This window comes from Falco rusticolus, chromosome 15 (assembly GCF_015220075.1).
Source record: "Falco rusticolus isolate bFalRus1 chromosome 15, bFalRus1.pri, whole genome shotgun sequence".
Lineage (NCBI taxonomy): Eukaryota > Metazoa > Chordata > Aves > Falconiformes > Falconidae > Falco > Falco rusticolus.
The window spans coordinates 20,989,215-21,132,485 of record NC_051201.1 but is presented as its reverse complement, the minus strand read 5'-3'; the positions used below and the strand labels follow the sequence as shown (position 1 = coordinate 21,132,485).

The 143,271-nt window shown below is 46.0% G+C and overlaps 4 protein-coding genes across 11 annotated transcripts in view; 1 reads left to right on the top strand and 3 right to left on the bottom strand.

Annotated features, from left to right (window-relative positions):
* The window catches only part of CFDP1 (craniofacial development protein 1), a 66,764-nt gene extending 25,883 nt beyond the window's left edge, over positions 1-40,881 (bottom strand). Inside the window, exons 1-5 of the mRNA XM_037409204.1 lie at positions 40,748-40,881; positions 40,571-40,676; positions 39,773-40,001; positions 37,816-37,916; positions 21,152-21,256 (exon numbers count right to left, since the gene is read on the bottom strand). Coding sequence (XP_037265101.1) covers positions 21,152-21,256; positions 37,816-37,916; positions 39,773-40,001; positions 40,571-40,676; positions 40,748-40,802 — 596 coding nt within the window. The 5' untranslated portion in view covers positions 40,803-40,881. The remainder of the gene's footprint in view (positions 1-21,151; positions 21,257-37,815; positions 37,917-39,772; positions 40,002-40,570; positions 40,677-40,747) is intronic.
* A 290-nt stretch (positions 40,882-41,171) lies between these two features.
* On the top strand, positions 41,172-45,558 carry TMEM170A (transmembrane protein 170A). 3 transcript variants are annotated; one of them, XM_037409371.1, is made up of 4 exons: positions 41,172-41,355; positions 41,457-41,627; positions 41,909-42,040; positions 42,227-42,325. In XM_037409371.1, exons 1-3 carry the CDS (start codon positions 41,235-41,237, stop codon positions 42,037-42,039), a joined length of 423 nt encoding a protein of 140 aa, XP_037265268.1. In that variant the 5' UTR covers positions 41,172-41,234; the 3' UTR covers position 42,040; positions 42,227-42,325. The 3 variants fall into 3 exon arrangements, with proteins under 3 accessions (XP_037265268.1, XP_037265267.1, XP_037265266.1); XM_037409370.1 differs by having other exon boundaries at positions 41,909-42,342; XM_037409369.1 differs by lacking the exon at positions 41,909-42,040 and having other exon boundaries at positions 41,178-41,355; positions 42,227-45,558.
* A 671-nt stretch (positions 45,559-46,229) lies between these two features.
* On the bottom strand, positions 46,230-55,138 carry SLC12A3 (solute carrier family 12 member 3). Its single transcript, XM_037409174.1, has 26 exons — positions 54,634-55,138; positions 54,235-54,381; positions 53,933-54,008; positions 53,684-53,779; positions 53,392-53,531; positions 52,933-53,043; positions 52,641-52,752; positions 52,262-52,392; positions 51,925-52,009; positions 51,520-51,674; positions 51,079-51,186; positions 50,717-50,840; positions 50,540-50,641; positions 50,288-50,443; positions 50,111-50,210; positions 49,578-49,689; positions 48,873-49,013; positions 48,589-48,695; positions 48,339-48,421; positions 48,082-48,153; positions 47,790-47,891; positions 47,475-47,586; positions 47,096-47,182; positions 46,872-47,007; positions 46,694-46,761; positions 46,230-46,371 (listed from the first exon to the last, which is right to left on the bottom strand). The coding sequence occupies exons 1-26, from the start codon at positions 54,925-54,927 to the stop codon at positions 46,230-46,232; spliced, it is 3,099 nt and encodes a 1,032-aa protein (XP_037265071.1). The 5' UTR covers positions 54,928-55,138.
* A 6,057-nt stretch (positions 55,139-61,195) lies between these two features.
* Positions 61,196-143,021, bottom strand: NUP93 (nucleoporin 93). 6 transcript variants are annotated; one of them, XM_037408991.1, is made up of 22 exons: positions 142,995-143,018; positions 136,629-136,842; positions 136,042-136,159; positions 93,758-93,820; positions 91,293-91,421; positions 84,478-84,552; positions 82,482-82,571; positions 80,973-81,112; positions 78,603-78,735; positions 77,469-77,626; positions 75,550-75,715; positions 74,658-74,751; positions 73,352-73,543; positions 72,987-73,113; positions 72,801-72,873; positions 72,427-72,471; positions 70,665-70,781; positions 69,910-70,028; positions 67,826-67,943; positions 67,365-67,448; positions 66,446-66,574; positions 61,196-61,429 (listed from the first exon to the last, which is right to left on the bottom strand). In XM_037408991.1, exons 2-22 carry the CDS (start codon positions 136,805-136,807, stop codon positions 61,319-61,321), a joined length of 2,460 nt encoding a protein of 819 aa, XP_037264888.1. In that variant the 5' UTR covers positions 136,808-136,842; positions 142,995-143,018; the 3' UTR covers positions 61,196-61,318. The 6 variants fall into 6 exon arrangements, with proteins under 6 accessions (XP_037264888.1, XP_037264890.1, XP_037264891.1 ...); XM_037408993.1 differs by lacking the exon at positions 142,995-143,018 and adding an exon at positions 142,175-142,197; XM_037408994.1 differs by lacking the exon at positions 142,995-143,018 and adding an exon at positions 140,424-140,444.
* Between the last annotated feature and the right edge of the window lie 250 nt (positions 143,022-143,271).

The following is a 143,271-nucleotide window of genomic DNA, read 5'->3' as shown; positions in this document are numbered from 1 at the left end:
ACCTTCAAAGAAAGCTTTCTCAGCCAAGCTGCACATACAGGCAGCGTACAATCCAAATAAAAAAAAAAATCAGACAAGTAACAAGAGGGCACTTTTAGCTGCAGGGTTTCCCCAAGGCCTTCACCCCTCATGGGTTGGCTGCACCCAGAGACGCGAGGAAAACCCAAGGTGGCTTAGATCATGCGAGGAGTGGGATGCACAGATTCACTCCGTGTCCCCAAAGCAGGGCTGTGCCTGGGCTGCTTGGCGCTTCGAGCACCCTCCAGACACACTGCCTTAGTTTGGGCTGAAGCTCCCCACGTCCTCCTCACCCACATCACATGCATCTGGTGATACAGAGGGTGCTGGGTCTGGTGTGCCCAGCTCTCCCCCACACCCCCAAGTCTACTGATCATGAAGTCAGAGCTTTCTATGTCCAGTTAAGCTATTAGCAAAGCAAGCATCCCAAGACATGAGTTAAGTCTGTTATGCCACACACAACCAGCTGACCATCAAATTCCTTCAAAGCAGCTCCATCGCTTGTTTCAACCTGCCAGCGTAAAGATGAACGGCTGGCACGAGGACCTTACATATCGTTTCAGGCTGCTCTTGAGAAGGTTGTGTGGGAACTGTTCACACCCTTCTGAGCACACGCTGGTGTGAACGCAGTCTGTGTGCTACTCATTCCTACGATCATGCGGCTACAGCAAGGGGAGCATCTTTGTTCCTGCCACATGTGTCTGCCTTAAAGGGGACATGAAAGCTGCTGGCTTTGTTTTACGCTGGGATCCATGCCTTTCTCCTCCCTTCCCACATTTTTAAATACAGACAGCTGGAAGCCCTTCTCCAAACTATTTTCCCCAGCTTCTTTCTTTTTTTGTTTAGGATCATGTTAATCTGGTCCTCTCTGACTCTGCCAGATAATTTTCCGCAGATCTCAGGATAGTTATTTTTTGATTGAAGGGCTGGAGCACCACAAGGCTAATGAAGATATCCTTTCCCCAAAACCAGTTTGATAGTCAGTGGAGACAGCAAAAGCGAGTCACTACAGGAATCTTTCAAACCTTCTCGCATTACAAGCGGAGAGAAGAGTTCATCTTCCCCTTTGTTGTTCATGCCTAAAGCGTGCAAAGCCCCATATATTTAATTCCCACGTACGCTGCTCAGTCTCCTGCACTGCAAGCAAGGCTATGTCATGAGAACCCCAGCGCAGCACATCCTTAGCCATCAATTTTGGGAACCGGGGCAGGGCTGTGGTAAGCAGCAGACCAAGAGGGACATGGTTTTATTCCCTGTAGGATCTCCACACACTCCCCTACCCCCACCCCACTCAGAGGAAGCAGCGGGGAAAAGAAGCATGTTAGGCGCTTCAGTCTTTGGTCTTTCTCATATCTGCAAATACAAGTTTCTTATTAAAAGATAAAGAAAAACCCCTTTCATCCTCTATGCCCCAACCTAATCTTTAAATACCTAGTGAAATATAAGTAATTGAGAGATGCTTTTAGCAGCTGTGGGCTCAGTCATCCCTTTCATGTACATAGACAGAAGCTGACTAGGACTAAGGGTTGCTTAACTTAAAACTGACAAAGTGTGATCGCCGTGCCTGGCAATGAATATTAAAAGCAATGACAAGATTGACGTTATCTAGCTGCACTGTAGCTTCTATTTTTTTCTTATTTAAATGCTCCACTCCTTCAGTTCTTACTGCAAGGATCCGAGTCAGGAAAATACAGCTCAGGCTGACATCTTCCAGAAGTGCCTGCTAAAACCCAGCTTTCGGGGTGCCCAACTTAAGACACTTAAAAGGGCTCAGCTTACAAACCAACACGATTTCCTGAGAACACACATAAATAAAAACACTCCTCGCGTGTCATGTGCTGCACACACGTTCGAGACTTCAAAGCGGCACCGCTTGATTTTTCTAGATGTAGGGCAATGTTGCTAAACCACCTTCTTCACCTTTCAGCCAGCTCTGCTCCCTGCACAGTGACTGCATAGTTGCAGTAAGGAACTGGAGCTCTCCCACACGCTCCAGGGACCACGTTAACTATGGTTTCTGCTCCGAATGATGACAGATGTTTCCCTGAATGTGCAGAATTCATTTTTTCCCCCTAAAGAAATGTCTTAAAAGCCGCTAAGTGGCTCTAACTGAATGAGCAGTGGTTAAACAAGGGCATAAGACAGAACAAGCAAGTTGCCCGAACGCTTTCTCTCTTTAAATAGGAGGAGAAAGCACCATCGCCTGCACAGACTCGTACCAATGCCCAGACTGCTCTCACCACAAAATGTATACCTTGCTTCTAGCTCCAGCTCTTTTAATCACTGCTCACAGTTGCTTCTTGGTGGGCTGGGTTAAAGAGCACCTTCCCTCAACTGGGAGTAACGTCCTCACACAGAAAACTAAAGGCGAAGGTCAAATGGTATCGTACACCATTCCCCCTAACCCAAAAGCTGTACTTCAGCTCTCACGTTCATCAGAGCCACCACGTGATCCCACCACAACTTGCCCTGTGTTTTGTAGTGGAGGTGGGAGCTGTTTCCAAGTAACAGGGCTAAAACCTTGGGCTGCCCAAGGTCGCAGAGGATATCTCTGCTGCGGAGCATGCTTAGGCACCTCTGCAGCTGCTGCCACGAACTCTGCAGAGAGTACACAAAGCCTCTCGGGGGATCCCCTCATACGTTAAACCTGGGCCAGCTGGTTTCTCTGCAGCTGTAGAACAAATCTAAGCAGAGCTCTCCTGTGGGCTGACAGCCCCACCTATTCTGCAGCAAGGATGCAGGCAGCAGCAGCACTGCTTGCCTCTCCATAGCTGAGATGCTCTCCCCCAGCTCCCTGGGTTTTGCCTCTCCACTGCTTTCACCGCACAGTGAAACACGAGCATCGCTGGTGGGCTGGTCCCATGCTGCCACCAAGCCTCAGCGCTGTTCTGGATTTACCTCTTCAGGCTGCCTCACTGAAGCAATTTGATCACTCCAGAGAGGCAGGGACCCACCTTTTGCAACCTCCTTCCCCTCACTCCATCCTTCAAAGGACAGACACATTTGCTATCAGTCAACCAAGAACAGTGTTCTTCTCAGCAGATCATAGAATGGTTTGGGTTGGAAGGGACTTTAAAGACCAAACACCCTTGCCATGGACAGAGACACTTTCCACTAAACCAGGTTGCTCAAAGCTTCATCCAGCCTGGCCTTGAACACTTCCAACTGGCTTTGAACGCTTCCATGTTCTCCTTGAGCATCTGGTCATCATAGTTTGTGCTCTTAAATCTTTCTTAAGTAATAAGATGGTTGCTGAAAGCTGATGGTCAAGCGCTTGCACAGCAAAATCTAGCTTGGCCTGGCAACTTCACAAGTAGGATATTGTTTTATTGTACGTGAAAAAAGGTAAGAAAGCCCAGCACTGGTAAAAAAAAAGTTAAGAAAGCCCACATAAACAAGCTGACTGTACATAATGGACATTGTTAGGTGTCTGAATAGGTCACTGACTCAAAGGAAAGTTCAGCTCCACAATGCAGGTTTTGAGCTCTGAATACCAAGCAGAAAGCATCCCTGTGCACTCACGCCCCATGCATTCAGCGCAGCTGGATCTTTTTGTATTTCTCACTGTCCATTTCCTCCTGAATTTCCCTAGTTTCCTTCCATTCGTATTATGAGCCTTTGTTCTTTCTCTACCCTCTTCCTCCTACTATTTTGAAGTGTACAGATGGAGTCTAAGGGTGGGGAAGCAAGCAGAGTCACAGCACGTTAGCAAAACAACTTTCGCAGCTTAGTAAAAATAGCATAAACCAGCTCTACCATTGTATGGAAGTAGTGACCCCTGTTGCAAGAGACAGGACCCTGCCAAACTGCAGCTACAAAGAATTTTATATGTCAAGAAGTTAAAAATAGGGCCCTTCATGGAATTAATTTCATCCTAGTATTCACTACTTGTTCAAACCTTGTACGTTGGGCTCGTACCAGGACTCCCACCATCCATCATGGTGGAATATTCTTCTTCCCATCAACAGGTCTCAAAGTACCACAGCGGTCTGCGCAGTAGTTATCCCAGCTTTGAACACAGCTTAACTGAGACATCCTGAGCAACTGGTCTGAGCGCCCCTACAATCTTTCAGCATAGGAGGAAGGTGTTCACACACTGACAGGCTGGGTTCGGGTCTGACACTGACAAGCTTCTCCTTCAGACTCGGACAAGTCACAGATTACCCACTAACGAGACAGATTTTGCAAGAGACACCTGTGAAAAACAAACCCAGAAGCAGGGGTCACTGATGTACAGCTCCAGGCTCATGCGCTGGCACTGGGGAAGGCCAGCTGGAAGAAGGCCAAGCTGAGAGAGGTACTCAGCCCAAATGCAGAGGGTTAGAAAATACCACTAAAGACAGAGCCAGGGAAATGTTGAAAACACCTACAGAATGAGCTGTCTAGTTGTCATCGGCCTCACTGTGCTCCAGAGTTTGTGACGAGAAGTGCTCCCCGTTGGGGTCCAAGACATACTGTGATCTTAGGGGTGCTCTGGGACCAGGGTATGTCCTGCCCTGACAGAGCAGGGCTCAGCACTCCTGCTCGCACCAGCGCAGACAAGCTTCATACCATACGAGTTTTCTACAGTCCTTCTTTCCAAATATTCAAAGGCAACCTGCATGCATTACAACTAGCATCAGGACTTCTGCAGCACTTGAGACTATGAGAGCTGCCAGCTCGTTCAGTGATAATAATCATCTGTCAAAAACGCAGATCAGACTGGAGAAGTAGTAAGGGTTAAAAGGAAAAAATATGTATAAGTACCTGGAGCTGTAGCCAAGGCAATCAAGAGGCTGAATTCAGCTGCTTTGGTAAGTACCTTTTAATGCAACATGTTCCTCCTCCAGTGCAGGGGTCCTAGGGTGACTCCACAATAGTTTTGTGCCTGTGGCTTTAAATTTGCTAATAAATAGCCTATGCACTCACGCACACAATGGATGTGGGGGAGGGAGAGAAGTGAAAGATTTCAGATTACAACAAGCAGCATTTGTCACTTGCTTTAGATGGTGTGAGAGGCGGTTTCCAGGCTCTTTGACTCAGGAAGAGTATTTTCTGTTCCACTCCTGATGTGCTTGGCTGCCTTCTGCCAAAACCTGTTTTAAATCCAATAATGAAACTAGGCCGAGTCTGCATAACTTCTTAATTCCCCGGTGGAAGAAGGGCATTTGAATATATTTCCGGGAATGACAGACACCCACAGTTCCCACCATTGTCATGCGAAGCACTGCTCTCTGGCCAGCTCCCTCCTCAAAACCCACTTTCTCCCTGGAATATCATCCCAAACTGTCACCAATTGCGTCATGAAGAACACGGGATCTTGATGAGATTTGCTTTTCTCTTTACAGCAGCACCTCATTACTGGCTAGTCCTGCATTGCTGCTGTGTTTGCTTCCAGTTCCATACACATTAGTGAGATCACACTCAGGCACATGGATCAGGTCTTGACACCCACCACCTCCCCGAGGTCACAAACGCATCTGCTCCAGGCAGTAAGGAAGATGGGAATGATAAGGAAGGCTTTTTATTCCTGCATTGCCCTGTGCCTGCACTAAAGGGACCCCCTCCCCCCCCCCAGCACCACATCCATACCCCCTTCTCCTTGAGGGGAAGCACAGAAGAGCAGCAACACATCCCTACAGCTCCATGCAGTGTGGAAGAGCGGGGGAGATGCTCCTAGCAGGAACCAGGTTTGGCAGCCCCAGAGCCAGTCCTGCTTCCAGGAGCTGAACCAGTCCCCAGCAGAAAGCTCATGGCTGGCTCTTTGTAGATCGGAGTGCAACCTGGAGCAGACCCATGGTGGAGCGAACGACCTGATCTACAGGACCACAGGTGGGCCTGAACCTATAAAATCATACCCATGTGCTGACATTCAGATTATAAGCAAGGTCCGTGCGCTTCCACACAGCAGCTTCCAGGACTTTTCCAGCTGAAATGATTGTATGATTCCATGAGTTGAAATCCTTTAATGACAGGGGCCACTGTTAGTAGTGACATCAGCTGTGCCTAGGACAGAGCCCTTGTCCAGAGATCTGAAGAAGAGATGCCAAATGCTTCTTATAGAAAAATCAGAATTATTTTGGCATATGAAAAACCCCCACCTCTTTCGCAGAGTGTTAAAGCACTAGTAGACGACATTCTTTTCAAAACTAAGTTAAAGGACACAGCAACAGCTAATAAAATGGGCACCAGTTCCGTTACAGCAGCAGTATTTTTTGGCAGAAGGATTTTAAGGCTAACCTCCTGTTCCATGAATACAGCAGCCTAAATGGGAAGGACCGCTGACTCAGCTTTTGCTTTGGGCTTCACAATGTGCTCTATGTTTTCCAGCAGGCTATAATCTACCAGGAAAGCTGAAGAGGGGGGAAGGGGGCAAACATAAGACCTTTGAAGAAATGTGGAAATAAATATATGAAATTCAAGCCTCTGTTTAATTAAAAAGCTGAAGAAAATGCTATCACAATGTCATAGGTTTGAGAGAGCTATGACTGCAAAGACCAGAGGCACTAGCAGTTGCATGTATGTGACTCCAGTGATGCTCTACTGGAACATGAAATATTTTGTCTTGCGAGTCTACACAACAAATGATGATGTTACCTTAACAGACATGCACAGGGAGCAGCTTTCAGAAGGGGAGATACTACAAGCCATCTGTGGTCCAAAGGTCATGTCTAATCCAGGACCTTGTCTCTAGCACCACCCAAGAGCACGCACCGTAAGGAAAGATGAAAGGTCAAGTGTGAAACGATCCTTCCTTGGTGTACCTTTCCTGCCTCAGGAAAACAAGCTCATTTGGAAAAGATTAAGGTCTTTAACCAAGACTGAAGTTCCTTCACAGTTTAAATCACATCCACCTCTTCCCTGACATCAGCTCCAGCACTCAGCTGTTGCAGAGCTGTTTTAGCATGCAACGCTGGCAGTCAGGCTAGTTTCAGCTAAGCACACTGAAATAGCTCAGCAAAAAGATCCAGCAAGCATGGATGCAAGAGGTATAGCGGGAACACAACAGCCAGTGGCCAGATCTTTTGGCTGACGCTGCAGTGAAAGAAGTGTCATGTACAGGACCACTCTGCTAACAGTATCTTTTGCAAGTAGCCAGGAAAAGCTTTTGTGTTTAAATAAAGAACTTGGCAGAGAAAAATGACTTCCTCTCATTTACTCTCTTCACATTGAGTGAAACTTCAGTTGAATTAAGAGACTGAGTTGCCATCCCTGTCCTCCCCCCCCAGCCTCTCAGTGTGGTTTGCTTTTTTACATTAAGATTGTTATCCTGATGTTTTATAAGCTTGCTTTTCCTTTTCCAAATGAACATGCTAAGGTGCTTGAACTCTACAGGGCAGCGTAGGCAACTGGCATGCACACTAACTCATGATGATGTGCTCCCACACCGCTACCAGATGCATCAGACGCTGAGACCCCTCTGGCACAGGACAAAAGGCGAGTCCCTCTCCTGCACAGCTTCACCTTGCCCAGGTGAGTCCCAGCTGTGCTGTGCTGTTCTCTGCTGCCCACCAACAACTACCCCTGCAGTTTGAATGCTTCTCCACGCAAGAGCTATATGCTACATTGGAACAGCCTGCAAAAATTAAATAACCATTGACTACTAGTCATGCTGTAGACCACGCTTATTACATCCAGTTAATGTAAAAGCCAGCGCTGAGATGCAGAAAATACCCTACAGTCAGCTCCCCATCTCCACAGCAGCAGGGGAGGGAGGGGGGCTGCAATGCCCAGACAAAGCATCAGACCTCTGCTCGCTGCTCCGCAGCCAGCCCGCGTGCCTCAACAGGCACTACCCAGCAAATCCCATTCGGAGAGAGCTTATTAGACCAGGCACAGCAAGGCACAAAGCCAGCTCGGATTTGGAAGCAGCACAGCTCAGCCTGCACAAAGCTATGCCTCCGCTAGTAAGCCCTCCAAGAAGCAGCAGGTATGCTCCGTGTGGTGCCAGCTCAGGGGTCTGGGGGCCCCTGTTACAGTTTATTCACAAGCCACGTGATGGGTGCCTTGCTGGGGAAGGGGCAACTGCACATGCAAGAAACCCAGAGCATTCTGACTCCGTATTAACTCTACATGAGGCCTGAAGTCCTAAAAGGATCAGAGATGAGAACACCGCTGAAAGTTACTTTAAAAAGTTTCTCAGCCCTTATCGTGCCTTCTGGATGACCGCTCAACTTGATTAGCTGATGAAGAACCACACAGCAGAACTACTCTGTACTGTCTGAACTGAGGCTCCAGAGATGACGACGACCTACCACATCCAACTCGCCATGCCTCCAGCATTTCCAAGGAACAGGGTCTTCACCTCTTCCTCCACAGCAATCAATCCATAGGCGCCTGGGGTTCTGGGCAGCTGCTTTCTTTTCAGTTACATCACAAATCAAAGTAAATAAAAAACCTCTGTCACGGGTCTCTTGCTAAGACTCAGTCTGAATCCTTTTCCCGTTTTCAGCCCCACACATCCACAGCCTGTGGATCCAAGAAGACCCTGTCCATTATTTCTGCATCTGAAGCACGTTATCGCTTTGCACAACGCTGAATTCCCCACGGCATTCAGCATAATCTCATAACTAACGCTTCAAGGCTCCCTGATTATCACAGCCACAACCCCGTTATATTGGTATCAATATTTAAAACCGAAAGGCCCTCTTCCTCCAACACAATCCATGTTTCCAGGTTTATTGCAAACAGTAAAAAATACATGCACGTACTCAGCTCAAGGTGCACATATGAAAACAGATTCATTCACGCATCAGCCAGACAGCTGACATCCATCCTGACATTCATCTCCATGTATGAGGAGAAAAGATGAATCACTCACAGTTATACGGCTCTGGAGTTTGCCCTTGGTCAAGCCGGTAAATGTCACAAATAAGCCACTCTGCATCCTCAAGCACAGAGACAGGCACCTACAGCTGGACAGCAAGAGGGGCAGCGGCAGCCTCTTCTCAATTAAACAGGCATAAAGACAACCTAGTGTCCTAGTGGCACCTAAATAAAACACACAAGAGCAGAGCTCACGCAATTTGCTGAATTTTGAGGAGTTCTGGCGTGCTTGTAAATTGTTGAACAAGTTGTTTGAAACAGTAATTGATGCAGTTAATTAACCGCCAAGAAAGGGGAGGATTCTTCATTTACTGAGGTCTTCAACTCAAGATTAGCTGAAATCCTTTACCAGAGAGACCAGAGAAAGGCCAGTGCTTTGGCACTGGGGTGGCCAGGGAGAAGTGTGCCATGCAGGACTTCAGGCCATATGAACTCACGAGCATTTCTGGCCTTCAGCTCCAGCAGCCAGGCAGAGGGTAGCTGAAAGCAGCTGATGAAGGAGCTGTTCTGCAGGCCTGCCACATTGGGTATGCCCAATTCAGACAGGGTTGGGGATGTTTTGGGGGGTTTTTATTAAAAATCGCTTTCCATATACAATCAGATCTTTCACATGAAAGCATCAGCATTTAACCCAGCCGACACAAAGGCTACGTGGGAAGATACAAGCAAAGGCAATCCAGAAGCTTGGGGTCAACCTCAGATCTGGGAAACCTCATCCACCAGACTTCTAACCTCAGGCAAGCCAGCCTGCTCGTGCCTTCACTTCTCCGTTTAACAGTCAGGATGAAGACACGAACCACACCGCAGTGATGAGGACCAGACAAAGGGCATCTCCAGGGGGGCACACAAACAGGACAGTCAGTCCCAAACATTTTCACCCATTCCAGTAATGGTTTCAGTACCTTCAGCACACATCACAAACCCACTTTCCTTGGCTCGAATTGCCTAGAGAAGGATGCTAAAGCCTAGAGTCCCTCCTGGCAAAGCACAGCTCCTGGCAAAGAAAGGGCACAGAGGGTTTGCATTTTTTCATTGCTACTCAAGAAAAACAGCAGCAGCAAGAGGCCAGGTTGGGCTCATAAAGGCACCGTGTTCCCAAAGCAGCTTCAGGCTGAGAAGTTTGTGATGGCTTAGTCTGCCAGCGTGGACAAAACTGGATGGAACTCAAAGCCCTCCTTTTATTTCAGGAACAGATCTGACTCTGAATAATCTTCTAATGTGACTTGGGACGCTGCACTTTTACTGGCTAAAAAGTATACGAGCTGACTGAGGTCCCCATCCCACATAAGCAGGGTTTAGATTCACCCCACTGAATCCCCAGCTACCGAGCTCTTAGGGCTTCCAGTGGGACGAGGGGCTCTGATCTTCCAGAAGCCATCTGTCCTACAGAGCCGGTAGTAGCAATAAATCTGCATATTGTAAAGGTTTTTTTCCTCCCATGCACTACACCAAGCTATAAACCATGAAGCCAACCCACCAACAACAAACGTACAGGCACACTCAAAGCTTTCCCTGTCACCCTGAGAGCGGGATTGCTGGAAAGCTGGTCCAGCTTGCCTTGCCAGGTCTCTAGTTCGGGGTTGTGCCCTGTAGTAAAGTTACACCCAGCACAGACTGGCGTTATGTTAACTGGCAACGAACACTACAACGCAACACTGGAGGTGTGGAAGGGGGATGAAAAGCACAGCAAATGGGTGAGGAGACAACTGCAAGGTTTGCTTTGGGAATCCTAAACAGAGCATTACTTGGGAGTTTCCAGGACTGTCCCAGGCTCCTTCGGTTTGTAAGTTTTGATACAGAAAATCAAGACTTTATAACTGCAATGGCTGATATCCAGCCACTCCCCTTCCCAGCATCAAGCAGAGCAGAAGCTCTGGCACAAAGACGAGCACGTGTAGGGAACGTGCCAATTCCTGCCTGCGTTTTAAGCTCCAGGACACTGTGCTCAAGGTTTTCCACAACCTGTGGCCGAGCTTGCATGGATTTATATACTCAGTCCTGTCAATATGATCTCATTGCCTCCTAAAGGAAGAGTGCTGGCCAAAAATCCCATGGCCAAAGACAACACTCATTTATTTGTTTACAGGTGTCTATGGTGCCAATGCTGTCACTCCCAAGCTCCCCTAGACCTGACAGCGAGTCCCATACTTGTTAAAGACAAGTTCAGCAGCTAAGGTCAACGCAGCACCGATACCTACTGACCTGGCATGTGAGCACGGCAGGTTGTGGAGCAGGAAGGTATCAAAGCTGACCAAAGGGTCCCTGTGCCACGCAGACAGGAAAGCACTCCTTGTACAGCAGTGCTACCGACTTCCCATCCAGCTCGCCTAGTGGTAAAGGAAGGAGGCAGAAGGCAATTATTTTTCCAGGAGACGTTTGTTTGTGACAAAGGAAGCTGAAGACAGCCAGCTCTGTAGTGTCCCTCAACAGCTATGACCAACCTCTTACTAATATTCACCCACACACTTTTACTCCCAAAGGCTTTGGAGAAAAGTCAGCATGAAAAACTCTACCCATTTGTCCAAATGCAGATATTCCACTCCCATAAAAGATTCAAACCCTGCCCTGCAATCACAGCACTGACCAGGGGAAAGCTGCTAAAGCATCTTGACTGTCCCGTAGGACTAGTAAAGCTGGTGCTATGCTACCCCTTCAAAGGTTTCTTTAGAGTCCTTGTTAAATACAATGGCCATGAAACCATAAAGTGAGGAAGGAGATGGCTATCTTGTACAGTCTTCAGACTCAGCCCAAAGCACACAACCTGTTTTGTACTGATCTGTTTGCAGAGGCTGTGTAATTCTCCAGAAGTGGTTTTGTTTCCAAAACAAACACTACACACTCTTCTGTGACTTGGGTAAGTAGGAAAAAAAAAATAAAAATACATTCCCCCCCCCCAAGCAAACAGCCAAACAGTACTGGCGAGGCTCACAAGTACACGCGTGTGAGCAGGAAAGGAAACGGAGAGCCCTTCCAGCTTTCCAAAGGGTTATTGCAAACAGCAGGGAGGGAGAAGGGATTTTACACATTAGGAAAAATACCGTGATGGTGCTTGTCCTTAAAGTGAACACTACACAACAAAAGGCCCTGGACTGCATTGCTTGTTTAGCACTTCTCTAAAGCAAAATGTGCATTCTACAGTGAGATGGAGAGCCTGGCAGCAGGGCATACATCACAGGAACTGTTCCTGGCTGCAGCACAGGGCAGCATGACGGGTGCTGGACAAACCACTGCTGAACTGAATCACCTTCCCGTTTTTCTGGCCAAGGCGGCTTTGCTGTGCATCATCCAGAGCCTACGGCAAAGCCAAGGATGTCCCTGCATACCAGTCTCCCGAGAGTTAGAGATATTGTATATACCAGCTGCTTCCTCAGCCATCCTGCAATGGGAGATCTGCAGGTCACAGATGAAGGGGCAGGCGTGCTGCATACCAGCCATAGTGTAAGGGAACTGCACGACCATGCTTGAAAACGACTCTTTCAGTGCTCTCCCAAGAAAGTTTAATAATCTTGTCTTTCACATGCTTACACCTCCGCTGCTTTTTGCAGAGCTTCCCTGCACGAGCCATACTGGCAGGGATGCAGATCCAGAGGAGTGGGGAAGGTTAGCTTGCCTCTAGCAGCGGGGAAGGGGGGTAGGGGGAGATGAAGCCGGCTGAATTCCCACCGGCTTTGCATTATGAAAGCCATGAGATGCAGCCTTTGCGGGTTTGCTTTAACCCCCTCCTTGCTGCCAAACAAGCATCTCAACCGACCTCCTAACGCATACTGGTGACACAGCATACACAGACTCAAACACAAAGCAAAACAGGCAAGGACCTAAAGAACAGCCATTTGCTTTCTCTCGATGAGTATCTTCCAAAAGGTCCAAGTTTCCTCTGTGTTTGCATTCACACGTGCTGCAACCCAGCCCACTGCTGTCAAGCCTGCAGCTTAAAGGAGAAAAAAACAGTGCTACAATCCAACCCTGCACATGCCCAGGACTTGTTACTTCAAGAAACGCCACCATTGTTCTCAAGTCAGGCAGTCGGGTGATGAACAAGCGTCTGTATTGTCCACTGGCTGCCTGGAGGCTTATAGCAACAGGGCTGAAGTACGAGCTCCTCAAAGGGTATCAAAGCTGCCACACAAGGTCAGATCAAACCCATATCCATGATTATTTGCTGATACAACCATAGAATTGTTTGGGTTGGAAGGGACCTTAAAGATCATCTAGTCCCAATCCCCCTGCCGTGGGCAGGGACACCTTCCACTAGACCAGGTCGCTCCAAGCCCCGTCCAGCCTGGCCTTGAACACTTCCAGGGATGGGGCAGCCACTGCTGCTCTGGGCACCTCTGCCAGCGCCTTGCCACCCTCACAGTAAAGAATCGAGAGCAGATGTTATAATAAAGGGCAACAAAATGCATCTTCTGCTAGGATCCCCAGAAAAAAAGAGTGGTCTCTAAAAGAAACTTCAAGTAAATCAGTTTCTTCCACTCCCCGTCTCAGTGAGCACGAGCCCATCTCACACACATCCTCACACAGTCAGAAGGACGTCTGCTGCCAACGTGACACCAGTTATCTGCCTCTGCAGAAGGTCCCTTGGTACAGCAACTGCTGCAAGGACCACACTCGCTCTGAAGAGCGCATCGACAAAGGGCTCCGGGGCAAAGCCAACTGGGCTGTAACCCAATGCATCAGGAAGGATTTATTTCCCCATCCAAGAAGTTTCAAAGTACTCCATGGCTTGGCAGACTGTATTAGAGCACCCTGGAGAGCTTGAGAGGAGCTTAAGGTGCCCTTTCAGCTCAGCCTGTGCACCAGTTCACTCGAGGCTCAGGGGTTTGGGCAGGAATAAGCAAGGGGACTGCAAGAACTGGGCGGGCTCTGTCACCTCCATGCCAGGATAGCAACAGCCAAAGCGAACCCCAGCCATGCTAACCATCCTCATGGCCAGAAACCGGCAGAGGAAATCCCCATGGCCAGGGCAGACACTCGCTCAGCCTCTCTCGGACTTTTTATGGAAACAAACAAAAGAGCAGTTGCAGAGACTGCTGCCAACCAAAGAGGATGAAGCTCTGAAGAGAGATCACGCACCCTTCAAGAGTTCAGAGCCACATCAACATCTCCTTTAAGACAGGAAGGGAGAAAGCCAGCATTTTAGTTGCTAACTAACTCAAATTGCTTGACTTCACATCTTGATATCAAGCCAGCCAGCCTGGGCATGCCCGTTTTCTAAGCCTAGTCCTGCACGAAGCTGACAACTTAGCATGCAGATCAAAGTTTTGGCTAACAAATGCGCTGGAAAATATTGGTGTGCTGATTTTCCATGAATGAGGCCACCAGTATGTGATTTTCCATGAATGAAGTCACTAATATGTGAAAAGCCTGGGGCAACAAAACTGCCTGAAAGCAGGGAGCATCGCTCTACTCCAACTGCCATTCCAGCCCTACTTAGCTGGTTCATATTTTATGAAGAATGATTCAGCTGAACTTGTTCCTTGACATGAGAAAAAGGGAGGAACACGAGTGTGGGAAAGCAGGAGGATGTAACACAAGCATCTGGTATGGGGGAGACACTCAAGGGACATGGTGCAGCTCAGTTAATATGCAAGGAAGCACTATAAAAGCAAAATAAGACAGGAGTGGAAACAAATCTCAGTGGACACACCCCCAAGCCATGGCACAGCTGGGAACAGGAGCTCTTAGCATCCACCTCCAATCCCAGGCTTTAACAATGCAAGGCTGCCCCTCTCACCTCTCACTCTGACTAGACCGAGTTTAACATGGGAAGATACAGGGGGTTCCCTTTGCAAACTTGCAAGGGGTCTGGAATAAAAATACAGCTGGCTTCGGTCTCCATTAGCAGTTAATTTCCTCAATCATTTTCACAGAGGGAGAAAGAGAAATGCTCATGATCTAAGAGATGAAAGCAAATGAAAATAAGCCTCATAAAACCTGTACTGCCCTAAGGGAAAACTGCCCCACAACTTTCATTGGGGAATTATCAAAGGCCCCAGACTGGTGGGGGGTTGTTTGTATTTTATAAGACAGATGCTTTAGAGATAGAAGTCCTCAAATAGCTGGGATTCCATTCTGCTGAACCTCCAACGAGGCTAGAAAAAGAAACAGCTGATCCCAGTTAGTCCAGCCCAGGGATCCAGCTTAGCCACATCAAGACAGAGGACTGAAGCAAGGCGCAGAGCTGTACAGACACTGCTAAACTTCTTTCCAATAAGATGCCACTGCCCCAAGGAAAAGCAACCACGCGTGTGTCAGCACGGCTGCAGGAAAGTGCAGATGGAGCTAAAAAATCTCATTCATTTCTATTGCAAAACAGAGGCTGGGGTAGAAGGCATTGACTCATTTAGCCTAAGAACACGAAAGGATTGCTCCTGAGAGACTAGCTTAAAAGCAGCATGTTTAGCGCACGTTTTGCTTTGAGTCTGGGAGAGCGGGTACAAAACTTCCCATACTTGGAGCTCTTGTTTCTTACCGGAAAAGGCTTAACACGAGATCAAGAGCAAGAACTGCCCAGAGAAGGGGCAAAGACCCAAAATGGCAGAGCTCTCCCACCCACAGTTAAGCCTCAGAGGTGACTGCAGCCCCGGAGAAGCCTGTCTCCAGGTAGCCACCAGGGCCCTAGCACAGGATCTGACCTGTGCAGCCATGGCTTGCAGCTTGGGCAGCCTGACTTACTTTGCTTCTCAGATGGGCTGCAATGCCCACGCTGGTGCCCTTGCTGCTGCCAAACCCGCGCCAGCCCCAGATCGGCTTCCTCGCTGCTGCAGGCTCTGCAAAGGGTCTGAGTTCGCGTGGGACTGGAAGCCTCAATCCATGCTGACTTCAAGAGGGGAGGCAGATGTTCGGAGGGTGAGGTTGGTCAGCATGCTTTACAAGTGTGCAGCAATCGGCATCTTATTTACTACAGCTGATGGAAATCCTTTCCTTCAATACTGAACCAGCCTAATGACAAACCTCCCCTTCCCTGTACACACAAACACCTTTCCACACTCATCCCCATGGGGTAATTAATTTCAGCCCCCCTAGCAAATAAAAACCAGCATACTCAAAAAAAAAATCATCACTCAGTCTCCTTACCGTGTTGATTCAAGGAGTGGATATGCATAAACCAGTAGACAGACACTAACAATGAATAATTAAAACAAAAATAAAACCAACAAAGGATCTAAGACCTGAAGAGAAATTACTCACTTGGAACAGCTACTGCCACATTTAATCTTTCACAACCAAAGCGTATGAATAGGAAATAAGTAAAACTAGCTCTAGGGCACATGAATATTGCCCCTGGCTGGTTCATCTTGTTGTGCACAGAAAAATATGTCATGTGCTACTCACACCCAGACACTTGGCTGTGGTGCAAGGGGCTGGAACTCACCGTCTGGGAGAACAGCACTCTCTGGAGCACAGCAAGGGAAGCGCAGGAGAAACCCGAGAAGCCTCAAAATCACCAGCAAGAACTGAGCTATTCAATGGCTTAAGTGACTATGAAAAAACCCTCACCTCCAGCTCCCCCAAAGGTCTTGATTACTGGCTTTACTTGCATCCTTATTCAGCCCGCACAAGCCAAAATTCAAGAGTTTTAGCTAAATAACCACTTGCAGCTGATACCGAGCTGAAGCTGGACTGTAAATTCCTGCTTTCTGAAGAAAAAAGCCCAAGGGATTGCTGTGAAATGAAACTGCTCCCTGGAGGCGAGTGCTGCAGCACTTGCTTGAGATCATCTGAGGCTTACAGAAGCCGAGAGCCTGTGCCAGTCTCACCAGTGTCCACTTCAGATCTCAAGTAACCAGTTCTGGTCACCATAGCAAAGGGATCCAATTAGCTTCAGCCAACTCATGCAGAAAGGGCATCTTTTGCAAGAAAAAGCTTTGGATGCAAAGCAGCTCCTAGAAGCAGCCAGGCTGAAGGGGAAGGTTAGCGTAGAAATTACAGTAACGGGTCAGGATGCTCCAGGTTCTCCCACCATCCGTATCCTCCCACAAGGGCTACCACCGTTCCTCCTCCTGCACACTGACAGATGTCCTCCTGCTGGAGTCCCTCTACTCCAACAATATCATGCAGCAGGATAAATGACTTCTAAAAGCAAAGGTCTGAAGCTATTCACACCATTTAATGGTCAGTCCACGTGAACTGCTCCACTGTAGATGAGGGGAGGAAAGCATCCATGATGAACAGGCTGGAGTTTATCTTTTGTTCAGGGCAAGTATGTGTTTCTGGGTCAGAGCTTTCCTGCAGTGCTGACCTGCTGGGTCTTGCACAGAGGTCCAAACCCTTGCAGACCAAACTCAGCCCAGGGGTCTGCAAGCACCGCACCTCCTGAACTCCGTGGGAGTAGTGCCTCCTTGCTTCAAAGGCAGATTTTTACCCTGTGTTTATCCCAGCCTACAAGGCATGAAAAGGCCTAGGAGGTCACACATTCACCGCTGCAATTTCAGGCAGGATCAAACAGAAAAGCAACAGCTGGGCTGAGTGAGCAAGTCCACGTTTAATTACAAATGGTTTCGGTAATAAGCAAAGGCAAGAACAAAGCCAGTGAAAAACCTCCCTTTTTCTTCCTGGCTCCTGTTCAGGCCATATAGAAACAGCTGCCTAGAGGAGAATCTCAAATAAGATCCACCAACTATGTTTTTTTCATTTGCAGGATTGCTACAGCCACACTGTTCCCTATGCAACGCTACTGCGCATTGAGAAGCATCAAGGACTGATGGGCAGATTGCAGCCACTCGTGCCAAAGGGCCTGGCTCTGGGCAGGTATTTCCCAGCCTGTGGCTCAACCCCCCGGTTACGTCTCAAGTCACACGTGCACAAGTACACACACACAGTTGTTCTGCAGTAAGCTGCACAGAGGATTTAATTTGCTCTAACATCCTCTGAATATGAAATGGTGGTTGCAAAATAGGATTATTAGCTCAGAGGATGAGGGACCCAGCTCGCAGGTCCTGCCTGGCCCAGGGAGGGGGCAGAGAGTAGCTCTGAGAGCACCAGGTTTCCAGCACCAGCAACCAGCACCCCTCTGTCAGGTCATGCATTTACAACCAGGAGCTACTTTTGCTGCCCCTAAAAGGCTGTGGAGTAGTGGTCAGGATAGGACATGAGCCCTAAACCACACAGACAGGCAAGAAGGCTTAGTGGCATGGGTGGGGAATGCTTTTTACTGAATGTTGGGAGCCTTCCACCCATCTTTTGTGATAGCAAATCAGAAGGGATCAGTGGCCCCCCTCATCACATCCGATACCTCTGACGGCATCAGTGAGAGCCTAACACAATCCAAGAGCATGACAGAAACGCAGCTGGAACAGAGTGTCAACCCCAAACCCCTCCAACAAACCGATCCCCACTGCTGACAAACCGCTGCCTAGCTGGGTGTCACAGGGGGACACGATGGGAATAATGGGAAGGTTGGGAAACTATCACATCCCTGGGAACCAAGGGCTTCTGACCCTTCTAGCAAAGCCTGCTGAGAACACCGGGTGGGTTGTTTTGTACTCCTGGCTTTAATTACAGCCAAGTGTTTAAGTTATTCTCCTCCAACCACCCCCACGTCCCTCACAAGCACAAATCCAGCTTTTTATAGCACATCCGGTATGGATGTTAAACACATTCAGGAAATGCACTTTCAGCCCCAAACATCCCTTCCCCTGGACCAGTTAGGCTGCGAGGGTTTGTAACGTAGAGATGTGGAACCGGATGTTTGGTTTTGTGACCGCTGCTTTCCTGGATTACTTCTGTCTGTTTAGAGAAGGGAAATTAAATAAATGCAGGGTAGGCTGGCTGCAACCAGAAATAATGAAAACTGCTTGCAAGGTGAAGAAAGAAAAGCCAGATGGAGAGGCCACTCTTAGCTGCTCGAATCCCCTGCACATAGGGCAAGGCTCCTTTTTTTTTTTTTAAAAAAAAAAAATATAGCTGACAAAGCTCCTAGGAGCTGACAATGGCTCATGGCACAGTGGGTGTCCACAGGCACATCTAGGATCCTGAATCGCATGTTTTCCACTGCCTTCTGGTGACACTGATGCAGATCGGGGCTCTCCTATAATACACAAGGAAGAAACACATCCTCTCCCCCAAAACTTCTATTTTCAGTAGCCAAAGGGCACCAGCAAAGAACCATCAGGCTACACCAGGCTCTGTCAGTGCCCAGGTGCTGCTCTGGCATGTCACGGAGGCTTGTGGCTCCTTGCTCCAGAGGAGCAGGGCTTGGACAATAGCTTGGATCCAAGTCTAAAACCTGACCTTTGTAATTTTCTTAACACAAGGGACTCACCTCTGGCTTCAAGGAACACTGCAAGCCTGTTAGTAGTTATCTCACCTGAAAATACCCTGGCTGACTTCCCAGCTGGAAGCATCCTCCTAAGCCCAAAGGCAAGCATGTTTGCTGGCAGTCTCAGGGATCAGTCTCGGATACTATCGCAGGGTGGAAGACTCCCTGGAGCACTCTCAGGCTAGAGGGCAGACACTGGCCAGGCTGCCCCAGACAGTCTCCTGCTAAACCCTTCCAAGAGCACTGGGCTATTCCACACATTGATCAAAACACCACTGTGATGCCTCTGCTGTAGTATCACTGCACAAACCCAGAATATTCAGCAGCAGGTCACAAAACAGAAGGCAAATGGGGCTGTGCTGCATCAGAGTTTGATGCTCTGAAGGCAGGCAAGACATGTGAGCTCAGGGAATTTTTCCTCTCCCTTTCCCACAGCCAGACCACTGCATATTCTGGCCAAACAACTGTCAGTAGGACATCACACATCAGCAAGATGAATGATGACCTAATTAAGCTGCTTCCAAACTAATCACACTGGAGGAAAGCTAAAGGAGTCCTTAATTTGTTATGTCTTATAATGATCTTTCTTTCTGTATTTAATGTGGATTCTTCACTTCAGATATCTGCAGTGCTAACCCAACCCAGGCTCTGGCTATTTCTCCTGAGCTGTCAGAGGTCCTGCACAAGCAGCTGTGCACCTTTGTAATGAATGACCAGGCTGTGCAGGCCCACTGGCCATCCACCTCCTCCCCTGGGCCAGTAAGATACAGGAGGAAACAGGGATCTCAGCAGAGCAGGAAGGCGAGAAGCCCATGGGGGCTTTCCCAGTGGGCTACCAAAATTTCCCGCACTCAGAGCAGCGGAGCATTTGCTGGGGCAACTGAAAGGCAGGTTTGATGACACAGGACCACCAGCAGCGTGCACAGCAAGGAGCTGCCCTAGCTTCAGCTGCCACCCAAACCACCACAGATTGAACAAAGAACGCCAGTCCAACTCAGGGCAAGCTTTTTCCAGCACAAAACCCCGTACACAATGCTTAGGTTACAATTAATGAGCTCTGTGGGGATGAACCCTTGTGCAGCGTGAACAACAGCGAGAGACTATGCTCATCTATGCATTCAGTCATCTCGGGGAACAGCAGCTGTCAAGAGTAACACACACAAATACTATGCTTTCACTACCCTGATCTAACTACAAGCTATGCAACACTTGGCTGGAAAAATGAGTGACAATCCAGCTGCAGCAACTGAGTAACAGCCTATCTGGGGTAAGGCAGCCTTAACTCACACTGGAGAATTGCTCTTCAGCAAACGGGAAGGACAATGTATGTATTTGATGGGTGCTGTTTCTACGTGACCAAATCGTATGCAGCTTATGTCTTTCAACTATAAATGCAAATGACTGAATTAAATAAAAATCATTGTTGGAACACAGAAGCATCTCCTCTATTCCTGAGAAGCAGGTGATCTCCCAAGCTCATCAAGAACCACACAGAGTGGCATGTCAGATGCACAGGGGACCCGACCTCTTTGTATCTTTGACAAGCATTATGATAATCTCAGAATTACGTGTTAAAGATTGAACAGATAGTGACAAACCCACATCGAAATGGTATTAAGAGATATTAGAGAACATCAAAGAGGCAAAAGCATATTTCAACTGCTCCCCCAAAGTTCATCGGAAGCCACAGCCCAGCCTGCCATAGCTTTTTATGGTCCCAAGAAGCACCTGTCAAAGGAACTGCAGGCAATCTCAGGCATGTTCCTTGGCTACCTGCAGTTTCATTTGGCTGCTCAAGACATTCAAAACAATATTTCCTTACTAGGATGAATGATTTATGAGGATTGAGAAATTCAAGCCTGAACCTATGAAGTGAGTCACTGGGACTCATGAGTTGCCTCCCTCCCCCCCAAACCATCACACCTTCCAGGCACAGTCTTGCTCCCACTGAAATCCTGCAGAAAACAAATACCTGTTAGTTTAAATACCGCAGAGTCTATGTTATTGGCTCAAGTGCCATCCTCCTCACTAAGGGTCCATACCTGGGCAGAGAAACCACATACTCACCCAGAGACTGTTGGGAGGGAAGCTGGGGATGCTGACTGCCATTTCTCTTGCTGCTTCAGAAAAGATTTAGCTTCTTTTGAGTTTGAGTCCACTTCTTTCGTCACTCTGTTGGAGGAAAAGAGACAAACCAGAGGGTAAGGAAAAGCTATACTCACAACAGCCAAAAACCAAGGATCCAGCAAGAAAATACAGAAACCAGGTACAGGAGTCCCCACACCACTTGCACAGAGATCACCTCCATTGGCTGCAAGCTGAAGAACATCTCCTTAAGATTTCATTCCAGTGACAAACCCTCTATATTCATGGCAGAAAAAAAAAAAAAAAAAAAAAAAGGGAAATCAGTAGCTAATTAGCTCTGGGGGAGGAGAGGAATTTTTTTCTTCAAACAGGAATGCTTGTTCATTCAAACAGGCCTGTCTCACTAGCAGCTACTAAATGCTCTGCTCAGGTCACTGGGGGCAATTCCAGGCTCTTAATTGGGCTCTTGATTTCCTCATTTGTTGGTCAGTGAGGCAGCTCTTCTGCCACAGCTGTTCTGCCACCCACGTCTTGCAGCCCAAGGCACACAGGCTTGGCAACATCTGCAACCCAAACCAGAGCATAGAAAGTGGCTCTGGGGAAAGGGAACAGGAGAGAAAGCTCTGACGAGGCAGAACGCAGAAATTTGCTCTCATTTTCTAGTTAATTTTTGTTTGAGGCCCTGAGGGCACAGAATATTGAACTTCAAAAAATTGTAAATCCATACCGCATCTACAGCAGGGAATGAATTACAAACATGAGAAAATCTCTAGAAAACCACTCAATAATTAATTGTTAGAAAACCCCAGCTACTTTAGCCCCCTCATTTACAGTGACCTGCCTGCAGCAGCATGGTTTTCATGCTCTCAGTAGCTCTTAATGAGGTTGCCCCGCTTTGCCAACAGAACACTTTTGCTCCCTTGGAGCACAAGCCTGGGAGCCTCTGCAGGGCCCTGCAGCTCTGGGGGCACAGAGGCAGCCTGACCTACGGCTCAGCCAGCCCAGAAGGCATGGTCCTCCATCCCACCCTCCATCCCAGAGCCTGGGCCTCCGGCTGCACCTGCTGCCAGCAAGCGTGGGCAGGCTCGTCCCCGCTCTAGAGCATGTGCTGATGAAAGACCGAAAGCCTCATCAGTCACAGGATCCGCCTTGGTTACAAGTCAGGCTAATTGCTGCTCGCCTCCTACCCACTGACCTGACCCTGCAACTTCCATGTAGAAACCAGCTGATGGACACGCAGAAACCCAAGGAGCTGCAAACCCAGCTGGGTTACTGCTGGGTTGGCGGTGAGGAAGGCGCTGTGGAGCTCGTTAATTCTAGAGGCATTGACGTCCTGAAATCCCTCCTGTACACAACTAGTGCACCCATGTCCCCACCCTGACAGTGAATCAGCACCTGAAAAAGCAGTTAGGGAAGGGAAACTGTTCTTCCTCCTTCTCTGCAGGCTGCAAACACAGTGGAAAAGGCATGTTCAGAAATAAGAATAAATTCTTGTGCTGTACACCTCCTGCACAGCCACATTCTGCCAGTGCAGGAGGAGATTAACCCTGTTTCCCCCCCTGCATTGTCACATGCCTTTCAAACCAGTGGCAGTCATGTGGATAGAGACAAATCCCATGTTATGAATATTTAGAAGTCTTTGCTGATCAGATTGGAAAGGGGTGGGGTGGGAAAAGGGGGAAAGCAGTACAGAACGAAACAAAAGCCTTGCATCGTCACAATTTAAGACATCCCAAACACACCATCCAGTCACAGCCCTCAGCAACAGCAGTTACATCCCACAGCAGTCATACGCCAAAGGTTACTCTGCACCCATGAAGTTCCTTCAACAGAATAAACTTGGCGTATTCATGCAGCAATTAGCCGGAACTCCCCACAGAGCTCCCCCTCAACCGCAAGTGCTGGGTTCAGATTAATATGATCACACAGCCTATTTATTTTCAAACGCAGCAGCCAAAGAGCCGGCTCTGTTCCCTGCCCAGCTGGGGAGCAGCACAGTTTCTCATGTACTTTGCAGCGCTGGCTCCCGGCATGGTCTCCCCTCCTCCTGTCACCCCCCTGCACTCTTGTGCCATCAGGGTCCACCCTCGGCATGCAGGGAGCATGTGAGCTGCATGAGAAACACCAGGCAGACCCCAAGCACGCAGGGATGTGAGGCGTAGTGTAGTAACTGCATACCCTGGAAAAAAACTCTCTGTTGGCCTCTGTACAGTCATAGGACCTGCTCCTGGGTTAGATCGCAGCTATTAAATCCTGCACGTTTCTGGGGCTTGAAGAGTACAGAGGAGGCAGGGGCTGGGAATGGAAGCAGTGGTCCCAGAAAGCATGCCTTGCCACCTTGCCACCAGCTCTGCTTGTTGCACTAAGAGAGAGCCCAGCTCGGCTCCCGCAAGCCTACAGGAATCCGGCAGTTAAACAACTTACAGGATCTGGGCACAACACAATGGGGAACGAGCCTTCACAGCCTGTGGCAGAGCTCTGATCATAACGTAGAGCCCCTTGGTCTTAACCTCATGAGTGTCTTCAGCCTTCTCCAAGCCACAGATAAAACTGACTGCTGTCTGTCCTACCGGTTGAGGTAAAGGGAGGCACAAAGCTAAGACGTACGTGAAAAGTGGCCCCAGGGATTTGCCAGCCTGCAGTCTGACAGCATTGCATGCTCTTGGTTGGGCTGGCACTACAAGTCACAGCTCTCTGAGCAACAAGACATTCAGTCCCAGAAAGGGTGAGAAAGGAGAGACCTCTGCCTGCTGAGGCCCCTCAACATGATGCACATGGAGGGTCTGGCACAGCCCTTCAGTGACAGACACTTCAGCAGCAAAGAAATCACTGCTATCCAGGGACACGAGACGGGTTGCTACCAAGGGATTACTAAAGTTTCAACACTTGCATCCTCTACCATCTCAGGGTACCAGCAGCAGTGGCTGGGCACAGAACATAACACCTTGTTCAATTTTTTTTGCTCCCTTTGGCCTGCCAGCAGCTGCTCTAGCATATATTTTTGAAGCTGTCCACTACAGAAACTCAGCTGCAAAGCTGCAGGCAACCTGTTCCACCAGGACTGCCCAGCTGGGGACAGAGGAATGCGTCAGAAATGTAATTAAAAGTGACCTTTCAAGGCAATTCCATCACAAGACCCGCTGATTGCCTCATAAACTGAAACAAAAGCAGCTCTCAGGCAAGCTGCTGCTGGGCTGATGCCAGCTGCAACTCCTGCACCACTCCAAGAGGAATGACAAAAGAAAGAATATGAAAGGGCTTTACAAGGTATTAATTCAGGTTATGCACATTTCAACCTTTCCCAAATCCCAGGCCAGGAAGGGGGAAAAAAAAAAAATCCTCTGGTCTGCATTATTATGGAAGACAATGACTCGCCATGTAGAAACCAAAACACTTCTTGTTCTTCATGGGGAGAAATGGGAGCCATTAATCCAGCTGGAAGAAATCACAGTCATTACTAAGGAAAATTACAAGACCTTTCACTTTTAAATACTTGATAAATAACTATTTGCCTGACTGTTTACTGGGATGCTATTCACACATTGTAATCCAGGAACAAACATGAAAATAAGTATATTGTCAGCAATAAAACAAGTAGCTAGTGTCTCGCCCACTTGCAGACCCTGTAATTCACACACAAAACCACTCACACTCATCACTTTCCCGTAAAGATTTCATTATACTGCTGTGCTATTAAACTGCACAATAAGACTTCCAAAACACAGAACAGTTATTAATTTTTTTGGACTGTGCTGGAGCCTGGTAGCAGACAATGTTACTGTACAAGGTGTTGGACAACTGTAAAATAGAAAGGTCTTCCATGTTTAAAAGTTATCGTAAAGAAAACAAGCTAGAAACTAGATCACTAAGTGCCTCTAATACTTACAGGTGTTCTCCTTAGGACCCTTTGTCTCTGAACCAAGCCCAAAGTGGTACCTAAGCATTTAAGCATACCCACCCAGCCAGCCTGTTTTGGGCCCAGTTGTGGGTATGCCACTTCCAGCTTCCACTGAAGAACTGGTCACCCTTCTCTTCCCATTTAAGAACTGAAATGCTGCAACCTACGTGCATGGAAAAGGCCCCAGTTACGTATGCTGGTCACCAAGCCACAAGAGCACAACCCACATGCTGTCATGGGCTGTCTGAAGTTATTCTACAGAGCATACACTTACAGTACTGAACTGCAGCATCCTAATTTTAGAATAAGTGTTTGATCTGCTCCCAGCCATCCCCTCAGCCACACAAGCAGCTAAAAAGGAGGAGGAATACAGGCTAAAGTGAACATCGCATTCACACAGCTCCAGCTAATCTGCAAAAGGGGCTTAAAACCAAATTGTCATGCTTTGGTTCTTGACAGAGTAAGTCTAATATACCAGCTTTTCTCCTGTGTTCTGGTCTTACACCAGGTGTACAGCTACCAGGTATGAAGAGGAGGGTCCCAATCCATCACATCAACCCACCCCGGCTACCCTGGCACAGCACAACACCCACACCCCAGGAATCGCCCAAGGGCAGTGGTCAGGTGCCTCTAGCACAGCTGAATCCAGCCCTGTTTGCAAGAAACAAAAGTAGCATAAAGCAAATCAAGGCTGTGGAGTGTCAGGAAAGTGCCCAGCTCAGGAGCAAGCAGCACCTGCAAGCCCTTACAGAAGGGCATCAGTGGAGCCGCATCCTTGCAAGGAGGGGAAAAGGAGGCAGGGTCTCTGAGGCAGGATAGAGGAAGCTGGGAAAGAAACAGCCACATCAAGAAGGCTTGCAGGCTTCTGTCCATAGTCTGTTGTGTAACAGCAATCTCATGTATCCCAAGTGCCAAAATCTCTCCAACTTACCCCCAGGTGGCTCAACACAACCGCATTCTCCTAATCAAAACGCCTGGTGTGCATCGGGCTGAGAAAGCACATGTTCGTATTTGGGTATAAGGGGAGTTGGAACTGAGAAGATGGTTAAGATCCCTAAAAGCAGCAGCACAAAGGTGCCATCTCCCTTGACCTCCATGCTGAGAAAGGGAGAGCAAGAATGGAAGTTCTGGAAAATGCCAGCTCTTCACCACTTGTACTCAGGACATACATTTCTCACTTGGGAAACCTGCCCCAGTTCAGACTTAACACAATTATAAAACTTTCCACACAATCTTAATGTTGTTAGCTCTAGGGAATCACAGACCAAGGCAGGGGGGGAAATGAGGCTAATTATCCTTTTTCAATATTCCCCATCTGTGTTTAGCCTCATTAAGTAGTCCTCTAGCCTTCTGGAATGATCATTTGATGAAGCAGCAATACTCATCTACAGGTGTTTGTGTAAAAAACGAATCCCTTCTGAGCCAAGAGGAATATTTTGTTTGAGTATTTTTTTGGTGGACCCTTGTGCTTGAGCTGCCATATCCTGGGTGCCTTCTACAGACAGATGCATCGTACAAGGAGCAGGTGCTCCAGCCTGCAAGGTCCTGAAGCTGCTGGAGCGTTCAGCACATGTTCTACACCTTCCAGGACAGAATTAAGTCCTCACACATCTGAGCCTCCAGGCCGTACCTGCCTGCACACTGGGTACATATTTTATGCTGGATTACCTGGTGTAAAGCAAACGAGTTAAAATCAATAGGTGCCTATCACTTTTCTAATTTCAAAGTAAAACATTTGTTTTCTCCTTTTCAGAAAAAAACCACCAACATTCTCCAAACCTTGCTCTTCAAGCCAGGTGGGAGAAGCTGTTCCCTGGGAAACTGAGCCTATTCCCTGAAGCAACACAGACAAGACCAGGCTGGAGTGACTGATAATTTTGTGCGCTGCCTATCTGCACAGAAGCTGCTGGCTGGCTTTTAAAAAGAAACAAATCTGATTAGAGCTCTCCTGGAGTCAAGCAAGGGCCAAGCTGCCTGCCTGGTGCTGCTCCTCACAGCAGGCATGTGCTGCTCCCCAGTCTGCCCAGGCTGGATCTCCAACCAATTCATCTGAAAACAAGCAAGAGATGAATGGTATTTTAACATCAATAATGCATAAAAAGTACTTTCTGACATCCACATCCTAACCTCACAAGCCTTGAAGGAAACAACTGATTTTCCATCATCTCCTGTATGACAAGGACTCTGTAACAGACATAAAGAAAACATACAGCCAGTGCTGCCACGTGAGATGCTGACCAAGCAGACAGGCCCCTTTCGGGCTTCTGCTTGCTACTTCTGCAAGAAGCTCTCTAAATCCAAAAGGCACTAGTGCTCCAGTTACTGAGATCCCACTGGGGCTTGCAATAGGTAGAGTACATCAAACTCTCTGGAGTAGCTGACCCACAGTCAGGGCACATGCTTTCACCTCCTTGTTGCCTGGAGCTTTATCCACCCCGGTTTTAAGTACCTCCAAGGATCGGGTCTCTGCTTGCTTCTTTGGATAATTATTTTCTGAGCCAGCCCCATTATACTGCCTCAAAATCCTGCCATGCATTTAGCATTTCAGTTTTTGAGGTATCCCATGGTTTTCATTTGTGCCTTCCAGAAGGATTAAATTCAAATTATGGAATACACCTCCAAGGCAAGCAATCCAGGTGAACTGATGCAGCTGCTGTACGTGCGAGCATGACAGTCCTCTGACCCTGTTAACCATGACTTGTAAATACGCCAAAAGCAAGAGATCCCTGCGATCCCACAACTCCTGCAAAGCAGCACAATGTTCACATTACAGGTCCCTTCTTTTGCTGAAAGAAGGACTGTTGTAGGTCCAGAGACAGGGGTTGAGAATTCACTTACAGCTATGAACACCGGACACAAAGGTTACACAGATCGTAACAGGAGCCAACACACTACAAAGTAGAAGCATCCCCATGGGGAAAAGGCCAGACTAAGCTTGACTCAGTTTGTAATGTGTTAATGAGATAGTAAGGCAGCAAACAGCTTTGCCTTCCCTTCAGGCTAACACAGAAACACTCTTGCTTCAGAATCATTTAGTTACAAAAAAAAAAAAAAAAAAAATCCATCTTGCAAGCTGCACTTTCCGGCAGGGGAAACCCCAGGCCCAAGGGCTGCAAAGCAGGCTCTGCCAGCATCTCACCAGACATCAAAAGCCTTTTTCTGAGCCTGGAGCTGTCAGGAATGAAGCAGCAGCTTGGAAGCAAAAGAAACAGGGCAAGCAGCAAAATGCTGGGACTGGATCTGAGGCCCATGTGATGAAGGCATGAACAGAGGGCCAGAAGATGCCCTTACTAATAGCAAAAGAGCCCCTGTGAGACCTAAACAGGTCACTAAGCACCTTCTGTTTCCAGTTTTTTAAAAGGCAGGAAATTGCCTGAGAGCCAGGTACAGAAACAATGTCTCCTCCCTTACCTGCTGGAGAAGGGTGGGACTGTTACTGAAGTATTTCCACACTAACTACACAGAACACAGGCAGAGAACACTTGAACATGAAGATGAGAGAACGCAGCTGGTCATCCAGTTCCCAAAGCTGATCCAGTGCCCAGATACCACGGATTTGAAAAACCTAGAAACACCCAAGTTAACCTGGAGGTCAAGCGATCATTTTGGAGATGCTCGGAGACCCCTCCCACCTTTGGAGATCCCAGCTGAGCCTTCCTTTTCATCACACTGACTGCCAGCAGAAATGCACAAATGAAACCAGCGCACATCAATTATTTCTTTAAAAGCATCAAGCCATATCAGAAGCAGAAGACGACTTTCAGCTGGGCATCTGCTCAGTCACTTTGGGATTTTCAAGAGCACGGTAAGATAAAGGAAGACGACAGGAGTCAGCATGGTGGCAAATGCCAGACAACAGTGGACAAAGCTGGCACTACTGTGTAACGCTTTGCAAGTCACAGCCCCTCTGTGCTTCAGCTTCCCCGTCTAAGCAGGAGCCTCATCTGCACATCTACTAATGAAAATCCTGAATAGAAGCTGTTCATTACGCCGTTCCCCTTCTCCAAGCACATTAAGCAGAACATAACATAATTTACTTTAGAAGCAAGTGCTCTGGCTTAGAGTTCTGGCTAGGTTTGTCACACCGTTTATGAAGTTTTAATTTCTGCAGCTGCCTTTGAGAAAGGCAAATGCCTAGTGAGTGAACCAGCACACAACGTAGCTCCTGCTCACACTTAATGACCTCATCTCTGGGCCACCATCGTGCCAGTCAGCACTGCACAACATCAAGACTCCCCAGGGAAATTCTTAAGCATGAGGGAATGGATGCACACAGAGGAAAGGTTATCAAAACACGCCCCCGAGACCCTTTAATGTTTAAGCATCTTTTGAAAGGTAACATATTTTCACTTACGGGCTTCCAAAAAAAAAAAAAAAAAAAAAACAATAGCTGTTTCTTAAATTGGAAAAAGCCAATATAAACTGTGGGTAACTGAGGCATGTTCTGACCTCTAAGAATAACAACAGCATAAGGACAGGCACAGGCTGCTGCCTACAGTTCATTATGCCAAAATCAGCATTTTGGTGCTCGTTTGTAGATGAGCAACCAGTCACTTTTTAGACTGCCACCTCTAAACAGCGGTCACATTGATATTCCATGTAATTCTAGGTCATTTGATTTGTCTTATGGTCCCAAGGCACCATCTGCAGGCTCCTACTGCTTAGACTAAATTTCTGGAAAAATCTTAAAAGCCAAGGTGTTTGCACTGTGCAAGCCTCATTGAGCAAGTGGTATGTCACTGGAAAGCGGCTAGAAAACATTTCTCTAGAACCCCTTAGTCAAGGAAGACCGAAGATAAAACATCTGGTCATCAACACGAAACAAAAGTCCTCTGAGGGGCTGGACTTTGGAAAGGCTTCTCGAGGGGCTCCTGAAATTCACTTGTCTTACTTTTCCTAACACTTCCTTGCTATGGTAGTCAAGGCTATTGCAAAAAGCACACAAAAACCCAAGTGGTTTCTTCCTCTGCCTCTGTTAGTTCAGTTCATTGTCTCCCATATCTAGTCTGACGATACCTGTCCATCTCACCTGGTGGAAACTGTGTATCATTTGCTATCCCCATGGGACAAAAGGCCAGGCTTTCCAAACATAAGGCTTCAGGACACAGGTTCTGGTGATGCTCACCTGCCTTCTCACGCACATGTATAAGCAATACAGCAAAAGCTTTTGCAAAGAAGCACATATGGCACACGTTACACACATATCAGCCTTGATCTAACATGTACCACACCACCTACAGCATCAGTAAGAGATGCACACCCAAGCTACTGATCTTTCTTCTGATTTTAAAAGCAACTGTCCTTCACTCAGCACTTGCAAAAGCCCATGAACACAAAACAAATGACCAAGATTCACACCCAGCAAGAGAGCGTGAGCATGCTGTCAACCCCTTCCTATTACTCATCTGCTGAGTTTCCTGAAAAGCATCGCAAGGTAAGGAGCGAGTTAATGGCGTTACATGTTCTCCCAGTGCTAATTAGCCTAACACATCTGACTGAGCCATGCTGAGACCGCGGAGCAAGAACGCAGATGGACAATTACACATTTTTAAAATTGCTCTCTGTGCCAGCTCTAAATCTTGAGACTTGTGGGAGTAAATTCCCTGGTCTTTTTACCCCTTCCCTAGAAATATTAACTCTGTCAGCCTCAGCATTCTCCCACCCCTGCTCAAGGCTTGCCAGGAAGAAGCAGAAGCAGCAGCCATTGTTCAGACAGCTACCTTAACTGTCTTCAAGGCAAAGCAATAAAATAGGTGGTAGTCTCCCAAACTCCTTGGCTTACACCTCCTTTGTTTCTCATCTTTGTCACATTTGGTTGGTCTCAGTTGTCATGTAAGGAGCAGAGGACAGCACAGCCACTGAGAAGGAAATCGGAGGCTGAACAAGGACTTTGGAAAACTCAGGCTGTTCTCAGATGTCCAACCTGCTTTTCCTGCAGCCATTTCCACCTGTTATCTCCTAAAAAGGGTCAGGATCAAAGGGCTGAAGCTCTGGAGGACAGCAGACCTGGGGTTAGAAAGTGAGCAGTCTAGGATATAGGTGTCTATTCAACAAGCGCACGAATGAGATAAGATTAAAAAAAAGAAAGCCCAAATTTCAGTGGTGAGAGGCAGCATCAAGAAAATCCCAAGCAGCAGCACTGTACAACTGCAGAGAACTGAATTATAACCTCATCTCTGCTGCGCACAGGTCAGCACTTCTCCTTGCCACGAGGGAATAAATCAGTCCTTAACCAGCTCTGCACGGCTCTCCTGAGCAGCTCACCAAGGTGAAGAGTCCAGCAGCTCAGCTAACGCCACAGACTGGGCTCAGACCTTACCACCCCACCTAATCAGGCCTAAGTTAAAGGGTATTTTGAACCTCGATTACTTCATGGGACACCAAAAAATGAAGCTCTGGCCACAGCCTGCAGCCCTGCCTGCCCAATTCCCATCATCAACAGTATTCTTGTACAAAGGAGATCTGCATTATTGGCCAAGAAAGGGCTTTTATTAGCACAGGCAAGACACCTGGTAAGAACCTGCCCTCAGCCACCTCCCTTCACCTTCACTTTTCCTGCTCCAAACGTCATGAATTCCATCAGCAAAACCCACCAATCCAACTTAAGAACAATCTCCTCCAAATAATCTTTTTTCTTGAAGCCTTAAGGTAGGCTGAAAACCTGTGAAGCAGCAACACAGAATAAGCAATGAGGGTTTTTTCCAGGACATCCTAGGTGATAACCATTTACAAACAGTAACAGACAAAAGTCAGGTTCTTTTACCCCACACTTCAGCTGTGGCAGATGAAATATCAGCCTCAGCCAGTATAAACCCCAGTAATTACTAGAATGATTTACATTTATAACTATTTGGTTCTTAATCAGATACAAAGCTTTAAAGAGGTACATAAAGTATTTTGCTTTTAAAATCTAACAGCTGCACTGTGAACCATCAGCTTATCTTCCCTAACCTAGAACACAAGCTGCCTCTCAACTCTGCTCAGCACACGGAGCCAGCACGACTCGTGTACTCACAGCACGGTGGACACGCAAATAAAAGCGGTCATATTGCGGCAGACCACAGGCTATTCTAAGCCACAGAACTGGGCTCCCACAGGAGTCAACAGCGGGGAGCGCCTACCCAGAGGTGGAGTTCATGTCTCGCGTATAACGGCCCAGACAAATCTATCTGACCTGACTTTGCCCGGTTCCTTCTACAAAACTGTATGAACTTTTCAGTATTCATTATATCCAGCAGCAAGTCACGTACTCAGCGTGACGCTGCTTATTGCCCGTTATGTTTAGCACTGGCCTTTCCTGGTTTGATTTGGTACACGCCACGCACAGGTTAAGCTGGGACACCTGGGTATCCTGAGCCACAAGATCCAGGAGCCCCTGTGAACCAGTGGATGTCACCAACCCTCGTATACCTCGTGTTTCATATTCCCAAACGGGCAATAACAACGCTTCTTTAAAGAAGCGCTTTGAGATGCATGGACAGAAGGTTCTGTAGGAAAGCTAAGAATTTGTTCCTTTTTACATCTGTAAAGCCTTCAAGGACTTCAAACACATCAGAGCGCTTTCTGCTCCTTTGTATGTACCTCTGGACTAAATGCCTTATAAAAACCCACCTAAAAGCAATCTAAAAAAGCAAATAATAACCATGGAATTGGGTCATCATCTGATCATCTGTCCCTTGGAGCAAGAAAAAAAGACCACCGTAAGTCAGGTGATTTTCACAGCTGTGAATTTAAGCTGAGAGCTCTCCCCACGAGAGCACTGCGCAGAGCTTGCTGCCCCACCAAACATGGACATTCCAGCACCGAGTTTCAAAGCAACAGTAAGCTTTAATCATGCAAACACTAAAGAATACTTTCAGAAGCAGCCTGAATTAATCAGGGAACAGGCACCTAAGAAGCAGATAAAGATTACCAAGCTCAACCTGAAAAGATGAGCTTCAGTCAAACTCTGCAAAACCTCACCCATCTGTTCAGCCTTCAAATATGAATACCTCAAGAGTTTACCGGACAAACATTTACCCATTATTCAAGGTCCCACAGTGAACGCCCAGCTGCCTGGCTCTAAGTACTTCAGGTTCAGGGCTCTGTGGTCTGGCAATTTCTGTCATAGCAGTAAGGATGATGCCTTCAGCACTTATCAGCTGCTCAGCAGGAGGAAGATAGGCAGCATGCAAGAAAGTACCAGCTGGATCTTTGCACTCACTTATCTCAGCATCTAGACAGCAGAAGGGAGCTCACACTGCAGACATGAAAAGGAGATCTTAAACCTCTTCCTGAAATATTTCTACATGGATCCAGGCCCAGCATGCTGCCAGAGGCCATACAGCTTGCATGACAATTCTGGCCCCCAATGGGGCAAGAAGCCAGGAGTTACTCACATCACAGGAACACCTGCCAGACACAAAAGCACTGAAAGAAATGGGCTCAGAGCATGCAAACACAGTGCAGAAGCTTAAGAAAAAAAGCTCAAGGGTTAATGCAAAATCTGGTCCGCATTGCCTCCGAGAAGTTTGCTAATTGCCACCTACCAGCGTGAGGACTGAGCAGAAAGGGACCACAACGCAGAGGTCTGAGGCCATTGCCCAGCTTGCTGGGAGTCTTTCTGGATCCCAGACTGACACCGATGGTGAAGACAGCCTTGTGGGAAAGTAAAGGGAGCAGTGACAGGAATGCCTCGCCAGATTTCAGGAAAAGAGCAGGGCTCTCTCCAGTGACAGATGGGAGAGTGGAGCCCTGCTATGGCTTTGCTTTGGCTTGCCTGCTTTGTTCATGCACGCAGGGGAAGTGGCAGAAAGTCACCGAAGCAGCACAAGCCACAGTTTTGCCAGCACAACGCAACACTATCTGCACAGCTCAGCAACTCTGCAGTACCAGGAAGGCATTCCCACCAAAAGAATAACCCGAGTGTGTAAAACTTTGCATTTAAACCACAGGAACAAAGCCCAGACACTCAGAAATATAAAGCTTCTAGTTTTGAGTCCTTTACTTGGAACGTGCAATGTATGAACAAAGCAGGGTGCCAAACACAGGCCTCCCATCCCTGAATTAGCATCAAGCCAGATACCAGTACTCCTCTCAACTTCATTTTGCCTCCTGCGAGCCAAATGAAGGTACACGAAGAGGTTTCAAACCAAAACCTGCTTCTGCCAGCATTCAGTGACCTGACTTTGCTCGTCCATCACAAGCTGTCATGCTGACTGCGATTGATGCCATGGGGCTGGGCCAGCGCCATGTGTATGAGCTGCATTCGGTGGCATTCCTGGACAGGCACAAAGTTGACTTTCATGGAAGGAGCACAGAAGAACCTTTTTGATACACTGAGCACAGCAGCCATTTAAAGAAAGCCAAAGGCCAAAGTAGTTTGGAGTGCCAAAAAGAAAACAAGTTTCATCATACAGCAATTACATTTTGCAATAGATAAACCCTGGCACCAGGGATGTGATCCCCCATTAATGCAACCACACGTCCTGCATCGTGAGGCAAGTTCATAAACCAGACGCTTCAAAGGAGCTTCAATCTCCTCTGCCAGTAAGATATGACTTGAACTTCCATTTAGATGCTGAACTGCCTTTGCAAATTGCTCCCGCTACCCACAATTACAGCCATTTGGGTGACAGTCACCTGCTGCTCCTAATCTATTTAACACCAGGGAGGAATGAAAAGCAGGCAGAAAAGTCACAACTGGAAAACACCAAGATTAGTTAAAGATTGCTCCTAGCTCCAGGATTCAACAGCTTTGGTTTTACAAGGCAAAACTAAATCATGCATTTTGTAAAATTAAAAGCCACTAAATTTAATTCTTTATTTGGTAATCGGTAATTTGTAATACTTTGAACCTGAAGTTCAGCATTAGCAAGTGATACAAGCACAGACTAATCAAAATGGACATTAAATGCTACAATAACCTACAGGGGAGTTGACAGCTTAAACAGGAAGGTCTTTCACTATTCTAGTATAGCCCTGTAGCTGGAGATCTCTGAAAGAGACTTCTACTACTCCAGTCACACAGAAGAGACGATACCATCTTCTTACAGGAGAAAATAAATTGTTCTGCAACATGAGATCAGGGCTAAATGATCTTCTGTTAAGAGCTTCAGTGAGCAGACTGTCAAAATTTGTGTCCTGAATCTATCAGTGCTTAAATACTGATCTAAATTCTTCTCAAGCTTTCAAAAGAGCAACACTCAGAAGTAGCCTCAAACCATTTAGAAAGGAAAGCAACAGAGACAGCTCTCTCATTTCAGTTCTTTCAGTCCAGAAATGCACACAACTAGCGTGTGTTGGCCTTTGTAACCAACAATTTGCCAGCTGCTTCCCCAGGCAAGGAAGTTTGCGTTTCATTTGCAAACATTAGGGTGGTGCAAAGACAACCCTCCTGCTATTCTAAAGAAAATGCAGCCCTCTGGCCCTCACCTACTGCCTTACAGGAAAATGCCAGTAGCTGTAAGCAGTGATAACTCCTTATATCCTACCCACCGCTAACAGTGTAACGCATTTAGAGATGCAAGATGTAGCAAACAACACAAAAGCTTCAGCTCCGAGTATCACAAAAATCAAAGGGGCAAACACACACTGAAAGATTTTTCTGTTCTCAAACTGCTGAAGAAAGTAGCGTGTTGTAACTGGCACCAGCAGAAAACAGTCCTCCAGACCTCGTTACAAACTTTCTGTTGCTGGTTCTGCAACCTGTTGATACAGCTGCCGTAAACAAAATACCCTTCCTGGTTTGCAGGCTTACAGCCCCATGGTTGCCCAGGCTTCAGCTTTTGCCTCTTGGATCAAAAATTACTAGAAACTTGTATTGATTCCTTTGCAGTTCCCCAAGGGAAAGAGTCAGCACTGAGCACTACAAAGGACAGTAGAAAAGCAACTAGTGCTGAAGAATATGCCTTTAACTTAGTTACAGCTATTAAGAAACTACAGAGAAGATGCTTATGTCAAAAGCACAAACTCAGCATCTTAGGAGCCCTGGACAAGTTCCGTTCACATAAGACAAACCACTTTTTGAAGGACAGAGAAAGTTTCTCTGACCCCTCCAACTAACATTACCAACAAAAGCAGGAGCAGCACTGGTGAAGCTAATCTGTAACCACCATGCAAAATCTAGAATGCCAGAATCTGACCAACGCCTGAGTAATTCTATGCTCAAATCATAATTATCCAGGGCTTCTTTTCACTGAGGCAGGTAAACAAGAAGCTTCCAGGCAGACATTTTTACCAGGCCCCTACTTTAAAGGGTCCTACACTTCACAAAAAATTACACAAAAACATTTTCTTTCCACAAGTGGGAGACCCCTGTTCTGAAATCAGCCTACAAGGCAAGCTTCCCTGTCAATCAACCCCGTCCTGTTGTGCTCACGTTAGGACATGACACTCAACCTATAACACACAGATGGATGTGTCCAGACTTCAGATAAGATCACACGCTGATTTCATGCAACCCCAAAGCACCAGGAATGCAGTCCCGCCATATGCCACCTGATGTGTCAGAACACAACCAGGCTTTTGCATGACAGCCCTGTGATCCTACAGCTTCAGCTATTCTTACCTGGTAAGACATCGTGTTTTAACCAGAAAAAATACAGGAAAAATGGGGACAAACAAGCTAGCGGCTGAGGACAGGAGCATGCATCAGAAGACAAAACTTCTGTCTGTAGTTCTGCTACAGATTTTCATCTGTCCACAGGGAAAAACTTAGCCTTTCCTTTGTAGGAAGGGTACGACAGATACTCTCTCTCAGAAAAGCTGCAGTTCTTTGCCATTTCATCAGTGAATGAAGGGTATTTCTACAGCCTGGATTATGCAGGGAGTTAGGGAAGTCGCTACTATGGCTCTCGGCTCTCAGGTTTTTCAAACAGCTCAGGCAGCAGTACCGACATGAAAAGCAAGAGCAGCAGAAAACCCTGCTCTCCACTTCCTCCTGCAGATGAGGCAGCGTGGGTGTTATTGCTGGGAACTGCTGCCCTCTGCTGCCACGCAAAATACAGGCGAAAGTCTCATCTGACAAAACCAGGTTTACAGCTACTTACTTAAAAAAAAATAATACACCATGGCAATAACCACGAGGTCACAGGGCACCCAGGTTTCAAGTGGGCTCACCCAGGCCCCTCAGTTCACATGTTTATAAAACGCCTGCCCCTTTTTACAGCGCATCTCAAGAGGCATCTTGCAAGCCAAACTCAGCCTTAAGGATGATTTTACCCAGCCCATCACCTTTGTCGCAACTGTTTCAGCGAGAAAAGCACTAAGCCATTAGTCCGTTCAGCAAAACTGTCTGCAGATGTTTGCAGTGGATTGTGAACATCACCAGGGTCAATGCCAGCAAAAATCCTGCCCCCAGCACAGGACTTGGACCAGACTGAAGGCATAAAATGCGTTACGTCATCCCTGTGGGGCCATATGCAGTTCTCTCCTTGTCCCAGCCTTCACAGTGGCAGTGCCACCAGGAAGCTTTGCCAACCATTTTAAACACTGTCCAGATGGGGAAACTGAAGTGAATCCACAGGCCTATTTTGAAGCTGAGCAAAGACCAAGGTCTGCATACAAGCATACTCTGCAGCCCTCGGGCAGAAAAAAAGTCTCAGCCTCATTTTCCTGGAGGTCTGTATGTACTCATGATAAAAAACAAGTATAAAGGAAAAAGGAGAAGGTACCCCATGTTTCACAGCACACTTCCAGCCTGCCCGCAGAAGAGCAGCGCCCAGTTTGCACTGAGCCCATAGCAAACATGTCACATCTGCCAACTTACCTGACTTCCTCACCAGCGAAATCAAATGTTTTGGTGATTGTCACTTTTACTGAATCTTTTGGCTTCTCCTGAAGCTTGTTTCCACTCTTCTCTTCTTCAGCCTACAAAATACACAAAGGAGAAAGCAAAACAATGCATTTGTGGAGTCAAGCCCAATTATCACTCCAAGGGGCCAAGCACCCAATGCAGACCTCAGGTAGCACTACAATTTAGGCTGGATGGTCAAAGCAAGTCACCCACAGACAAGAAAAAGGAAGCAAATGCCCCTGTCACCAGAAGGAAATTCCCTGCTTTGGCTCCAGGCTCTCACTGGAGCTCAAGGATCAAAACAGACCCAAAACAAGATGTGAAATTGTAATTACATGTAGGAAGGAGCAAGAATACACTACTGTGGTTCAGCAAGCAAGCAAAAGCCTGAAGACTCAGTTCTCCCAGACTAAGCATCACCAGACAATAAAGCTGCCAGGGTGGTGGATTATGCAGAAATACATTTATTTTTACTCAAGAATATAGAAGAACACAAACCCATCAATAGGAAAAGCAAGGCTGGCTGACCTTCATAGAGAACCCTGAAGATATTAAATGACTTGTCCATAATGCCTCTTTAATTTGAGAAGGAAATACTTTTATTAAGCAATTCATCAACAACGCCTCTTAATTTACTCAGTCACAACTACAGCTTTTAACAGCATGCATAAAAAAACCTCAGACCCTATAAATAATCAAAACAAACCCAAAATTCTTGCTCTAAATCAACCACACACCAGTGAAGATGTTCAAGCAGACAACTTAAGTCCAAATTAAGAAGTTCACAAAGAGAATGGAGGAACTGCATCTCCCCATAAATTATTTTAGGCTATGAAGGAACTTTCAAAGACCACCCACATTTTAGCCATCTGCCCATAAAAGTAGAATTGCTCAGAAAAGAACTTTTCCTTTCCTCCCTAATTCTACCTCTAACCATCTCAGCTGTTCATCCAGTAACAAGTGAGGCGGAGAGAAGCTGGAGGGTTCAGATTAAAGGACTCTTCCTTCTAAAAGTTGCAAGCAATGATTACACAAAGACACTTGTTCTGCAACCTTCCAACAGTTTAGAAAGAAGCTTCACACAATGAGAACTTTACTCACCAGGCATCACTGATTTGAGAGTCCAAACTTCTGTTACAAAATAGTTTTTTGGCTGACCACTCAAAAAAAGAAAAGGCAATTCTAACAACAGAGGGTCAGTTTTGGTACCTTCTTCCCTTCTACCACCTTCAGCATGAAAAGCTTTGCCACGCAAATAGATGCATTTGGTTTTACTAAGAACCAAATCTTTTAAAGTAGCCGATTACATACAGAATTCTCTCTACAGAAAACTTCTGCAGACAGAGAGCAAAAGCATGTTAGTGGGGCTTATAATATAAAGCAGAGAAAGCTAGATTCATTCTTGTTACATATGTGCATCCCAATGCACAGCATCTTCCAGACCCCGTCACTGTACGAGGATGAAGGGCAAGGCACAGAGATGTCTGCACAGGTCTCTTCTGTTTCCCCTCTCTCACACACACACAAACAGCTTCTTTTGTTTGAGAATCAGTAAAGGCACAAGCCTTGGCAGAGAGCTGTGCACACAAGCACAGCTCAGCCCAAAGCTCACTGTGCTGCTCCTACATCACAAGCAGAATCCAGGACCAGGAAGAGAAGCCAACAGGACTCTGTGGGACACTCCAGGACACTGACAAGCAGCTCCAAAAGCAGCACTGCCAGATCACAGACCTCCCCAGCTGGAAAGAAACCAGCAGCTTACAGTTTGGCCCACGACAGGGCTCCAGGCTTACAAGCAGATGGGGCAGGACTAAACCCAGACTTTTCCCAGCTCTGACTGACATATGGTACCAGCTAGAACCAACGGTGTGTGCTTTAAAGCTTCAGGCCCTTCCCACACTCCCTGGGCGAAGGCACAGGCCCCCATTACCTTCTTAGTTTGCGTCACATGTGTGGCAGCCCCCGCTTTGGGCTTCTGTCCCACATCACTAAGGAAACTGGCCCAAAGAGCATCCTCTTTCTTTTTTTCTTCTTCTTCTCTGTTTCTTTCCACCTGCTCTACACTATCCACTTCCTCTTCTTCCTCCTCCTCATTCCGCTGAGCCTTTTCTTCCTCTTTCTCATCTGGCTCTAGCAAGAGACCTCCTTTCTTCCTCTTCCTGAAAGCAAATGCCAAAAAAAAAAAATATAAAAAATAATGTATGTATAAAGGTGGTGCTGCAACACTATACCACAGCTGAACAGGGGTGAAATATTTCATATGCTCGCCAAGAGGCTCCACCTGGGGGACTCCCCCTCATCTCGGGGGTGAAGCTACTGAAGCACCAGACGATGCTGCTGCGGTGAGGGGAGCCTGGGACAGGCAGCCCCCCGACACGGCTGGCAGGCGTGCGGGGGTACCTGTGAGCACACGACGGCCTCCGGGCCCCTGCAGGAAGCGCACGGGGTGGAGAACTTGGCCTGGAGAAGAACCAACCGTAACTAAACTGTATCTATACGGGGTTTTTTTCCTCCCACCGAAAAGCGCCTGGCGCCTCACAGGGCTCATCAAAAGGCGCACAGCTGCCCCGCGGGGGGCGGGCGGCCTGCCAGGCCCGAGGGGCTGCCTGACGCTACACCGGCACCAGGGCCGGCCCCAGCCCCGAGGCAGCACCGGGCTAACGCGGGTTCCCCCGCCGAACACCCGGAGGCTGTACAGCACCGGGGGCGGCTCCGGCCGCGGCCCTACCTGCTGGCGGGGCGGCGGGGGCTCCTTCTGCCGCGGGGCGGCCGCGGGCTGTCCGCCGCCTCCTCCCGCACCAGTTCGCTCACGTCGTCCTCGCTGTACTCCGCACCTGCAAGCACAGCAGTGAGCACGGGCACCGGGCCCGGGCCCGGCCGCCGCCCCCCGCCCTCCACCGCTCACCTGAGGGCACGTAGTCCTCGTCCTCGGCCGAGGAGTACTCCTCCGAGCCCGACATGGCCCCAGCCCCTCCGCCGCCTCACGCCCGCCGCGCGCCCGCCGCCCAGAGCGCCGCCGCCAGCCTCGGGCGCCCCCTGGCGGGGCGGGAGGCGGCCGTGCTTCCCCCACGGCGCCCAAGCCCAGGGAGCAGCGAGGAGAGCCCCGCCAGCGGGCTAGAGCGCCCTTCCGGCCCCGACAGAGAGCCCCGCCCCGCTTGCCCAGGGGGGCTTCCGCGGCGAGGCCGCTCCCAGCAGTCCTTGCGGCCGGCAGCCGTTCCCATGGCAGCGCGGGAGTGGGGACAAGGCCCCGCTGCCCGGGCGCTCCCCCGGCGGGCGGCGGTTGGCAAAGGCTTCTGTCCGTCATCGCACAATGCTTCCCATTGGCTAGGACGGGCGGAAGGGGGCGGGCGGAAGAGGAGGCAGCGGATGGCGGCGGCGGGCCCGGCGCGGGGATGGAGGGCGGCGAGCCGGGCGGCGGCGGGGGACTCCTGCAGCAAATCCTCAGCCTCCGCCTGGTGCCCCGCGTGGGCAACGGCACCACCACCTACTCCAGCCCCCTCTCCACCTTCCCAGGTACCCTCGGCGCCGCCGGGCCTGCTGGGAGCGGGCCCTGCCGCCGCCCCCGCCGGCGGCCTGCGGGCCCCGAGCCGGCCTCACGGCCCTTCTCTCCACAGAGATGTGGTATGGCGTCTTCCTCTGGGCTCTCGTCTCCTCCCTCTCCTTCCACGTCCCGGCCGCTTTGCTAGCGCTCTTCACGCTCAGGCATCACAAGTACGGCAGGTTCATGTCCGTGAGCCTCCTGCTGATGGGCATCGTGGGACCCATCACCGCCGGCATCCTGACAAGTACGGTAGATGCTCGAAAATACCGGCCGGGTGGTCTGTAGTCATTGGAGGTTGCCTTTGGGAGCACGGCGAGCCGCGGCATTCCCGGGGGTAGACAGATTGATGTCCTGGCCTATATTCCCCCCGCGCCCCGTGTTTGAGAGGGTTGGACCATCCCACCTCTTGAGCCCTTTGTCGGGGGTCCCAAACATGCCTGTCCGGTGCTGAGCCAGGTGGGCTTTCGGGTTTCTGAGCGCTCAGAGATAAACCACTTACAGGTTTGGTGTCTGTGCCCAGAACAGGCTGTGGTGTAGAGGATCTTGTGATGAGAGCGTGTCCAAAACCACCCCAACCTCCCCACCTTCTGGAGGCCTCGGCAGAGTTTCCCCACCAATTCACCCATTGCCACCAGCGTGCATTGGTTACTGGCTGAGGTTTGTCACAGTAAAAACTGTCTGGAATTTCTGTCAGCTGGTGCACAGGGGTTCAGCAAGACCCCCCTGTTCTCTGCCCCAGTCTCACATCCTGTGAGGCTTTCCCCTTCATCCCTGTGGTACGACAGCATATATCGCACATGCGCTGTCACACATTCACGTTTTGGCTTTTTCCCCTCTCCACAGGTGCTGCCATTGCTGGAGTATACAGAGCCGCGGGGAAAAAAATGATTCCCTTCGAAGCCCTCATTTTAGGAGTGGGCCAGACGTTCTGTGTGGTGGTGGTTTCGTTTTTACGTATCTTAGCCACCCTCTAGCTCTTCTTCAGACACTAGAGAACACAAAGCAAAGGAAGAGCAAAGGATCTGCCACCTGCACCGCCTCTGAAATAAATCAAGCGGGAGCGCGACTTGAGGCGTGCCTCGGCGTGTGCTTTCTCCACTGGTTGAAGGATACATGAAGGCCTGCTCCTGCCTCCAGCATGGCTTGAAATTAAGCTAAAAATTGTGATTTTTGTTACTTTTTGGTAACATTAAGTGCCAAGTGAAACTTTATGTCTCTGGAGGATAGGAGAATGGTTTCTGGAGGAGGATGCCTACATACCTTTTACCAGTGATGAATTGTAGCAGCAGGGTGTAACTAGGATGTTACACCGGTTGTTCTGGGGTAGAAATAGTATTACAGAATGATGCGATGTTTTCAGAGCTCACTTAATGCTTTGACCTCTTGCTGCTTTGTTTGCAGTGAACCTGAAGCTCTTTTAATGTGAATTTTTTTAATGAGAAAATTAATTTTTTTCTTCCTGGCCCAAACTTCCTAATACCAGGTCTTGGTTGTAGTGAATTTGGGAGCAGCAAAAGGAAAAATCATTTTAGACAGATGAAAGTGCAAATTTGTGGCTGAGAGCTGTGACTAGGAATGCTGTAGCTGGGGAAATAACAGGCATAAAAAGGATCACTATTTTTGTGAATTTTATTATGGTTAAGCTCTTCGGGTGCAGTGTACCTTCTGCCCGAGAGGCAAAAGCACAGCTGAACGGGCGCCACGCTCCACTGCCCATGCTAGAAATCCCAGGGCGCGTGTGTGAGTGCGTACTGTTGCTTCAGGGGCTTTGAAGGAAACTCCTGTTTTTAATCTTCTCTGTTCTCCTTTTACTTGCTGATCATGTTTACATTAGTGTGGCGGAATTGGGTGTCTTCACCGATACATCAACATCGCTGGCCAGCTTACGTAAAATTCAGCGCGCTGCTGCTTCAGCGACCGCGCTGGTGAGAGCTGCACCGCCGGCGGTGGGTTGTCATGACTTGAGGCTTCCCAGGCGCAGAGACAGGGAGCGCGCCACCTTTGCGGCATGCAGCCTGCAGCGTGCCAGTGGGTGGGATGCCTGCAGGGGTCCTGGGAGGAGCCTGGGTGATTCCTGTGTCCATCGGGGACAAGCCCTGTGAACGCAGCCCCAAACCAACCCTTACCTGCAGGCAGTGTGGTCTCCTAATGAATTGTTTTAGTTTGTTATATTTAAGTGACTTTTAACTAACTCTTGGACCTACCCTTTTACCTGGAGGCATGCCATGCACCAGGGCTCTCAAGATAGCTAGCTGGGCGCTTTCTGGGGGCTTGGTTTCTGGGGGGCCCTTGGGGAAGCTGGGGTTGAATCCCAAGGACGCGTCTCAGCCCCGTGGATTTGTGTGATTCTTGTTTGTTTATTAACCGCTGACATCCGTGCGGGCTGCTGAGGGAAGGCGCTGTCTGTGTCCAGCCTTGCAGGACACTGTCTCTTTTTGCTGAACTCCTTTGGTTTCCAAATGAGCTCGCCTCTTGTACCTGCAACTTTTTGCAAGGCCAGTTATCTTCCAAGAACCCCGTGTCCTCTGTGCTGAAGCAGCACTCAACAGGGCACTGTGTTTGTCATGAAAAAGAATTTCTCTCTACGTATTAACTTCTCTGGGGTGGGCTGTTGGCAGCTGATGGCGAGAGGTGTTTTTCAGGAGCTACTTATTGAGATCACTCTAAATTTTAGCCCAGGTTAATTCAGGGAATAAAGCTGTGCATTTTAGGAAAGACTTTAATGTGAATTATTCTCCTTAGGTGGGTGAGGTCCAGGCGGTATAATGTATACTAAACCCTGGATCTTCAGAGCACCCTGTGCTCTGTGCTGCTTGTCGAGAGCCAGCTTTCCTGCTGCGGCATTCCCCCAGGGAAAGGTTGGGCCTCTCCTTCCCTCTGTGCTTCTGCCCGCGGTGAAAAAGCAGGAATAATGGTCCCTTTAGATGTCTTTCCCCCTTCCCACTTGTTTTTTCAAATGGCTGCATGCACAGCGTGTGCCCCGAGTGTCTGGTTTAATTCACACGAATCATCCTGTGTTTTCCTGGATGGATTGAAAGTCTCTCATGGGACTTAGGCTGGGTGAGTCTGGCCTTACCTTTCAGGGGACACTAGAAACCAGTGTCCTGGGCACCCGCTGTGCTCCCCTTTGACCCCTGTCCCGTCCTGGCATCTTTCAGTAACCAGGACTAAGTTGATTGCAACTGGGAAAGCACTTTATCAGCGTGCCGTGGCACGGAGGTGGTTCCTCTGTAGTCATGGGGCTGAGGCATGCGGGACACAAATCCGGGCTGTTAAGAGCTCAGAACAAATGAAAAAATATCGCTTGACAGACTCGCTTGGTGGTGGGCGAACTGAAAACTTGCTGGTTTATACCCATTGTGATCTCCCAAAGGCTGTTTTGAAGGGGAGGCTGCTTTACTTGAAGAGCTGGCAGCTTGGCCACTGGATGTCGAGCAGTTGGAGCCGGTGGTGCCTCTCAGTGCCCAGGCACCATGAAATTTGCAGGGAATTCTTGCATAAAAGGTGAACAAATCAGCTGCTGACTTGACAGGTGTTAGCACTGCGGACGACTTCTTTGTGTTGTCTTGGTACTCACTGAGCTTCCTCTGCTCCCCTGGCTGCCTTCCCGACCTCCCTCTCCGGTAAAACCAGATCCAAACGGGAAGGAGTAGTCTTGAGTTGATGCATCAGACCAGTTGCTGCTGGGAGTCCCCTCCCTTCTCACTGCATCGGTGTGGTCTTCCCTTTACGTTCCTTTATCCTGCCTGAGGTGAGCGGAGGAATCCCTTCAGTTTTCCTTGGGTGTCGGTAGACTTTGCTGGGTCAAACTTGCCAAAAACTACAAAGAGCTTGCAAAAATATCAATGCCAGGGTGTCCCGGGCTGGGCAGTGCTGTGAAGCCCTGGGCAGGGAGCCCAGCCAGCAACGTCGGTCGAGGAAACACCTTGCGGAGAAGCCGCCTGCCCTGAGGAGCCATCGCTGCTCGAGCTGAGGCTCGTGGCCCTGCTTTCTGCGTGCAAACATCCCCCGTGCTGGCCTGAGGTAGATACCACCCGACTTCCTATCTCGCTAACGACTGTGGCTGTCACGAACAAATCTTTGTATGATAGAAAACTCTGTAAATTTTATTTTTCTACTGACACTTCTAATCCTGGTGGTGATTTATCAGTAAATTCTGTAACGATCGAGGTGAATGAATTTGTGTGTTTCTCGTGCAGCATGACAAAGGGGCTTGGGTTGTGCTTTTGGAAAGGAGCCTTGCTCCTGCCTCACATGGGGCAGGGCTCTCCCACCCGGGGCCATCTGCACCAGAAGGGTCCCGGTTGTTAATTTTGTCTCCATTAGGAGCTGGACCCCACCGCAGCCAAGGTGACATCTCGCTGCTGCTCAGCTGTTGGGGACAGGCTTGGCCTGGCTTGAGGCTGGGAGGCCCCTGCCGCCCCCGGGCTTGGTGCTGACCCGCTCCCGTCCCCCTTGGCAGGTCTCACCCTGGGACGGTGGCTTTGCCGGGGCTGTGGGTCAGCCCCTGTGCACCACTCGGGCTCTCCAGGGCAGCAGGCACAGGGGTCCCGCTGTCCCCTTGCTGCTCTCAGGATGGGGCCCCACGCCTCAGCTGCACAGCTCTGGCTAAACCCAGAGCCGGAGCGATGCTGGCGCTATTTTATATCTAGGTACGACCTACGAAGACAGAGATCAGCCACCCAAGTCTTTGGGAGAGGGTGGCAGCTGCGCGTGGTGGGCGCTGCCCGAGAGCTGGCCACCACAGACCTTCGCTGCCCCCCCAGACCCCTGGGCGAGTGCGCTCTGAGAGCAAAACTGGCCTGAAAAAAATCCACACCCCAAGTCGGCAGGGATCCGGGAGGTTTTATTGGCAGTAAAAGGTCAGCACGTTCTCTTGGTTTCCTCGGGTGAGGATGACGGGGGGTCTCAGGTCCTGCGAGAGGGTCTCGAGCCAGGCCATGTAGAGGGAGCTGGGGCATCGACCCTTCCTGCCGACGGGCAGCGTGCTGCGGTGGCAGCGAGGGGCCGGGTGAGGCGCAGCCCCCTCGGCCGCCCGGCCGAGCCAAGCTCCGTCCTTAGCCCTTCTCTCAATCTGGTGCTAATTTGCAGCTTATTTCCCTAAGAAGGGCCAACACCACGTCCTCCCACCCCGACAGGACCCGGGCTGGACCCCTTGGTGCCTTCCAAGGGCTTTTCCCCACAGCGCGGCACCATCCCACCGCAGCGCCGGGGTGTCTGTCCAGGAGCCCCCCGCACGGGGGGATGAGCAGCCAGAGGGACTGTTGCCGTGGGGCAAGAAACAGGCACGAGGGTGTTGCTGGCACCTACATGGCTATGAGCGCCGCATCCCGCGAGTAATCCAGCAAAATCTCGTTCAGTCTCACTTGTCGGAGCGACTGCGGAACAAAGAGGGTTGGCGAAGGCAAAATAATTGTTGCCAAAAAGAGTGAATTCTGTCTCACAAGGAAGAGACCCTTTGCGGGACCCCTCGTGGCACCGGTGCTACCTTGGCTCGGTTTTTATCCACCTCCTCATCAGAAATCTTCCAGGGACAGCCCTGCCGTAGCTCAGTCACCGTGGCCTCGTCTTTGAAGCCGTCGTTCAGCCTGAAGGGAGTGATCAGGTCGTCGAACCTCTTGATGCTGCAAGAGAACAGACGGTGCCAGGGAATGGGGTCTGGGGTGGGTTTGGGGTGTGGAAGGGGGGGGGAGAAGGGGAGGGGGCCGTTACTGCTCTGGCCGGGGTTTCTGGTTGATGTCGGGGAGGATGTGGACCTCGTGGAAGCCGAGGCGGAACTTGCTCAGCAGAGAGACAATCCTGCCAGAGGGAAAAGGACACATTTTCCAAAAACAAGGGGGGCACGGTGGGTCTGCCCTGGCAGAAATCCCTGCCGCTGCGCTCGCTCTGCACTTGGGGTTTTCCCACTCCACGATCATTGATTTTTGGAGAGGCGAGGCAAAGCAGCCGGGTTGGGGCCCACAGATCCTGTTACGGCAAAGCTGGGGGGGCTCGGGGCAGGGGAAGCAGCTCCTGCCACCCACCCACGGGGACAGCAGTGGTGGCCGCATGGCTAAGGGGCCACGGGGTGCCAGCGGCCACCAGCACTTACGCCTTCCTCTCCTCATCCATCCTGTTGATCTGCCCGCCGACAAACACCCGGATTTTACACTTCCCCCACCGCTTCTTGCGCCTCAGGAGGTAGGGGATAAGCAGTGTGAGACCTGTCCCCAAAACACCCGATGGGAGCCACGGTGGTGGTGGCCCCAGCGGCGCGCCAGTGCTTGCTTGGTGCCGGATGCCAGGGATGCCCTGGCACTGTTTGGCAAGGACCGAGCCTTCCCGGGCATCGTGATGGAGCTGCTGGGTGCGCGTTAGCCGGAGGGGTGGACGGCGATGAGCTGCAGCAGCCCAAGGGGAAGGTTACCTCCGTCATCGAAGAGCCAGTAAATGTCGATGGTCTTCTTGCCCTGCTCACTCTGGAAGATGGTGCTCGCCTGCGGCTCGCCAGCCAGGGCGGTGGCGTCTCCTGCCAGGGCGAGAGGATCCCGGCGTCGGTGAGAGGCACCACCGGCCATGGATCACAGGCAGTGCTTCCTCCTGGTCCCAGCCCTGCTCCCCGCTGCTGCTCGAAACCCACAACCTGCCTGCCCATCTGGCTCCCCAAAAATCATCCTCGGAGACGGAGATGCTCCGGGCAGCCCCAAGTCAGGACCAACCTGTGTCCAGGGCTCCTCTGCCGCCGGTGCCGTTCTCCTCGGGGTGCTCTGCTGCCTCAAACATGGGGTTAACTGAGGATGGAGGAGAAGAGCACGGGCAGCAGGGCAGCACCCCGCTGTCCCCATCCCCTTTGGTCCCAGCCCAGGAGCGATGTCCCCCCAGGACTGTGACCTTCGCCTGGGGACACTGTGCCAGCTGGCACATCCTACACCTCTGGCTCATCTCTGAGCATCCCTGGCTGCCCAAACCCGCTCACCGTGAGCCTGGAGCACTCGGGAAACGTTCAGCCCTTCCTTCATTCTCAGCAAGCACACGCCATACTTGAAATCGAAGGCGTCACTGGAAGGAGGGAGGAGAAGGCAGTTAACAGCGGCCGGCTCATGCCAGGCGGCACTTGCCAGCCCAGCTGGACCTTGTGCATGTGGCCGCAGCCCCCCGCACCCCACCGCGGGGCCACCACCGGGTGCTGGCGACCCCGGGGGGCGGAGGAGCCGGCGTGGCCGTACTGCAGGATGCCCACGTAGTCCTCCAGGCTCTGCGGGGACACCGTCTGCCAGTTCCTCTTGTAGCCCAGCACCAAGATGTTGGGTCTCATCTTCCCAAGGCCAGCAGCCTACAGAGAGATGTCCCCATGAGACCCCTCTGCGGGGACAGGCGGACATGAGTGGTGTTAGTCCCCAGCAGAGTGATGCCAAGGGGGTGCCTGGAGGTTGGGGAAGGGGGTCAGAGCGCCCTGAGCCATGATGGAAAAGGAGGGACCCTGACGGTCAATGGCCAAGGACGGCTCTACCTGGATGAGCATTTGGACACCACTTCTCAGATCCTCCGCCACCACGTCTGTGTAGAAAGCCTTGATCTTCCTCTTCATAAGCCACTTGGTGTGGCCGTCTGCCGTCAGCCGGGACTCCAGCATCTTCTGCTTCCAGGGTCCCTGCAGGGAGCAGGTGCAGGGCTCAGGCACAGGCGTCCCTTCCTCGGGCTGGCACCAAGGGCCCCCAGCTCCTCCCTTCCCACATCATTGGCAAGACCCGGCCGTCCCCGCAGCACACGCATGGGAGGTCGCAACCGCAGCAAGAAAACCAGCAAGATCTGGGAGTGGACAGCCAACACAAATGGCGCCGGCAGCCCTGCGGCTGCGGAGGAGCTGGTGTTTGCTGCACCCGGTTACTCTTGAGACTTTGGGGCTGCAGGACCCCCCCCCCCCCCCCCCCGTCCTCCGAGAAGCCGCCTTGTCCTGCCGCATCATTGCATTGACCATTAATTGGCAAGGGGAAGTCGTTAGCCCCTGGGACATCCCAGTGCTTCATCAATACTGCTTAACAAGCTGGAGAGGCTTCCAGATGAAGCATTCAATCATCCAGTGACACATAAATGGGCACATTTCAGTCGCCACCCCGTGAGCCCACCAGGACGCATCTGGCTTTGCCAGCCCATTGCCCATGGGTGGCCAGAGCCCCCAGGACAAGGGACTGACCAGCTTTTGCAGGTGACTCACGATCACCACATTGCCGCAGAGCATCAGGCTGAGGTTCTTGGTGAACGTCCCCACGAAGTCCACCAGGGCTGGACGGAAATTGGGCGGGCCGGTCAGCACCAGGCACTGCGGTCTGCAGGCAGGGAGAGCAAGGGAGGGTGAAGGCTGGGACTCTGGAGGCACCCAGCCTCTCTGGAACAAGCCACCTCTCTTCTCCCATGCCTGGCCAGTGGCAACTATAGGGAGCATCTTTAGGATGAGATGGAACCATCTGGCTGAGGGTCCAGCCTCACTCTTTGGCCTTTTTATATCAGATGAGACCAGCATGTCTGCCTGGCACGGGGAAGGCAAGGTTTGCCCTGCTTTCCACCCCTGCCCATATGGAAAAGGTGTGGGATTTTGGAGACAGCCACATTTTGCCAGGGCTCCCAGTTACTGAGGATGCTGGTGAGGATGTGGCCATGGGCATGAAGCCATCCTGGGTTTGCCTGTGGCAGCGGCCGGCTCTGCATCCCTCTCCCTCCACGCCCAGCGCCGTGCTCAGCTGCTCTTGCCTGTAGTTCTTGATGTGCTCGTCCACTTCGCTCAGCCCCACAGAGTAGGTGAGGGCCATATTGTACGAGCTGGCTTGCATGGAGGAGCCCCAGTTGACATCTGGGAGGGGAAGACGGGTTAGCAATGGGGCCAGGCACCTCCTGGGGCATCACCGGGGCCGGGTTACCACCACGCACCCGGCTTTTTGTAGAGGACATATCCCAGCAGGAAGATGACGATGCCAAAGGCAATGAGGGCTGCCCACCAGGTCAGCAGGAACATGATCACCACTGAGATGACGGCCCCGAAGAGCGCGGCCCACTTGCTGTAATACCGAAAGGAGGGTCGCCAGCCTGCACGCAAACACACACAGCGGCCGCTGCCGGGACGGGGAGCGCACAGGGAGCCACGCAGCACGGCACGGCACGGCGCAGCGCGGCACAGCCCACCTGGCGAGTTGGTGATGGAGGCGTGGAAGCAGCTGAAGTTGATGAGGGCGTAGGAGCAGAGGAAGAAGTTGGAGATGATGGGAGCGATGGCGTTGAGCTCGGCTGCAGGGAGGAAGAGGAGAGCGAGTTGCTGGCGCAGGGACCGAGCCAGTCGCCTGGCGGTCACCCGGCACCTACCGATGAGGATGAAGCCGACAGCGATGACGTAGGTGAGCATGTAGCCACGGATGGGCTCGCTGTTCCTGCCGTAGCCCTTCCCGAAGAAGCCTATGAGAGGGTAGAGCTGGTCCCTGCAGAGACACTGCGGGAGAGACGCGTTGGGGACGGCGGGCTTTGCTGGGGACATGGGATGGCAGCGCCACGGTCGCTCTTGCAAGGGCCTCGTGCCCTACGCTGACACAATTCTCCTCCTCCTCACCCTGGGGCTGCTCATGGCTGCAAAGCCCCGTAGCACTGAGAATGTGCCCAGCAGCATCGCCCACTCCTGCTGCCGAGCTTGGGGACAGGAGCTGGGGGACCCAGACATGCCACCCCCTCACCTGGAAGACTTTGGGAGCTGAGACGAGGCAGGCCAGTGCCGACGAGAGGGTAGCACCAAAGATCCCTGCTGTGATGAGGGGGCCAAAGCCGGACACCATGCTCATGCTCTGCCCAAAAACCGGGTGGTCAGGAACCCCATCACCCCCAGTGCCTCAACCTCTGCCCTGGCCCTAAGGGATTTCCAGCCCCTGGGCCCCATCCTGCCGCCCTCAGTGCTTTTCTGTCAACCTTATCCAGATGGCAAAGTCCAGCCATATCCAAAAGCCCGAGGAAGATGTGCTCCCTGTTTCATCCCCGTTATGTGGGTGCTTTAACAGCATGAGTGCCCCCCAGGATGCTGGGGGGATGCCAGGCATGGGGCTGCCCTGGGAAACCCATCCCCTGCAGCACAAACCCAGCTGGGAGGAGGGACGGGGGCAGGCGACCGGCCCCAGCAGCACCTGGTAGTAGTTGCTGAGCCCGTATCGGCAGCTCTGCCGCTGGGCGCAGGCGGTGAAGTTCCAGCCGAAGCCACAGGCCAGTCCCTCGCAGCCGGGCGAGCCCACCACCACGCTGTCATTCAGGCTGCCCGAGGCGTCCCGGACCACGCAGGCGCCTGGTGGGGGCACGCAGCGCCCGCTCAGCACCCGCTCACCTGCCCATGCGCCATCCCAGCAGCCCTCCGGCAGGGCTGGAGCAGGACCAGCATCTCTCCATGGTTTTGCGATGGCTATGAGCAATGCCATGGGCTGCGTTGCCCACCCAGGAGGACCTTGCCCCCACCAGTGTCGGTGCCCACGGCTTGCTCCCGGCTCCCATCACCTGCATCCTCCCAGCTAACCCGAGGGTGTAGTGCTGCTGCTTACCGATGGTAGCAGAGAGCACCAGGTAAGACACAGTGGTCCAGAAGATGGCCATCAAGGTGCCCTTGGGGATGGCCACGGCAGGGTCCTGCCCAGGGGAGTCGCAGAGAAACGTAAGACAGCTTTCCAGCGGCACCGCTACAATGTCATTTTAATTGCGGCTGTTATTCAAGAGGAATTTTAATTCATTGCGACACAAGGCCGCTGAGCATCTCCCGGCTGAGCCTTTGCCACAGTTTCCAGAAGAAATAAAATAGGATCTGAAAGTTGGATAAAAAGCAAAGCCCTGGCAGTAACAAGGCTTGAGCCCTGACAAACGCTGGCTTAGGTCAAAACCCACCTTCAGGTCACCTGAAATGTTGGCCCCCGCCAGGATGCCAGTTGCTGACGGGAAGAAAATGGAAAACAAGCCGAAGAAGGAGCCCTCAGGTCCACGCCAGTTGGGCACGAAATTCTGAGCAAAGATGTCAGCTGGGGAGGAAGCAGAGGAGAAGCATTCGGAGCCCCCCAGCTGCCTTTCTCCTGGTGGAGCACCGCAGCGCTGGCGGGGGGCACGCCGCTGGGGGGTGACCCACGGGAGGAGGCCACCCCGCTTTTAATGCCATCTCAGCAAGGAGCACCTCCCCGTGGCAAACTTCTCCCCCAGCAGCAGCGAAGAGCCAGGTTCCAGCAACGTGCTTGGACCTGCTGAGCGTAACCCCAACACGTAGCAGACCCACCTCGGTAGCTGAAGAAGCCCTTCGCTTGCTTCTCGGTGGTGGCCGGGATCACTGTCCCCACCAGGTAATTTATGAAGGAAACCAAGATGACCAGGAAAAACAGTATCTGCGCCTGCCAGACCAGAAAGAGCCGGCTGAGGTGTTGGGGTTTGGGTGCTGAGAGGGTGAAGAAGGCGTTAGGAGAAACCCTTTCCCGTTTTGGGGGAGCTGTGGGCATCCTCGGATGCCCAGCGGGCCGTGGGGACGGCTCTTATCAGCCCAAGGGAATAAGGTGAGCAGAGGCGAGGGGTACCTTGGCCTCCCACTCCATGCCAGCCAGGGAGATGCCAAGCAGCACCGTCACGGTGACAACCCCGATGATGCGGATGTCGTTGGTGGGGTCCACGATGAGGGAGTTGTGCTCCTGGGGAGGGGGAACCATCCACAACGCGGTGACAACCCTCCCCCTTACCGAACCACCGGGATTCCCAGGAGTTTTAGCAGCCACGAGATAACCATTATCAGCGGTTCAACATTGACACAGCAGTTGGTAATTAGTGCAGCTTGCGTGGGGAGGCGGTGGGGATGGGGGCGGCAGGGATGGGGGTGGAAGGGATGGAGGCGGCAGAGATAGAGACAGCAGGGATGGAGATAGGGATGGAAGTGGTGGGGATGAAAGTGGCAGAGATGGAGACGGCGGGGATGGAGGCGGCGGGGATGGGGACGGTGCGGGTGGACGGGACCCAGAGGACACGCAGAGCCATTTCCTCACCTGCAGCAGGTCCCGGACAGTTTCGGCAAAGCCCACTGTGTGCATGGCCACAGCCACCGCGTTCGCGAAGGCAAAGATCAGCCCGATGGAGCCGCCCAGCTCCGGCCCGAGGCTCCGTGAGATGAGGAAGTACGTGCCCCCTGAGAGGGTGGGAACACCCCATGGCGTTAGCTGCCTCCCCCACACGTTTTTGGGGCCCCCTGCACCCCGCAGCTCATGCCAGGAGCTCAGGCCCACAGGGCAGCCCCAGAGTGGAGGAGACATCCCCGGGCTGGTGGCGGGGCCGTGCTACCTGACTTCACTTTGCCGTTGGTGGATATGGCGGAGATGGACAAGCCGGTGATGGTGGTCACCGTCACGGACATCAGGATGATGAGCCACGTCAGGGCTGTGGGGAGAGGGCACTGCTTCCTTCCTGCACTCCCCCCCCAGGAGACCCCCCAGGACCCCACGCATCGCCCCACGGTGCCGGCATTCCCGCCCCGCTGGGTGTTTCGGGTGGCGGTGAGCCGGGTGCCGCTGCCCTGCCCGCAGCACCCACCGATTCCCGCCTGGGCGGTGATCCAGGGCAAGCGCAGGTAGAGGATGACTCCCCAGATGTTCAGCATGCAGCGGATCTGGGAGGTGGAGAGGAGGACCAGCCGTCAGCATGAGGGCACCTGGGGACGGCCAGGGCCACGGCAGCTCTCCTGCCCCTCGGAGCAGAAGCCAGCTCGCCGAGGGCAGGGAATTATTCAGAGCGCAGACACTTGTGAAAAACACATATATGGGGAAAAATGCAGCGCCGAGGGGCAAATACTCGTGGGGGGGAAAGATGCTCCCTGCGGGATGAGCCACACTCACCATCACGCCCTTCACCCATCCGAAGCGGACGGGCTCCGGCGCGGGGGCTCTGCCCAGCTCCCCCGCCACCTCCTCCAGCCCAGCCTCCGACAGCCCATTGCTCCGCTGTGCGTCGGGCACCTGCACACCCAGACGGCCCGGCTCGGGCTGCGGGGACCAGGGGGAGGCAGGTGAGGGCCGAAGGCAGCCAGCCACCCCCGGCGGTGCAGGCAAGGGGGGCAGCTCTGGCTGGGAACAGCTGGAAACAGCTGGGTTATCCCTCCGGCTCCTCCTGGGGCTTGCCCAGGGATGCACACATGGGCACAGCACCAGTTACAGCACCAGGAGACCCAGTGCCACGTGGCAGGGACCGGTGGCATGGCCAGGGGATGCCGGCGGCACGGCCGACCCCCACCGTACCTTGAGGATGGAGTGCAGGTCCGCCAGCGAGGGCCTGCCCTTCCCGGCGTCGCCCACCCCCGTGCTGTTGGCGTAGTGCTCGTAGGCAGGCACCACGTCCACCGTGTTGTAGCCAAAGGTCCTGGTGCAGAAGGTGCTGCCGGAGAGGTGGGTGGGCTGGGCGCTGTCGCAGCCAGCCCCCTCGGTGGGCACGTAGGGACCCCGGCCGCCCTCCTCCATGCCCAGGAGGGTGCTGATGGTGAAGCGGCCGCTGCAGCGGGCAGGGGGCAGCTCCGGGGCGGGCAGCTCGGCCATCGCCCCTACCCAGGAGCCTGCCAGGGGAGGGATGGGGTGGCCAGGGGCTCCCCAGCTTTATACCCAGCTAAACCGGAGTGAGGCAACCGGCACCCACCCACCGCCGATGGTAATGGGGGAAGGAATCGGCTCAAACCACCCCAAGCTGGTCAGGGGGAAAAAAAAAATAGCTGGAAGGGGTATCAAAACCGCTGTAATGGGCATCGCCGCCTCCCAGTGCCCGATGGGGGCGGCGATAACGGGTTTGAGATTAAGTCCTAAGGACAGATTGACACAGAAACGCAGTGCTGAGTTTGCCTCTGGCCCCAGCCTGGGAACATTCAGTTCCCACGGGGATTTGTTATGGAAAATGGGAGCAGGACTCCCACGCACCCTTGCCCTTCCCTGGGATACTGCCCCAGACCTGACAGATCCACTAAATCATCTCGGCCGGGCTCCGAGCCGCTGCGGGCGGCACCGAGTGCCGGACACAGGGAGGGGAACGGCTGCTTCATCTCACAGTGAAAGCAGGGGAAAGGGGGGGAGTGCAACACCACGGGGTGGGGGGTACCCCCGCCGGGACCCGGGTGCCAGGGGCTGGGGAGGGGGATGAAGAAGCCAGGGGACACGGAGCGGTGGCACTCAGCCCCTCTGTGATTGCGCAGGGCCGGGAGCTGGCAGCTCCCCGGAGCGGGGCAGCAGGGATGCCCACGGGCCCTCAGCCCCCTCCCTGGGGAGCCGCTGAGCGCCCAGGGAACAGAGCTCCCCCAGATCCCACCCCTGATGTAATAAGCCACTTCAGACCTTCCCCACATCAGACCAGATGGGAGCCGAGGCCACGCTCAGCCTTCACAGCCACCAGCAGGTGAGGGACAGGGGGAGGGACGGGCATCTTTTATACCTCTGCAGCCCGGTGTCACATGTGCCTTAAAAGCAGTTACAGATAAGATCGGCCAAGACAGCAAATAAGGCAGGCAATAAAATCCGAGGGCAGCCCATTTGAATTTCAGCCCTGTGTGGCTTTGCAAGTTAATGGAAAATTCAGCCTGCCTGCCCTGCTGCCTCTGGCTCTCTTTTGCATTCACGCACAAATTGTAACCCACGTTTTGAGGACTCACTTCAGCCCCCCCAGTGTTGTTTGTGGGCGAGCAGACGCTGTCCGGACAGGCAGCCCTGCCTGCATCCCCGCGGCGCAGCCCTCCTAACGCCCGGCATCGCGCCAGCACCCGGTGCCACCACCACCGCTCCCCACGCCTGGCCTTGTGAGCGGGGAGGAGGGTGAGACGGGGACACCAGCTCTGCCCTCACAACAGATGCAGCAGCAGGCTCATGCCCAGCTGAAATTGGCTTTATTTTAGAAGCTCGTTATTTCAGCAAAAACACTTCACTTGCCCGAACCACCATGGAACATGGAGTGTCTGAAATGCGGAGGGGGAATCTCTTAAACACAGCGCAGCCAAAGGTGCTCCAGGAGAGACAGGAGGTCTCCAGATGCTGGGTGAAGAGCGAAGCGAGTGGTATGATGCAACCCTGGTGTAGTGAAATAGCCGGATAGTAGGATGCGCTTGTCGTCGGCCTGATTCACAACACCAGCTGCAGCAACAATACCGGGGCCGTCGGGCGCTGGGAGCTGCGAGCAGGAGAGCAGAGCTCTGTGGCGCATCCCTCCAGCCCCTCCGCTCAAGGTGAAGAGGTGCCAAGTTGCTTCTGCTGGGCTCTCCCTCGCTTCCAGCCGATCCCCCAGTTCGTTCTGGCTATTAAATGCATCAAATGAACCTGAATCGAGTTAAGGCACCCAACGGGGCAATGCTTTACATACAGCTTCTTCTAAAGTTTGCCAAAGAGCTACATTCCAACAGGCCTTTAACGAAGTTTGAGTTGTCCCGCTTCCATCCCTGTGGAAGAGGGAACCTACCGCCCTGGGTGACACAGGCCACACAAACGGCGCCGGGGCTCAGCGCTGCAGACCCACCATGCCCAGCGGGACTCGGTTTCCCAGCACTGCAGGGAAGGAAGCCTGGGAAGACAGAACAGATGGTTTAGCCGACAGGGACAAAGGGATCCCCTCCCATCCTCTTCCAGGCACCATTTCCATCCTTCCAACTTCAGACCCAGACGGAAACAGGACAAAACCACTGGTACAGCGACACGAATGGTGACAGTATCTGAGCACTGTCCCAACCCCAGGGACACAGAACTGGAATTAACAAGTTTTTTCTTTCCTCCAGGCTGGAATAAAAACAGCTTGGTTCCTTGAGAGGCTGGGGTTTACTGAGGTTGGGAAGACAAATGTTGAGAGGGTAATAAGAACAAAAAAAGCCATTGAATTAATTTTTTCTGAACACACTTCCTTCAGCTCCTGTGAGGAACAAGATCCAAGAGCTGTCTTAGACAAAGGCAGCAGTGGTGGGAAACTGTGGCGGAGGTCACAGGAGCCACCTCATTTAGCAGGTCACCTCCAGCCAGAGGGTCTGGAAAACAAAACAAAAATCAGGGTCGAGACACAGAATCTGCAGTCAGTGGGGAAATCCAAGAAAAGGCAGAGGCGCAGGAAGGCATCCCGCGGGCTGCAGGCAGGACCTGACCGCACGACCAGCTGAGCCAGGTGCGCACTGGGGTAACGGTGCGGGCACCACTGTGAAAGCAAATGAATTAATGCTGTTGTGGGGATTAAAAAACAACCAAACCCACAAACACCAAAGAAATGGAGCTGAGAAGACAGGACCTGCTGACACCAGCTCCACGACGGGGTTTAGGAGGGGCCCTCACCAGCACTGCCTGTTGGCAGAAAACCTGTTAATTCTCACACGGCTGGTTGTCTTCCATTAGCTCAGTTCAATTCTCACCAGTACTCCATGGTTAACTCCTGGGCAGAGCTTTACTTTTTTTTTTTCCCCCCCTCCTACTGGAAAGGTAACAGGGCAGAAGTTTACAGTGAGTGTTTCTAGATGCCCCTGTAAATCCCGACCACATCAACTCAGACCTCGGTGGCTGCAAGACATGCAGGCTGTAAAGCTGTACGAGCTGCCACGCCGATATGCAGCACTGGTGGATGCTTCACTACCAACGAGCCATGCAAACATGGGACAGACCTGGAGACTCTGCACATCTCCGTTGCGCCCATACTAGGATGGAACATCACATGCTCAAGGCAAACACCTTTTCACTTTTTCCTCAAATCTCCTCCAGCAACACAAGCATCAGCATTAGACTCAAACTAGCCAGCCACCCTTTGGATGCATCTTGTCTGCCTGGAGGCTCGTTATTGCTGAGGATTAGTCCTGGAGTAGGAAAGCGCAGATGGAATTACCCCAAATTTAATCTGCAGCGTTCATCTGTACGTTTTTCTTGCATAAAGGGGGAGAGCTCCACTGACTTAGAGAAGATTTGTCAGTTTATACTAAGAATAAATGCGGCTCAGATGGCCGAAATGGAGGTAGCTCTGGCTATGGCCCTGGGAGCACCAAGCTGTAAAAGCGAGCACTACTCCCTGTTGTAAAGGGAGAGCTTAGTGACACCACCCTTGAGCAGGCTACGCCAAACACAACGCATACATTCAGTGAGACTCCAAAAATCCCTTCTAGCAGATCAGCTATTTAGGAAACCAAGGCTAGCCTGCCTGTTAGCAAAGCCGGAGCGTGACGGTACGAGGGGTTAACAAACCTCACAGCAGCAGCAGCAGCTCTGCTGGTCAGAAACCTGAGGGAGCAGAACCAGGCTGTTCTCTCCAGCAGAAGCAGCGTGGGGTGGAAAGAAAACGGCGACATCTGGAAAACCACAGGGGTGCCTTATGCAGCAAAGCACCGGCACATGCGTCAGCATCCACCTCAATGCAGCAAAGCCCTTAAAAGTCCTGCAGAGAAGAGCCAGGTTTGCCAAAGCCAGGCCTAGGTGTGGAGCTGGGACCCACCGCTCCGGGGAACGTGGGAAGCTGGATGGGCTGCAACGTTCACCACCTGCACAGACCTATGAAGAAATGACAGGGCAATCAACAAGAAATAATTCCAACTATCTGCGGCACCTTCTGTTAAACCCACAACCTCTCACCTTGGCTGAAACAGGGCTGGGTCTTACCTTGCCAGGGTTAGCCTCAGGGCTTTGACTCCTCCGTCAGTTCATCACAGGACGGAAGGACCATCTCAGCTTTTGAAAGCATGAAATAATTCTGTTCCTGCTTAGCTTAGAAGGGACCAGAGGCAGAGTCACAACCACTGAGTACAAAGGGAGCAAAATGCACATGGCCATCGATTTTCTCTTTCACCAACACCCCTGAGGGCTGAGAAGCACCAGAAAGCGTCGGCTACAGCCGTCCTCAAAGGGCAGGTGGAGAAAGGGCAACCTGCCGTTTCTAAAAGGTCTCTAGGTTCAACGTCTGACTTCAGAAAGATGCCGGCGAGGCAGCACAAGAGCCCGGGTGAGCAGGAGATGGGCAAAAGAGTGGAGAGCAAGGTCCTGCGAACGGCAGCGCTAAGAGCCGAGCCCCGAAGGACTTCAGGCCCCGCATGAAGGGTGGAGGAGGGAGGGAAGGAATCGCAGCGGGAAAGGCGGCCTTCGCCCTTCCCGACAGACTCCGGCAGACGCTGTCCCTCCCTGGCTCAGGTCAGTGGTTGCCCGAGGACAGGTACAGCCTCGCCAGCCTCTCTGTACGCGGCGTGGTTTGATGCAAGGAGTAACTCCGGGACAGGGGCCGAGTGCCAGCAAGAAACACGCAGGGGCAGGGTTTATCCCGCAGCACCGCACGCGGGGTAACCCCGGCCCAGCCAGGGATGTCTGCAAGCGTCAGGAAAGGTGCCTTGCTCGGCCCTGCTCTTCGGTAACCTGTTTCTCTAGGGGATTGGATGAATTGTCAACCGAGACACACCGAGAAGCGTTCCCACATGAATACACCAGAAGTGTTAGTTAATACCTAATAAAGCTTTTCACACTCACCCGTTGACATGGCTAGGCAATTCAATTCCCCCTCCCCAAATCACTCCTTGGTAACTCACCAAGTCCCCTGTGCTTGCAGGGTGCTGCCCAGGTCTCTTTCAGCTTTCAGTTGAAACCAATCCTGCCCACGCTCTAGGACCACGCGGTGCCACACACAGTCCCTAGCTCTCTCAGCTGGGAGCCCCAGCAGCCAGTTTGCTAACGGCGAGGGACACGGCTTTGGGTGGCTGGGCAAGCCACCCCTTTGCTTCCTGTCCAAAAGGTTGACGCAATTTAAACTACGTTTCTGGTGGAAAAAGCAATCAGGAAATTGTCATCAAGTCAGTCAAATATCCCTCAATGTCGTTAAACTTAAAGACTTTGCAAAATGGAGATGAATTCTGGCCCAGTTAGTAACATGCAAAGGTCGAAATCAGCCCCCACATTTCGGTGCCTGATGCGCAGCCAGAACAGCACGTGTTCTCATACCCCAGCAACACAAACGGCGTGAGGGCAAGACAGCAGCAGTGCAGGAGGCCGTGTGCGCAGGAGGAAGCCAGAGCAACCAACATTCCTCCCATTTCATTTCAAAGATAGGCAGCTGTGTCAAAGATAAGAGCTTGCAGTGTAACGTGCTCCCTGGGCTTTGACACCAGTTTAACGGTAGCTCAGAACATTTAAAGCTAACCGTTTCTTAACGCCCCTCACTTCACTGGGACTCAGGTTTCCCACTAAACCGACAGTAATATCCACCCATGCCCAACACATCCCACACTTGGGCTTCTCCGCCCAGCTTCCTTACTTCTGGTGAACTTGGCATGGGATCATTTTGAATGCAACTGGCTACAAACTCACACGTCGGTCACGAAAATCCCTCCTACCAAAATATACCTGTTTCCAATCCCAGCTGCTCCTGCAAAAGCTTCAGTGGAGCTCCGGGGTTTGCAGAGCTGTGTACACCTGGGACACCAACCCAAGAGCTCAAACGTCATTAAGCGTAAAGGAGCCTCTGCAGCACACAGAGCTCATCTGCACCGCATGAACACAGGCCACACAAGACAACATCATGGACTGACGGCAGTGTGTCACGTGTGTGGTGTATCAGACAGATTTTCAACATTTAACATGCATTTAAAAAACAACCCCCCTGAAATTTCCAAGCTGTATGTTCAGCAAGCATTAAATCGAAAGTTTTCTTCTCCACTTCCTCTCCTGCTACGAAATTGCTCGTGCACCTCCTTACTGCAGATCTACAACTCCTTTCTCAGCATAGCCTGTTAACTACTTAAGAATAATTTTCTAAATATAAACCAATCCAAAATAAAATGAATAAAAACATAAAAACACAAAAATCGGTGAAAATGAAAATGTCAAAAACAAATAGAAATCAAAGAAATTTATTTCCATCAACAAAAATACAGAATACAAAACGATACTGGTCCCACCCTCTGAACGTACTAAAGACAGGCACAGGTTACTGCAACCCTGAGCAAAAGCTTCTCTGCTAATTCATAAGGACCTCCATTTGCACCAGTCTTGCGTTCGTGTCTCCCGATGTTCTGTAAGGGATCATTCCAGCAAATGTTATTAGGGCACGAGCTTGAGATCGAAGTTGCTAGAAAACAGAAAAATAAAGTACAGTTACTTAGTATTAAAAAAAAAAAATAAAATGCAATGAAAGCAGAGTTAGACACGCGTTAAGCACTTGTCTTTTCAAACATGAAAATGTCATCTTTATTTCTGAGAGCTGCTCCCTGGATAACGTATCTCCAGATCTGGAAGGAAATCCAATGATTTCCTTTTCCATCCACTAAAAGCATGTCTAGTTACCCTTTTGCTTAAAAAACCCCATCCATTTACTTCAAATTACCCAAGAAAAAACATTTCCAACAATGTGGGCTGTTGCTGTACTACAGCAATCTTGTAGTTTCTGCATGAAGGGGGCTTTCCCAGGGCAACAGGACTCCTTCCCACCTCGCAAAATACTAAGTCGACTCTGCCAAAATGCAGCTGAAGGTCTCCAGCATCGCCTGCGACACACCAGCATCCCTGAAGGCTCTTCATGCCGTAACACAAGGAAAGCAGACGTACCAAGTACTCTCAGAGACCTTTGCCTACAGTAACCAAACCCCCTCCTACGCATCAGAAGGCTACCTAACAGCTAAATGAATTCAGGAATAATTTGTTTCATTTGTTAAAACCGTTAGTAAATTAAAAGAAAAATCATGCCGATAACTGGTAGAGGTCAGGAGAATACAGAAAGCCCGAATCTTTATGGAAGACTGTGCAGACTGATTGTTTTGATTGCTCGCAGTGTTTTCTTCTTAAATATTACTCATCTCTAAATTACTGTACTAGAAGATCCCACAGTTCCAATCTTCCTTTAATCTACTGACTGCAGGGAAAGCTGAAGCGGCTTTGGTTGCTGCGGGCACGCAGATGGCAAATCTGACAGTAGGAACTTACAAGCGGAGAAGTGACCGAAGCCCATTACATGGTGGGGAACAGTTACAAACACCCTCCCTGCTGCCCCTCTAGGCAATTCTACCCCTTTTTCAGGGTGATGTTAAACCAGTCAGTTATTCAATGGCAGCAGACGAGCTTTGGAAGCTGATCATAGAAAAACCAGGATGCTCCTGTTTGTTTCAAGACATTGCCTAAATGCTTCAACTGTGCAAAACCCCTCCAACTGTACCCACAGGGCAGGACAGTTGTCTTACAGCCAGTCAATTTTCCATTTCCATGATCCCGTCTGCAGGAAAGCCGTGACTGTCCACAACGCCCAGTGGCCTGACTGAAGCAGAGAGCAGAGTTCCCACCTTGCTCCGTATTCCTGGCTGGCTGGGGCCGGCTGAACGCCTGGAGCTGCAGACAGCAGGGCCAGCCATGCAGCCGGAGGCACTCCTCCCTCCTGGAAGTGCCACAGCTGAGGAATGCCAGAAGGCAGCACAGCACATCAGCGGGCCTCTGGAGTGAACAGCAAAACTGAGACTGACCCAGTTGCTAAAAGCTCCCAGGACAGTTTCCCTAGCTCTGAGTTGCCACCTAGTTAACACCAACGCAGTGGTTGTTCAGCAAGGTGGCCTGAAAATTATTTGTTTGGTTCCAGTCACAGTTACTGCTTCTTCTAGCCTGCTTCCAAATCTGTTACACAGCAAGGTTGTGTCATTCTGCCTGACCTGCTGCTTTTCAGTGGAGGTCAAAACAGGTGGCAGGTGAAGAAAAAGCATGTCAAGGCGTCTGGCTCTTCGGAATTAAAATACTAAGAGGCAAAACCCCTCGCTGTGACTAAGAAAGTCTCAGGAGCAGTGCGAGCTGCCATTCCCTTTACCTTTTCAGTAGCAATACTAGAGCTGGTCTATTTTAAAAAATCCAAACAACATGATAGGTTGCAATACTTCAGGAAGAACAAACAGAGGTTTGCAGAGGTTAAAAGCAGCCTGGAGGTCTAGATGTTCTATTGGCTGTAATTACCTAATGAATGTTAGAATCACTTACAATTTAAAATAAGACCACAAATAAAAACAAAAATAATTCCATTCCTTTCATGACCTAATTTTGCCACCGAAATAATGCCCTTGAGCTGCTTCAGAGAGTATGCCACCCCGGGTCGGGGTGGGGAGCGTATGACATTGCTGTCATGCACTCGTGGCATCTGGGTCAGGGCTGTCACCGCAGCCATGGTTTCCAGCACTGCAGTCCGGGCTCGCGGCGATCTCCGTCTGAAACCTGACAAAATGGATCAAGCCAAGCGAGACTGGATGTTGCTCCCTCATTCCCAAATCTAATTAACATATATATGTTAAAAAAGAAAAAAAAAAGAAAAAAAAGATTAAAAAAAGACTCAAAATACAGCTTAGGTAATTTCATTTTGAAATAAACAAAATGCATAAAATGCCAACTCTGAGTCCAAACCTGATCAGTTCTAAATTAAGCCCATTTCACCTCTGAAGTGGGACAGGAGACGTTCCAGCAGGACACGTTACTGGGCGCAGGGGCCCCCAGCAGTACTACCCCTCCCTGCCCTGCCCTTGCTGCCAGGTCCGTGCCGCCCCTGCCGAAGCCCCCTACTCCCCCACCCGTTACAGCAGGATCCCACTTTGGGTGCTCAGCAGACCACTGAATTTGCCCTCTGGCGCCAAGCAAGAGCCACGTGCTCCTGCGCTGGGGGAACTCTGCTCCGGGCTACCTGGAATAAGCCCCAGACTTCAGAACAACTACTATCTCATGTTTTCAAATTCCGAACAGAGGGATCTGAATTGGTCTGCTCTGATGGAACTAGAGAAAACCCAGGGACTTCAAACACCTAACTCAAGGAAACGTCTTTTGTCACTTGTGTCTACTGCGCAACGTGCTGAGACTGTTAAAGCTTCTGGAAGAGCCTGATTTCCCCTAAAATTTGCTTCCCCATGGACAAAGAAAAAGCTGTCTTTCTTCCAGGGAAGTTCAAAAGAAAAATTCTTGCCAAGCACAGCCTGGAGAAGCTCTTATCTGCCGTCTCTGTTCAGGTGAATGGGGAGATTTTGCTGAAGAAACACCCCTCTTCTCACGTTTGAGATGCCCTCATTTCTTTCCACCACAAAAATTGCCTGAGTTGCTTCCCAGGCAGGGAAACTGAAGTGATCCAGATTCCCTGCTCGCACAGTCTTGCAGGAAATTCTTCAGGGTAAGAAAGAAGTGGAACATGGGCTAAAACTACCTTCCCATGTGCCCACGCCTGGTATTTTTCTGCGCATGGAAATCTTTAGGCAGCCGGGAGCTACACGGCTGTGTATTTTTTCTCTCTAGCTAATCCTACCTTAGCAGATTCATGCTCCCTTCTGACATTACAGTCACATCGCCATTCTCTTATCGCCTCCCTGGCTGCAGAGACAGCAGGCACTTGTCCCCTCTGATGGTTAAGCACAGCTTTTATTGCACCCGGCAGCCAGAGATCCACGACTCAGAAACCTCTGTCATCACCACTGATACCCTGCTACTGTGAGATCCCACCACGAGGCCAGAAGCTTGATTAAAAAAAAAACCTTGAAGCCTGGAAAAAAAGAAAACTTTGAAGAGTTTTTAGCTAGCGATGTCATCAGCTGATCTCCACAACCGTAACAGCACGAGCGCAGAGCACATTTACAAAGCACGCTTACAATGAGCTCGCTACAAACAGGCACGCTGTTGGTATGATACGATGTCATGGTGGCTTCCTTCTACACAAACTCCTGCCACCAAAGCTGCTGCTCCCATCACCAACCAGCCCAACAACCTTTGGTACGCCACGGTCATGGGATTCATACCGAGATGACACCTGACAGCATTACACCCCTACGGAGATGGCAAATGCTTCTACGTAAGGCACAAGACTGAAATCACAAAACCAAAATAAATGGCTCATTCGGAAGGCAAGGTGCTAAGGCTGCTTGCTCAGTGCCAGTCTTGTGAACACACAGACCAGGTGACGTTGGGTTAGCCTGGGACTTCCTCACAAGTGCAGAATTTAAGGTGGGAGAAGCCCGAGGCGCATGCAGCATCCCGTAGCTCTGGCACAGGCTGCACCCCAGAGACAAAAGCTGGATCATGACTTGAGCCTTTCGTTTTCTGATGTAACTAAAAATGCTACCAAGGCTTTTGCCAATACTGCAATTTACAGATCAAAGGCACTTCTGTAGATGACTAAAGCCTGGAATAAAGCTGGCTGCGGCCCAAGTTGGTTTTCCTTCTCAAAAGGAGTTGATACTTTTTTCCTAATCTGTAAGATGGGATGAGTGGTTTGGCCTTGGTTTTCAAGTGCCTGTGGCAGCTTTGAGTTAGTAAGAGCTACAGAACCAAAGCTGACGACAGCTAAGCTGCTGCCACCTCCCTTCTGCTCAACACGGCGTGCTGACAGGCGACTGCCCGCAAATCTGGCTGTGCCCTTCAAGTGGCACCTGTTTTGAGGCTTGCTGAAGGCGTAGGTCCTATCAGTGCGTGGAGGAAATGCTTCAGCACGACTCTGGCAGCGACAGCAAAGCCACCGGTGTCAGCCATTTAAACCGGGCAGGCAGAGCAAGCGCTGCCGCACTGGGAAGCTGCCCGCTCTGCTGCGGAGGCAGCACAACACCGGCAAACTGCTACAGCTACTCGTCGAGCAGCTGGGTATATTGCCCAAGGACACTTTGCAAAGGTCAGCCCATGTCACGACAGAAGCGAGCCAAGGAGAAGAGTCAAGGGAGGTCTTTCCACCAGAAATCAGTTTTGCATGAACAGGGCACTAACTTAAATGAAAGGAATGGATATCGGGTTCTTGGGAAAAAAACAGGTAGCGACACCAACCACCCTGGAGACCCTGCACTGTCCACATCCCCTAATATTTAAGGTCCCACCAAGAAGCAAACTGAACCCTTGCTCTCTCTCGCTAGGAGGTACATGTTTAGTGTAGTATGTCTTTATTAGCTCAATGCCATTTAGAACAGTGTCCTTTCTTTACACAAAGCTGAAGCTATGAGAAACTAGTCTCCAGACTCCAAGTAGCAGAAAATTCTAAGACTCTAAGTAACCGAGCAAGTCAAAAGCTAAGACCATTACAGGTTCAGTTATATGAAGCCCAAACCCTTGAAACCAGGTGAAAAAGCAAGTAGGAAAACTTGTCAGATTATAATCTTACCGAATCTCTGTCTTCCATTACCCGCTGGGGTCTGGCAGGAGTGGCTGGGCTTGTGCCTTTCATCCGTTTATATTGGGTGAATAAAATATTCATGGTTGCAAGCAGGACCTCAGATAAATTGTGCCTGATCTACACAAAGAAGGGAACCCCCCCCCCAAACATAATGCAATGAAGAGCAGGTTGACAAAATGATTACCCTTGCTATATGACATCAGCAAACCAAGCAATGATAACTGTGGTTGATATTGACTCGTTTAACAGTCCTACACGTAATGGCTACCCCTGCTGCGACTGTACCACTGGCAAAAAAAGTTACCTACAGTTTCAAGACAGGCGTGCATAATGGCTGCACTTCATGATTGATAGCAATGCTTCAGATAAAACCCAAAGTGCCCAAATACAAAAAACCTCAAAGCACCCAAATACACATAAACACTCTCTGAAAGAAGTGCCACCCTGCAGTTAAAACAGTTCCAGAGCGATAACAGCCTTCTGTTATGCCTCATACGCTTCATCTGCTAACACCCAAATACACAAGTTCCTCTGATTTGGAGGTAAGGAAACATAAGACCCAACAAATGCTCACTGACCATAAAGAGCACAGAAGAACTAGGTCAGCAGCAGAGTTGAAAGTTTTCAACATTCCGAATTCTTGAATCGAACTCAGTAAATTCAGAGGGATTCAGATCTGTGGGTACCTTCTGCAATATGGAGACAGTATTTCTGGGTAGGGAATTCTAGTGCTCCAAAGAGCAGCATTAAGGAGAAACCTGCAAGCCAAGAGTCTACGTGGATGAATGCAAGATAATCTCATCCCATTTTCCCGTTAAAGAATAAGAATGACGAGGTGACAAGGTTTTAAGATCCTTTTAACAAAGCAAAAGGCTTTTGGAAGCTAAAACCAAGAGGCATTACTTACTTCATCACTGAAATTCCGGAAGGCAGCAACTCTCTCCTCTACACAGTCTTGGCTAAGAGGTACAAGCTTTAGGCGTTCAATAATCTTCAAAAAGAAAAGCAGGAATCAGGGCAGATAATCTATGTCCTATGCACCATATACTAATAAAGCATGGTTTTGAAGTGTTAATGAAATGCTCCCAATTCCATTCAGGTTAAATAATTTCATTGTTATTTACTGGTTTACCTCCCCTTGCTTTGTTGAGCAGCAAGAATATTTTGTTCAACGTCTACAAAATAGCTGCAGAAAGAGCATCCTCACCAGGCAACAGGGAAGAAACACAGTTTTGAATTCCTATAGCATTGCAACACCTTCTAACTCATTAAATATAAGTTTTTGTTTTAAGTGATGTTATTAGAGACATTCTGGGCTTTCAAGGGCATTAGGAAGGCTGCACTTCAAACAGAACTCTTGAAACTTACATCAAAGGCCCTGTCAATGTGACCAGCGTGATATTCATCAAAAAACGTGATTAAGTCTAGCAGAAGGTAGAACGTGGAGTCAATGGATTTCTTTGCATTTATCCCCTGAGCTTTGTACCTGAAAGAAATTGTTTTACAATTTTATTGTGCAAAATGGCAACCTTTATAAATGTGCTCTTGTAATTCTTGGAAGCAGAGACGTCAAGCACAAGGACAGAATGCATCTAACAAAGGACAGCTTTTATTTTCCTTAACCAGGAGGCAGAATTTTCACAGGCTGTGGCTTTTTAAAAAAAGCTTTTATTCACTTCTAGTTTTGTTTCCCAGCATTTGTTTCCTTTTATATGTTTACACTTCCCATATTCATGGGGATAACAGTGACAGGAACCAGAGGGCCGCAAGGCAAGCGCTGTACAAGCATGTCGAACACGCTGCTTTACAGCGGACGGCTCTCCAGCACAACTGCCTGCTTCAGGCAAGAAGTTAAGACTTAAAAATGGATTAGATGCTTCTGCATGCTCTGTCTAGCTACACCTGCTAGGAGATGAACCGGAGGGCTGTCTGCTCTCACTCCAAGCAGCGCAAGGTCAGACAGGAGCTCCTTCCTCAAGGTAGTAGTAAGAGCGGTTAAGTGCATAGTACACACCATGCAGGGTGCTGCTGCAAAGCAGGAAGGCAGACAGCCTCTCGGCCTTTTCTGGTGGGCATCTCTCCCATTCCAAAAACATCACAAGGCGGCACAGGAGGAAACATGCATGGCTACGGTGCTGTCTGCGGTACGGTAGTGAAGAAAAGCCCCGTATTATATGTAACTGGCAAGAAGATGAGCTAATCAGAACCACTCTGGCTTTGCAGTCACAAAGGTTTGCAGCTGTAAAGGGGCATCATCGAACAGCAATATTTAGCGTACTCATACAGATCAAAGCGAGTAGCAAAACAAAGCCCGTTACGGCTTTTGCTGAAGCTTAAACCCTAAGCCAAAGGTTTAATTCTCCTTAATGCCTGCGACCAAATGAGTGTCTCGCTAAGTCAATACGGCACCAATTTTCACTCAGCCTGCAATCTGACTAAATGAAGGAAGGGCTAACTGAAGGAGTGACTGGCAAATGCCACTTGTCAAAAGAAGAAAGGCAAAGGCCTCTGACAGAAATCGATGCATTTCTGTACCTGTCCTCCCAATTTCAAAGTGCCAGCAAGCATGCTTTTATTCTCTTCCCACCGTAATGGTAGAGGAAAAGCAGTAAGACATTTCTCACAGGTACCCCCATTCTGCTCTAGTAAAACACAAGAGTTGTCCATGGCAGTCACTGTGATAAGATGTACTAAAAGATCATGATTTAAAAAAATCCCAAAGCTATTTTGCAATTACAACCTTTCAAGGTTATTCTTAACTTTTAGCTGCTAATGAATCTTGAGCATTGATGTCTCTCAAACACATATCCTAATTAGCACACCGACACCACAGGTGACGTTCCTTTCGGTCACTCCCATTTCTCTCTATTTTCTAACCACCACGTGACACTTTCCTAAAGTAACAGGCTGTGAAAAAGAGGTCCACTGGTTACATTAGCCACATACACACCTCAGCTTACACGTTCCCTTTTTTAGCTTTCATTAGAACAGCAGTGAAAAAGTTTTCAGACAGCTACTGAACTCACTGCTCTGCTGTTAAAGTTAGAATTACTGGTTGTGTAGCGCTCTCAATATTATTTCACACAAGTGAATTGTGTGCAACAATTCTGCAACTGTTATGCCATTTTGCTTTAAATACCATCTAAAACATAGAATTCATTAAATTTATTGCTCCTCCGTCTCCAGTTGACAATCCTGCAACTCCCTTTTCCTGATTCACCTACAGATGAAGCTTCTTGCCTAATTTATCTGCCTTGCCTTTGAAGATTACATTTCTGATTTCAGTACTGCAACCCATCACGAGCGGGACAGGGTGAATTCTGACCTCTTCTCTATCTTCCTGAATACTCTGCTGTCCAGCCAGCAGAAACCACGTCAGGAACTAATACCCACTGAACTGACAGTCCCAGGTCAGGTCCAGGTGAACCACCCATCCTGCCCCCTTGTCTTACCTCTCAGCGATGGAGTGGGCCATGTTCTTCAGCCGCTCTTTGTTCGACTGGGGAGTGCTGATCTGGGGAACAACAGGACTGAGGAGCTTGTTCATCAGTTCTAAAACTTTGTCAGGGTTCTGTTGGGATGAGTTACACACAAATAAAAGCAGCATGATGGGACTTAGTGTTTTAATCTCACTGGAAAAGCAGAGAGGTCCGACGCAGCAGTGCCCAGTGCAAACTCAGAAATGCTTCCCTCCCATAAAGAGTCCAGATCATCTTAGCTATGAGCAAAATAATGCTGCTGGTTCACATGAGAAAATGTTTCCCCCTAATTTTCCTCCAAAATAGTGGCTATAGTTGTATCCACTTTGATTTCCAGTATATTTCAAAAGGAAACAAGTACTCACTATATAGATCAACTATTTTAGACTTCGACATCTAAGACACTGGAAGAGCATACTTAAGGTAAATAACTTCACTAGCTAATAAAATTATGCATGGGACAATCTCTTCAGAAGACCAGACTGATCAAGAACCAGGATGACTTCAATCAGAAGGCGTTGGAGTGCAATCCATCTGCGTTTGCTCACTGAAACCCCCCTCCATGCAGCCAACGGCAGGCACTGCTTTAACAGCAGCAGAAATAATCTGCTTGAATAAGGGCAATTCAATCTCCAAGATGAAATTTAACCTCCGAATCACAGGGAGAATGTTTGGGAAAAAATGGTGAACCAGGTACATATTTAAGGGAGCACACAGAAGATATTTACCTTTGCAAGGTCATAAAGTTTCGCAGCTTCTTCAAACAATCCTTTATTTTCTGCTGCAGAAGCCACTTTGTTAATAATGGGTTTTGTGTCACTTGTGAACTTGTCTATCACTCCAGGCTAAAGAGGCAAGACAAAAATGAAAGGAGAAGAGAGAAGAGAAATGAGAATGCTTAAAAACTTCTGACTATTCCTGTCAAGGCAATGAACATTTTACATGTTGGATTATGATTAGGATGGCCTGTACATTTCCATGGGAACGCGCAAAAGGGACATGGTTAAAAATAGCAAGAGCTCTAGTGAGAGAGACTTTCTCCAAAACGGAGTCAGCACAGACATCTGTGGCTTCTAATTCATTCAAAATGACCCAGATAATGGGTCAAATTCTAAATCATTTTAATTGTCGATGACACATTGCAGAGGAGAATAAAACACAAAAGACTTCAGCCTATAACTTGCCAAGGTCTTCAGGGATGCTGTTTGTGTATATTGGCATGACAGGTTGCAAGTGAAATCTTACACAGATAAATGAAAGGGCGAAAAGAGTTTTAAAAGAAACAATAAACACAAGTAGCATAAAAAGAGCAGATAGAATCAAAGATATCTGGAAAGGATTTTACCGTAGTTGAGGATGTAAAAATAAGACTATATCATCTAGATGAATTTATCTTGAAACTAAGATTGCTGGTTTCATACCAAAGAAACACAAGAATACAGTTTAAAATTTAAAGGAATACATTTAAAAGCAATGGAGTGAAGTCAAGAAAACAGCATTCACCACTAATGGCATAATCTAAAAATTATCTATCTTACAAAGGACTGTAAAGTGAAAAGATATCTGTAAAGATTACTGAGTTACCTTGCTCTCGTGTGTGCAACCCCACTGCTTTTGAACTGACGGAACAAAAACATCTAAAGGAAAATCCTGCCAGATATTTTTGACAGTAGCAATCATTGCAGCATGAGCCCTAATCTTAAAATTAGGGTTTAAACAATTTTGGAGTCTGCTTTACGCAGAAGGCTTCCAAAATTGCCGCAGCAAACAGAAAAACTTCATTGATTATTTAAAAAATTAATTGTTTGCACACACTCTCCTCTTTTCAGGTGAAACCTTAAGGTTTCCTTTATCTTCTGACTGTAAACTTAAAAGTAAAATGTAAGTTACTGCTTTTACAGCAGAAGTAAAAGCTATTACAACTAAAAATGGCTGATCTTTAATCCAACACTTACCCTCATCTACGTGGAGAAGACAGATCAGTTGTGCCTATGCCTGTGGTCTGTTAGCCCTCGCTCGCTTTATTACAAGAATTTTTAATGGGCTGCAATACTTTTCTCCTCTGAGGTGAATGAGGATAATGTCATATAGATAGTTTTCACACGTACATCTCAGTTAATAGAACAATCTCACACCCACTTACAAGCAAGCCATTTTTAGTAATTGCTTTTTACTAATGTGTACTAAATTCCATTTCATACGGTAAAGATGAAATCCCAGCCTCACTGAAGTTACTCAGTGCCGTTTGTTTCTGTAGACATATCCGCTGCCTACAGGGATGTGGTTTGCCCTGTGGTTCCTGACTTGCCTTCTGTTAGGGCAGGTCATACATTATTCTGTAAAAGGATCTCATATTTGGAGGACTTGTCTGTATTCAAACAGTAATGATTCGTCTAGTAAAAAATAAAGAAAAGCAAGACAGCCTCACGGCTGCTTTGGAAATCACACATAGTTTGTACTTTCTATGTAAAATATAAATTGTCAACTCACCTTTCTACTACCATCGTTTTCCAGCTTTCCAAGAATCATATCAAACTACATCCAACACAGATATAAAGCAAGAAAAAAGGAAACAAAAATAGAGAGATGAATTGCACATATTTCACAACACATTTCCCGAGTACAAAGATTCAGTCATGGATGAATGAAAAACAGTGATTGATGTCAAAACTACTGGTTTATAAATAAGAGGCAAAAAGGCGTGATTAAATATCTTAAACATATGGTTGTTGTGAGATCTCCCGTCATCTAGGTCTGCAGCAGGCAGAAAGAGTAAACAACTGTTTAAGACTGTACTGTCTAATAAAGACTTCAGTGAAGAAATGAATGTCAGTGTGAGGAAGGCAAAACACGGTCAGACATACCTCTCTGCTTTCAATTACTATTTCACTAACGCAACGCAAGAACATACTCTCTCCTTGGCTGTCCTTCTCATTCCTACAAAACAAAGGGAAGGAGGAAGGTACTCCTGTTTCTGAGGACTTCCTAGATAAGAATAACTAAGCAGTAATAACTAGGAGAAAGATCTAGAGACGTATAGTAGCTCATACCTGAGAAAGTAAAAATACTGCAGAGCTTCCCTTGGATCTGTCGATTCAAACTTACGGGTGTAAAGCATCAGAAGCCGCACAAAATTTAGACGCCTGATGCCAGGAGGGTCACCAGCTTCATGGCTTACTGCAATGTCAGAAACAACACTATCAGAGAACCTAATGCCAGGAAATGTTTCTCTGATCTTCATCTCAGATTAGCCAGAGCCGTGATCCAGAGCTCTAATGCAACTAAATCAATTAACTTTTAGGAGACTGTTCTGATAAATGCTTTGATCAATTACATAGACCTGCAGCATCTGTGGGGTACTCGTAAGGGTTCAGAAAAATATTCCTTTATTGTAATGTAAATGTGCAGGACTTACATAGCTGTGCACTCTGCCCAGAAGATTTCAGGAGCAATTTTAACTCAAACAAGACCAATGCCACATGAACAGCATGACAACGCAAGCGCTCTGTCCGGAAGAGAAAAGCAATTGCAGCTTCAAACTGTGCTGTCAGGAACAATACTTGGAAGTAGAGGAAAGGCTGCTGGCTCACTGCAAAATGCGATTCACCTAAAAAAACCAACCAAACAAACAAACCCAAACACAACAAGAGTATAAGTGAAAATGATTTTGCAATCAGATATCACTGACAGTGGATGCTTCCTGTCACAGTGCATCACTATTGTTTACTCAGTGCCAACAGAAATAAACACTCCAGACAAAGCTGAATACCTAATCACACATCAGTGTCTTATCTACAACTGTTCCACTGCAAATACATCACAAAAGACCATAGAATAAAGACATATTCAGAAAGTGGAAGAAAACAAACAGTTACTCCAAGAAGTTCCTTTGTTCTTTTCAGACAATGAACCATCAACTCTGACAAACTGCAATAAATTCTTAAAGATGACAACTTTTCATCTGCATTTACACTTAAGCCAAGTGATACAAATAATGTTAAAACCCTGGATTTTCCTACTCAGTGACACCAAAGGTAGCTTATTTTATTTCTTTTCCACACATTTTTATCTGGGCGAGAGTGATGTTACAAACTAGAAGGCTATGGAGAAACAAATTCTGTGTGTTTTGGATAGTCCAATTGACCTAATTTTGACTGATTGGAAGATGATTACAGAAGAAGGTACTCTTTTGGGCTGTGGATGTTCCTAAATCATTCTGAAGAAGAAGGAGCTGTGATTTGGGTCCCCAGATAATTACTTGAAATTAGTAATATAAGGGAAACAATGAGCAACAGAGGCACACAGAGAAAAGCCTTGGAAATACATGCCTGCAATAGGTACTGATTGCTTTTCTGTTCTGTGTCCCAGAAGCTGGAAGTTTTGCTAAAAAACCTTAACATATTTATGGTGAGAGAATGCAATCCGTAACTTAGTATGGATAAAGTACAAATAGCAGCAGTGCTGCTCACAAATGAATATTCACTCTCTGGATTGCTGGGAAGACACATGGGGCTCATTCATCGTGTCTTTCTATTGTTACTGCTGTTGGTCTGCTGTTACTCTAGGGAAGCAAGCTGTCCACAAACAGCCGGAAGGCGCCTGTCACTGGTGGAGAGCTACAGGGTTATATGTGGAGTCGGGGGTTTGTGTAGTAATAGCTGGAAAGTGCCCTAAGCAGAAAAGCAGAGCCCCAAGTAACGTATGTCTTCGTGGTTTCTTACCATAATCTTCTAGCAGCTGCTTCTGGAACTGTGATAACGTTAGTCGGTCTTGTGGAGAACTTGCACTGTTGTCATCAAAACACACTTGGTTCAGCTAAAAAACAACCCCCAAAAAGAAACACAGATATTTCAACTTCCCTTTGCACAAGGGATGCACTCAGAAGTTATTTGTTCCAGCTGAACCCCTCTGAAGATTTGACCAACTGACCAGTCACAACATCAGGTCCACCCGTTGCTGCAAAGCTAACATTTAATGCAGCAACAGCAGAAACCCATGAAGACATAACCCGAGGTTCTCTTCTATCTGTCCATGCCACCAGACTCCAAAGCTGGGGCTCTGAATACTCACTAAGCAATAATTAAAAGCAGTATTTTTTTTTACCCAGTCTAAACAAATACACCATTGTACTCCCCCCTTTCTGATAATGGAGAGAAATGGGTATTGATCAGTATCTATCATGTCCCCACCAAAACCGTAAGGACTCTGGACTATAAAAAACACTGACAGTATCATCATCTGCCAATTGACACCAACATTTCAGACATAATCCATCCAGAAAGGACAATTCAAAGGATCCTCACTGTAGTAAGCTAGCACTACTTGTAAAAACAGCTGACAAAGCTCAGTGTCAAATGAAAAACATGACACTTCCAAAACCAAGCGCCCCAGATTAACACCTGATAGTACAGAGGGTATCAGAGCAGCCCTGGAACTCAGGTTCCCTGCCCTTCGCTATCGGCAAGGTCAAGTCCCATACACCACACTGATGCAAAACACCAGACCTAGCACTAGGGAGGTCAGCAGAGCAGTGCAGAAACACAATACCATCTCGCTCTGTTCCTAAAAAACAACCCCAAACAACAAACAACACAGCTCCAACACCACACTTACTTTTAGCCAAAGATAATCTTCTGTTTTATCAGCAACTTCACTCTGGTTATCTGTAATGTCACAACGGCCAATAATACAATAAACAGCTCTTTTGTATGGGTCAGTATTATTTCTCAGCGCTCGTCTGTAATGAAGACGCAGTTTATTTTCTGTGGCAGGAGATAGTCTAAGGGAAAAAAAGGAAAAAAGATTGAGGAAAGAGACATGAAACCCCCATCTTTCCCTGTATGAGGAAACCTAGATACAAATCAATGTAAATAGGCACATGCTCACAGCAAAGGCGTAACGACAGCAAGCACTCGCTGGTATTTCTTGCACTTTTTATTTGTATCTGTAGGTAAAAATTTTGCATGTGTGAATTTAAATGTGTAATTAAAGTTATGGAGGATCATCTTCAAAAACCCATTGCAGGAATAAAATATTAAAAAAAATCAAGTCAGATGACAGTCTCTTTAGGGGTGCATTAATATTGTGGTAGATGAGCTATTTTTGTCTAACTGGTATTTCATCGTTTCAGAAAAAGAGAGCACACAGTCTTTGGAACTCTTTGGGTTAGTAACCCACAAGTGAGCAGGTCATTGTACCATGAAATCTTTTAGGAAAGACACTTTCACCTTTATCATTAAATATCATAAAATGTCATGATGTTCTTGGTCATTCTATTTCTTGTACCCGCTTTTAGAGAATTTTACAGAATTGAATCAATAAAGTGCTCTCCCAGACCAAGACATTGTTTGGCGAAACTGTAGGCAGAGTACCTTTTCATAACTGCAATGAAAACCCGAATAAATCAGCTATACTGTATCTTATTAAAGCGTTTGTAATGAAAACAAATGCCAGTACCTTCACTAAGGCTTCTGGAACAATCTTATTATAATGAACGCTCCTGGAAGTTCTCTACAAACCAGGTTAATTTACAGAAAAATAACAAGGCATACACTATTTGTATACACTATTTGGCAAACAGCATTTCGATCCCCGCCCGCCCCCCCTCCCAGTTTGTGTTTATTTTTTTGTTAAGACATGCAAACTGATACAATCTTGCTCACATTTTCATACCTGAAGAGCCCCAATACATTCAACATACTGCAGGATGAGGGCTTCCCACATATGAATGACATTGTCACAGGCTGAGGTGGGGTATTACAGGTTCACGCCCCAGCACCTACCTGGGCCCTCCAGTTCCCCCCAGTTTCAGCCAGTACCTCAGCAATAAGCACACAGCTGTAACGCAATAGCTGACTGTGCGCTTGTTGGAAATCCACTGCAAGTGGAAAGATAACCTAGAACACCACAGCAGAGTTCAGAGCACACCTTGTGATGCACTAGCCCAACCGCCTGCACTCACAGAATCAGAAGTTTGGCCAGTGGCCTCCGTCAAGCGATGGGTAGCAAAAACTGGGAGAGGAGAATAAGCACAAGGAAGACGTGACAGCGAATGCCTCTAAAGGCCTCTAGCAAACACTACTTGCTTTTGTGGTGGGGCATTCTTACGAAAACAGGTATAGTAAAAAAGCACTCCCCAAAGGAAATTCAACTAAAATAAGCGATGGAGGAAATAAAAAGACACAGGATTTGTGACAGCAGACTAAATTTGATCTGTTGTATGCAGTATCCTACTGTTACACAGGGCAGATCCCATGGTAAAAAAAGCAAAGCTACACCACTATTATTTTTGAAATGTAAATTTTTGCGTCTTTTCAAACAACTCCTTCTCTATGGAGATTTCTACACTTCAAAGCCACAAATTATAATATGCAAACTTCTTACATGTAATTTAGGTAGGTAATATAAATGCCAGGCAGCCATCACCACCAGAAGAGACCTGAGCTTCTTATGTTTCTACCAAGCCACTGATTATATCGCTGCTCCACAGCAATCCCCACTCCTCACAAAGATCTTCCCTAGTTCCCAATTACCTTTTATCTTTACTGTGCATGTACTCCTGGAACCAGGTTTTAAACTCTCCCAGCTGGTGCTGTGCCCGTTTCACCACGTGCATGGCTGCAGTCAAATCTCCACAGCGCATGCAGTAGTAAATCAGTGCCCATACAGGATGGCCTTCCACCTCACCATCCTGAAAATAAAGCAAGAAATAATGATTTTTTTTTTTTAAAGCAGCATATTTGAGTTAAATTCCCTTGTCATTTCCCTCATTCATTATTTCTCCCTTATACCCACACATTAACTTTGGTAAAAAATTCTGTTTGTGTTACAGAAGCCAGAGGTCGCAAGGTTTAAGTCCTGTGAAAGCTGTGCACATCCTAGCAGCAAAGGATGGGATTTTTCTGCTTGCCCAGATTTCAGTTCAGACTATCCCAGAACTAGCATATGATACCTTCCCCACCCAGGAGGTGAATTTGGATTAGACCACTGAGCTACTGAAAACATTGGTACTGAAACAGAAAGACACCATAGTAATCATGGATCTCAGCAGGCAAGAAAAGGACAGGTAGACTCAGCTATGTAGTCTCCACCATTATATACTATTATTTCATTTAACTTTTCATTTTTCAATCCAGCCTGACTGTTTATCTGTTAATTTTTTAGGTGCACAGATATGTACTTTCTACTATGTGCAGGGGAGCAGGATTTTATTCAGATTCCTAAATACAAGGCTCAGGCTGCAATTCATATTAATTTATTACACATTTAGTCATCAACAGCCAGTGTCACCATCTTATAAGTGTAAAAAAAAAAAAAGGCAGCAAAACAGGGAGACTAGGTTACTGCTTTTTTGAAATATCATAATGTATTTTAATGCTTGCTTGTTGATCTCTAAAAAGACCACCGGAAGAGACTATAACTTCCAGAATTTAGAACTCAAAATACTGAGCACTACCGTGCTTCATGACTAGCTCTGAACTCAAAGCAATTTTGTCTACTATGTTCCATTTTCCTAATGAAAAATTCTAAAGAAGGGATAAGAGCCTGCTGCCCTAAAAGCAGCTTAAATAACGGACAAACCACTGGAGGCTGCACTAGTTTCCTGGCTGTGCTACAAACAGGTTTGTGTTATGTTTTAGCTCAGTCACTTAAAGCGATGGACATACCTGGAGACCAGGGACAGGCGCAGGGAGTTTGATGTTCAAGAAGCTGCGGACTAGTTGGTAGGTCCCTGGGACTCCCCCCAGCTGAGCCTGGTGCAAGTTTCCGAAGACGGTCACAAAAGTGTAGTTTTTGTAACTAAAAAACAACACAAGCAAAACAAATGTGAACAGACTGAAATATACTTGCTACAAAAACATCCACTGCCTTTCAGATCCAACAGAATTAGCAATTTAAAGCAAATTACCTTGATGTTCAAACATTACCATTACAACAAAACAAGGCAAAAATTTCTGTGATTAAGGAAAATCCTTGTATTCAGCAGTCTCAAGAGAATCCATGTTTGGAGCCTGTGGTGGACTGCTCCAGGTTCAACTCTCTATTATGAGGTTCCTCTCATTAGATTCTCCTAGTACTGCTAAACTCAATTACACAACTGGCTAAAAGCCTTTCCATCCTAATGCTTTAGGTCTCAATCCTGACACAGAAGCACAGTTAAACACCACGGATGTGTTTCTCTCTCCCCTCTGCCCTACAGACAAATACAAACCTTACGGCTGTGGACTTACCAGAAAGAACTCACAGAGAAAAAGAGAATTTAGAGGAAAATAACTGGTAAAGGCAGCTTTGAGAAAGGCTTCTAAAGTAACCCATCAAAGCCTCTAATCAAGGCAGATCAATTTAACAAGTATTCATGTTTAGAAGCAGGAGTCTTCAAAGTCTGCACACTGAAGGAATACTTATAAGCAGTAGCAATAAATTACATCAAGTTCTTTTTTCCTCTACAGCACACGATAGACTTGTGCCAGACTATAAAACTGAAAGGTTGTACTAAACATAGACAAATATCACTGTATCTCAATAACATTATGGCTAAGTTAAGCACACGCTCCGCAGGGCTTAAGATCACAGTTGCTCAAAAGCAACTAACGCAAGAACAGCTGGGAGCAGCATTACACCTCCTCCTCGTATGATGAGGGGCTGATGGGACATGGAAACATCCCAGTATTAGCCAATTCCTGCTAGAAAAGAAAAGCTTCAAAGCAAGACACAGGGTTTTGGTTATGGTTGGCTGGCTTTTTTAAATCATATATAATTCATATTATATATATACGTATATATATTAAAATATATATAACGTATGTATATATTTATATATAAATGTATATATAATATATAAATAAATAAAGTCCGAAGGGCCCAATTTCCACAGTTGTGAGGGTTGCAGGGGAACTATACGTAACTAATTCCTAATTTCAGTTAGCAACTAATGGCACTGTGAAAAAAAAAAAAAAAATCTAGCAAGTTGGATATTTGGCAAATTGGGTTGAGAGTCACCGGCTCATCACACACTGCTGAGACCGAAGAACTTGAAACAGAAGATCCTTCCGATGTGTCAGTTCATCTGCACACAGGCAGGTAGGCCGCCACCACCCCCGGGGTGACAACCAGGGCCAACGAAGTGTGGCAACCCACTGCTGGGGGCCAAGAAGAGGCTGTGCCAGGAGGCCAAAACTTCCCTTCCCAACACGTTGTATCAGCGCGCAGCACCTGCCGTGCTCAGATGCCAGATCTGTATCTGTAACAAACGCCCACGCACTACACTGCGGCTATTGTTTGCTCTCCGCTGCTGAACCAGCCTGCTGGCATTTCATCGGCAGCTCCTGGATAAGGGACACTGCCATACCCACATGTGCAGGGAATAGGTGATACAGCCATCCGGGGGATTCAGCCCTGGGCTGCTCCATACCCTGCAATTCTCCAAACATTTTCTTAGTCAAGGAGCTTGGACCTCTGCGATACTTGCCGATACAGACAGTAAAGCACTTTCCAGAGTCTCAAAATTATTGCTAGATGTCTCAGCTTCAGCCTCTTCACAGTTTACAAAAACATTCCAGTGTAAAATGGCATGATCAGACCCTGACTCACTGCACCAGATTTGTCCCCAGCACTGTCCTCACGTCCTCCCAGCACTAGCTGGTGACAGCTATCAGCAAGGGACTGTACAGAAAAGGGGAATTTTTTTGTAGAGGAGAAGCAGATCTCTTCCCACAAGTAAAAAAATCTTCCCATATCAGTATGACAGATATAGATTATTAAAGAGCAACATAGAAGAAAGAAGAAAAGGTCTTTGCATCTTCTAAACAACCTCCCCATGGATTCAAGGTCTTTTTCACTAGAAGAGCTTTTAATCAAAACAGTTTTGTACTCAAGTGGCTGCTAAGCCCTACACAACAGAAGAGACATGCAACAGACACTTCTGCAGAGCAGCACAAGGCAGCCAACTTGTTAATATTTTTGTGTGCATTACAAAGTCATTCCAGCCCACTGTTAGGAAATCTATTAAACTGCACTACCCAGAGCATTCACCTTACCTTTGTTCTAGGTAGCGCAGAGCCTGCCGCACGAACTCCATACACACCTCCGTGCTGGTCCGGACTTTCAAGGCATCACTAGCAGGAACCAGGGTAACATCAGTCATTTGTTTCACCATGGCCCACATCTCAGAGATGTTCTATAAACAAGCCATTCCAGGCAACAGTGATTAGTACAGAGATGAACCAGCAACGCTGTTTTGAGCTACGTGGTGGTTTTGATGCTTAAGGAAAGGATAAAAACTCAAGAGTGATGTCAGTTTAGATTTCCAGTGGAGACACTGGGCACAGTCATGAAAGTAAGCCACTTCTATCCTGCAGAATTCAAATCTCCCAGGCTTCTCTTTATAATTCTTGTGCAAGAAGATGGTTATAAATACCATACCTGCAATTGTCACCCAAGATTGACAGTGATTTCCAAAACTAGCCTGGGTACCTGGTGCTCAGCCTCCTTGCCCATTTCCAGTTCGCACTTCCCACTCAAATACCACAACAATGTCAGCTTTCCATATAAGCAACTGCTCTGGCTGCCGCTGGAAAGCTGTGCAATCAGCTGTGGTAAGAAATATCTAAAGGACACTGATCACTTGGACAAAGCTCATTTACGAAAAAAAGGTTGAAAACCATCCAAGTCTGCCTCATTCACAAGGACAAGATCATATCATTGTCTACAGGACTAGGGTATCCCTGCTGAAACAGCAAAATACTGAGAAGTAACAGCACTGTTAGCTTCAGCAGGGCAGGTGTTTGATCTTGGTGCTTCAAAGCAGCAAGAACATTGAAACTCACTGCGCTGTCCCTAGCAAAATGAACAGAGCTGCTCAAAGCAAAGATACACATCTATAATTCAGATCTGACTGAAGCATTTGCCCCTCAGCTTCTGAACACCTTTTTGCTCTCCCCATTTGCAACATTTTTTTCATGATGACTTGACCCTCCTGCAGTATACTCCTCCAGGCATTTCTCAAAGGTGGGAATTTTGTGCATTTGTTTTTTGGGGGGCGGATGGATCAAGACAATGCAATTGAAGGAGTGGGAAAAAAAAGAAAAGCAGGCAGCTCGTTGGTTTAAAGTCAATCCTAGGGGCTTTACGTTTTGCTATGGGAGCCTACTTAGCTCTAGCTGGGTATGATTGAAGATCCTTCACCTACATCTAAATACTTTCAAAGGATAATAAGAGACCACATTTTGAAAACCAAACACAACAGAATCCATATAAAATAAACAGGGTTTTTTTTCCCTCAACAGCTCATCACTCACAATGGCACACTGCGGTGAAATCAGGTTCTTTTCTTCCTTACTGCGTTAAGGAATTTTCACCATGACCAAGTTCATCACAGGTGGGCCCTGCTGTACTAGAGAAGATTCCGGTACTGGCTCTATGTTTTCTGTAGAGCCATGCAATTTTTTTTTGGCAATATCAGTATTTTTCCACCAATGTCAGCAGGCTGTTAATCACAGCTGAAAACAGATTAAATACATTTCCTTATGTTAACTCACTGGCTGTACCTTATCATCCAGTTCTGCAACAGCAGTGCAAAGGTCCACCAGGTTAGGCTGCAGATGTCCGTTCACTATCTTCTCATTATAAATATAAATCTGAAACATATTGAAAGTAAGCAAGTTTAACAATACGTATTACCTCCCCTCCCCAGACACTGCAGCAAAATCTGAACCAGGCTTCAAAAACAGCGTCCCCAGCAAGTCCCTTCTGCTTCCCTCCCACATGAGCCACTACTAATCCAACTCAGGAGGAACGGGTATCAGCACCCACCGGCTCCCACCACACACCAAAGCCCCAGGCCTGCCTGAAAGGTGGGCAGCAATCCAGCTGTCCAGGGGTTCTGCATGGCAAAGCACCACACTAAACACCCTGTTTAGACTAACTGCAGCTAATTGTTGGAGGACAAAGATTCAGAAGAGACCTGACAACCGGATGGCTGTGATAGTGCCCTGCACAGCAACCTCCTACCTGCTGACATGAAAGAAACAGCATTTTGCTCATTTGTGGCAGTATTCAGAGACATCTGACACAGGGAAATGAGAACAGAAACCTGACCCTTCAAAACATGCCCTTAAACATATATACACATGCACCCATCTGATTTGATTTAAATCTTGGTCTTAATTTAGCTGCTTCTACTATTGTTTATTCTACTCACAGCCCAAAGATCTTCCAGCTACATCTGAAAATCACCACCCTCAATGCTAGAAAGGCAATGCCATTATCCTTTCAGTCCCTTTCGCATGCATTACTTCTTCAACATGCCCAGCATGCAAACAAGATGCAGAGCTCAGGATTGCAACCAGAATCTAGCATCAGTGAAAACACATATATGTACGCACTGTGTTTCTGTGAAACAGTCTGAACTGTCCATGAAGAATAATTAATCATTTCAGTGTAATTAAAACATGTTTTGTGGCTGCTGATAAACTGAAACAGCACGGACTGCCTGATCTCCAGGAGTGCAGCTACCCCTGTGAACTAGTACTGCTACAGATGCTAGGCTTCCCATACCCACAAAACATCAAGGAATAATGTCAATAGCCTCAAAGTACAGACATAATTATGCTGTAAGGGAGACCCTTAATGCAGGTATGTTACAGTAGATATGAAACAAATTAATGTACTATTAACAACCACTAAACGACATTTAGTGCTTTACCAGCACAGTTATGCATCTTATTTTGTGATTCATTTCTTCACAGTTACCATAACTGAACACAGAGATAGAAAAATAGATGCACAAGCTGCTATCTGGCTCAGTAAAGACCGAGCCAATGCACACAACAACAGTAATTGTGTGCAAATTAGGCAACGCTTTGTCTATGTCGTTTCACACGTTTTTGAAAAAAATCAAGCCCTTCTTTTTCATTTTGTTTCCAACAGTGCTGGTAAACAGATCATCTCAAATAACAAAAGTAACAAATTGGTTATGTAAAGGTTTATCGGTTTTCCCTGAAAATTTTCAGAGGAAGTCTAATGCTACCAGACACGTTAATTCATCGCTGATGCACTAAAGCCTCTCATAAGCGATGCCATTAAAATGGGATGTAATTTGACAAACATCAGGATTAAGACTTCAGCCTGGTTTTTTTCCTACACGCACACATCAAAAAAGCCATCTCCCACATGTGAGAATAAAGGGAATAGAAAGTCTTAATTTGCGTACAAATATGCATTGACACCAATTAAAAAAAACCACTTTTTAAAGGTTAAAAGAATTTCAGTTTACTATACAAGCATAAGTGATTACTACAGTCATATATGGTGTTCAGGATCTCCTTTTGACAAAAGCATCCTGCAGCAGACAAATGAGTTAGAGTTCTAGAAAGTCAGGCTAAATTTCTATGTTTTCCAATTGCATTTTAACTCCAGGCAGCTATTTTCATGTTCTGCCTACCATGTCTTCTTACATGTGCTATGCTCACAGATCTTTATTTTCCCCATCCCCCTGTCTCTGTACAACACAATGTTTAACGATGTTTCTCCATTTCCACTCACCTGACGAGCATACGCCATCTCCACGCTGTCCAAAGAGCTGCGACCTGGAGGACCCAACTCCCCAACGTAGCTAGGCTGTTTAATGAGAAGCATATTATAAGAAAAAGCAGCAAAACCATACTCCTGACAAAAACAAGAAGAGAGTTTTGATCTACAGAGTAAAATGCACAGTCTCGCTGCAATACCTCATTATCTGCCCAATATAGCTTAAACCTTCTAACGTGACAGAAATCCTCCTTATTCAGTACACAAACCAGCCATTGGCTCTCTAGAATTAGGACATCAGTGTTTCTCCACAGCATCTTATAATTTTAATTCTTTCCTTTTGTTTCTTGAAAGGTTGCTTATTATCACATTAGTGTCTTGCTACAAAGCATCTAGTCTGAACCTCCAACACAGCAAGGAGACAGAAGCAATAGACCAGCTCAAGTGGACCCAGTCTAGCAAATCTGACACTCCAATTTTGTCCCAGTACCTTACCACAGACACAAAATGGGGCTCCAGCATTCTGTTATGGGCCAAAAAGCGCCCCACTGCTGGTCTGCTGCAGGAGGAAGAAAGATGCCATTGATACTCTGACTTGGAAGAAAAAAAAAAAAATAAAAATCTTTCTACCCACAGAGACTACGCCAGCATTGAGATCTCCCCAGTGTAGAGCAGAGAGGGACAGGTGATTGATTCATGGCATGGAAAATTCACACTTCTCTAAAACTTAAAATATAACATGCTTTATAAAACTTAAAATATAGCACAGAGCTATTCCTGTAAGCGTTCACTACAAATCACAGCTATGTTTTCAGCATAGCCACCACTGGACACAGACGCTCACCACTCCAGAGGAAAGAATACTCCCAATTAAGTAATACTCTGATGTTTCCTGCTTCCTAAAAATGTAATTCTTCATTTCAGCATTGAAAGTTCTGGGTTTGAAAAATAAAGTGCAGTTATTTTAAAAACAGATCCCTTTGAAGTAAGCAGTTCTTTAATATCAGCTTCTTCATAAGCGGTGCTACAGCCAATAGTGTTCTGAAGATAAAAGCAAGACAAGCTCAGTATAGAAACATGGTATTTATTATGAAGCCAGCTGACATAGCTGGGGCAAGCAGAGAGGAACAGACAAGCTTTCAGAAAAGCAAGCATGTTTTCAGGTCTGAAAATGAAACAACAGCCTTTGAATTTCAGACTTTGAACCCAAAAGCTCATTTGACTGTCCCAGGTGTAGCTGGTCTGATAAGATGATGTCACTTCTCCACACAAACCCTGCCCAGCTAACTTCAGGTGTCTGGCTCAGGTGCAGTAACGAGGATCTGAGATTGTTTATTTCCACCAGGAGAGAGGAAGCAAAGCACTAAGCGAAATACTGAAAGCAGCTGAGCAAACAGTGAGAAGAGGTTTGTTACCATGTAACCCAAGGCCATCCATATTCCTCTAAACTAGAAACAGTCACTTTCTCCAAGAAAGAGCAAGTTCATCTGCAGAGTTTTAAAATTAAGCTTTTTATCATCAAAGCCTGTTACAGCTAGCAGCACATCCTCACTGGCTGTTATGCTGCACCTTAGCAATTCTGTCAAACAGCTTTACTTACATCAGTTACCCAGGAATGTCAGTACTTTACTGTGTAGATAGGATCACCTTCGAGTATTGCTTAAGGACATGATCTAGTCTTTCCTGGAAGAGTTCAGTTAAATGTGACCAACTTGCTGCCTGTACAAAAACCACAAAGCCCAAATACAATGGAAAAAATAATTGTTTTCACTTTCAGTTTAATCAGCTTTAGAGTTCAGCCTTGCTGACACCTGTCAGGCTGCAGCACAGCAGGACCAATGTTCCTGCCATGACCTGGCTTACGTGGATTTCTGAGAAAGATCTGAGAAATGGTGTCATCATTCAGTTTGTTTCAAATGAGGATGAAATGCTGACAGGGTCTCCAAAAAAAATCTCTCTTTTTTGGGAACTGTATCCCAACTTTGAAATGAAATAATACAAATATATGAACTTCCAGACATGGTGCTGATCAGTCTAGGCACTGAACAGCGTCAAGTCATTCCCAAATGCTTACAGTTCTAATTTGGTATCGGTTTAACCCAGGTTACCTTCTACTGTGTAGGACCCCCTAATACTCGTGAGCATGTGTTTTTCCAAAGACAACAGCTATCCGCTGTCTGAGTCCAGCAGTTTTGATGAGGAAAATTTTCACAATTTAAAATTTAAAGACAAATAAAGTGACACAATTGCAGTGGCCAAGCAGCTGTTCCGAGTTAGTCAGGAATTTATACGTGAAGATAAGAGCACTGACCTCTACTAAGAAATTATAAGAACTTTGTGATTACTGCGTAGCATACAACAGTTATTACAGAATAAAAAAACTACTCAAGTTGTGTTTGTCCTTGATCTAGTGAAATATAAGTGAATAAGGTATCAAAGATGAACCTGGAAAATCCTTTAGAATTGCTGGAATTAGTTTATCACTGCATGAATTTCTCAGTAATAGTGCTATTTAAATTATGTCCAACCTGATTATAAACTCAGGTAGATGCATTTAGACCTTAGGTGGTATAAAAATGCCTCACAAAAAAACCCCAAAAGAAATCCAGCTTTTTCTTTTTGCAACTGAACTTACACTAAAAATATTCTTCACAGTCACTCTTAATGGATACTGATATTCAGAAGCATTTGCATTCTTCTTTCAGTGCCAAATCATCTGACACAAATTCCTTTAAACCCACCTAAAAACCGACAGATTCTTTGTTCTAAAGAACAAAGAAGCTGTTAAAGCAGGTTTCCTGGGAAACAGACATGATGGAAGAAATAGCGCTTTGCAGCCTTCCCCTATGCTGTGCCAGATAAATTGCAGAGTTATTTAAAGTAACACTAAATTATGGACGTTGTCATTAATTACTGATGAGGTTTCATCTTCTAAAGCAAGTGAAGAAGGGTACATTTTGACTTTGTGTCACTTTTCAACCAGTGCCCAAATACCAGAAACATAAGGACTGAGGCTTTGTTTTGTGAATCTGGTTCCTTTTTCTCCTGCTGCTGCTTTGCAGCACTAAAAAGCATCCACGTGGCTGCCACTCCAGGGAGAGGTGTGTGACTGATGAGTTAAAACCCACAGGTAAGGATCTGAATTCAAACGTGCACGCCAGAAACCAAGTAGTAACTGCTCAGGGGGTTAGGTTTTCCTTTTCTATCTCCAATTTTAAATTTTACCCCAACCATCATGCTTTGAGGATCACTTATTAACAATCTGCCACAGCTGAGAAACGCCACATAGAAATTAAATCCTTTAAATGCCCACTACTGACTTGGCACTTCAGCAAAGGAAAAACTTCAGGAACTCCAGGATTTGTCTTGCTTTTCTTATGTTTTTCTTTCCTATGCCAAGAACCATGGAAGCAAGCTTATCCCCTATTTTCTCCATCTCATACTTGCATTTCATCTTTGAATTATTAAACTTAAAAAAAAAGCGCTAGTTCACTGAACAATCTCATGGCTGTGCTAAAAGGCAATTTCAAAAGGAAAACCAAAGCAGTGAGTCAGCATGGGGAAGGCCATTTCCACTCTTCACCCTGAACAGCAGAAATGGAGAGTTGTGCAGGCAATCCTTCTGTAGCTACGAGCTAAGGGGGGAGAGGGATTTGAGGGTGGGGGAGGATATCCTTTGGTGGCTAGTCAGAACTTACCAAGTTTTCAAGCAAGGCAAACGTTATGAAAGAGATGTTGAGAACAGCAGCTAGGTGCATATGAGAAGAATCGTGTTTCAGGTCAGGTTCTTAAGCTTAACTGGAGCAGCGAAAAGAAAAAGTGGGTAATGCACAAAGGACTGCAGAAGCCAAGCGCACACACACATCTATCTTTCTGCATCTCTAATCTCATACTGCTTAAACGGCTTATGCTGTTTTTATCAACCACATTTGCTTCTCTCCCTGCCCTGAATTTAAGTCTTTCCAAAACATTCTTCAGAACTGTAATATTCATTCTGAATATTATCCATTCGTGAAAGCTGCAGCTATACTGCACTGCCGTCACATGTTTATCTTTTAAATTCATTTAGCTTAACGATGCTGCTTTCCAAAGGAGTCCTCCTTCATTTGTACTCAGCCAAGCATTCAGCCTCTCTTGCACACCAAACTGCGTGCATATAAAGATGCATTATTCATCACCCTCATATGCATATGCGCATTCCTCAGCAGAAGTCTGGGCAGACATTTTGTCAGCACTCCAAATGGCTTGGCCAGTAGATGCAGTGAATAACTAGGCAGGAGACCGAGCTGGAGAAACACCATCAAAACACACTGCGGTGCAGCGGGGGAGCAGAAAGCATCTTGCAGTCCTTGCGATTTAAGGGATATGAAGACATGATACAGTGGGGCAGAACCGAAACAGAGAGCAACACTGTCTCTGTCACTGCAGGAGCAGGTTGCTTGACAGCAGGAGTTGAAGTTGGGGTGGGAGTGGAAGAAAGAAAAACCTGGAGTAACAGGACAAAAGAAATGCCTCAGCACCTAGTGGAACAAGACTCGGAACAAACACCTTGATAGCGTAGGTGTTCGATACTTTCAAAACAAAACTCAGGTTTTCCTCCAAGAAGCATCTTTTTATTAGCTCTGTTTTTCCCTTACAGGAAGAAGGCCAGGCTGGAGGACAAGGGGGAGCAGAAAACCCTAATGGCACGTCCTGCGCTAGGTTCTTTGAATCATGAGCTTTGCCTGTTAATTGGTCTTATTTCCATGAATAATGTGTTGGTATTTCACTCTGCCCAAATTAGCTTGCCCAAAGCTTGAGAATTGGCTCGCAGGCAGACCAGCCCCCTGCTGTGTTTGGATCTGTGCCTTTTCAGTTGATTCTCCATCTCCAGAGGATATCAATTAAACCTCTACTATATTCTACAGGCTGTGTCTGTTTGTGTCAAACACACAAAAAACTTATTTGACTGGAACAAGGCTTTAGAAGAACAACCTGCTGTGGGGAGGTTAGATAACAGGCTTTTAACACAGTAGATGCACTTCAAACCTCTCAGACCTCAAGACCTTTGACTTCTTGAGGCTAAGACTAGAATATATCAAGGATTTTAAATGCTCTTGAAATGACATACTGATACTACAAGTGCTTTGAAACGGAGAGTGGAGCATTACTGAGCAATAGTGTATATTGAGTCTTTAAACTCATTCATGAAATACATTAGAGGGGTTCCCTCCCCCTTCCCCTGCTCCCTCCCACCAATTTGATGCTTGGCATCTCTAGTGCCATGGACCAGGGGTAGGGTCCATTTGACACTGTAACACCAGAAAAGGGGATTTACCTTTCCAGAGTAGGTTATTAAATTGCTTTTCCTAGCAGTTAATATCCACAGTTCAAAAGGAAAACCCCATACCAGTAACTCACACACAAATCAATGATGTTACAAGCTATCAGAATAGCTGCCAAGTCTTCAGACTCACATCCTAAAATAACAGGATAGCTGTTCCTAGTTTTAAATGAACTCAGCCTGCATTTTTTAGTATTTCTAATACTGGAAAGCTGGACAACCTTCTGAGAAGTCACAGTAAAGTATCAGTAAAATACTTTCTGGGGAAGGCAGCTTCTATAAAAATATGTATGCTAACTGGGATTAACCTATATTTAAAAGAACAGTAATCGGAAAGGGACCTTTCATTAACAACTTTAATTATTTCCAAATCCCTATACAGGTCATACCCCATTAACACCAAGGGCTTTTTTTATTTTAATGTACTTCACAGCTCTATAAGTCATGCCAATGAACAAGAATATTTTTTTTTTTTTTTAAAGGGAGGGGTGAGGAACATGGCTATAAAAAACTGGGCCTGTTTTCTGGCCTGAAAGCACAGCAGCTTGTATTCCCCCACCCCTATCACCTCTCCTCTCAAGGTTACAGTCTTCATGGAGCATTGCGGAGGGGCTGTGATAGGGGTTTGTGCTTCAGGGATCTCAGCTGAGGTCTGATGCCTCTAACTCAGAGGGGTGGAGTTCCCACAACTCTGCACCTAACTGTGCTTTACTCAGGTAACTGTAGCATTGTCTGTAAGAGAACAAACTGTCAAATTTTAAGTTGTAAGAGAAGATAAGGAATGTTTTACATTGCTCATCAATACCTTCACATGTTAAACACAGGGTCAGTCTTGTCCAAAGAATTTGGTCACTACTGGATTAACTTCGAATTGCTGAACACTAGAGGTCTTAGCAGCACAAAATTTTAACCTGCACTGCATGAGACAGCAAGGTAAAAAGGAAAGCATCATCTTTTATATTTTTTTTTTTTTTTTTTTTTTTTTTTAAGAGTACTGATCTGGTTTTGCCAAGAAACCTGACTTCCATCAGCCTCCTAAGAAAAGCCATAAATCGTGGCTAGCACACAGTGATCAGGGAAAGAGCTGCCTTAAGACCCATGAATGAGCAGAGTTGCACCTGAGAAACTGTCTGGTCTCCTCAGTATTGCAAAGATTTCCTGAAAGTGAAGTTCACCCCAATGTGTCTTCTGTCCCCTGGATAGATTAACCTAATATGTGTTAATGTGACTAAGTTCCCAGCTTGCACATATGTTGCTTAAAACATAGCTTCAGCAACAGGGGCTCCATTGCCTGTACCCATCAGTCAATAAAAACAATCATCAAGGTTTGATATTTTGCTAGACAGCATGCTGCTACTCACAGCCATTCTGGAATTAAATAGAGATTTGGCATTTCTCATTTCCATAGTTGAAGCCATAGAATAATGCAGAGGTGGTTTCAGCAGTGCTGAAGTGCCAGTAGCATACATGCCGTGTGTGAGCACAGTGTTTAGAAAGACAGAGATACCTCATTTTCCTGGGTGAAATCAAGAGCATCTTCCCCTGAGGCAAGCAGAGTATGAAGAATCCTTTGTTTCACCTGTTCCCATTCAACCAGCATCGATTCTCGGTGATACTCCTCAGCCATAGCAAAAGTCTGTTGGTGAAGAACAACAAAGAGCTAAGGAACATACAGAAACACCAAACAGCCTAGCTCTGCTATTAATAGACCAGCTTAAAAATGAAACAGAAAATAGCAACTAGATGAAGCAACCAGGTCAGCCCTCAAGAGCTAATGATGTGCTGCATATTATTTTAACAGGCTTCCTGTTCAGGTACGAGGGGATTCAGAAAGCAGGTGTGTGCAGAATTAAGACAACTCTCACATACTCCCAGCTGGTAAAGCAGAGAATCTGTGTCTCTTCCATGGTACTGCAATACACACAAACTTAGCAGGCTGGAAATCGATAGGCTTCTTTCTTTAATTTGGCAGCATGCACACAATATCCAGGTCATCACTGATCCGCGCCATTTGTTGAGACTAACTTCTCTAATGGCAACTAGCTTTTCACCTCCCTGGAGGCTGTAAGGGTTTGACTTACTGCATTCTTAACAGAGCTGTGTGTTTATTGCCCGTATTTCATTTTCAGGTCTTTACCAGTATGTTTTTCTTTTAAATGGGAAATATGATAAAATAAAAATAAAAACATTAAATAAAATTAACCAGTGCCAAAGAATCAGAAACTCTCTTCAGGAACATAATCCAGGAAAGCACATAGAAAAATCATATCCCACAAAAAACCCGATCCTTTTACCTTTAAAATAGCTGATGTGCTACAGCACCTTCAGATCCAACCAGGGAACTCATGGAAGGAAACCGCTTTTCCCCACAATATTTTTTATTTTGGCAATAGCATTAGGATAAAGAAGATGCTTCACTACTTTTCCTGTTGTTGTTGGGATGATGCTAGCTAGCAGCCTCAGGTATACCAGCACAGGAAATAGTGTTTCTACTAATTCTAAACAGAGAATTGGCTGTACTGGATCTTCCACTTCCTTCCCCTTCCCAACCTTCTCTGCCTTTCACATAGCTTTGTGCTGCTGCAGTATACACAACAATGTCTTGGTCGGCAGAGTAAATTTTTCATCTTATTACAGCCCACTGTTAGGATATTGCTAATTAAGGGGCAAAACTTTCCCCAGTTATAAATGAATTGATAAAAGACAGTGACATTTGGCAAACAATTATGGTGCATGCCTGTAACTAGAGCATAAGATTTGTGATTCTTTGGTTTATCAGATGAATTCACTTTATACTTTCATGGTAGAATACAGGTCTTAACTTTACCTTCACTATAATCATTTCAACAGTGTTTTAAATATGCTTCAATAATTACAGTATAATTATACGTAACTAAAATAATTTAATAATGCTTAAGTACTGTTTCTCATCATTTGAAAGAAACGCAGGTTCAGTTCTAAACCCGATGCCCCAAGTGTACATGGGGGGAAACAATTGTAACACAAGCACTAGGAAGCATGCAGTGACATTTCCAAGCAGCAGTTTTAAGACAAACAACAGGAAGCATTTTTCCACACTGCATAATTCAATTGTGGAAATCGTTGCCCCAGAACACGACAGATACCAAAAGCATAAATAGATTCAGAAACAGGATCAGATGAATTTCACATCACAAAACAACTTCCAGCTCAGAAAAATCTTTACAACAACTACTTGCTTGGAGGTGAAGAGACAGGAGATGAATGGGGGAAGGCTAACTCTGTATTTTTTTCTTACAGACTCTCTAAGTACTAGTCCCTTTCAAGGGAAGAAAACAGGACTTGGCAAACCCTGAGCCTAAGCCATCACTCTTACTTTCTTACTGCAGCATTTTCCATTGTACTGCTTAAAAAAACCTGGGGTTTTTTTCCTTGCACAAGAGATCTCCTTTGGACAATGTGATGCAATATGGTGTTGGGCTGTTCTACAGACACAAGAATTAAATCTTGCAGCATTCTGGCTGCACAGGCCTGAATGTGGTCACGTGTATTTCAACAACTCCTGCAACCTGTAGAAACAGCTACAATAAATACACTGGATGTCACCACTGCATGGGAAGTCAGTGTACAAGGCATCACTCAGAGCACAAAAGGAAATAAACCCTATGTCCTAGGCATCATCACCTCTAGAAAAGGCAGCATTGACATGGAGAGGATTGGAGCGAGTGTGCTGTGTCTTAAGAACAACAGCTTCTCTGTTCAAACAGATTTAACACTGTGAGCCTCCTGACCCTACAGAATACTGCAGCTGAAATACAACTGACTAGTATTTCTTCCAGAAATTCTAAGCAAGCATTTTCTAATGTCTAATTTTTCTATATTCTCAACACATTCCTCTTAAATTCCACTAGTTTATTAAATATCTAATTTATTAGTTTCCCCCTTGCCTTTTTTTTTTTTAAAAGGAAAAAGTGGTGCTTGCTTCTAACTTACCCTCTTCCTAGACTCTTCAATGGCTGACAGCAATGCATTATCTTTTTCATTCTTCAGGAATCCCTGCAGAAAAGGAGAAACGGAGCTTCAGTCAAAAAAAAAAAAAAAAAAGCCAGCCTTGCACGAACATCAGATACATATTGTAGTACTCAGCTCTTTCAACTCTGGGAAGTGCTCAGAGCTCTCTCCAATCCACTCCCGAGAAGTTTAAAGGTCACTTTACTTCACCAAAGGTACAGCAAGATGCCCATACAGAGCAATGTGAAAATGAAAATACATTAATCCCCTGTTTTAATATGCATTAAATCCTAGTGAAATGTCCTGCTTCTATTCTCTTTTATTTCTGTGTCCCAGCAGCTGCTTCCTCTTGCTCTCCATTTGAGGGAGCTAGGATGAAAGCTGGTAGGAGCGATAAGCCAAGATAAGATTGTTGAAGTTGAGTGTGTGTGTGTGGGGGGGGGGGAGAAAAAAAAAAGGTTTTGACTTGGCAGCTTCAGGCAGGAGTAGAGCTCTCGGAGGCCTGATAGGAACTGTGAAAAAGAGCCTTAAAAATAGTCAGTTGAGGAAGAATGAAAGTAACTAAACAGTTGGAGAGCATACAGGAAAAGTTTACCACACAGCCTCTATCCACACATACAGCTTAACTGGGTAAAATACATAGGAATTGCATTTTTAATTTCGAGTATATCAAAACTCCTATCTCAAATATGTTTTGCATTTTCACTGTTACCTCACCAAACAACAAACCAACTTGATCTGTGCTCCTGGACTTCAACTTAATCATTATTCAAATCACAGAAAAGGAAAAGAACCTTTGATTCCCTCTGAAGTAATCAACTACAACATCATCAACTCTGTTAAGTGCTAGTATCTTAAAGAGTCTTTACACTTACACCACAGCTCTAGAATTAAGAGCCACCAACAAACCCAGGGAGTGGGAATTCGATGTACCACACTTCAGGCTTTTCCAGTGAGGATACACAACTGCAGCTGTGTCCGACCAAACTTGTCAGGAATCAGAAGGCTTTTGTGCCCTTTGTTCCCCACACTTTCCTGCAAAAAAACGGCTCCTGCCCCAACAATCTGACAGTACTGGTATCAATCCAAACAACCTAGGTAGAGCCCAGGATCTCCAGGGGAGCAGAGATCCTGTAGCAGGAGAGAAACTTGCTGTCACAGGGATTTTGACCTTTGGGGAAAATATATTTATGGTAGCTCTTCGAAACAGTCCTGCAGGAGTCCTACACGCAACCACAGGTATCACAGATTGCTCCTTACACTGGGAGATGAGGAGGGTTTGAAATCTGCCCCAGCTGAAGAAATCTGGCAGGAGACTCTGTCGCAGAGGTGTGCTGCCTGCCTTCCGGCTGCACAGCACCAGTATGGAAAGAAAGGACACTGCACCCTTCCCTTCTGAAATATGTAGAACAAGCATTTACAGTACAGGACAGCTTGTGACCCCCTTCAGCTGGAAATAGGAACGTGACCCCTTTCTGTACACCAGATAAAGAACCAACTGCCATCTTCCCGAGACAGGCGTGCGACAGTCCCCCCAGAATTACATATGGAACAGAGCAGCCACTTCCACACAGCCTATTCTTCATTTCATCGCCCGCCATGGCCTGCTTTATTTTTAGACAATGCCCACAGAGGAAACGCAGTTGCGATCTGAAAAAGGGAAGCTAAATCCAGATCCTTGCACATGTCTGGGGACCAACTATTACAGCAGCTGTCACCAAGGCAAGGGCTGCCGCAGTCACCTAACTGGGCCAAGACCCAATCTCGGCTCCGCGCCAGAGAGCTAGAGACATGGCTTTGTAAAGTTTGTCCATATCTGCACGGATGGAAGGACTTTGGGAAGGCAACAAGTTCTTTTTTATTTTTTATTCTTATTTATTTATTTCCCCACCTCCAACCTATATTGGAGAAAATTATCTGGAATTATAACAAGCAGTGCTTCTAGACCTTCAAAGCACAAACCTACGAGCAGGAGACACAGCCACGTTTCCGATGGTAGGGATCTGATGCTGCAGAGAAACACGCTGTGTTTACCGTACCCTAAAAATGCTGCTAATTTTACAGGCAAAAAAAGCCCACCACCTCTAAGAAGCAGACCTACTGCTATGTGAATGTGATGGAAGGTGCTGGGCACACCGAGGCAGGCACCACAGCTTGCAGAGGTCCTGGGTGCCCTGGCTCTCTGCTTGCTTCTGCGAGTACTGGGCTCCTGAAAGCCCCGAGAGACACAAGTCCTACCTTACTGCCCTTGGTCCTCCCCTTTCTCCTCGGAGGGAACGTGTGCCCTGAACTGAGCATGAACCTGCCTAGAAAGGTGCGTGGCAATGACAGCAATCAGTAGAGTAAATTAAGATGTGCTTGAACTTCCCTTGAAGTCAGTAAATCCAGGCTGAGTATCTTGCTTAATGAAACCTCCCAGCTCCCAGAGAGTTCACTAGGTCCGTTTAAGGGATTACATTACACCAAATGCCAATTAGGAGAGATGATAATTGTCTTTTTCAATCTCAAAAACTACTGCTTTAGCAAACAAAAATCCCCACACATTCCAAATAATATCTGTAATGCCTCACTGAGGAAAGGTACATTTAAAAAAAGGCCGCCCTATGCCTCGCGCTAACCATTATGACTGTAGCATCACAACTGCTGCTTCAGTTAATTACAGGCTAATTGTTAAACCTCAGAAGAAGGAGTTTCAGTAGCTGATGCTGGGGCTCCCGAGACTGCTTCTGCTTAGTCTGGCCAAACAAGAGCCCCTGGGGTTATCACTCTAGGCTTTGGTGGCCATAATTGCACATGTTAAGAAAGTGAGGAGTGCCCACAGCTGCTCTAACGGTATTTACTCCCTGGATTCATTGCATTGCCACCTAGTGGTGCACTAGGTTTGGACACCGGACATTTGCATTTCACAGATGTATATAAATGCACACAAACATTCACCTGCCATAAAAAAAACCCCAGAGCTCTCTGGAACAAGGATGGGAAGAAAGATGGAAGAGAGGTGCTTTACGCTGGAGAGTTTTGGTCCTCAAAAATCCCAGGCCACATAACAGCTTTAAGGGTTCACTTATCTCTTAAGTCTGGGCCTCGAACAGCGTCGGTTGTGCTCACCGAGTTACATCTGTCCTAAAAGCTTTCTGCAGTCCCAGAGGCAAGGTTTGACTTTGCCACGAACGCTTGCAGACTGTAACAAGGATACAGAGGTACAGCATTTGGCACGTGCAGGGAGTACACGACCCATTATCGAAGGAGCTGCCCTCTCGGGGGAGATGCTACTGATTGTACAACGAGCAGTAAGACACTGCTTCCTATTTGGTATCCAAAGAGAGAAGCAGGAGGAGAACAGAGATACTGTTAGGAGACAAAGGGCTATTGCACAGCGGCAGATGGCAAAGATAGGAATAGCTAACATGAGCATCACTAAAACCTCAGAGGTGAAATCCTCACCTTGCAGTTCATGCACAAGCTCTGCCGTCACAGGGATCCCAACTTAGCCTGGATTTTGCTTGAAAATTAAAATTTCTCTTATTTCCCCAAGGCAGGTTTACACAAAAAAGCTCCTAGAGCCCTAACGTCATGCCATGCTGTCCTGTTTCAGCGAGTGGCATTTAAATTTTTTCTCTGTTACTGTGGAACTCCCACACATTATTCCTGTGTCTAGTTTGGAACGGAAGCAGTCCAACTCTTCTCCATTGCAGGTTCTCTGCAACACACACTGCTGAACATTTCCTACACACCATTTGTACAGTATCTGATGAGATGGTGTTTGCAAAACAGGGACCCAGGCACAGAAATACACCCACTCTCCCACCTTCAGGTTCCCATTTTCCAGCTAGTCCCACTTATTCTTACACATCTACTGTCTCTCTGTATTTTTCCCCAGTACATTCCAGTTCGTCTTGGATCTCTTACCCCTTGGATTCCAGTCTGATCCTCTCCTCTCACATGTTCCCCCCTCTGCTCCGCCTCACTCCAGGATGGTTTGCACAAGTGGCCCCACTAGTGGAGGGGCAGGACCCCTGGGAGGCCGCGCCACTTCCCTGTTCTCACCGTGCTCCTTGCTCCACTGTCATTTCTCATCCTGGGCAACCGCTGCCTGACATCGGCTGATGTGACAGGAACTGGCACCTGCCTTGCTCCAGCCTGAATTCCAGCAAGAAAGTGTTCCAGTAACTAATTCATTATCAGTACGAAAGGGCATGCATGCACTGATGGCCTCTTTTTGACAGGAGATTGAAAGTCTCTTCCATTTACCGCAGTAAATGAGGTTAGTAAACTCTTTCCTGGCTGATAGAAGTCTCTTAATTACTTCCATCAGCCAGGCCATACTTTTAATACTTGATCTTAGTATTCAAGCTGTCAAGAGAAGGCGCATGTTGCCAAATAGTATACGGAGGCCTTGGATGTTGACAGCAATGCTTACTTTTTCACTGGCAGGGGAAGAAAGAAGAAAATGAAATGAACAATCTGGGGCCATTTCAAGTCAATTGCTCTTTGATTAAAATATTTCCAAGAGCTGGATTTCCAGTTGATCCAGTGAATCCTGCAAAGGACCGGCAGGGATGATGATTATATGGTTAACAAAAATCATTCTTTGGCAACAGTTTGGGAACAGTTGCTCCAGATAAAGCACCTGATTTATCTACTAGCAATTGTAAGAAACAATTTGCTAAACACAATCCTACTGCAAACATGCACACGGCTTGAGCACATTCCCAGGGTGCTGCACCCTGGCACAGCCCTCCTGGCCATGTTCCCTCTGGAAACAGAAAACGAAGCAAAACTACCTGAAACCCACTGCCACAATAACAGACTATACTAAAAAAAGCAATAACATATAATCCAAATTATTGTTTATGCTGACACAAGCATCAGTGCTTGCTGACTGGCTTTACACTGGTATGCCAATGGGCCCGTAAGCAACAGCGTGGCCAAGTAATGTATTCCTGAGGATGGGGACATGCCAGTGTAGGACGGGCAATATTTTTCTCTATCAAGATTCTTCTTCTGCAGCATCACACCAGTGTCTCTTGGAAGCTTCTGTAGGTGTCGTAAGATTTGTTTTGTAGAAAGCATTAGCTTTTCCTAAAACCACACAGATATGCGGCTTCACTACGTACCTTGGACCGTGCAATGCAGCGTCCTTCAAAGCAGCCAGGCAGCTGCCCAAAGGTCAGCTACCAAACGCAATGAGCTAAGAGCATTTGTGAAATTGGTTTTCTCCTTAGAGGACTTCAGATGGCAAGACTGCTACGGGGCTGAAGCAGACTGAGGGCCCAAGTGCAGAGATCCTCAGAGAGGAAAAGAACCCCAGGAAGGGTGATTTACCAGTCATAATCACTTCAAAGCTGTGTGAGAGACAAGGAACGAATCATTGTACACACACACAAAGGTCCACTGAAAGGAAAGGTCTGATGAGGCTTGTCCCACAGCTCTATACCGTGTTCAGTTCAGGGATCTAGCAATACAAAATTCTCCTAGCCTAAGACAGCTGGGCTTGTCAAACTACAATATGCATTTCTCAAGTTCCTTACCATCATGCTTAGAATGGGAAATCCTGCAACATTTTTCTAAAAAATTAATTCACTGTTGACTAAACAGGAAAAAAAGCAGGGAAAACCCAGAAGGTTTTACAGTTTGCTAAGACCCAAGAGCCAGTTGTTGCATCAGAGATTTCCAAAGCAACAACCATGTTGAAGCTTAAGAGGGAAAAACACGCAGACTAATAGCTGTAACACAAAACTGCTAATACAGCCAAACACTGGGCCTGGGGAAGATTTCCTGATCCACTACCTGCCCTTCGCAGGCGTCTTGAACCATGTTCCCCCCACACACTGTGACTGTGCTCCATGCTTGTAGGCAATACTTACATTAACCGGTTTGAAAGCCAAGGCAGGAGGGCTCTTCCCCACCCTGCAAGCAGATAGCATTTCAGTGGCAGTAAGTCATTAAAATATACAAACCCAGGCCTAATCTCTGCTGCACTGCATGACTGCCAACGATTTTACAGATTATTTCGCTTCTTTTAAAGCAGCTTTCTGCTCTGGCAAAATCAGATTTTGCAGAGCTGCAATACTGTCTCCTTTCATGATGGAGGAGCAGCAAGATAGACCTCACTCCGGCGGCAGCACGAGTCAACGCACACAGTGCTAGAGCCTGTGCACGCAGGCAACGCGCACAACTCCCCGCGCATGCCCAACGGGCCGCAGCACGCATGGCAGGAGGAAGGGGCACCGCCATTTGCCTGCAAGTCGCCTTCGACAGGTTGGGTGCACTATGGAAGATGCACAGCAGCAACCTTCGCTGGAGACTAGCTCTGGGGCAGGAGCAGGGCTTCCCTGCTGCCCCACCATCAGCATGCCACTGATGTGCTCCGTGTTGAATACGGCCTTTAATCTGTGTGGCAGAGCAAGCCTTCGGCAAATATTTACAAAGTGCTCTCTGGCATAGGTTAGTGCCAGCAATGCAACAAATCTAGTATGTTTCTTGGTATTATTTTACTGTTTTAGACTACTTGATCTGTGAAACTCATGCAGTTTTCACAGCAATCTTCAGACCATATCCAGGAACACTGGATTTTGCTGTGTTGGATAAATACCGTTATTCCTTCTAGCCGTGACAGGAAAAACTCAAACTGTTGAAAGACATGCTCCTCAGGAAATCACAGATCAGCTCTTAACAGAAGCAGGGGCAGATGGTGCCTGCTCTTTGACCCTTGCTGGGACCGTTTGGATCTGGCAAGTGAAGACTGGAAATGGGCTCCTCAGACATACAGGCTTCGAGGGAAGAACTACAAATACCTCTTGGCTCTTGCTTCAGCCAGGAGACCATCCATTAAGCAGGGAAGGCTAATACCAAACCACCCCCCAGCACTGAGAGGCACCATCACATCCCACACCCAACCGCAGTCCTCCGGAACACGTTTACAGCATGCGGCCATCAAGGAGAGTGCAAGGTGTTTGCAGCAGATACAAGCAACCTTTACCATGACACAGACAGGGAGCACACCTTCATCCCACTGGAAATGTCTAGATAAATACCACTGCTCAGATTTTCTCTGGAATATTGTGCCAGGCACTCACACAGCAGCCTCAAAATTGAACTCTCTCTGCTACACGGCACTGCTTGTTCTGCGTATAAGCAGATCATCGCTGCTGGGGAAACGTGACTCCGTTCAATTTTAGTTTCTTCTAATTCAACATAGTGTGCTCAGCAAGTTCAGGCTTTCAGGCAGTATGAGCTCTCAATATTTCACTTAAAATTGTACTTACAAGTGGCTTAAGTCCTAACACAACACAGAAATCCACTGCAGTGTTCCTACGCATTTTAAGATCTTACAAAATAAGTCAGAAGTTTGCAAGATTTAACAATCCCAAGCATAGTGATTACATTGAGTGAACTAGGACACTGTTCTAGAACCCACCAAAATATATCAACCATTGCAACATATGTAATTTATATATTACTTATACAGTGCTGCTGATTATCGAAATATTAGTAGTTACCCATACTGTTTGTTGTGTCTTTCCCCTTCAGAGTGAAACCAAAATAAGTTCAATTACACCAATTAGTCTCTCATTCTCGGGCTCTAAAAATCTTTGCCATGTCATGTTGGGCTGTACAGAGCACGGGAATGCTGTTAGAAGTGGTTTTAGGAGGCTTTTTTCAAAGTCACAAACACTTCAATGGCACAAAACTAAGATAATACCTTTTTTAATCTAAAATTTTACAGCGAAGTTGCTCAGAATGAGGTTCTGTTCCACATATAATTATCGGCCTCCACTGCACAGATCATTTTTGACAGCAATTGTTAATGCAACATAAAAATAGCGTAAGCAACAGTGCTACTTTCTCTAGTGATCCTCTCTTCCTCCCCAGGCTTTTACTCATTTTCTTTCTCCCTACAATGCATCTGGGAGCTGTTCAACAAGAATCCCAGGGTCCTACCTAAGCTACAAAGCACCAAGGAGATCTGTGCAATAACAAAACAAAATCTTGAAGAACCCTAACCTGCTTAGGGGTCATGCAAAGAACAGAAGGGAAAAAACCAAGAAAAATAAATATATCTGAACTAGAGAGGGAAGGTGGACAGACTCTTGGAGCCAGTTACAGCAGCAGGAGATGTTACTTCAGAGCCACCAGAAAGAGCTTGTTCAGCTGGCTAACATTGGTACATAGCACCTGAAAGCATCCCAAACAGCATTTCCATTTGTCTTAAGAAACCCAAATGTCACAACAGGAATTAAATGCAGCGTCACCTCTCTTGGAATAAAGCTTCTTGCGCTAGGGAAGCCTCCGCACAGATCAGGCCAGTAGGACCAGTGGCAGGACCCACAGGAAGCCCATCTCCTTTGGCACCGGCATTTTACCATCAGCAACGGATCAGCACAGAACAAATGAACCACACAGTCTAGAATCTGAGCTCGTTCATCAAGTTTCCAAAAGCGTGGCTATCTTTTTTCCCCCCTTAAGATTTTTTAAATGCAGGGGGATGACCTTGGTGCGGGGCTTTGCTCAGTGCTATGATGACTGGCCACAGTCTCTCCCCTGCGCTATAAATGTCCTTGTATTAAAATCCCAATTAAAAAAATACAACCCTACAAAAAACATAAACGCATCAAGAGATTCACAATGAAAGCAAAACTCAGGGCTCTACCTCTTTTTTGCAGTTTAGTATAAATTAAATCAAATCATGAGGTAATTCCAGTAGGCTTGCGATCCACAATGCAATCCTGTATTAAAAATATTAATGCATGCAAACAAAGAAAATTTCCGATCATCCACTGGAATAAGCTATTATATCCGCCTCTCTGGCATCATGCTTTCTAAGGCAATACAGAGAAAAAAACTACAGATTTAAATGATTTTAAAATCTTCATTGTATAGTCATAACTAAGCCTGTAATGTAATAATACCTCTTGCTGAAAACATTCTCCCACCAAGCAGGACACCCTCAAATCAAGCCATCGAAACTAATTTCAATGATGACGCCATTTTCTTATTTCTTTCGCTGCCATTTTAGCATCGTGGTTACTCCACATTTTCTCGAGAAGTAGCTGTGCGTTCTTCCCCCTCTAAGAGGAAACCATGCTCAAATAATGCAGTGACAAATAAAACCTGGCTGTTGAATTCCTGCCCGTGTCACGTCCTTGCATGGCAGGGGCAGGGATGAAGCACACCATTGCCACTGCAGACCACACCTCGATTTACTGTACCGAGAGCTGGCGAGGGGTCTCCTGAGATGGTGTAAGCTGAGACACCAGCCACTGGAAATCCGTCAGCACCACACGAAAAATTCATAAAGCCAAGGAAAGAGGAGTGTCCAGCCCTGTTAGAGAGGATAGGCTTCTCTCCGAATACCACAGAACACACTAGGTAATAAGGGAGTAGTTTGAAAAGGAAAGAAAAAGGCATAAAGGAGGTGTGCTGACAAGCTTGCAGTGTCTGTTGCTGGATGAATTGTACATTAGCATCAACATATAGGCAGATACAATAACCCATTTAACCTGGTGGCAGAAAATTCATTTCTCAGGATTGTATCCAAAAGTCAAACTGCCATCATCCTTGTCAGTTGAGGAAGTATTTCCCAGCCTAAACTGACACATTTCTGATGGAACACCAGTAAGAAGGACAAATTATTAAACAAACCTACTAGTCATGAACACCCAAGTCTCCTCTAACCCACTTCTGCAAATTTTAGTGCAATCCTTCAGTCTCCCCGCCCCTGTGAGTGTTTTATCCTTCTGCCTGTCTGCCTGGGAGCACATAACCTTGCTGTTTGTGAGAAGCAGGGATGTTCTCAGGCTTTTATGGTAAGCAAAAACATTATCGGGATTTGCACATCTCTTCCTTCACAATCTCAGATGCATAGAAACAGTTAAATGCCTTCAAGTTAGTCTGAAACTGTATGAAAAAAAAAAGTAATGAAAAAAATTGGTTCTCTACCTTCTCTGGGTGCAAGCAGTGAGCCTGGCAGTGCTGAGCCTGACACTCTCCCTGTTCTCAGGCTGATTCAAGCAGAAGGATTTTGGCTGCTATGCCCCCATCCCACAGCTGAAAGCCTGCGTACCACCTTCCTGAACGTTCCTCGGGAGCACTAGTTATCTTTATGATTCGGTTGGGGAAAAAAAAAAAAAAAGCCAAGGGAAAAATCTTCCAGCCTCCATCTGTATTTCAGACACAAAGTGATGCATGCACCAAACGCTCACTGCCTCGAAGGGACAACGCCTGGTTCAGAGACATCAAAATCCCGTCAGCACTTAAATGCGATAACCAAGTTAAACCGAGATGCAAATCCTAAACCCCAGCATAGGTGGCTTTCCTTAGTGCCGCACCTCCACAATGGGGTTTCCCATAATATTTATATTGCAATTTGAAGTCTCCCAGTAAAACCCACATGGGGAAAGAAAACCTTTCCAAAGTTAAATCTACTTTATTTCGCTGATAGTGGCTGGCTAACGCTACAAAGAAAGAGCCAAGACCACACGCATTGTAGTGTGAGGAATATAAGCTTTTTTTAAAAAAAATACACACTGGAATTTCAAGAAAAGGAGCATATTTGAAGTTCAGCCTTCTTAAATAACATGACATGATTTGGCAAAATCATCCAAGTTAGACAAGCAAGCCCAAATTAGCTAGCCCATTCTTCGTAAGTATTTGTAAATAAATCATAGCTACTTTGTTCACCTAATAGGTATTTTCAACATGGCAGCGTGTCCCTTAGAAAATATATAAATATTTTACCGGCACTGAAAGCAAGCAATTTGGAGTTTATACATGTCATGATATCTTTAAATCCTCATTTTAAACATGCCGTGGTCTTTAGAAATGGTGTTTCCTTACTACATTACTGATACATTTCACAAAGTTAATTATTTAAATTACCTATGAATTATTAATTACAGATCATTAAAATAAAAACCAGAAGTCTGGAATATGCCTGTTATATACATTTTATATTTTTAAAATGTTAGAAAGCTCGGCGAAAAAGACAGGTTTTTAAATTCTCTGCTGCAACAAATGCTATGTTATAATAAACACTTTATCCTTTTTCAGCTTATTCCTCCTATTGTGTAATAAACCTAAGGTTTAAACTTTCCAGACTTGGGGTGTGAGACCAGTGTGCTGAGAATACACCAGAGACAAAAGGTTTCCATTTTTCTCCTCCGGCTGTACTCCACCCTTGCTAAGGAACTCTCTAGCAGTGCATGCCTTTATTTGCGCGTTGCGTTAACACGGCACACCAGCTTTCGGACTTTAATGTAAATGAAATGCCAAGTCCAGATGCTGCCAACAGATATCACGGAAAACCCCGCTATAAGAGACCTGTGGCTAATTATTAATTGCAGTGGCTCTGTCATTTTTCCATACATTAATTTATGGAGCTTAGTTGAACTCTGTCTCCCACCCACTTCAGACAAAGGAAAATAATTTGCTACACTGTACTAACTGCAAGGATAATTGAGCCGTCTCCCATACAGGGTCAGTGGAGATGGCTTCCTCCATCTTTTTACCTATGCAAGCCACACATTTCATTGTCTTTTACTTGATTTCTTGCTGAGCTGCTTTTGTGGCGAGTCCCCCCTTTGCACAGGTAATCTTGTTTAAAAGAGGCAACTTTTTGGCCATGCTACGCCACTGTTCCCATGTCTCCCCTTCTAAGCATTTCTCAGTTGACAACATAAGAGTGCAGAAGATGGCATATAGGCACCTTAATATCTGGGGAGGGAGCCCCAAAGGAGGCAAGTCATTCTGTGCTGCAAGAGCCCAGCCGCCGTCCCGGCACAGCACATTTCATTAACCTGCTTTTCTCCCTACAGAGAAACAGAATTGAAAGGAAAGAAGAAAAAGCAACCCACCCTATACTTTTGTCCCCATACCAAAGGCAGGCAGAGCTTCCAGTTTGCATGCAGCCTCTGAGTCCCTAGGATCTGAGAGTATTAAATCAGCTGCCACCCACCCAGCTAGTCATGGCCACCACATTTATATAAATGTTAATTCCCTGGCTGCTTCCCTTTACTATGATTTTACTGGCTTAACCCCTTTCATAACGTATCCTATTCACTTGAAAGAGAGGTGGGGTCTAGGCTGCAAACTCCAGTTGACTAAGCAAATACACTTCACCACCTCATTTAAGAAACTAACAAAAAAAAAAAAGCAGCAAATCTCTAAGTGTCTCGTTTACTTTGGGAAAGTAGAAATATTTTCTATGTTATTTCAATTTTCATCCCACATTTGAAACCCTTACTTCAAAATAATATTAAAGAAAGTTTAGCGTGTCTTCTAAATAAATCACAAGTGCATCTGTAGGAACAGAGGAAAGAGTGGACCAATATCTTTGCACCACAATGAAAACTAAGAGAAAAATCACATAATCAAGTAGTACCTTTATTTTTTTACTTAAAATACTTCCATAGACATTTCATAGCCTAGGGAAGAGAAAATAGGAATAAATGCATTCAGAAAGTTATGCTACTGTATTTCTGCTTAAATGAAAAGCAAAGTCAGCAATGTCAGGAGGGTCTTTAAAAAGGCAACACGACTGAAACCCAAAGCAGACACTGGACTGCCCCACCCAACAGCTGCTCGAGCAAAGAATATTAGAAGGTAAAGGTACAGACCTGAAGGTTTCTTTTCTGTGAGCAAAGGATGATTTCTCCAAAACTACCCACCTGTTCTCTTTAATTACTCACCTACAAATTTAAACCACCTGCAGCAACAGCACAAAGAAAAACCGCCACAGAAGACACCTGAAGGAAAACTCTTTCTTATCAAAGCAAGCTTTTAACCGTCATTTTGTATATTTTAAAATATATACATTCCTACCTGTAGATCTCAGTACTGAGGAGTTACAAACCTGTTAATGCTGGCTGTAACTGCCACACTTCAGTTGCCTGGTATTTAGGCTTACACAGCTGTATCTGTCTGTATTAATGCTCAAGTTTTCTCATCTTTAAAAAAAAATAAAATAAATCAAACCTGCAAGTCCTGAAATGGCTGAGACAGTCAAGAGTCCAGCAAGACAATAAGAAAGCAGCTGCTTTCCACGGCTGAACACCACTGCCTGTAAAGCATCTATATTTTTTTTTTCCCCCAGTGGTGCTTTATTCAGATTCTAGGGAAAGCATCAGTCTGAAACCAGTAACTGATGGGAGTAACAGTTTATAGGTTACAGAAGGATATTTTATTGTTAACGGACTGTACCATGTAAGAATTAGGAGGGGGTGAGGTGGCAGGCAGGCAAGAGGAGAGAGATGCTACTATTTTTTTTTCCCCGAGCCACTGCAATTACTCTGATGTGAATTTTTGATGACTTCCGACATATTGCATGGTTAATAATCGTTTCAGCTGTCATGTTTGGTTAATGTGGAAAATGCATTTGCTGCATTGTGATGCAGCACTCCAGCCACAGATTGTAACACCAGTTGTGAAGCTATTCCCTTAACTGAGCTGCATGAATTTGCACATACCATGAGGCGGAAATAAATGGTAGTTTGATTTTTATACAGCAACAGAAAGCTTCTGCCATTTTAGACCTGCAGAGCTGTTGAAATAACTTGTACAGGCAAATAATTTTACTGCATATTAACTGGTGTCAATGTTCTTTAAAGGGGAGCTTTGATTCTCTATTGTTTTGCTGGGTTTGGTTATTTAGTAGTTAAAAGACTTAAGATACTATTTACATTAAACATTGCACTCTTTTGTAGCTCTGAACAGGTTATTTCATTGCGAGCATACATAGCTCAATGAAACTGTCAGCACTACAGAAATGCAGCCCTGTTACTAATACAGGCTTAGCCTGACTACCTCTTCCTCCATATGATACTTACCAACGTGTTTTTATATATAATGTTGTCTAACAGATGATTGCACAAGGGGTGAAAATTGCTGCTTACAAAGAAAGAGAGGATTTTTACTTGCAAAGTACTACTTCTTCACCTACACTTTAAACATCAAACAGAAAGTATAAGGTTACATAAAATACTAACATGTGCCTTTCATTGTCACCAATAGAAAAACAATGCTGCAAGCAATCATGCAATTACAAGGGGAGATGTAAAACAGCAGAGATGAAACCATGCTAAGAGCCAGTCACCCGATGATTAAAGTCAGGCCAGTATATTCCAGCAGTCAGGTGATGGTGCGATCATTACAGTGCAGAAAGCCAGAGAAAAATCGAGAAACAGACCACCCCCATCTTAAAGAAAAAAATTAGAAGCACCAAAGAAATAAGGAATGCACTTGCTAGTACGCAAAACATCTAACGGTGAAGAAGTGTTTCACAAAACATGAGCGTAACGCTATCAGGCAGTTACTTCCACAGGTCCCATGTGCACATTTAACCCACGGTGCCAACACAGCTCCCGTCCGCCTGCAAACCGCTGGTGACACTCCCAAATTCAAAGTTGCTTCATTTTAAATCCCAGAATGACAGCCCTGCTGCAACAGTACTGCATTCCACAATTCAGTAATTCTGCTTACAGAATGTACGTCTTGTATTTGCGAACACATGTACACACAAAAAATCTAGACTTGGGATGTCTACATTTAATTTAATGAAGCACAGAAAGCTATCAGGAGAGCATTTTACTGTGCATTAACATTGATGTATTTGCAGAACCACCACCAATACCACCAATTCATTATTACCACTTCTGTTTTAATTAAAACAACACTGCAGGGGTATTGGTTGGACACGAAGTACCAGTGAAAATGGTGCAGGGTATTTTATACAGAGAAAAACCATGAGCCTCTGAAGTAACGTTGTACTCCCTGGTTTGGAAGCAATTCCCATTAACACCGTTACGCCTGTAGAAGGTGCTCTGTGACTCAGGCTTACCTACCCCAAAGGTATCACTGGGCACCTTGCACAGTTCTGAGCTTCACAAGTGGCAGAGTAGTCTCTTAAATACAGTATTCTGGCTTTGAAACTAGCAAACTTGATCCTAAGGGTGATTTTCCTCAAACCACTGCAAGGAGCAAACCCTCCCTGCTTGTGACCAAATGAACGCTGTACTGAATACCCAAATCATCGTACCAGGAGTCTCATGAGAAGAGAAGACAGGTCCAAACCCACTGACATTCTTAGAGGAAAACCGCAGTCAGTTGCATTGCAGGGAAAACCATTGATCACAACCAGCTACACCCAAGAGTGCAAGTCAAGTCCTTTTGGAGAGAGGAAGGGTACACATTTGCAGGACTAATTTAACTCTGGCATTCCTCCTGCATTTCCGAGCATCCATGCCTGGCGATATCCCTGCAGCAGCGCTCGCCTCAGTAACTTGCCACTCGCCTCACACACAGTGCTCCATTTTTGGATGGTTTCTCCCTCTACCTACCCCTAGTGGTGCAGAGCCAGGAGCACAGAGGATACATACAGCTTTTGCTTTCTAACCAAACCTGAATATGGGTAAAGCTAACTGGAGACACAGCCAGCTCTTTAGGACAGGCTGTAGCCTCATCACAGATTTCAGGAGTGTAATAATCCGTCTGGAGCCTCTAGCCACAACTTTAAAGATGCTGCTCTTATCAACAGACGTTCCCTGTTATTTTCTGGCCATGAATGTAACTGCAGAAGCTACTCCCAACTGCAGAACTACGCATTACAGATCAGCAGAGTTTACTTATATATAATTTTTGTTTTACGTATTGCATTGCCAGCTCACAATGTTGCAGTGAAAGCTTTTCCAGTGCAGCTCAGTACAACACTGTCACTCCTTACCTATGGATTTCTTAAAGCAACAGCTTTGAAGGATACGAACAGGAAATACTCACCCCAAATGGCTGTTAGTGTAAACAACTCCGAGTGGTAACCCAGCTAAGATGTCGGACCTGCTATTTGTTTCACTGGCAATCAATTTAGCAGAGCGTTCAGTCAGCTCACACATCAACCACTTCTGCGCTCAAATCTGGCTGTGGGAGGAGAAGGGAGAAAACTCCTGTTCAGAGCTGCTGGGCCACAGCTAAAGAAAACCATACAAGCTCTCCTTCCAAGTGGAAAGCATCCTATCCCTAAGAGGATGATGATGCAAAGATCATGCAGAAGCCACCGGAGCATGATCATCCTCCTCTGTGTCAGGATCGCTCCCTCTCTCCATCTCTGCGTGTCCACAATGACCCCCTTCCCTCTCAGGTATAGCTGCATCCCTGGCGCAAAGGGGATTCCTTCACCATAACTACAAAAATCAAAGATACTATCACCCCTGCCTTAAGTTCAAGGAAAAACCCATTAAAAATGCTAGTCTACAGTCACTGTAATCTCTTCCCCCTTTCTTTCAGAGTCTTACACTAGGCAGGGTCAAGGGGACAAATATGAACAGCATCCCTGGATCTGCTCCTGTATTAGCTCTTTTTTGAAGTCCCACAGCTGTGGCATCTGCTATCATGGGCAAGCATTAGCCAGCAAAAGTAAGAGACTCCGCTGGCAGTGAGCTGAAACAGCAATAGGTAGCTCCTTCCCAAAAATCTTTCCTTCTCTGCTTAATCCAGTGCTGTAGCAGCAGCAAATACTGCACTGTCATACTGGGTCTGGAGAGCGCCTTAAAGGAGCATTAGCTCCCTTCCTCTCCGCAAGGCTGGCAGGGTGATTATCCAGCATTAATGACACGCTAGGTCTCTTCAGAAGGAGGGCTGCCATACCCAGCATGCCGCCTCTGTTTTCAGCTCTGCACACTCATCCTCTCCCTTCAGAGGGATGCAGAAAGAGGAGCCAAAGATTTCAGGAGTCCAATTCAAGCAGGTCATGGTGAAGAGGACAGGAAGAAAATCCAGGCTAACACCTCAATACGGTTATATTCACATGTAAACAGTGCAAAGCAAAAAGTCAGATGGGCTGAGTGTATCATTATGCTACTGGCACACCTGGCAGGGAATCTGGGCTTTGTGGCAAACTGCTAACTTTCATGGACTATGAGAACACAAGTTTTCCAGAGTCAAAACTCGAAGTGGGAAATGACCAGCTCCAGTAACATCATCACAGAAAGCCATCCTCTTGCAGGGGAAAAAAACCCCACCAACTCACTCAGACTGGGAGTCGCTGGCTTATTACAGAGCTCAAAGGAGACCCAAGTTTCAACACAGCTTTCTGGGGCTAAATTTGCACCAGACAAGAGGCAGGATGTAAATGCAGAGAGTGTTAAACACCTCTGACAGCACCAACTGAGAAGCACTGCTTTTTGTGACCATGCGGGTGGGGGGAGAGGAAGAAAAAGGAAAAATAAAAGAGAGAAATACAAATCCCGTAAAATTGGAAGAGTGACTCTCCCTAGCAGGGGAAAGGCGGGGGAAGCCCAGCCAAGCAGAGAGGATTAACACCAACACTGGCAGCCCTGTTCCTGCCATCCGCACCCCACACCCCAATTAACGGTATCATTTGTCAGGATGAATGGGGAACTTGCACTCAATTCGGCAATTTGACAGAGTGTCACTGAACTACCTCATGTCCATATTTATCCAAGAGGCAAGAGCAGGAACCAGTTTTAATGAGAGCCTTTTTAACAAAGAACCAAGGGTATTACCCATGCTCTCACCATCAAGCGATAATTGAGATGTAATCGTTTAAACAAAGCGCAACAAGTGTCCATTTACCCAAAGCCATTGTTAAATATCTACTAGGAGATTATTTTCAAAATTATAATGTTCCCTGAATATGCAAACCACTTTCCATCTTTAGCATTAAAAAGAATAATCACCTTTTAAAAACAAAACAACAAAAAACCCCACCAAAACACAACTGGAAGCCAAACAGCTATTTCACAGCAGAATTTTGAGGAGTGTTTCAAACATGCCAATGCTAATTTAAAAGGAGGGGTGGAAAGAAGTGATGGCTCCACTTTTGGGCCATTAAACTCTGCCTGGAAAGCTCTCTTTTGTACAGCATTAGTGTGTGCTGTAAGTCTGTAATTATGCAGAGAATGTGTTAATTTTTAATTCAAAACGCTAACCCCTTTTTTTTTTTATATACAAGCCCTGAATGTCAATCCCTCTCGCAGATGACTGCGAGCACCGACATGACCAAATTCAGCGCTCAGTGGTAAAAGCACGCTCTCCCTGGGAGGTTAGGCACTGCACATAGGAAAGCAACTCAATGCCACAGTAAAACACCTCTTTTATAAAACTGTTACCTCAGCATCATGGCAGGCAAAATCCACTCAGCCCCACAGCCTATTAAACCAGAGCCGTATGGTCAATGATATTCACACCTTCATTTCAGCATTCTTCCATCTAGCTACTGAATTTCTTAATGCAATTTCACAAGAGGCTGAATTCCCACGTCCCTCACATTCCCGAACACAGGGAAGCACAGGACAAGGAAGTTAACCTAATGCTGCCCAGAGGCCCACACCAAGTTAATGGCTGTCAAACACTAAGCCCATCTTTCATCTCTTCCAACTCCTACTGATGCCTGCAATCCATGGAGGGATCCGACTTAAGAGCATGCTTTGACACAGTCCGGCAATGAATTATTAACTCTGGCAGAAGCCGCAAAGCATCAGCTAGTAGCAATCATGGTCCCTCTACGATGATTAACCAGAATGCAATTATCAATGCTCCCGCTTCTCACAAAATGTCTCTGAATTCTCCACCACACAAAGCCCAAAACGCACCGTGCAGGCACGCACACACAAAAGCAGAAACAATTCTGTGCTTTTACGCTCGCTTCTTCAGGGTTGTATTACCAATTGCGAATGGTCCGAGTAAAGAAAACTCTGCCCTCCCCCCTGCATTACAGCAATTATACATGGACTTGCATCACTGGAAGAGTGACATATACAGAATCAAGCCCATATTCTTAATTTCCACAGCAATTCAATCCATGCAGCCACAGAAGCCTGCCAGCAGTTTCAGAACCATCTTTTCCTACATCACATCACGTAGCAAAGGCCATTTCCAGCCCGCTCACCAACAGTGGACAGATGAAGATAAATGTATTCAGCTCTTACTATGAGTGCTGCCCAAAAGGGTGTCCCTGTCCCCAGCCTCCCTCCAAAAGGCAGGCAGATGAGGGCCACCCTACAAGTTGGGTGTAACTTGTGGGCCTCCAGCAGCATCCCAACATATAGGAACAACAACATGCTCAGCTCCCTGCCAACGGACTCCAGACAGCTCCCGATATTAAGCCAAAAGATAACAAACACTAGCAATGGACTGAAAACAACCAGCTGAATCCCAAGACGTACAGAGGTGTTTGCTTGGGATGAGGTACCATGCCGTTCCACAGTTAGCAGTGAAGAGGCAAGGTGAAGGCAGCATTTTAGGTTTTCCTTAGTAAAGAAGTTAAGCTTGTGCTTTTCCTTCAATTAAAGCTGCCAGCTCTGAAGAAAGTGGCACTAGAACTCCTGGCCTGCATGGGAAATGAACACCCACAAGCACAATAGTTAAAACAGACCACAGTGGTCCTTGCCTGCTTTGTCAAACTATCCTTGTATTTTTCATAGCAAAAGCACAACTGAAATCAGTATTGGCATCTCGGCAGGCTTAATTAGAAGTCAGGTCTACTCTATTCAGGTCTTTATACTGTGCTCATTACATTAATATCCAAGTGCCTTCCAGTCCTGCGTTAAGTGACATGACTAACATCTGTCACACGTTATTTGTTCTCTTCTCCCTTTCCTGGGGGAGTAGAAACACAGCATTCAAGGGGATCACGGAACATCCAACAACTGAGAACAGAGATTCCTCCACCCCTAGCTCATTCCACTCACACAGCGCACACGTGCTGGCCTTGCCTGCTTGGTTAATGGTTTCATATTATCATCATCGTAACAGTTAAGAAGCTGTACATGTTAAAGATGGGTTAGCACCAAATCTCCTCCCAATAACGTTTCTACGCAGGATTGACAGAATATAAAGACAAACAAAAATCTGTCCTTTGCAGACCAAATCAAGTCATTTGGAGTTTTATCACTTAATTTCTCTGCCCAAGTCTCCTTGCCTTGTCATCTTACATTATACAATAGTGAGAATACAACTTCCAGCAGAGGAAATAAAAGTGATCATCTCTTGAGTGTGACTAAAAAAGAAAGATGAAGGCATGAACAGCTTATCTTGCCCTTAAATTCCTTCCAAAACACACCAAATGTTAAAGTTACAGAGGTTTCACCTGGAATAGCAGAACTAGAAGACTGAAGTCAGTGATTTTATTTTTTGCTCATATGCCTTTCACATTTCCCAGTGACCCTCAATCTTTAAGTCTCTATCCTTTTTATGTTGAAAAGTACTTACATCACCTTGCTTCTGAGTTATCACCCAGTAATTCTTTGCAAAGACAGTGGCAAGTATTGAGATACCTAGAGAATGGGAAGAGCTAGGAAGAAAAGAACTGGGAGAGATCAAATCTTAGAGCTCGATCAAGATGATGAAGGTTCAACAATGCTATGTGTCTTAAGGTCAGCAAGCTATGATCAGGCAGATACTTGTAGCAGAAGCAAAACTTCCAGAGAAAGGCCAAATTCAAGAACATACATTTAGAAGAGATTCAGAAACCAACAGGCAGCAGGAGGGGAGACCCTCACCACCACCTTCTCACCATTCGTCCATACAAACCCTCCAAAACTGCAGGTAACAAAAGCCCACTGAAGACTGAGTTACAAACCGTTAGAAGAGAAGCAAGGGCTCATTCAAGGTAAGGGAGGGGAATACACATAGCTTTCATTTACTACAATGTGCATAGCCATACAAAACAGGGATTAGTCTTCCACAAAAAAAAAAAAAAAAAAAAAAGAACAACCTTTTCAAGTGCAGATAAAGAAACCCTCAGGAAAGGGACAGAGGCTGACTCAGACAACTATTAAAAGGACAAAGTGATTTTCAAATAGAGGTCACCAGTTCAAACATGAACTGGATCAGTAGTGGCCAACACTAAAGTATCTAAAGACTGATTAGTGGTTTAAACAAAAATGTGTTATTAATCTTTCAGCTCTGGCTACACAAGTGCCCATATTGCAAGTTCACTGCAGAAAGTGAGACAGAACTTACTTTCCATCCCATTCCTGCAGAACAGACAGGGCTTCGGCAGATACGCAGAGACCAAGTGCAGAAGTGTGAAGGCTGCACAAAACAGTTATTCTTTCGGTTAAGACTCCTAACTTTAGTGTGCTCACCTGTTTGTTGATAGGTACATATAATCAGCTACCACACTTAAAAATACCCATTTAGCATCTATAAACAAGCACAAAGACCACATTGCAGGTTTTGAGGGCGTTATTTGGTCCGTGAATTTTCCTGTAAAATTACTTTGCCAATTCATTAATGTCATGTAACTTACATGTTCATGAAAAAATACACCCACCAAGTATCACTTATCCTTTTCCCCAACACCGATCCAATTATCACTAGAGATCTTGCAGCACTGCCGGCTCAGACATGACATTGTGAGATGCCTTACTGCAAAAGCTCTTTCCAGAAGATGCCCAAGGAGGACTGACTGGATTTCCAAAAATATGTATTTCACTAGTGAAAAGTAGTAAACACACAATATTTAGCACTCAGGAGGTACATCCAGTAACATAGCTGCTTTAACCAAATTTAAACAAAATAAAAAAAAACTTAGGTGTCTCCCATCCATCTTCACAGGGAATTGTATCTCTACTACTGCACCATGCTGTATAGACACCTAGTGAAGCAATTTTGTTCTCACTATTAGTGGGCACAATAACACAGGCTGAAGATCTGTTCACTTGGGAGTTTGGGTCAAACCACTCTCCATACACTACTCATTAAGCTAACACTTCCTTGTGGACCAGCAGTTTCAGTAGCATGGTGATGATAAAACACATCAACAAATTTTTATATAAAAACATTAGTTGCTAATCAATGATGATGTTGCATATTACTCACATACTATTACTGAATTAGGTAGGGTCTTGCAAGTAACATTAATAAGTAAGAACATGCTGGAGGCAAAGATAAAAAATACTTGATTTCCTTTTTAAAGAAAACTTTATTAATAATTTGCTCCTAAGAAGATCTTCCACCTGCTGAAGTTTAATACTACCCAAAATTTATTTTCCCCAGGGTCCCTCATTATCAGCAAGGGCCTTTCTTGCAAGTCCACACGTTCTTTCAACAGATTCTCTTTGCTATCTGATTTGAGAGCCTTAAGTGTTAAGCATTCGAGGAATGCAATCAAATCCTGCCCCTTCCAGGCCTACTGGGACACCTATTAATACACGCTCCTGTAAAAAGGGAGTTTATAATCTTTTGCAATTAATAGTATCCAGAAAGGTGGAACAGGACAACTTAAATCAGCATTCCAATTATTTAAAGTCTATTAATTTTTACTGCGGCAACTATTTAATTGCTACACAGTAACATCCTTTCTACCTTTTAAGGCCAAACTCTGATGAAGTCAGATAAGCATGGAGCACGTCATTCAGGAGTCTGTGGCAAGTGAATACAAGTGCTTAGAAATTGTGTTGTACTCCACTTAGTAGCTTGTTAGGTTCTCTCTTTCTCACTTAGTACAAAAAAAGAGAGACTTATTTCCAAATTGCTTCATCATCTCTCACAAAAACTCAAAATATTTAAAAGTCACCATAAAATTCCTTAGACCAACCACAGTAATCAAACTGATATGAACTGCATAAGGAAAAGAAAAAATCTGAAGGTTTTTATCCAGCATCTTTGTATGTTCTGGAAAGACAGCTGAATAGTATAACAGCGGCTGCCTTTGCACAGAATGATCAGATTTGGCAGGCTCCTGAAACAGGGAAATGGAGGTCAGATGGGTGACAACAGAAACGCTAAGCCCAAAGTATTCCATGGCAGAAAAAAAAAAAAGTCGCTTTTAACACAAATACCAGCGCAAGCTTTATTTTGGGTAATTATACCACTCACACTGGTATTTGCTTCAGAGATGGAGCAACTGCTACTACTTCCAGTGAGAAAAAATCATCCATTTTTTTGGCAAAAGTATCATACTAATTTCTTTTAAAAAGGTAGACTCTAACAGGCAATAACCTTACCTTACAAAATCCTATTATTTAATGGAAAACTGAAATGACAGGAAAGGGACTGCAGCAAGTCTTGGCTACAAGTCTGAGTGAGAAAGATTAAGTATCACTAAGGACAGTAGCCAGAGGGCAAACTCTTGGCTCCTCACTTTTGTCAAGTGTCTCCTCTCACATTTGGTAGGGCAAAAAGCTGTTTCAAACTCCCTTAATTTTCAGTACTTGTTTCTAGCTATAATGAAGTATTTAGGCTTTGTGTAATTATTGTTCTCATGGCAGGTTTTAACAAATGGCAATACTACATGACAGAACCAGATAGCTGAAAACGTCATTTTCCACCAAAAGTGTCATGTCACCACCCAAAACCAGAGACACTCATTAACCAAAGCAAGCTTAATCCTTTTTTGTTTTGTGAAGGTTTCTACAAGAGGGAGACATAAGAGGATGGAGAGACAGCAGACAGAAAACTTTAGACGTACCTGAAGGAACACTAGGGGTTGGGTTAACTGCTGGGTCACCCCAGTGGCAAACAATTCATAGCAATTAAAAGTTTCCACCCCTGTCTACCTTGCCAATACAAGAAAGCCAGCACCATAATCCAGACAGCTGCTTTGTACAAGTACTGTTCTTCTACAAGAGCAGCAGCATCAGGCCTTCCATAACCATCTCTTCAAAACCTGATGCAGTCTTTTCTACAAGCTAGAAAGCTGTCCAAATAGCAGCACGGCCCTGAGACTTGAACAGAGGGGACCAACTGGAACATATACCATTAAACAATATGGGGACACACCCCTGGGAACTCAGCACAGATTATTGATGGTGCTGCAGGGAAGAGAGAGCAAGCCCCATCTCACATCCGAGAAGAATTACAAGATGACAACAGGCATGTTTTTATAGGTAGTGCTACTAACACACAACACTCATATAGCTTGTGAAGCTATACAAACAAAACTTTCCTCTAGAAAAAAACAACTAGTTTTAAACTAATAAATAGTCAGTAATATTACTCTAATAATATTATGTTATCCCTAAATGTCTATCAACAACTCAGCAAGCACTGGGCATCTCAAAAGATGAGGGGTGGAAAATTTTCAAGATGCACAAGCCTCAAAACATTCCTGCCCACCTCTCTCTTTTCAGTATCTCATACTTCAGAGGTTCATTTTCAGTATGTAAAGGTTAACAAATATAAAACAACAAGGGAACTCAAGACTTGCCTATTTATCTTGTTTTAAAAAAAATCCAAACCACATTAGTACTTCTGGATAGCCAAATCATATTATAAAATGCAGGATTTCAACATTCTGGCACCAAGCCAACATTTTAATGGACATTCAAACACTAACTAAGGAAATGGTTGTGCATTAAGCCTACCAATAAGTCAACAATCAATACTTAAGTATTACAGTAAAAATACAATCCACCCTTTATAACTGCCTCTAGCCTCATCCTTCTTTGTCAAGCTCAACTCTAAAGAAAAAAATAGTCTTGAAGCAAGAAATGAAGTACATACTATTTCACAGCCACCAAACGTCTATCTTAAAGTCTAGACCTAATTGGCCCTCTGGATTGTACAGATTAATAAATATCCCGCCCCCCAACCCCACCCCCCCCAACTGTACTGACAGGGCAGAAAAGTCAGGAATAAAGAGGACAGAAGTTCAGACACAAAATTAGTCAAGCAGGTCAATAGGAGAGAGCTGCAAAATAAAGCAACCTCAAACAGCTAAGCTCCAAGAAACTGCAGATGAGGAACCTGGTTCCAACTTTATCTCCAAAAAGCATCTCAGTCAAAGAAAACAAGAAAGAATCACATCAAAGCATACTAATGCAGGGGTTTTAACCCAATTCATAGATTTTAATTGTCTGCACAGCATCACTCCTGTATGACCCCTCTCGATATATTCTATCATTTGATCAAATGAAGCCAAAGGCAAGCTCTGCAGAGTACGAGATTTGGACACCCTCTGGAAAGTGTGAACATCAGGCAGTATTGCTCCACAATGGAACAAATGCTTAAGACCTAGTTAACTCTGGCTTCCCATTCTGAGCCACGGCCGTAATGCTGAGCCACTGATAGATTTCTGAACAGCGGAAAGACCCCACGGTTTATGGGCGCTTGGAGCAGCTGCGTACGTCTGCAGAAAGGTTCAGCGTAAGCCTGATTTTCAGGAAGAAACGGTCGCAGCCATTGATCCAATCCTGCAAAGCCTGAATGTAAAAACAGGAGGACAAAGCCAATCAAATTGATCATTTTTATCTCCACAGCCTAGTAAGCACAGTACTGACATGGAACTTCATCACGGAACGGTTAAGCCAGCGTAATAGCTTGGGTAAACAAGCCAAGTAAATTCTCCATTTTCTTCTCAGAGTCTGCAAATACACAGAGGGAAACAGAGAATGATTGTTTCAGAAATCCCTCCACAGATCCCTTACGTTATTTGCTAAAACTATCTTGCATCACTGGGGTTTCAGCTATAAACAAGCACACAGCAAGGCTGGGAATGTGGACAGACTTTTTGCTGGTATTTTGAACTTGGGGCATGAAAGACCTCGAGGTTGAGCTCTGCAAAGGACCCAGCGCTGCAAGTCTAGCGGCCAAGGAGCACAAATACCTCTGTCTACACAGAACACAGAGCAGCTGGCAGGTGCATGATCCAAGCCCAGCAGCTCAGTACGTGTCCAGCAATAGGCCAGACATCTGATCATTACATTTTGCTATTTCATCTCTCTCTACAACAGGCACGTCCTAAATAATCCATCTCAAGCAAAAGTCATCACACTACAAAATACTGCTGCATAAAATGATTATATTGGGTAGCAGGCAGTAGCAGTCTTGGCTGATGTTTTAGCCTATGACTCTAATCAACAGCCAGCTCAAGGGCTTTTGCGTGGCCACAATTCCAGCTCAGGGCAGCAACTAACAGCAGTCTTAGCACCATTTCAGCTCAGAGAAGTTGAAATCTCCAGCCCGGACTGGTGATAGCCGCTGCAGGTGTCTTTAAGTAGAAGGGTCATTTCAGCAGAGCTGCCAGGGGATGGGTGCTTGCAGCACAGCTTCAGTCTCTCGCTTCAGGTGGGGAAAGGAATGCTGCTGACAGCCAGTGTAATACAAGGGTAGCCGAGGGCTGTGCTGCTCAGCGCTGCCAAACCAGAAACTTCTGATTGAGAGAATTATTTACTTATTATTTTTTTAAAAAGGATTGGTATCTGAGGGGGGAAAAGGTGGAGGCCAATTAAATACTGTTGTGTCCTGATGCGTACTGTGAACAATAAAAAGATGCCTGAGGAAACAGTAAAATGGACAACATCCATATATGCTTCCGCTACAGAATCTCACAATCTTGTGAGTGTCAGTGGTAAATGCAACTTTTATTTCTCAGGTGAAGAAATTGATGCATGGGAAGGCATTTCTTGAGCTCAAAGTCAAGCATGAAAACCATGACAAAAACTGGATCAAAATCCAGCTTTCCCGATTTCCTGTGCTGAAAAACAGCTGCTGCAGAAGGCTGTTTTCTAAGTAAATATACCCATCATGGGGTGCCAGTCAGGCAAGGATCCAAAAATTCAAGGGTCAGGTGCTATTCAATATTTGAATCAGTGCAATAAAACACTGCATAAATATTTTAACTGGCACTCCTGCTCCAAAATACTCTTGGAACGTATTTCAGCCACTTGCTTTCAAAGTTTATAACAGACATTCCCTTCTTCCTTCTGTCCTGTGGAACCTCTGAGAAAATCCCATTCCCTGCTCATCCACAGCACATCTGACAGCACTTTGCTGGTTTGTTTTGAATGTGCTGCTTTCGGTCAGCAAGTACAAATGGATAAAACTAAAGCGCTGAAATTCTATATCCTTGGCTCTTTATGAGGCCTTGTTCTAAATTCTCCTCAACAAAGAAAAAAAACCCACAATACAAAACTCCAGAACACTCTCCATTTTTATATCTCATTTATAACCACTGGCTTCAAAAGCTAAATGCCTGGGTTCCATTGTAGCTGTTCTCACAACACGTACTATAAAATAAGACACAATTTGTCATTACACTTCCAAACTATGGAGGAGATAACGTTTGCTTAGATCTGCATGTAAATCTCAAGAAGTCAAAGTACAGTGACAAATGCATTTTGATATTCCATATGCAATTGAATCCCTTAATTGGTTTGGCTTGACACAGGAAAAAAAAAGTATCATGCCAGTCACTAATGAAGTTACAACTGTGAGATTGTAGGGCAACATTACCTGTGCTGCCCTGACCAGCCCGTACTTCTAAACTCTGCAACATTCAGTGAGACAGAAATTGCTGTAAATGGAGGCAAAAGCTATGCAGATGTGCTCTGCCAATACCCCACCTGGCTGCACACTAACAATTCCATCCATTGAACTGCAGCTCTGCTAGACATTCCAGTCCCGAGATCTCCACAGTTACACTCAATACTGATTAGCAGAACCTGCTCCTATTTCAGCCTTCACTTCCCTGTGCTTCTATAACCTAGACCTGTCAGTGTAATTGTGCTCCGAAACAGCTCATTTCTCTCGAAAATAAAGTCTAAAGCTCTGTTAAAAAGATATTTCATTAACTGTTACATTCTAAGAATCACTAAGTTTTGTTGTAATAAACACACTGAACTACTGACCACAGAGATTTGACATGGCAGAGTTTTTGCTTCTCCTACTGGTAGCAATAGCTTGTTCAGCAGATGCTCCTAGTAGCACCTACGCAAGTCCTGCAAGAGATGAATAGCAAAACCCAACAAAACCCCAAACCAAATGTAAAAACCAAGGGATGAAACACAGTTCCTCCTTCTTCCTAAAACTACAGTTTTAGTTTTGCTGGGCTACCTGAAGTAACAGGCAACTAAATCTTTGGTATTAATGCAAAAGCAAATTCTGATGACCCCACTGATAAGATTACTCCGTCAGAAGGTACCACCGTGTATCAAAAGGCACTGCTTTCATACAAACACTTTGAAGGGTAGCACTGCACTTGAATCATTCACATTCACGATGGCCCTGGAAAAGGGAGTCCAAAGGAATCAGCTGTGAGACTGTCAGTCTGAGTAAACAAGATTTAGGCTGTGAGGCTGTGCCCATCAATGAAAGCTGAATTTATTACTACACTGAACTGCTTTCACAAATAGTACTATAAAGGCCAGTACTTCAGCCTTTCTAATCTGGCACTACTCAGTGCTATCAGCCTTACTCTAAGCAGCGTTACTGTGTGACCACGTGGAAGTCTCTCTCCATCAAAGGAAGAGGTTGCCCAACGTTCCTGGTGCTCACTCCTGATTTGTTCTGGAAGTGCCACGTTCATTTTTTAAGATAATTATCCAATACTACAAAGCAAGGCCAAAGATATGGTGCTATAACTGTAGCAAAGAGTTGTTTCAAGATGGGGGAAAAAAAAATCATGGAGTAAAATAGTTCAGTAAGCTCGGGAGTTATGTTTAAACTCTGAGGTCCTACCTACCCTGCTCAAGAACAAAAGCCTCCATGAATGCACGCATTAAACAGAACCCCTCTGCTTCTCAAGGCAGTGCATTAACTACACATTCAGCTTACAAAAATAAATTGCAACACTTGCTGAAAAATAAATTGTGAAAAAACAAAAAGCCCTTTTCTTTAGTCACACGTGACAGCAATTCAATTTCACTGTCTACTGCATGCATTTTATATAAGGCAGATATGACTGTATCCTGTACCTGATAGTTTTCAATTTATCACTCTGGAACTTCAGTTAGAAAAAGGATGAAATGAAGCAAGCCATTGCCTTTGACACTAGAAAAAAAAGCCTCACTAATGCAAAGGCACAGCCAACCTGGCTATCTACGCTCTTCAGTGGCATGTACAACCAGATTATAGCTCTTGCACCAGATGCGTTGCAGAAGTGAGCCTCTACCCGTTTACCATGCTTGAAGTCAATTAATCAGCATATAAAATAGTGCCAGTTAAAACCATTTCCATTTTAAGTGGTGACCGTTCTTCTCCTGCTTCAGCATCTGACTCTAATTTCAAAGTTTCCATGGGTCATATAAAATATCGGAGAAAAATTCTGTTTCAAGAAACCAGTTAAACACCTGCAAACTGAGATACAGGTGGCCACGGACCAGGCAAAAAATATCTCCTGCACAGTATATTCATGTAAAGGGTATAGACTTCAGAGACACAGGCAAAAAGTTTATACCATCTCCCTTGGTGTGAGATGGCCATAGCCATCAAGCAAGACAAACACCAGATCTGTGTATCTCAGTACCAGGGTGCATTCCTTCCTGTAGATGACAGCAACCAGGGGTGCTAAAGGCAAAAGGATCTACCTCGGGTGTCTGCATAAAATCAATGGATTTAGAAACTCCTCTGAGGTGGCAAGATGAACCTTCTCTGGATCCAAAGGGGCACTTCCCACATGCAACATGTTCTGCTGAGCCATCTCTGCAACAACATGAGTCTTTGCATTGCGCTTCCCACCTTCCTCTCGGAATCTGTGGTTTCAAGAGATGTTTGTTGCCAGGATGCATTGCTAATGCATAATATATTGGCTGGAAATTAGTATTTCATCTTGCAGAGAGAAAATGTTACAGGCACTTCTTAGGAAGCAATGAATGCAGAAGAGTTTGAGGATGAAACCCTGCCACACAAACAAAGCAAACCTATAACCAAGGTAAGATAGATCTATTGAGACAAACAACTAAATCCTGCCCCTTGAGACAGACTGCAGATTCAATCCCCTGATGCTCATTTTACTGCAGGAAGGAGATCTGTTCTGCTACAAAAGGCCATTATTCCTCCACAAAGTTTAGCTTGCATATTTATTATAGGGATAATTCCCAACTGAAAAGCAAGACTTGTTTCTTTTTTTCCTGGTGATGCTTTGAAAAAAGCATGCCATTTCTGGCATTCCTAGAAATGGATGGATTCACATGCAACATTTCCTCCACAAACCCAGCACCCCTAAGTATCAGCAAGAACCATCCAGCCTTCAAAACAAGCCCTGGATTCTTTTCACACTGAGGACTGCCCTGCTGACTCAGGGGACCTACCGTAAACCAAAGTGCAGGAGAAGGCCTAGATGTTCCTAGCTGCCTTCCAACAGCTTTGAAATGACACAGCATAACACACTTTACATGCTGGAGAACCTCCTCCAAAAGAAACTGCAAAAGGCTTCGACAAAGCAAGGAAAAAGCAAAAGAAATACAGTAACCCAGAGAAGAAGGAAAGGAGTTAACAACTCCGCTATGGTGACTAACACTAATATAACTGAGTGACAAGTTACAGATCACCTCTTAGCCAAAGATTTCACACAACTAGTTCCCAGCTCAGCTGCCCTGCATTCCAGCAACAAGTCAAAGGGGGTGTCCGGCTTGAGTGCCTACTTCCATAATTCACTAAATTTTAAGTTTTTAAAACATTGAGAAGATGCAAAGTTTTCCCTTGGGGGGGGGGGGGGGGGGGGGGGGGGTGGGGAATCAATCAAGCGGACATTGGAAAAGGTAGAGAATAAGGCATCTAAGGGTACAAAACCACAGACAAACAAAACATTAAGCATAGCACATTAACTAATTACGTAAAGCACTATCATGCACTTCATCGAGCAAATATAAAGCAAAAACATTAACCTCAAGACAAACAGCAAAACAAAAATAAGAGAAGCGATATTGATTCACTGTATCTGTTGAGTAATCAAGCTTCTTACCATTAGAAATGAGCTGCGAATTTTCTGGATAAGCCATCTTTAACCTTGGAAAAATTAAATAAAGCTGGACAGGGACTAAGAAGAGAAATATAGCAGGGTTAGCTCTATGAAAAAAACCACAACAGAGTACAAGGTCCAAATGTGTAATTCCACAGCCAGGCGAGTCTCTGCACCCAGTTTCCACCATTTAGCTTTCACTAGGACCTCAGGATGGGCATAGTCTCATTTAGTCAACACAATGGTGGGTCTTTTGACGACTGAATTAGTGCTTATTTCAGATTCATTAAAGCCTTTAAGTTTTTGTATCTACTTAACAGACAGAGTAAAAGGATTTAAACATGCCATTTTGTGTTACAAGCCTTGAGGCAGGAGAGGAAAGAAATAATGAATGTTTCAGAGTTACTATATGGTAACCATAGCAGGCAAAATCAATTACTGCTGAGAGGATTTGGAGATAACATGCAGGTTCCCACTCATCTATTTGAAATGTGGTTTGCTGCCCCGCCCCCCCCCCCCCCCCCACTTCCTCCCCCACTTCTCTTCAGAAATGTCTTTTCTCATACATTATAATCTGGCCTGCGGAATCCTACTGGCTTGCAAACATTATTTAGAGATAAGGATTTGTCATGATACTGTACGGTATCCCCACCTGTGCACTCCCACTTATCAAAAGATGAAAATCAAATCTTCACAGATTACTACTTCTGCCTTTCGCACTGAGTTTGGATACACTGAACTTTATTATCAGAGAAACCAAACGACGATGTGGCTTTATCAAGAACACTATGTAAGCTGGACAGCCACCCCCAAAAGAAAACCTGCAGGACAGAATTGGGGAACCAGCAAAAGCATGTATACCCCCCTCATGATGTGAGACAGGAACACTTTCAGGATAGATAAAAAAAAAGAAACAATTTAGAGCTGCTACTTCAAAGGTCTGTGAAATAAGTTATCTAGAAAGGGCAGATCCAGAAATTCAGATCATACAGGTCTGAACAAGGAAAGGATGTCTGTTTAAATGATGCCAAGCTCAAAACCAATAAAAGGAAATAAATTTTAACACAATCTGTAATTGAATTGAGGAACCTTACTACCACAGGAAGATGGTAAAGCCAAAAACATAATGGGATTAAAAACTGACTCAGTATGTAAATGGATATTGACAGTATCTAGAGCAGTGTTTAACACCAAAATTGTGAAAAGAATTATTATGCCTCATGCTTCAGGGTTTTAACCAATCTCTAACCACTAGAGAACAGGCTGAAGCCTAATAAAGCAAGCGGGTATCTCCACAAACATCTTTGTCAGTGTTTCTCCTCTGAATTACCCAGTGCTGGTCATAAGCACATAAAGGCAACTGAATAGATGCGTCCCAAATCCAATCTAATAGATCAACAATGACAAATTTAGTTTCAGCTAATCCCACATCTCTGATTGAAGTCTAGGATAGCAAATTGAACCCTTCAAAAAGGTTTAATAAAGCTGCTGAAATTGAAACTAAGTACTGATGTGTTTACCAATCTTTCCTCTCACCAGCCTTTGGAACAGCACTCGCATAACACTGGCAAACTGCCTTCTTGCTCCTGCAAAAATACCGCAAGTTAGGAAACCTCTCCGCCCTTCCCCACCTCCACCCCACTACAAACACTGAAGATACCACATAATCCAGAAATTGGTGCTTCAAAAGGACAGTCCACAGAGACTTGCACCGCAGGCACAGAAGTTAGCAACATGCTGTATTTTATTCTCCATAAACTTATCTTAAAACTAAGTCTCTCCAACCTTCTCGAGCCATTTTGACCAAGCAACAATTAAGCATGCTGTTCCAATTAAATTTAAAAAGTAATCTATTAATTGTGGCTCAAAATGCTGCATAAGCAGATCCTTTCTGGTGGAAGCACCATGCATCTTGCATGCTTGCCGAGATACAAATAACGGAATGGTATAGAAAATTTTCAACACATCTTCCTCAGCTTCTTTCAGTCATTTCCATGTGTGTGGAAAACCAACATGAGACATTTCACAATATCTGCTTTTTGTTTAAACAGGAGTTAAATGATTTTGCTCAAAATAAGTAAATAACCCTCTTGCACCCAAAATATTCTCAAAGCACAGAGGTGAGTGAAGAGTGGGCAGGAGCTAATAAATTAATCTGAAGTAAGAAAGCAAAGGAAATAAATAAAACTGGAGTGGGGAAGGGAGGAGAGTGGAAGAAAGATGAGAAATAAAGGACAGGAAACAGAAAGGAGGCAGCGAGAACAGAAGTTGTGCCAAAAATCTAAATGAGTGAAGCAAATGCATGTGTCCTTAGTTCCACCTCAAAAGGCTGCAACTTTCTTTCAGGAGCATATCTTGGCAGGAATAAGAATTCATTTTGACTTCAAAAAGGAAAGTTAAAAAACATCCATACACACAACCCAAACATTTCTTCTGCAAACTGCCAAATTTTCAGGCTGACGTTTTGCATGGGGAAGCTTAAGTACATCCACGGTTTGATGCCCAGGCATTGGTAAAGTTTACACACTTATTAGTGACTATTTTAAACCAAAGCCTGATAATGCCTAGGATTAAGATTTTGGATGTGGAGTCAAACAGACTAATTACTACAGCGGAGAGGAGGGCATGCACAACAATATACCTGTGGCCTTTCCCAGACTGCTAAATTACGCACATGGCTTAGTAATAAACCCTGGTGGAATTCCATCAGTGGAGTAACACTTTCAAGAAGCCTGAGTAAATTAGGGGGGCTTGAAAGGAGGGGAGGGAGTTGAGAGCTGCAGCAGCTGCTGGGTTTTCTAATAGATTTGATGAACAGCCTCGCTGGAAAGAAAGTGCCCAGAATTTTATGCAGTTTGTGACCACACGAGTTCGGTGAGATAGTCTGGCCTGCTCACATTACAAACTTCCCTTGTGAAAGAGTGATTCGTTTTGTACAGCTCATAGCACCACGAGGTTCAGAAAGATGCTCAAAACAATGCTTAAGTAATGAAGACACTAGCAAAGAACGCTGCAAAAACAATAGCTCAGGAGAAAGGTTAACAAACCCACCTCTTTGTATAGGTCAGTTCCAAGCTACTCTGTCCTATTTCAGAAAAGCTTGCAAAATATCAGAATTATTTTTTTCTTATTACAGTTGGGAATTTTTCTCTATTTCTCCTTTTCAGAAATAAGAACTGAAAAGCCATATTAACTTCAATAGGTAACTGTTCAGTTTCCAGTCCCAAGTCTACAGCTTAAATCCATTAACCCACCACAATACTGGGATGGAAAGCTTCTGCCATCTGTGGAAAGTCCCCACAACCAGACCCCTGCATGGCTATGAGCAGCAATTCCCAAAGCCTAACGTCTCTGTTTCCAGTTTCAGAGAGGCACCAGAAAGACATACCATGATCCACTCAGGAAAGAATTATATTACTTCAAAAATAGATACATTAGAAAGACAAAAAAAACAAAACAAAATTCCAAACTGTGGTCTTATGCTGTTACCATCCAAAATGCTGTTAATATTTTAGAAACCTAATTTAACTTCTTAATTTGTTTTCCTCCTTAAATGCAACAAAGATTAATTAGGTTCACTTCTGCATATAAGCAGTTCCACTGATAAATTCCAGCACAGCCCTACAGACCTTTTATTCCAGAGCTATAATCAAGGTACTGGAAATCTCCAAATCATCTCCTGTGAAATCTAAGTTTTTTTCGCAATGGTTTCAAAGTTGATAGAAATATCAGTATCTTACAAAACAAAAAGTAGTGCTTTACAAAAGCTACATTTGACCCTTAAACAAACAGACCCACCTCTTTAGCCTAAGTAATTGCTCTATCACATGATATGTGGAGGTGGCAAACTGCCAGGTTGCAAGAATTTGCATCTCAGCATTATTTCTTCTCATCAATCTGTATTACCACAGAGATTAAACCATTCTACTAAATTTTTCCAGCACCATGAAAACACTAATGCCCATAGTTCATTTGCACATGCTGAGCACACACTGTCTAGGTCAGTAGTCAATACAAGACCTCAGCGAGCACTAAATTAATGGGATGGTGTGACATTACAAGGTACCGCATTGCCAGAAGTGCCATCCCCCTGGTAAAATGCAACACAGACCCTGAAAGTCATTAATGAAACCACAGTACTTCTTGCAATAGTAACATTGCTCCAAGCAGGGTCTTGGTGAAATTCTGACTCTGAAAAATCACATCCCACCAGCCAGGGTTCGCTCCAGAGTTTCAGCTACACGTGGTGTTTTAAAGGGTCCTGCAATGATACTGAGAGAAGCAAAGACGTCTACACCTTAGCACAGGAGAAGCTACATTTAGGGTACGTGAGCTCCAAACTGCCATTTATACCATTATCTGCCCCTTCACAGGGGTAGGAGTTAACATTCAACTAGAAATTGCAACAATTTTCACAAGGCAGAGCTATGCAGCATAAGGAAGAAAAAAAAGGGAGGGGGAGAGTGAAGCCAAAAGTTACAACTCAAAACCTGGTCTCTGTTTTAAAATGTTTATGATAGATACTTCAAAGATGTTTATTAGAAGTCTACAGTCGTACCTATTTGAGATGCAAAGAACATATCTGGATTAAGCAGACAGGAAATATAAAGTGTGCCAGGACATAGCAGAATTTAAATAGATCAATAAACATAGCTACTAGAACAAGAGTTCTCAATTTTTCCATCTCGTGACCTTGCATTAGCATAAAGTTTTGAAATGTCCCTTTCATACTCTCTTGTTTACCCACGATGAAAGAGAAAGGCAGATCATGTCTCCTCCCTCCCTGCTCCTAACCCCTGAGGGGTTAGGAATCCATGATCAGAACCACGATGAACTGGAAGATCACCACATAATTACTCCTGTTAGCATGCAACCAAGCAAACAAAAGAAATCTGAAATCATTCAGTATCACAGCATTTACTGAGTGACTAATCTGGCCAACTAACAAAGCCCCACAGAGTATTCTACATTGTGTGCCATGGTTTGGGTTTTTGGAGGTTGCGTGTGTTTGTTTTTAAAGGTTAATAAGGCCAGGGTAATTTAAGACGGCACTACTAAATCATGCTATTCAAGCAGTAACAAAAACCTGAGAAAATTGCTGCTTAGGTGTAAGCTAAGCATGTGAGAGAAAAAAGTGACAAGCAAAAACATAACACCCAAAACCCCCAAATATATTCCCAATGTTTCGGGCTTCTCTCCTCTTCCCACCCCCGCTTTCTTTTTAATACAGTGTTATTCATCACCTACCTGATGCTAAAAGGAGTTTTTTTGGGGTTTTGTGAAATAGAGGAGCCCACACCCTTAAACCCCAGTCCCATCCCAGTCTACACACACCTTGGCATTTTCCAGGGCATTCTCTGATCAGCACAGGCCTTGGGCGGCTGGGGACCAACCTGTTGGCTCAGAGGGCCCTGGGTGGCTATCGGTGTCAGGCAGCCCACCAACCCCCCGCTGCCTCACCAAGCCTGCACGCTGCAGAAGCCCTTGCAACTCTCATCACCCAGCAGACAGCCACAGACAGGCTGCAGTTTTCCTTTCGAAGAGGTTAATGTCTCCATTCTGTAACAACTGTACATGCAAACATGTCGGAGATGAGGATGTTTCTGTAATATATATTTCTAAGGTCCACATCCCTTAACTCCATTTGCTGTATGTCAAAACACTCATTCCACATCACTGCTTTCTTCAAATGTGTTAAAACTGCCTCTGGCCACATTTAATTACCAGGATATTTATATTCCCGATTTACATGCCTAAATGTGTACATTAAGGGTCAAATCCTGAATGAAATCAATGAGACTACCTAGGCAAAGACAACAGCAGGCTTTGATGCTAGCATGCATGAGTAATGGGAGGGGGAAAAAAATTACTTCTGAGAACCTTTGCAAAGAGCTTTTGAAGAATTCACAACTATTACCGCAAATATTCTTTATTCGGATCACAGCTGTACAAAGAAACCAAGAGCTAACAACCAACCCTGAAAAAACAAGGTGGAAGGTTGTCCTCTTGCATTCACTGCCCTAGCTCTGCAACAGTTAAAAGGTCCCCACAGCTGTGCTGGCATCATCGATTAGGGTGAACAAGGAAGCGACAGAAAAATAAAGCCACCTTAATTTCAAGCTCCATTAGAACTGAAGGACTTGCGGAGGGGAAGAAATCAATGTTTGGCAAATGGGAAAGGACAAAATCTGCAAAAGGGAAAAAGCATTTTCAGGCTAAGCTAATGCAAACAATGGATGGTGAATAGCACTTGAGGTTGCCCCTTTAAGGTTGTGTCAGCATTTCCATTTATAAACTCTGATTTTAGTTACACTCTAGTAGATTACCACAGGCTTTGGAATTATTCTAGCAGATACCACAAAGTATATCACAAATGTAATATAAAATAGCAGTAAGAGCTCAGTGGTTGAATAATGCACCCTTTCGGTACCTGATGTCAGAGTAAGCTTTTTTAAATTATGAGTCACAAGCGTACATACACATAAACAACACACAGTGCTGGGGCGAGCATCCTGGGACCCAGATTCTACCAACACTAAAACAGAAATCAAAGCTGCCTTTGATACACAGGCTGTTTACGGTACTCTGAAAAACTTGAAGACATCCCAGATACTTAATTTCAGCCTGCTTTAGTTGCCACTTGAACCAATTTCAGTCTAGTCTTTTGCCCTCATTTAGATAAAAGCTTGTGTTTCTGCATCTGGACCTCCAGAGAGCTGCTCAGTCAATACTCTGAACATTCACACCCAGAAATCAAAACCAAACCCTGGTATGCAACCTTTAATTTCAGTTCTGCCTAGATCAGAAGGGCAAGGTGAAACTGTTGTACAACTGAGACAATTCAACAAAATTTTCCTTCAGCATAATGGAGCCAGGACTTCAGCAGATAAGCAATGTATGCAAGGAGAGCTCATGTCTGTTTCTAGCATTCATTTCACAAATCTGCACAAAGCTGGACCAAGCCTTCAAAGCAAGAGCAACACCATGTCTTGAAGTTACCACTACGACTTTGCACTTAAGACATTTCAAAACAAGCGTACAGGGGAGCTAAAGCTACTATTAAGTCAATGTGGCTTGCTCAAAACACAAAGCACACAGTAAACATAACATATACCGTAATCAAACTATCTTAGTTGGTATACATCAGGCCTGCATCCTGCAACTAACTCCTACCAAGTATGCCAAACAAGTTTACTACAGCATCATCTAACCTCTCTGACACCCGTATATAAACCAAACAGCACACGTGCAAGAGCCAGGTCCCTGCTCACATGGTACAATAGTGCAGCCGTCCCATATAATAATTCCTCCTCTGGCTGCCATTACTGCGACCTGACGGAAGTCAGCCATGACTGTGCTTGCTAGAAGAGGATATCATAGTTTCGGAATCTTTGAAAGACTCAAGAAATGCCTTTTCTGAACAGTGTCAATATCCTGTTTATCCACATACACCCCAGCTTTGGGATACCAGCTTGCATGATCAAACCTTACCTGGGATTTCTAAAAGCCACAAAGAAAAAACCCATGTATTTATGTGCTAAATATGTTATCAAGAACATCAAGAATCTCTTGACTGCCACATTCAACTTCAAAAAGCTTTTACCAAAATAGGGCTTTTTGACAATTTTGAAACATCTTGATCTTTATAAACTCTTGACATAGGAATTGTTATGAACTGGATTTGCTGCAAGAAGCATTCATTGTGTTACATATAACTAAAGAACACAATATTTGAAATGAGAGGGGAAAAATGCAGATTCCTGTAATTTAATGGTAAGCCTAGAAAATCTTTTTCATAATCTTCCCGGCCTACTGCTCTAGTGGGAGACATTTCCTGGACTCACAACCCTTTTATGTGCAAGCAATCTACATTTTACAACTGATAAATAATTCAGATAATTAATTGAGCTGCAATTTGGTGCGCTTCTTTTTAGTCAGCACTATAGAGTACCATTTAAAAGAGGTACTGTACAGAAAGCCCCTCTTGCTCGTTAACCCAAGCTGAGGCTTCTATTAAGGTGAACTCCTAGACTCTCCTAACGCTTTCTGAATGTCTCACATCAGCATCCTGGGACTTCATGCCCTAGGATGCTCCCCTCTGATTCTTCTTGCTATGTTTTACTCTCTATATAAAAAACCAGGATGTTTTCTGGAATTCTTCCTAAGTTGCTCCTCCTGCTTTGGACCTCTGGCCCAAAATAAATACAAGCAGCTTGATGAAGCCTTATAAAACTAATTAGTGAGGAAGGATGCAAACAAATCCCAACAATCATCAGAAGGTATAAGAAAAAGTAATGTAGGAAGAAGCTTTTGTAGCACATCTTTAGCTAAAGCATCAAATAATTTTAAGACCTACTTGGTTAACAGCTAATTAGAGCACAATTAGCAGTGTGTAACATGAAGGTCCTCTTATGTAACTAACAACAAAAACTTAATAAAACTACTCTGAAAGGATAAGAACCTGTTGTTGATGACCACATACCAGAACCTACAGATGAGTGTAGAGATTTGTCCATATTCTAAGCAAGTTACTTTCAGATAACAGACCATCATCATCAGCCAGACAGCTTGAGATGTGACTGCAGATATCCTCAGACAGAGCCAAGGATAATGTTCTGCAAAACAACATAAAAATCCTTGCACCTCTTAACTGCCAAACAAACAGGGACAAAACATTTCAAACTGACACTTTGCTCACGTGCCTGCAAAATGATCTAAAATGGAACACCTTGCTGTGCTTCCCACTGCAAACTGGTTCTCACTAATTTACTATGAATGCTTTCTACATGCCCTGAAGAACATTTAAGATTCAAAGCACGCATGTATGAGGCCTCAGACATGAGTAGTCAGAGTTAAATTAAAGTGATCACTGATTAAATCACCAGTGCTAATCATGATTCAAAACAGTAAGCGGGGAACTTTGATTTCAATGATTAATCTTAATCCTGTTTTTCATTTGTACTTTTTAGCTGTTTTGCTAAAGGAAGGGCTGAATCTCATTGGCCAATTTGGCCATTTAAACACACTGATTTGCAATTAGCCACTCTTTTTATGCTAAATTTGAAGCTTTTCCTAAACAGGAGGATACAATTCTATCTATAGTCACAATATAAATTTATTTTAAAAGCACAGCATTTATTGAGAATCTTAAACATTATTATTAAGCTTGAAAGCATGAATAAGAATCATCTTACTTACTAGATGACACACACACACTCTTACACATGTGCTTCGTGTCAAGCTCCACTAGGATGAACTAGAATCCTATGGGAAATAGGCCATATAAAAGTGTTCAGTCCATTAAAATGCCTTACATGAAGAAAAAAGCATCCAGGCTGTATTTCAAAATGTTTGCATTTCAAATTGTCTCTACAAGACTAAAGAGATCATTAACTTTAATAGCAAAAAGACAGACTGAAAATGATGGCTAGACACAGAGGCATTTCAGCACCTGAACATGCAAAAAGACCAATATTTAAGAAAGTTTCAAGAATGCCTACACAAGTTAAGTACCCAGTTCCCATGGAAATCACCTAGAGTTGAAATCAGTGGGTCTCAGATACCAAATTTATTTAAGTATGGCCGAAGATATCTTGATTTCAGGTGGTAAAGTATTTAAAGAAAAAAAATAATCTCCTCCCGCATCCCTCAAGCTTTTCGCATTAAGAAACCACATCTGTCATTTTGTTTAAAAAATAAATGTGCTTATTTTTATGTAAATAATTTTTAGTAGTTTATGTCAACTGCCATGAATTCAAACTTAAACATTTTTTTTTAAGAAATAAACACATTCTAATGAAAAACATTCAAGTATTGACATGGATCACAAAAAAATATACCAAAATGAGAAAATATACTCAGAAGATCACCATATCAAATGATAAGGCTTGAGATCTGGTATGATTAAGAAGAAAGCCTTCACATTTTGGCTAGGTAACCAGTAAAATAAAGTAAGATGTATCACGCAGTCCTATCTGTTTTTTCAGATGCCACAAATTGAGATCCAATGAGTCAAGAGCTCTGCTGCTTCTGGGCTTGAGAATCTACAGTAAGATTGCTCTTGGAGCAGAAAGGAAAAACACCAGAAATCAAAGAGAATTAACAGCAGTAGTAAACCTAAAGCAAAAAACGGAAAAAAAAGGAAGAGTTCTTAAAAAATCTAGACAGAATGGGGTCAAGGAAGACACGTACCAAGTTTAACATCACCAATTAGAAATACAACAACATCAGAAATTGGAACAAAGGAATAAAATGAAAAGACAGAAAGTGAACAATGCCAGTGGTTTAGAGCTCTCACTCTAAGATTATGCAGTAGATAAAAGTCTCCAGAGTGCACTAATTTTTAGTGAAAGAGAGGGGGAAATCATCTGGGGAGGGTGAGAGAAGATGTCCAAATTTGCCAGGAATTGCCAGAAGGTGAAGAAATACAAAGGCCCAAGAAGAAATCCCATCTTCAAGAAACACATTAGATGCTCTGAGGATATGTTGGAGACGTCCTCCAAGAGGACAGAAGGCAGCCCCAACACAGAGGAGTAAGGCCTGCACTCCAAGTAAACACCTCTTTGCCTCGGGCCTCAGGGTACACACATAACCTACTGGAAAGGCTCTGGGCCTTTCAGGATAGGGGATAAATACACCTGCCTGAAGCCAGGAGACCACAGGGCTCCTAACACTAGAATCAGATTAGATTAAGGGCCCGTTGACCCAAACCAGACAGCTTAAATAAAACATACCATTAGGTAAAACGGGGTAACTTGACACACCTCCGATCCCTCCCTTTCCCTTCTGAAGTTGAGTAGTTTAGGGCATACTACTTTGCAAAAAAGAGCAGCTTACAACTCTTTTGACCCTCCTAATTTAGCCATCTGACAGCAAGGAGAGAGAATATAAACTTCAAAATGATTAACCAGTAATTCAGATTGTTACCTTCAACGCAACCCAATCCCATAACCCAGCTCTTAACTGAGTAATGAATACTGCAGACTATTTCATCACGAAGATGTTCTACAAGGGCAGGTAACCATGATAAAGCAAAAATAGATGGGTCACTCTAATTTCTAAGACAACTGGGGAGATTACCTACAGGAAAACGTTCAAGATTATGTCACACCGGTAAAGCATATGAAACATGGCAAAGTCCACAAAGACAAAGTTATGTCATGTGAGATACAGTGAAAGAAAAGCTATCCCCTCTTTTGCATGTTGACTTAAATGCCGCCCTATTCCAACACCTCAAAATTGCCAAGCAGTCCCACATGTGTTCTTCCAATCAGACATAAAAAAAAAAGATCTCAAAACTTTAAGTGAGAGATATCCCTGTGCAATTCAGGCTTGCAAAACCAACAAAGATGGGTCCACAAAGGCAGTAAGTACATACCTAGCTCCTCTTGACTTCAGCAAGAGTTTGGAACTTAAAAGTATTTCTGCCAATCTGGTACTTCATGCAGCTTCTGATGGCTAATTCAAACATCTTTCACCACTGAAAGCAGCATCTCTCCTCTCTACTTCCTCTAGCCAGTAGATTAAGTGCAGAGCAAGAGTATTTCCACAACAGTCTTAGAAGAGCTTTGAACCACAACACAGAAATGGCAGTTACAAGGGCTGGGTAATTCACATGTCAGAAAAACCCTACCTGGATGTCAGTGTCCTTCACAGGTTCAAGAGGCTCAAATGTAGTGGCTGCACTTAGACTCTCCAGTCGCTGAGAAATGTGAGATATATCAAGCCCTCTAGACCCCAGAAGAACAGACCTACAAGGAAGAAATCATACAGATATGAAATTAGTATTGAACAGACAGAACTCTGTCCAGACAGTGCTCCCAGCTGTGTTACGAAAACAAAACAAAAAAAACCAAACAACTTCAGCCCTGCTGAACTCTTTTCTGCTGTTCCATTGCAGTACTGCACAGCTGCCAAGTCCTTCCAGATAGAAAAGTTCTACAGCATGTTGGTAAATATCTTCAGCAGCAGCCAGAACAAGGTACTGCACTTTTTGGCTTTAGTGCCCAAAATCACAAACAGTAGCTCCTCAGATATTTTTACTATATCGTTTTTTTCCCCGAAGTAGAAGTGTGGGGGGAGAGAACACAGAACACCTCTGCAGTGATTCCATTTCTCCCAATCACACCCTCCTGGCAAGACACCCCATGTGTTAGAAACAAACCCCATAAACAGCTTCTACCCTCTGTGCAGTTTCCAGTGTCAGTGCTCTGTACTTACGCCTTAACATCTGCAGTCTCCTGGGAAGTGCGGGTCAGAGTACGGGAACGCAGGCGCTCCCCTGCCTGCTGGATCTCCTGCAGGTTGCGTTCTACATGAGGGAGCTCAGAGATACCTTCTGTCTCAGCTGCAAGCTGTTCTGCCTGCTGGAGAAGCTCTCCAAAGCCTTCAGTATCCATTTCTGTTGCAGGTTTCACTCAAGATGCACAGAAACCTTCAGAGAAAAGAGAAAACACTTGCTCAGCTATAAGCCATTTCTGTCCCTAGGAAAGCATAGGCAGACCAGCAAGAGAGGGTCTTCTACAACAGCATACTCTTCTGCCCATCCTCCCCAAGCGCTGAACATCAAGGGAATACTTTCAAGTGTCTCAGGGAGCTTTGCCTTGCACAACTAGGTTCTCAAGGTAGATCTATGGACTCATCAGAAATGGGGTGCAGATACCATACGACAGTTGATATATTGCCTTGATACAAAGGAGAGCAAAAGCAGAAAATTCCCTGTGAGGAATTTGGTGTTTATTTGACTATAAGCTACTTGTATACACATAGGTACAAGCAGTTTGGAGTTTGACTCAATGACCCTTGTGGGTCCCTTCCAACTCAAGATATTTTATGATTCTGTTTTCATACATTATAAATGGCAACAAATCCATATGCATGCATAGGTATATATGAGGGCTGAAAACACATGATGTATAAACATGAGGTTGAATTAACAGCCAAACAGATGAGTGTATACATGTATGCAGACAGCCATCTACTAAGATGTGTTAATCCATACATCATTAACCCCCAAAGCCAAGAGAAGTAAGTTCATGTTGTTCCAATGTGGAAGACTTGTCTAACTTCAATGCACGCAGAGTTTTACCAGTGTTTGTGAGAATTACTTGCACTAAACAAATGAGAGAATAGTTAAAAGAAACTGCAGAGCATAAGGCAAGGGCTGTAACAGATTAGGACATTAGTGCATTGTGCAGTTCCGATTCAGAACAGAGCCCTTTATTTTTACAGAAAGGACAAAAATGTACATGCTTGGGATCAATATAGAAAACAACATGGAGCTACAGTGGTGTCCACTTTCATGAAATATGAAACTCAAATCCTCAATTTCACACACCAAATCAATGATTTGCAGCTAAAAGAGCAGCATGCTAAGCACACCTGGCACCTCTGTAAAGCCACAGGAGAAGATCACAGAAATCTAGTCTTGCTGAATGGTGCTACAGACATGGGAATCTCCAGTACAATCTCTTTCTCTCATAGCATTTGCACCCTAATCTAGAGTGCCTGGGATCAAATAAGACAAACCAGATCTCAAGCATGAGAACAGGTCTTTATCATTTACTCAAAAATAAAATCAATGGAGACTCTCTGGTTCAAGGGAGCCTACCACGGAGAAAACAGGGCATTTACAAGCCAAAAATAGACTGCAATTCAAGTATTTCTTGGTACCCCTCAACCATACCAAAGCAATTTAATAGTACAATTTTAATATTCCTCATGTTCTCAGCCTCAGCACCATTCCCAAGTACAACTACCAGCAGCAACAGCACTGCTTTTGTCTGTCTGGACAAATGATTTAAAAGCACTGCATGATGATTCATTCAGACATATGCAATTAGAAAGAGAAACTGATCCCTACTGCCTGGGTGCCAAGACAAACCCCGACAGCCAGCATCCAGAAATGGAGAATTTCGCAAGCGCTCCCCACCCACTTCTGGAAAGCTGGGAGCTACTGGGCGAGGCAGCAATCATATTTACCCTGACTTGTTAATCAGGTGAGATAGCAGAGACTGGATTTGTTTGAACAGATTAGCATGTCACCGAGATGGAGGGAAGCGGGGAGGTGTGTGGAAATAAGCAGTTTCACGCCCTGCAATGCAGTACAGAACATCTTTCCAGCATTTACTTGCGATAACTTGGGGGGGGGAGGGGTAAGGGGTGGAGAAAAAAGCTGGGAGCATAAGAAGGCACTAACTTCTCAGCACTGAAAGCAAAATCATGGAGAATTAGCGCACTATAAAACTGCTCCCAAACCTGCACATTTTTTGCCACAGACTCCACGTCAATACCATATAAGGTCTGTCCCATATATTTGCTGATGTAGGACAACTGCAATAACTCCGTGGGATTGAACCGAATTCAGCAAATACAGAATAAACCATAAACCAGTTATTTCAGAGCAAGTTAAACTACCTGTGATTATAACCAAGCAGTGGAAATGACAGCTCAGAACTTATGTTGAAAGCCAACACTAAAAAGCTTTTCTAAGCAACAGAATTCAAACGGACTGAGTAACAGCACGAACAACTTTGTCTCCACCCTGACAGAATTTACTGCATTCAAGAGACTGCAGTCTGACTCTTAATGCTGCTGTGCAAGATGGAAACTGCTACCACAGTAACGAGCAGAGCGATGGCAGATTTTCATGTCTGGCTGGGGAAGGAGCAACAACTGACACCTAAGGGAAAGAAAATACATCAGAAATTATACTAACTTCAGTGAAACCAGATCGACCTTGGGCTAAAAGCCCGGACTGAAAAGGCTCTTCTGTAAAACAACTTTGATGACTTATCAATAGAAGCTGCTGCATTAGACTACTATTCCATTAAACCCCAGTTTAATGTTTCCCCAACATTTAAAACCACAAATAAACGCTATATATTGTACAAGTTGGCTGGATTTAAGCCAAAAAGAAACTAAAAAAGATGATAGGTTTCTTAAGTCTATTCAGACTTATTATAAATGATGATATATTACCTAAAAAACCCGAAAAACTCCTCAAAAGCACTACAAATCTATCCAATTAAGAACACTGTAGCTACTATATTCCAAATATGACCACAATAAACATCTTCTGTACTAGCTTCAGAAGGATGCAAAGGCAAAAAACTCAAATGTGTGCACAAGCATCTATTGTACTTCACATATTGACGAGCTTAGTGTCATCTAATTAACTTTGAGAAACAGACTACAAAACTTAAGATTTTTCCAGTGCTTTGGAAAAAAAGAAAAAAAGAAAAAAAAAAGGAAAGGAGGAAGACAACAGAGGAGAAGGAAAGCCTCACCCTCTACATTCAGAATAAATGATGGGCCAGTACAGTTCCACTAGTTGCAGAGACTCCAGAATAGGAAATGAAGAAGAAATCCAGAGTTGCCTTCTCACAGAGGCTCCCACCCTCCCACCCCAGAGTGTTCAAGAGACCCAGTCTGACAAGTCGGGATCAGCGGCTTTTGGAAGGATGACAGAAGAGCACACTAGTAAGAGAAAGCAGATGACTCTTTACTTGCTGCAGCCGAGATCCAAGGCAACAGTGCTTTTTTCACAGGCTCCAAGCCTGCGCTGCTACAGATAGCATAGCAGCTTCTGTCTACTAAGCTAAACATGAATACGTAAAAGGCCCATTCCGGAGGCCTGGGGAATTTGGTATGAACAGCAGTAATAGCACCTAGCTCTCTCACGGCACTTCGCATAAGCGGACATCCAGATATTTCAAAGAGGAAGACAGCCACATAATCCCCATGTTACAGACAGGGGAACAGATTAAGAAATGCAGATATGGAAAACAAAGAGCAGGTGGCCAAGTTGTTGTTTGTTTGTAAAGGAAACACAATGACAATGTACAGGATATCAGTGAAGACACTGAAATAAGTTGCCTTCTAAGGATGCAGCTGCTCTGTCACTGAGCTTTTTAAGAGCAGGACAGGCATAGAGCAGAAATGGTGTACACCTACTGACCCCTCACCAGGAGCACAGACACATCATTGGGGTCAACTCTTGAGGTCTCTTCCTACCTTATTTTCCACATTCCACAAGTGGAAGTGACCAAGTACAACCCAAGTATCTGCTGCGCATTTTCAGCAACTCACCTTCTAAAATGTAAAGCACAATAATAAATGTTTAATCAAACCTAGCAAAGGGAAAACTTCCATACCCTAGCTACACTAAAAACATGAGATCAGGATAGGCCAGCTTAAAAACAAACACCTAAAAGCTCTAAGCTATACTTGGTACTCCATCTGGTACAACAGCCCGTTCCCCCAGCAACAAAGGGCTGATGCAGGAAAAACCTGAATAGGCCACACAACAATCTTCCAAACGTATTGTTTCTTCTGCCACCCACCAATTAATCCTCCCCTGCTTCCCATAAAGACTTTCAGTCCTGTGTGTTTTGGTTTTTTGTCTCATCTGTAGGTAGACATGCAGAAGTCCAATCTTTTTATGACCTTAAAGAGCTGTTACAGTATGTATGTTTAACAAAGATGTTTTATCAAAGTTTTAAAGGCAAAAACATTCAGTTATTTGCTCTTGCACTGTAAGAAAGAACAGGGGCACGAGAATCTTCTCTGCCCTGTTCTGTGATTTAACCTGGAATGGAACAGCAGCCATCTTACATTATTTCTTCCGACATATATTGTAACGCATTTGTCAACACTGCCTTTCATCTACCATCTGACTTTGTAGTTCCTCACAGTGGTCTCAAGCCCCCACTGTCCTGAATAACTGACCTGGCTGGCGGTTTTGCCATCTTACCACTCTCCCCCTTTCCTAAACACTTAGTACTTAAATTTAAGCACCAGACTCTCATCCAACTCAGCAGGGCACTAACTTCCACAGGGCAGCAAACTGACCTTCATTAAATTAAAGAGAATTTAGTTTGATATTTGAAATTCCTTATGTGAAAGTCTAGATCCTCCCCCCTCACTGAATTTCCTGTGATATCATCACCACAGGAACACTCTGGATTTAGATTACAGAAACATGTTTATTCCTCAAGCAATTTTTAAGCTTTTCATTTGTAAGCCCCTAGAAGTTTTCCCAAGAAGTAGGAAACCCTTTTAGAGACACAACAGCAGTAAACCACAGAGGAACCGGCTTTTTTTGTCATCCTTAGTTCTCTGTGACCTAACTACTGTCCCATAAGACAACAGAACCAAACTGAAGGAGGGGGGAAGTAGCCCTCACTTGCACTTGCACTTTAACTCAACCCTTTCCACTCACTGTCAATATATTCTGGGTTAGAATACTGTTGGGACACAGACGGCACCCAGCACCACACAATAGTTTAGTTAAATACCAATACCCAGTGCATGTACAATTTTAACACAATGTTTTAACTCAAGTTTTAACACAAATGCAGTTTGATATCACATTACAGAAGTCGACTGTTGCTTGCAGTTGGAACCAAACAGTGGGAGCATACACTTTAAGATGATGACTCTGGGAAAATCAAAACCATACACAGAGTGAACTTTGCCTAGGAGGGACTGTCAAACAGCATTCTTTAGGTTCAGAAACAGAGTTCTGCATCTGAGATGCTCTGTAAGAAACCCTTACAGCCATTTTCACCTGTTTTGCATGAGAAGCCAGCCCTGCTGTTGGTAGGAAGGACCTGAGACCTTGCGTAGGGGGAAAGAGCTAATCATCATTCTCATTCAAGGACAGTCTGAAGGGTCCACATCAAGCATTTAAAGATAGCTACCTCGTCCTGCATCACAGTTACTGATCTGAAAAACACAAGCCCTGAGCATCATATATAGTTTACCTTCTGCATTCCAAAGTTTTCTATATCCTGCCATGCACATATGAAAGCAATGCTTGGCAACTACGAGGTCACAAACGTGCTGCAAAACAGAAGTTGAGCAAGGGACAGCATAAAAAAACCTGTGCCTTTCACAATCTCCCACCACCACCAGGTACCTGGCAGCAGGTGCTCTTCCCCCCATCAGAAGCCAACCAGTAACCCCACCGTGGCAGGGAATGACCTCCACACACGGAGAGACACCAGATCACACGCTTACACAGACAGGCTATCCTGGTACCTCCCCATTCAAACAACGAGCTTCTGCTTCCTGAGGCACCAACACGGCACCTCGGTTAAACGATAGGCTCCCCTTTTACAGCTAGGCTTTGCACTGCAGACCAGCACAAACCAGCTCGGATGAAGAGACTGCTCCTCGCACGTATAAGGCCAGCCCCGCTGCCTTAAAGCGGGTTATTTTTCGGGCAGAGATACACAGCAACGCCCGACGAGCCACAGGAAGGCCCACGGGGAGGCCTGCGAGTGCTCCCCGCCAGCCTCCCGCCGCAGTGGCCTGCGCTGCGGCTGAGGAGCTCGCCACCGACCGCGCCGCGGCCCGGGGCTGGTCGTGCCCTGCCTCCCTGAGGGGGCTCTCCTCAGAGGAGGCCCCGCCGGAGCCCTCCGCCGCAAGGGCGGCCCGGCGGCCAAGGAAAGGAAGCCCCGGGCCGGGGGAGACTGCCGAGGGCTCAGGACCCGGCAGGGGGAGACCAGGATGCCCGCGCTGCCCACCGAAGGAGGGAGAGGCGGGAGGAAAAGCCATGACACGCCCGCGAGGCGCCCTCACCTGCCCGCCGCTCCAGCCGCCGCGCCTGCCGGCCCCGCGCCGCGGGCCCCTATTGGCCGCCTTCACGCCTTTCTCCGTGCTCCCATTGGCCGATCCTCTGCACTTCCCCGCGCCTAGAGCTTCTATTGGCCTAGCCGCTCATCCCCGCCCACAGGCTCCCGCCCCCTCGAGACAACAACTTTATTGAGGCGCTCGGAGGAGGACATGGACAGAGGGGGGGGGGGGGGGGCGGCAGCCGGAGGAGACCGCGGGTTCGAGGCTGCCCCCTGCCCCTCCG

What these genes read in the sequence shown, in the direction of transcription:
- TMEM170A (XM_037409369.1), top strand. Translation starts at nt 41,235, where the DNA reads ATGGAGGGCGGCGAGCCGGGCGGCGGCGGGGGACTCCTGCAGCAAATC. An exon ending in CCCCCTCTCCACCTTCCCAG is followed by an intron (nt 41,356 to 41,456) that starts GTACCCTCGGCG and finishes TTCTCTCCACAG; the next exon opens with AGATGTGGTATGGCGTCTTC. An exon ending in CACCGCCGGCATCCTGACAA is followed by an intron (nt 41,628 to 42,226) that starts GTACGGTAGATG and finishes CCCTCTCCACAG; the next exon opens with GTGCTGCCATTGCTGGAGTA.
- SLC12A3 (XM_037409174.1), bottom strand. Translation starts at nt 54,927, where the DNA reads ATGGCCGAGCTGCCCGCCCCGGAGCTGCCCCCTGCCCGCTGCAGCGGC. An exon ending in ACATTTCAGGTGACCTGAAG is followed by an intron (nt 52,010 to 52,261) that starts GTGGGTTTTGAC and finishes TCCCCTGGGCAG; the next exon opens with GACCCTGCCGTGGCCATCCC. An exon ending in CCGAGTGCTCCAGGCTCACG is followed by an intron (nt 48,154 to 48,338) that starts GTGAGCGGGTTT and finishes CTCCATCCTCAG; the next exon opens with TTAACCCCATGTTTGAGGCA.
- NUP93 (XM_037408991.1), bottom strand. Translation starts at nt 136,807, where the DNA reads ATGGATACTGAAGGCTTTGGAGAGCTTCTCCAGCAGGCAGAACAGCTT. An exon ending in GAGACTGCAGATGTTAAGGC is followed by an intron (nt 136,160 to 136,628) that starts GTAAGTACAGAG and finishes TCTTCCTTGTAG; the next exon opens with GTCTGTTCTTCTGGGGTCTA. An exon ending in TTGCAGAACTGGATGATAAG is followed by an intron (nt 81,113 to 82,481) that starts GTACAGCCAGTG and finishes GCTTGTTTATAG; the next exon opens with AACATCTCTGAGATGTGGGC.